Source organism: Sciurus vulgaris (genome assembly GCF_902686455.1).
Source record: "Sciurus vulgaris genome assembly, chromosome: 4".
Classification (NCBI taxonomy): Eukaryota; Metazoa; Chordata; class Mammalia; order Rodentia; family Sciuridae; genus Sciurus; species Sciurus vulgaris.
The window spans coordinates 41368032-41512210 of NC_136464.1; the positions used below are offsets into that span (position 1 = coordinate 41368032).

Here is a 144179-nt window from a genome sequence, read left to right on the forward strand (position 1 = left end):
CTCCAAGTAGAGCTGGGATTACTGTATGTCACTGTGCCAGCCTCTTCTAGTTCTTTCTAAAACATTTAATAAATTATTGTAAACTATAGTCCCCCTTCTGTGCTGTAGAACACCAGAATTTATTCCTACCTCACTGTATTTTGGTACCTGTTTTCCAGCCTCCCTCTATCCCCCAGCTCTTCCCCTTCCTAGCCTCTAGTGACCATTATTCCATTCCCTACTTCTTTGAAATCAACTTTTTTCCCCAGTACTAGGTGTTTTAACCTAGGGCCTCAGGCATGTTGGGCAAGCACAAGTATGCATGTTAGGCATACTACTGAACTACATCCCTCATCTTTTAAAAAAAAATTTTTTTTTGTAGTGCTGGGGATTTGAACCCAGGGCCTTGTGCTTATAAGGCAAGCACTCTACCAACTGAGCTATATCCCCAGCCCTATCTTTTTTAAATTTTATTTTGAGGCAGGGTCTCACTAAATTGCTATGGTTGGCTTAGAATTTGTGATCCTTTTGCCAGCCTCCCAAGTGGAGCTGGGATTACCATGTGCATCACCATGACCAGGATGGTGAATTAATTTTTTATATCTTCCTTCAACAAGTTTCTGTATCTGTGCTGCCAATACAAATATGATGCAAACCATAAATGTAGCTTAGACTTTTTTTGGTAGCCATATTAAAAACAGAAAAAGAAACAGGTGAGATTAATAACATTCTATTTAACTCAATATATCAAAATATTATCATTTCAACATTTAATCAGTGTAAAATCATCAGAAATCACTATATTCTTTTCTTAAAAAGAAAAGCCTTTGAAATCCAATATGTATTTTACATTTTCAGTGTATTTCAACTCGGACCAGTTATGTTTCAAGTGCTTAGTAGACATAGCTGTGGCTACCACCCTGGACTATGCAGTTGTGCTGGGTGCTAAGGATATAACAGGGATCAGAACCAACAAGATTTCTATCCTCACGTAGTTGACATTCTAATGTGGCAGAAAGATAATAAAGAAGTAAACAAATAATTCTGGAGAGTGTTTTAAGAAAATTGCCTGGCGTGGCGGTAATCCCACCTACTTGGGAGGTGGAGGCACTAGGATTGAAAGTTCAAGTCTACCCTGGGAAATTTAGTGAGATCCTGTCTCAGAATAAAAAATGAAAAGGTCTGGGAGTGTAGGCCAGTGGTAGATCTCTCCTGGGTTCAATCTCTAATACCACTAAAACAAAAAACCACTGTTGTATGACAGAAATTAGAGAGAGGCTTTAGATTGCCTGGGTAGTTAGGAAAGTCTTTTAAAGGTTGACTCTCCCAAAAGGAGGCATTAACCATGGGGAAATCATTGCTTGTATCAATTATCTATTGACACAATGCTGAATAATAAACCACTCCAAAATGCAGAGGCTGAACATAGTAACTAGTTATTATTGGCATGAGACTACAGGTCAGTGGGGCAGTTCTTTTGGTCTTAGGTGGGCTCACGCGTGTATCTTTGGTAGTGCCAGGTCAGGAAAGTGGCCTTGCAGCCATTTGTGGCTTGCTGGCTGTTGACTGATCTGGGATGACCTCAGCTCTTTTCCGAGTGGCTTCTCATCCTCCATCCGGCTAGTCCAGGCCTGTTCTTTTGGCAGAGGCAGGAATCCAAAAGACAGTGTGGAAGCATTCAAGGTTTCTTAAAGCTCAGGCTAACAACCACCTTCCTTCTGCCACTTTCTTTTGGCAAATGCAACTTACAAGGTCAGCCTATGTTCTGGGAAAAGCAGCAAAGTCATATCACATGGCTACAGAAAGGGGTGGAAATTCAGGCTTTTTTTGCAATTAGTCACTTATTTAAAAAATTTTTCAATTCTTCCAGGAAGTTACAACAATTCTATACCTGTATGGGCCCAATAAGAGTCTCAAAATACAAAAAATAAAACTAGAACTACAGGGAGGATTTGAAAATATTGCTCTTAAGGGGAAATTTCAATGTATTTTTTGCAATTATTGGTAGATCAAACACAAAAATTAATAAAGACACAGGAGTGGAACACAAGTTAAAGCTCAATTTAAAGCTAGTTTTCAGCCACATATATATGGCTGAAAACCATATATATTGTGTGCAAGGCACCATTCCAGATGTGTTGGGCTTATAATAGTAATTGAAAGACGACCATCCTGCCCTCATGGAGATTATACTATAGTGGAAGGAAACAGATAATAAACAACATAAGACAAACATGGTGACTATTATGGGGGAAAACAGCAGGGAAGGGAGATATGGAATGCTGAATGACAGGGTGAGGGTTTTAACTTAAATAGGATGGTCAGGGGAGATACTACTGAGAAATACTTGAGCAAAGAAGAGATGAGGGAGTGAGTCTTGTCTATATCTCAAGGACTAGTGGAAGAAACAGCAAGTACAAAGACCCTGAGGCAGGAGTTGGTTTGGAAAATTCTAGCAGTAGACAGAAGGTAGGCTTGGCAAAGTGGGAAGGAATGGGAGTACTCGGGCCAGATCATGCAAGGCCTTTTGGCTATGATAAGGATTTTGGGTTTTAGTCTTCGTGATGGGAGGCGCCTGGAGAATTCTGGATGGACTGGGTATCATACAACATTACGGGTGAGGACCCTGGGGAGAAGAGGTTTGTTTCCTGAGACAAAGGTCAGGAAATGAGATTTCTTAGAGGTTGCTGGATACCAGTCTTTGTCAGACAACATATATCAGACAATTTCTACTGCTTGCTTGTGTGTGTGTGTGTGTGTGTGTGTGTGTGTGCGCGCGCGCGCGCATGTGCATGCTCTCACTGTTTGTGAGTGGGGCCTTACACATGCTAGGCAAGTGTTCTACCACCAAGTTATATCCGTCCCAAGCTTTGTCTTTTTTTAACTACCTAGATAGCAGTTTATTCCCCAAGGGATGTTACCATCTCCAGAGAACATATTCCAATTATCTTGGAAAACAAGGTAATTGGGATTATGATAGTATTCATCTTCTCAATTCTCAGAATGAAAACCTAGCCACTGCAATAACAAAAGGTAATTCCAGAAAACATGTCCCCCCCACACAGAAAAAAAATTTAACAATTTATATACATGCCAGGTTATTCACAACTATAGTTTCAAGTCATGTTCCTTCAGAGATAAAAATCTTCATGAGAAAGGAAACAAATGGGTGCCTTTATTTAACAAACATGGGGTACCTACTATGTGCCATGCACTCTTTCAGGTACTAGGGATGCAGCAGAAAACAAACTACATAAAGATTTCCAACCTCATAGGGAAGACTAACAGGTAAGATAAACATGCAAAATATGTGATATGTTAGATGGGGAGATCTATGCTTTGGAAAAAAAAAATCAGGGACAGCAAGCATTTGGGAATGGAAGTACAGCCACAGTTTACAGTAGGCTGATTAGGACTCGGGGTGTAGCTCAGGGGTTGAACACTTGCCCAGCATGCATTAGGTCCTGGTTTGATTTCCAGCAGTGGGGTGGGTACGGGGGAAGGTTGGGTGAGACGTTTTTTAAAAGCCTTAAGTGAAAATCTAAAGGAAGCAAAGAATGAGAACAGTTTGGTATCTGAGGAGCCAGGTCCAGGCAGAGGGAGTAGGCAGTGCAAAGGCCCTAACAGGGGAATAGCAATGAGTTAGGTGTGGTAGAGGAAGAGAAAGGGGAGAGGCACTGCATCAGAGCAGTAAGGGCAGGGTCTTGTCCACATTTTGTAGGATTTTGTAACACAACCACTTTAGTGTACAAACGTACTATTTAAAATTTTATTCCACATCCTATGACAAGGAAAAATTGTTGCTAATAGAATAATTTTTAACTTCTAGTTCCCTGAAGTAGTGATATACTTTATGACATCTTTTCAGAAGAAGACTAAGGGTCTATTTAGTAACTCCAATTCTGATATTTCCTGTGCCTAGGCTAGAACAAAGGCACAGCAATGGCAGAGCAGATGTCGTCTATTAGTTTTCTCTGCAGGATTTCTTTTTTCATTTAAAGGAAAGTATAAGTCTGCTCAGGTGGACCTCCAGGTTGTGGGGGTTCTGTCCTCCCTGGGGGAACACACAGGAGAGTTATCTGCAGCGTCAAAGGGTACAAACTAGCTCAGATCCATGATTTGTTTCTAGCATAAATATGACATTTGGCGGGGGTTGGGGAGCCCAGACATCTGAGGGGAGGTGGAATATTAGCTGAGGGAACTAAGAAAACATGAAAAGCTGCTTGCCCATTTGCCCTTCACCCTGGGGTCCAGTTTCACTCATTCTGAGTGTAGCTCAAGGACCCGGTAAGGAAATGGGATGACTTCAGGGTGTCTACCTGCTTCTGGAACCAGGGAGGTAAAGGGTTAAGGTGGCAACAGAGCCTGTAGGTCAGGAGAATCTGAACTCTCTCCAAGACAAATCCTAGAGGGAGCAAGTTCTCTATTAGTCTGAAGTGTGGGGCACGAGAAGGTGGATAGCTCTAGCACAGCTCTGTTGAATATTCATATATCAAGCTTCCACAGACTAAATACACACACACAAAAACTTCCATTTTTCAAGTCCATATTCTTACTAGATTCAAGAATATTCACGAGTACTAACAGGTATCCAATATTTAAGTTGGATTCCCTCTTTAGTTGCAATACTTGAGCAAATACCAGCCTTTTCATTTCCTTATGTGTAAGTCAGAGGGAACTAGGTGGAACACAGAGTCCTTGAAGAGCCTAACCTCATACCTGATGTATAATCATACTTTTTTATTCTTGCTGTGCTGGAGATAGAACCCAGGACTTTGTGCAAGCTAGGCAAGTGCTGTACCACAGAACTAGTTCTCATATTAGGCTCTTAATGTTCTTGGTTTCCTTCTCTCATCCAAATAGAAAATATTAAATGGTCATCAAATGCTGTGGGTATACTTTAAATCAAATTTTAATGTGTGAACCAATCACCTGGGAGAATTAGGGTTCTGATTCCTGGAGTTGGGGTGGGGACAGGAATTGTCCCTTCTCAACAAGCTTCCAGGTTATGCCTAGTTGCTGACAGGAGTTCATTCTTTGAGTAGTAGGAATCTGACACAACTAAGTTCCATTACTTAACATAACCATCACACCAAAAGTTCTCAAAAGGGCTTCAAAGGGCTGGGGATTTGGGTCAGTGGCAGACCACTTGATTAGCATGTGTGAGGTCCTGGGTTCAATCCCTTGCACTACAAAAAAACCAAACAAACAAAAACCCCAAAAGGGATCCACAGACTTTCAACAATTAACCCTTCCACTTCAGCTTCATGCAGTCACCGAGCCTGCCAAGTGTCTAGCACTAGCAAGGCCAGGCCTAATGAATACATCCTCTAGTTGGTAAGATTCACAGCACCCTTCTACTCCAAGATCTTGCAATTCTGTCTCCACCTCTTTTGGCTTTTTGATCTTTCCTTTTGCCTCTGATGATAATTACCCTTTAATTAGCACCCACCACCAAGTCAGCAAAATAATTATAGTAATGCAGCCCACACCTCAGTCAGTGATCTTCAAAAGAAATGATAAAACAAGATCCTAAGCTGCTGATTTTTTAAAAAGACAAAAATGACCCAAATAAAACAGTCAGGTGGGTACCACCCACAGGTGGAGACACACACTTGTTAAAACTTCCCTTCACATGAGCTAAGGAAAGATTGTTTTATTTTGGAACAATTCAGAGAAAATATGGACATGGTATTAGGAAAACTGTAAATGTTAAAATATAATTTTGCATCCAGTCATGAAGAAGTAAAACAATTCAAGCACACTAAATACACACCTTAAATTCCTATTGTGAAGGGCTCAGAGTTTCTGATTTATTTATTTATTTTCTATGCCAGGGATCCAAACCAGGGACTTGCATATCAGGCAAGTATTCTACCACTGAGCTGTACCCCTAACCTGAACTAATTTTTTTTTTTTTTAAATTCAGAGTTTCCCATCTATATTGGAAGGCACTTGAAACTTCTGGGTGCATTCAAAACAATTTATTCATTTGTGGAGAGGGGGCAAGCTTTCACTGAAAGCAATCAGTAGTTTTCTAATTTCCCAGGTGGGTCTCCATTAACTGCCTACCAAAACATCAAGATTGTCAGGAGTTTGATGAATCATGCACCTCTCCTAGGGGGAAGTGTGGTACTCTTTAGAACGATTTCTCTCCGCTGAAGGCTAAAAACAAAAAACTTTTCAATTTTTTCAATTAGGTTATACGTTGACACGGAAAACAATTTATGTACAGCGAAAAATAAATACGTTCCATGATCCACCACCTTCCTTTTTCTCCAGAGGTAATCACTAGTTCATTTCTTTAAACTTTTTATTACGGAAAATTTCAGATACACACGTAGCGAGACTGGCATAACAATTGCATGTGTATGCATACCGCAGCGTCAACAATGAAAAACACCCCAACAGCTTTTTTATTCCTTCTCCCCCAGTTTTCATAGGTGCGTTCTAAAGTAAATCTCTTACCCTAGATTTCGTTTTATCTATCAATTCTTTTGTATATCTTTTTGAAAAAGCCATACTACCGTTATCACACCCAACAAGGTTAATGACAATTTTTTAACAACATCTAATATTCTGGGGGCCACTACTAATGGACGGGAGGAAGAAAGAGAGAGAGAACTCCAGAGCTGGGACTGGATGGGTTGCAGGGAGCGCAGGAAAGCGCCGGGCCAGAGTTGGCTCGCGAGCTGTCCGTGAGTGGCCCAGCGTCCGAAGCCTTCCGGCTCACGCCATCGTTACCTTCGCGGGGCTAGGTTCAGCCAGGCCTGGTCGAAGCAGCTCTGACTCGCAAGCTCCCCGCCTCCCGGGCGGCGGCCCCATCACGCCCGGCGCAGCTGCATTACCCACTGTCCCCAGACACCGTCGGGTCCCTGGAGGGGAAACGATTGACACAGCTGCCTGCACTGCGGCCCCGGCCCTCCCCCGCGACACCTGCATCTCCAGGCGGGGCCGGGAGCTGGAACTGACTTCCCAGCTAGGGCGGTTCAGGCCCGCAGCTACCGCTTTGCCCACCACCAGCTCCCGCGCGGGGATCTCAGCACCGCGTCCTCCCGAACCGGGACTACAACTCCCGTCGGGCTGTGCGGTCGAGCCAATGGCGGGCGGCGGAGCGTGCGGGGAGCGGCGCCTGCGCGGCGGTTTGAGTAAGCCGCCCCGCGATTGGCTGGGGTGTCGGGAGGCCGCGCGGGGCCTGTGGGAAGCGAAGTGACGGAGCGAGCGGCTGTTGGAGGAAGGAGGTGGGGGCCGGGAGCGCAAATGGCGTTGAGATGGTTCAGGGCCCTGTTCAAACTCCAGCGCTGACCATTCACCGGCGGAAGCGGCGGCGCAGGAGGCGGCGGCGGCCCAGCGGGGGCACGTAGCGGGCTCCGCACCGGCTCTAGCGGCAGCAGCCGGGGAGGCCTAGACCCAGGCGGCCGGCGGCGCTCGAGGCGGGGAGGGAAGTTGCGGGGCCGCCGCTCCTCCCCCCACTCTGCCGGGCTTCCTATTTACCGAAGCGGAGTCGCGGGTTGTGACGGTGGCGGAGCCCCTCACTTCTCCAGGCGCACCACCCGACCCTTTTTTTCCGCGCGGGGCTCCCGCGCCCGCCCGTGGGCCGTTGGGAGCGGGAGAGGCGGAGGCGGCCCGAGGCCAAAGCACCCGCCAGGCGCCGAGGGTAAGTGAGGTCTCGGGCGGCTGCTTAGGCCTGGAGCGAGCCGGGGAGGGTGGGGGAAGGCAAGGGTTTTGGAAGTCTCGCCGCCTTGCCCACCCGCCTCTGAGGAAGTTGGGCAGGGGACCAGCCTGAAGAACTCTTTTCCCCACCCTCTTTTATTTCCCTTCTGGATTCTTTTTCTGGTGGCTTCTGATTGACTTTTCTCCCCAAACCCGGTGTAGCGTATTGATTTCAGTCCCTGCTCATTCCCCGTCCTGTTCTCCGCCTCTGGACGCCACCAAGGCCTTGCACTACCCCGGGGATTCGGTAGCTGAGGCTTCCGGGGCCGCGGGAGCGACATCCCCCTTCCCGGGCGGTGGGGGTGGGGAGCAGAAAAGTTGCGTGACTGTCCAGCCGGAGGGGCCGCCTCTCCCACAGTCTCCTGGTGCACCCGCCGCCCCAGGTGAGGATATCTGCGTGGGTCTGTTTGCTCCTTCTACTTTCCTTCCTTCCTGGGAGCCCCTAAAGCCATTGGGGACCGGGAAGGTGCTAGATTAGAATGGGGGATAAGCGTGAGGACTTTTTTGTTTTTAAATCCCGGCACACTTTCCCTCAACATTCGACCTGGTTTTGGATTGAGGCAAAGGCCTGAAGATTGAAAACGCGTAGTCGTGAATCTTTGCTACTTAGTTAGGACAGCTTTGGGGGGTTTGAAGCCTGAGCGAGATAGCCGGTTTGTTTGAAATAACATCTTAAATATGATGTCAAACATGTCTGCGCACTTATTTTTTAATTTGTACGTGCTTTATGCCTAGGTAAAGCCCTCACGGTAGTCTCCTTTTTTAAAAAGGCATTTTATGATAGAAAATGATAAAGGCAATTAAAAGTAGGGAGTATTATATAATTAATTCCCATGTGCTCATATCGCTTGGAGCATTAAACTCATCCAAATTTGTCTACTCTACGCACACTTCCCATTTCTTTAATGTTGGAATATCACTTGTTATTTTTCTCAATATTTCAGTATGTATTTGTGAAAGACATGGACTCAAAAAAACAACTGCAGTTTTCGTATACTTAATTAACTTGTATCATATCTTTATCTGCAGACTTTAAACTTTCAACAGTGAGTGCTTTGTGTTTTAGGACCATTTTTACAATGAGTTTTTCTGATGTTGGTCTAAAGGTACTCAAGTCTGGATTTTTGGTTTGGCCTTTAGTCAGCATTTTTAGATGATTACCACATAAGTGTATCCAAAACATTCCAGCTTTGCTGGTGTTTATGTAAATGTAGGTCTGCAGATCACAGCTTTACATCCTTGAAGAATTGAAATGACTTTATTTTGTTGTCTTTGGTAGCTGCCCAATAGACTTAGTTTTTTTAAATAGACTATACTAAGAAAGTAAAACTTATTAGAGTTAAATTTACATTAGAGGGGAAAGTAGATTTCCCTTAGGAAAACGATTTTCTTTTAGCACAGATGCGTATAATGACTAAATTGTTATTTTGTCAAATTAGAATTGGCTTCTTACCAAGAATGGGGGGATCCTCTAAGGAATATATATTAAGCTAAGTTGTACAGTAATTGTCTTATAAGAATTTCAGTTAATAAAGGAAAAATACTAAAAGATCAAAGTATATTCAGAAGTATAGGTAAAATATAATATCCATTGTTTTAGGCTTCCAAATAATGAAGATTTTTCAAGCCCCTAAGCAGTTCACTTTTTTCCTAGTTAGCAGTTGGTATATTAATATTTAAACTGTAGACAGTGTTAAGAAATGGATGAGAATTGATTGTGCTTAAAAATAAGTCTGTAACTCATCTTTTAAAATGGTTTACTTTTTTAAGCATTTGGAAATTTTTTGAATTTTTTTGGTCATAGTGCCCTATTATTATGTAGGTAAATTAGGTGAATTTATCTGTCATTTATAAATAAGAGAAATTAAAGGTTGTATGTTGCTATTTCTGTAATAATTCATGGGGCAGTGTAATATGCTGGAGTTCTTCAGCTCCAAAAAATGTCACTTAGCAAATGAGCACAACACTGTAGGGACAAGGAAGATAGAATAAGGATGGTTTTTTGCTCTTAAGGGAAATGACCATTTAAGTAGTATCTTTTAAGTCACAGCCCAGATTGCTTTAGATCAAGAATCTGAATCTTCAAGGTTGGGTTCAAAGCTGGAGGTTGTAAATACAAGGGTAAATAGCCCATTTTTCTGATCTTTTTTCTCATATGATGAGTGCTGTGAAATTTCAAAGAACTAGATTTAGTCCTCTTACAACATTTGAGACACTGAAAAAAATTTAACATTTTGTGTTTAAGAATTTTATATTAGAGATAATAACCCTATTCATATAGTTTTTAAGGTAAAAATGAAGTTCTTGAGAACAGTTGTTGATTCACTTGGAACTTGAAAAAGTGTTTCACTGTAAGTTGGTTTCTATGGATGCTGTATTGTAAAGTTGGTTAGTCCTGGTGTTTTTTACGTTGTAAATCACATGAATACTCATTGTTTAAAAAAAAAAAAAAAAAAAAAAAAAGAACAAACTGCCATGAAGCATATATAAAAGTGAAAAGTGTGCTCTTTTTTCCCTTATTTAGTTAACCATTTTTAAAGAGTTGTGTGCTGAATGTTGGAAAATCATGCAGGAGAATTCATAGGTTCTTATTTTTCATATCCAGTGTTTGATACTTGTTGAATATTTAGTGATTATACATTTTCTTAATTTTTTTTTCCCACAGGAATATGAAACAGGTGTCAAAATGACGTCCAGATTTGGGAAAACTTACAGTAGGAAAGGAGGCAATGGCAGTTCAAAATTTGATGAAGTCTTTTCCAACAAACGGACCACCCTTAGCACAAAATGGGGAGAGACCACGTTTATGGCTAAATTAGGGCAGAAAAGACCCAATTTCAAACCAGATATCCAAGAAATTCCGAAGAAACCGAAAATAGAAGAAGAAAATACTGGAGATCCTTTTGGATTTGATAGTGATGATGAATCTCTACCAGTTTCTTCCAAGAATTTAGCCCAGGGTAAGGTTTCCTCTTACTCAGAATCTAGTGAAGCTGCTCAGCTGGAAGAAGTCACTTCAGTACTTGAAGCTAATAGCAAAATTAGTCATGTGGTGGGTGAAGACAGTGTTGTGTCTGATAAATGCTTACCTTTGGAGGATACTTTACTTGGGAAAGAAAAGAGCACAAACAGAAACCCAGAAGATGATGCAAGCAAAAGTAGCTGTGCTAAATTAATGACTTCTGGTAAGTTTTTATTTTCTTCAATGAAGAACCAAGAGAGCTTTTTGCAAGCCATTTATTTAAATGATTTGAATTGTAAAGTGTTGTGTATCACTTGGGTTTTCTTTCGTATTAAGATTAATGGGGGCTCAATAATTTTCTCAATGATTTAAGAACTTTAATCAGGTTGATATTTTACTTACACAACTTGAATGTATATATATTTATTTTACTTTTTATGATACTGGAAATTGATCCTGGAGCACTTTATCACTGAATTACTACCACAGCCCTTTTTACTTTTTATTTTGAGACAGCTTTTGCTAAGTTGCTGAGATCTTACTAAATTATTAAGACTGGCTTTGTGATCCTTCTCCCTCAGTCCTCTGATTAGCTGTGATTACAGGTGTGCACCACCGTGCCTAGCATATTAATATTTTTAGACTTATTATTCAGAGTATATTTTGTGAATAGTCTTTCATAAATCTCTAAACTCAGTTCCACTTCCAGTGGAAACATCTCTTTTGGTTGTGTTAGGATTACATAATAACTCATTTTTTTATTACAGAGGATTTGAATGATTAATGATAATGACAATGAGATGAGGATTAGTTAGGAATGTTAGACTTTTCCTCTAGGACCAGTTCTGAAAGGTTAACTCCTTAATCTTTGAGTAGAGACATTGAAGAATTGAACTTTATTGCAAATTGAGATTAGAGTCTGGGGCCAGTAGCAACTGTATTAATATATTTTAATTTACAAGATTGGTTGTATTTAAAAAATGTTAATATATACTTACAGCATATAATGTTGTCTCAGTGTATTTTGTCAGTTATATTCCTACTCATTTCTGTAAGGAATTTGGGGCTCAAAATATAAATGATAAAGGGTCAGTTAGCTGGAAGAAGAGCTAAGATTGAAGGTGGCAGGAGTAAGTTGGGGTGGAGGGAGAGTGTGAGCACCCATTTAGCAATAGAGTAAGAATAGTTAATGTAAACTGGGTGAGGTAGCACATGCCTGTAAGCCCAGCAACTCAGGAGGCTGAGGCAGGAGGATTGCAAGTTAAAAGCCATCCTCAGCAACTTAGACCCTAAGCAACTTAGCAAGACCCTGTCTCAAAATGAATAAAAAGGGCTGGGGCTGTGGCTCAGTGGTAAGTGCCTGGGTTCATTTCCTGGTACCCCCCCCCCCCAAAAAAAAAAAAAAAAAAAAAAAAGCCACTATAGTTGGAAATGGAACTTAGTTCTAGAACTTTTGGCAAAGTTTAGTGATAATGGAAGGTTATATGGATCTCATAATTTCAAAGGCTATAAAGACAAAACTTTCAAGTACTGAGTTCCTAAAAGGAATTTGTCCTTTGGAGGTCTAAGGTAAGGCCCATCAAACAGTATAATGGTGTGTGCCTTGCATAGTTTTAGTAAAAATGCTGATTATTTTTTCACTCATTTTCTCTCCATTAGATGAGAGAGGGTGAGTCAGCTTCATTCCCTCAATTCCCAGAATCCTAGGTTAATTCTGATTTGGCCATCCTTACTGCTTTGCCCACATTTCTCCTGTTAAGTTTAACGAAAGTTAAACTTGAGTTTTCATTATAAAACAGCATAAAAACAGTTTCTAGATCAGTTCCTAAAACTATAATTGTAGAACTTTTGAGCTAAATTTGTGTGTGTGTGTGTGTGTGTGTGTGAGAGAGAGAGAGACAGACAGACAGACAGAGACAGAGATTGATTGAGAGATTGAGATTAGGGATTGAACCCAGGGTTTCATACATGGTGGTGGTGGGGGAGATAGAGAGATAGAGATAGATATTGTTACTAGGAATTGAACCCAGGGTTTCATACATCATAGGCAAGTTCTATATCACTTACATACCCAGCCCTTTTTAAATTTTATTCTGAGACAGGGTTTTGCTAAGTTTCCCAGGCTGACCTCGAACTTGAGATGCTCCTGCTTCAGCTTCCCCAGTACCTGGGATTACATATGTGTACCACCAACATCTGGCTTAAAATGAATTTGTCTCCCCTTTTCTCATTTTATAGATGAGACTCAAAGTGAGTATCCAAGATTGGCTAGTGGCAGAATTGGAATGATATTTATTGCTTTTTTTTTTTTTAAACATGTTATTAAGCACCTACTGTTTGTCAAACCGGTGTACTGGGCTCTGAGAGTGCTATTCATTTTGAGTTATACAGTGTTCTTATTGCCATTTCTTGCTGTTGCCAGATAGTTAATCCACAGAGTGGGGCATGTAGGTTAGAGGAAGAAAGAGTGAAGTTGGGCAAATGGTGGAAGTGGTCATGGAAGGCTGAATATTGCTGTCTTTTGGATAATGGGGCACCATTGTTAGGCTGGGGCCCTGGTGGCAGAGGGTACTACTAATAAGAATGAATGTAAGAGAGGGGGGAACAAGAATTTGGCAGTTGAGTATTTCAATCAGCAATTGATTATGTGTCTTTGCTGAGAATGTCTTTATATTTGTCCAAACTGCTGTTGCTAGTTGGTTGGTGGGAACTGAAAGCAGTTTTCTATGAGATAATAGCTTCTCAGTCTATATAGCTAAATTGTAATTCTGATGCCAATACTGTGGACTGACCTTGAATCTAAACTTAAATATAATGGGTTTGTGAGGAGAAAATATATACTAAAATACAAATAAATAGATGTTTAAGAACATCTTTCTTCTTCACAAAGGCACCCTTATTGGAAAGGGAATAGTTGTAGCCCTATAAATATATATATATATATATATATATATTTTTTTTTTTTTTTTTTTTTCCCCTTTTCTTTCTCTTCTCCCTTCATTGTCCAGAGCGCCAACAACCCTGGTAGCCTCCTGTAGAAAAAGAAGCAAACTTTGATGGAGTACTTTTAATTTTCATAGTGGTCTCATCTTATCCCTAATATGTGCAAGTCATTTGTTCGTAGGAACTGCTTATAAGTTCATATATTTGTAAATTGGTTCTATAGTTTTGAGAATGCTGTTGTATTTTATATTTTTGGTGCTGAAAACCTTGGGTGCTTTTGTACTATATTATCCCCCTTTTCTTTACCTCCTTCCACCAAATTTTTACTTGGTCTAGATTCTAGATTTTGTCTGTCAGGTTGTCATTGCTTCTACTCTTGACTCAGAAAGTCTTGTGCTTTTAGTTAAGTTTAAGAGCCTGAACCTAAGTTTTTGATCGGGGGTCTATAAATCTCATGTGGTTGCTAACTTTTTTTTTTTTTAAATTGGGTGAGGACTGGGGATTGAGCTCTACTGTTGAGCTCAGTTTTGAAATTGAGCTTTTTAAAATTTTGAAACAGATTTTCTCTAAATAACTGAGGCTGACCTTGAGCTTGCACTCCTCCTGGAGTTCCTGGTATTATGTGTGTACATCCGCATGCCCATCATCCTAATCGTTTTTGAATTAGGCACCATTCTGAGAATGATAGTTTGAACACTTTCTTTAGATATTCAGATCGCAAATCTTAGCAGTCTTTTGCAGGTTTAGGCATTTTATTTAAGAACTTATTGGAAATTTTATCAACAACTTGTTCAAAGTACACAGGTTATGTTTCATAGTATCTGGAATGTTCCCACACCTTTTTTCTGTGTGTGTGTGTGTGTGTATGTTCCATAAAATTATATAACACCAATGAAAAGGGCTTGTTTAGTTTAGAATTATTTTTGTTTTTCCTCCTGTCATTGCATTTTCAAGTACATCTTTTTCTTTATAGGGGAATATGTGATTAATTTATTTATACTTTTAAAATTCTTTGTTCTAGTACTTTTGAAACTTGTAAATTTGAAGAGGAAACTTAGGAAAGGGTTGTCATAAAGCATAATAGTTGCCATTTTCCAAACAGGTGCTTCTTGGGTAAGGGACCCAGCACCAAGATTATAAACTATGTATGAGTATTCCAGAGAAGGGTCAAGTTGCTCAGATGTCCTAATCTTTTTAAAAACAGCAATAAGAAAACTTTTATTATAAAATGTTCAGGTACATGAAAATAAAATAATCTCATGTACTCAGTTATCTAACTCTAGCAGTTGTCAGGATAGGGCAAATCTTATTTAATCTGTAATGAACACCACTGTCCACCTTCTGTCTATCTATCTATCTATCCCTGATGATGATGACGACTCTCCCCGCCCCCCAACTCCAGGACCGGTAATTGAACCCAAGGCCTTGCTCAGGCTAGGTGAGCGCTCTACCACTGACCTACATCCTCAGCTTTCACTGAATTATTTTAAAGCAAACACTTCTGTATCTGATCTCTAATTTTAAAAGCAAAACATTCTGATTATAGTTGCTTTTGAAGCCAGTGAGTTGTTAGTCAGATGTACCACTTAAAACTGACTGTTAGAGGCAGGCTGGTGGTGCAAGCCTGTGGTCCAGGTGACTGGGTCTCCAGAATTGCAGCTTTGAGGTCAGCATCAGCAACTTAGTGAAACCGTATATCAAAAATAAAAACGCTGGGGATGTAGCTCAGTGGTAAAGTGCCTGTGGGTTCAGTCCCCAGAACTAATAAATAAATAAAAAAATTTTAAAAAATTACAAATAGTTGTTAACAGGAACTACAGTTAACTCTTCTAAGAGATCTGCAGGTATTTTTTAAAGTTTGGAATACAGAGCTGTGTATATTAGAGGTAAAAGAAGGCTTCCCTTCCCTTTTATGTGAGGCTACTTACATTTTCCATCTTTGTTAGTCTGAATCTAGAATAAAGTGTGCAGAGACTTATATTTCTGCCTGGCACACTTTCTTTGCCAGCCAGCTGGGATTCAGTCTACATATCCTGCCAAATACTGAGATAACTATGGCATAGGCTTTTAATTTGCATGACTGGTTTTGTAGCCAGTAATTTTTTTCCATTTGCTTAAAACTGTACTGAGTATTTGTGTTTGAGGAATAATATTGTCAGGAAATTATGCATTTTGATTTTTAGAACTGAAGGTGAGTTTTTAGAAAGGAACATGAATTGTTGTATTCCTAAAAGTTTAAAGTAGGACAGGAACTTGTGACCTGAGATGAGATTGTTGTCTACTCATTGGACAAAGTGTAGATGATTAATGAGAATTTTGAAAAAATATTACAACTATAGTTTGAGAAAGAGTAACTTGGCTATAGATATTAAATGTGTTTCTTGTACTGAATATATTTGAAGGCATACCTAAAATCAACTTCTTTTAAAAAAAGTAAGAAACGTATTATTTCTTCTGTTCCTACTTTGTACCACACCTTTTTTTTTTTTTGTCAGTTTATCCTTAATCACAACCAAGAGACAGTCTTTATTCCAATTATATAGAGGGTAATGCATAGTTTGAAGTTGGATAAGTTGAACTAAATGGAAGATCTGTGAAACATCTAAAGTGTTCTTTTCATACAGTGCTGCTGTATAAGAATGAACTTAATTTTGCTATAGGCAAAGCCATATATTTTTAAAAAGTCTATCACCATAAGGTCTCATTATTGAAAATTTTTTCCTCTTCCCCTTTTTGTAGTACCGTGTTGGAAGTCCAACCCAGGGCCTCACACATGGTGGGCAAGCACTCTTCCATTCATCCCCAACACTTTAAAAAATTTTTATTTTGAAACAGATTCTTGCTAAACTGCCCAGGCTGGCCTCAAACTTGGCAATCCTTCTGCCTTAACCTTTCTAGTAGCTGATAGTATAGGTATGCACTATGCACCTGACTGCAAAACATTTTTTTTTTTTTTTTTTGGTACTAGGGATTGAACCCAGGGGTGTTCTACCACTGAGTTACATTACCAGTCCTATTTATTTTTTATTTTGAGACAGATCTGCTGAGATGGATCTTAGATAAGAAGTCTTATGGATATGATAATTGTGAAATTTAATATATCAATGTTATTTGAAACTATTGGATTAGATGAGATCATTAGGGAAGAGTATAAGAGAAAAAAGTACTAGGACTGATAGTGAAGAATGTGCAGTACTTAATAGGGAAAAAGGAAGAAACTAGAAAAGGAGATTAAATAGCAGCCCTAGAGCTGTTGAAGGGAAATCTAGCAGCAGATATGTTATAGAAGTCAGCAGAATAGTATTTCATGAAAGGATCAACTGAATCCAATTGAATGGCTGCAAACTCAACTAAAATGAGGATTGCGAAATAGGCATTGGATTTACAGCTTGGTTGGAGTGGTCTGAGGAGTGAGAAAATGAGTGCAGCAAATGTATATAATTTGATAAAAGATTTTTGAAAGGAAGGGAAAAAATGCAGATTGAGGGATATAAGAGGTTGTTCCTAGAAGATTTGGATGCATGGGCTTTGAAGCATGGGAGCCAAAGCACAGGGAAGAAGGGTCTTGGGAGAAGGGATGCTCTATTTCCTGAACAGGAGGAAGAATGGTTAAAAAGGTAAGTATGGTTGGGGGATGGAAAATAAGATGATTTATGGTTGAAAGCTTTTTTGTTTTGTTTTTCATATAGAGAGGTTTTTCTGAAAGGGAGAAAGAAAGAAAAGCAGGTTAACTTGGGGCCTGAGGAAAACCGGAAGAGTATTCAGAAAGATGTTTCCTAAAGTAAGAGAATGAGAAAGTAGGATTTCTGAATATTATTGAGACTGTAGTTGAATCAGTAACACTAAAAACTCATGGTCATTAGTTTATCCATTCTGTGAATTTGTTCCCCACCACCCCGCCTTTTGCAGGGGGGCAGTACTAGGGCTTGAACCCAGGGGTGCTGTACTACATCCTCAGCCCCTTTAATTTTTTTATTTTGAGACAGGGTCTTGCTAAATTGCCCAGACTGGCCTTGAACGTGCAAGCTTCCTGCCTCAGCCTTCCAGGTCACTGGGATTATAGGTGTGCACCACCATGCCCAGCTTGGGTTACTGATATTAAGAAGATTAGACAACTAGTTAGGTGGCACAAGCCTCAAAAGAAGGGACTTTTGCTGGATGAGATGGGAGCATGCCTGTAATCCCAGCTATGGGTGAGACTGAGGCAAGAGGATTGCAAGTTCAACAAGGTATAAAAAAATGAAAAGACTTGGAGGTGTAGTTCAGCAGTAAAGCATCCTTGGGTTCAATCCCCAGTACCAAAAAAAGGAGGGCTTTTATAATGGGGTGAAGAAGTGGTATTCTATAAAGTGGCTCTTAGCGAGTCAGTATTCCAGTGACCTCAAACCTTACTTTGAGGTAGTAGAGAGGGCTGCAGGATAATAGGTACCTTAGTCATCAGCAGGGCAATGAAGTAGTAGAAAAGTGAACCTCAGGTGTATGTATGCTGGGGTATGCTGATCACTGAGCCCTAGGAACATGTGTGGGTGGGTGGTGGTGTTAGTGGGTTGGATTAGAGTAGGAAAGAAAGACACATTATACATATGTACAGGAGGAGGTAGGTGACAAACTATTTATAGTTTAGATCATGACCCAGAAAAACTCATTAAAGTTATGGTAGCTTTAGCACCAATTTTCCTGAAGCAGTAGTTACTAGCTTTCTTTGTTCACACATTAGTTACAACATTTAAAAAACTTTATCTCGCTAGGTATGGTGGTGCACGCCATAATCCCAGCTGTTGCAGAGGTTGAGGTGGAGGATCACAGTTTTGAGGCTAACATGGGCAATTTAGTGAGACCCTGTCTCAAAAAATCAAATGGGCTATGGATGTAGCTCTGTGGTAGGACACCTGGCTAGCAAGTGTGAGGCCCTGGGGTCAGTCCCCAGCATAGCCAAAACTAAATAAAGTCTGGAGATGTAACTCAGTGATAGAGCATTCCTGAATTCAATCTCTGATACCATCCAAAACAGACAAAAAAACCCCTCTTGCCCCTTCACTTTATGCTTTCTGCTCATAATTTTAATATTTGCATCTTTTGTCAGTCCAGGTCCTAACTGGAAACAGATGGCCTGCCCAAATTGGATAGTCTGAGGAGGGTTTATTTATAAAGGTGTTATTTACAAAGGTGTGGGAGGAATGTAGGGAAATCACAAGGAATGGGGCCCTCACCTTGATTCATCACAGTGATTCTATTATTAAGACCCCAAAGGACAAACAGTTACCTGAGCTATTCAGAGAAGACTACCTTAGGAGGAGCAGCAGTTTGTTGAGGGCCTGGAGAAATAAAATATGGGAACCTTTCCTTCTACTTTGGTCCTTTTGTGGCTCCTCATGACTAGAACCTAGTGGAAGCCTGAAATTAAATCATTATTTTTTTTGAAATGGGATACACTATTTATTGTCCAAGATGGCCTTAAACTCCTGAGCTCAAGAATCCTACCTTAGCCTCTCAGATATCTGGAACATGTTTGCCTTCTGGGGCAGAGACCAGAGTGGAGAATGAATCTGGAAGGACAAGTGGAAGATGCCGGATATATCTAAAGTTGTATGAAAATGTTTAGTTATGTAATCACTGTGCCACCACCAAGTTATAGAAAATTTCTGTCACCTTCAAAAGTTTCTTAGGGGTGGGAGATATAGCTTTGTAATAGAGCATTTGCCTAGCATTGTGATAGGTCCTGGTTTTGATCCCCAGCACTACAAATAACAATAATGACAATGATAATGTTGTGCTCCATATGGTTGGTTCTTCTCCAGCCACTGACATCTCCTGGTCTGTTTTCTGTCCCCGAAGCTGTGTCTTTGCCGAATGTTGTATTATGCTTGGGATCATATAGTATGTATGGCCTATCATACATACATACCATGTGTATGTATGAAAGTCTTGTCGTCTTTCATTTAGTAGAATGCTTTGAGAAATACATGTTGTATGTATTAGTTTATTCTTTTTTCTTGTTGAGTAGTATTTTCTTGTATGTACCACAGTATATTCAATAGTTAAGATGTTGAGGTGGTTTACAGTTTTTTTTTTGTTGTTGTTGTTTAAATATAAATTTATTTATTTTTTTATTGTAAACAAATGGGATACATGTTGTTTCTCTGTTTGTACATGGCGTAAAGGTATACCATTTGTGTGGTTTACAGTTTTTGACAGTTATTCATGAAGCTGCCATAAACATTCACATTTAGTTTTTGTGTCTTCATTTGTCATAGGCATATTCCTAGGTGGGCAATTGCTCATCCTGAAAATATTCCTCTTAAATTTAAATGCAAACAGTATAATTTTCTGCTTAAATATACATGTGTTTTCTTGTTTTAAAAAACATTTTTTTAGCTGTAGCTGAACACAATACCTTTGTTTTTATTTATTTTTTATTTTTATGTGGTGCTGAGGATTGAACCCAGTGCCTCACACACACTAGGTAAGTGCTTTACTACTGAGCTACAAACCCAGCCCATATACATGTACTTTCTTTGCTTTTGTGTGTGTGTGTGTGTGTGTGTGTGTGACTGAAGATTGACTCTGGGGCCTTGTACATGCCAGGCAGGTGCTCTACCACTGAGCTACAACCCAGTCCTAATTTCCTATAAATATTGGTACTTCAGAACTAATGTGCAATTTAGGTGTAGTAGTCCTCTCTTATCCTCAGGAGATAAATTCCAAGAGTCTCAGTGGATATCTAAAACTTTCCACCAAATCCAATGTTTTTTTCCTTTACATACATATCTAGGATAAAGTTTATCACGGTAAGAGAAACAATAATAAAGTAGAACACTTAAACTATAATATAGTTTGTAAATGTGGCCTTTTTTATAGTGCTGTGCTTAACATTCTTGTGATGGTGTGAGATGATACAGTGCATATGTGATAAGATGAATTGAGGCATTCTAAAGTAGGATTTGAATACAGGCACTGCTATATATATGCCCACACTTGATCTGATAACCAGGATTGTTAATCTGATAATGGGTTGGGTAGGGAGGGGAGTGAGATGGCAGAGTACATACATTGTAGATGTACTGAGTGAAGGGATGATTCATGTCCTGGCAGGATGGCATGGGATTTCGTCAGGATTTTCTTGAGTGGTGTGCAGTTTACAACTGAAAAATTTCTATTTCTGGAAATTTTCACTTAATATTCTTGGATCATGGGTGATTTTCTTTTTTTTTCTTTTATGAGTGTGTGTGTTGGTACTGGAAATTGAACCAAGGGCCTTGTGCATGCTGGTCATGTTCTCTATACTAAGCTACATCCCCAGCCCCAGTAGTTGCTTCTTTAAACTTTTAAAGTAAAACCATAAAACCACACAAAACCTGTTTAGTTTAATGGATAAGAGCATCACTTATAACCACCACCCAGTTAAGAAAAGAATTGAGTTGGCCATTCCAAAACTCATGTGTCCTTTTCCCCCTTCCTTACTTTCAGACTAACTGCTGTCTTGTCTTTCTATCATAATCACTTTTTTTATTTTAATTTTTTTGTTTGTTTTTTTTTAATTTTGAGAGAGGTTCTCCCTAAATTGCTTATGAAATTAGTTGCTGAGGCTGACTTGGAATTTGTTTCTCCTGCCTCAGTCTCCCAAGCTCTTGGGATTATAGGCATGTGCCACCATGCCCAGCTCATAAATTGCTCTTGTTTGCAAATGTCATAATTACTTGCTATTCACTTTCTTTAAAAACATACAAGAACAAGCCCATCTTTAATAGCCAGAAGATGTACAATGCTTCATGATTCATTCTTTTATTTTGGGAGGGCGGTTGCTGAGGATTGAACCCAGGGGTGCTCTACTAGTGAGCTATGTCCCCAACCTTTTTATTTATTTATTTATTTTGAGACAGGGTCTTGCTAAGTTTCCTCCCCTGGTCTTCAACTTGTGACCCTCCTGCCTCAGCCTCAAGTGGATGGGATTATAGTCATTCATCACCATGCTCAGCTCTACATTGAGTATCATGTCACATGTGTTACTGTAGTGGTAGGAGATGGTTGTAGAAGTGGCACTGAAAGGGCATATGTATTTAAATTTCAATTGATATTGCTAACTTTCCCATTAACAGTTTGATCTCCACATTCCCATCATACTCATACTATTAAACTTTGTGTCCCCCTGGGGGGAAAAAAAAATCTCTTATTTGGGTTCAAAATCATTTTCACTTCAGAATATGCACTATTTTTAACTTTATAAATTTTTATTTGTACTTAGTTCATGATGGTATTGGCTTAAAGCTTCCCATTCAGCCCTTTTCCCAGTCACCACTGTTCTTTTTGGAATGACCATTATTATTGGTTTTTGCCTTTTATTCTTCTTCCTATTCCCCCCCCCCCCCCCCCCCCCCCCACTGGCTATTGAACCCAGGGCCTTACGCATTGGCTAGGCAAACGCTCTACCATTGAACTATAACCCTGGTCTCCCATCCCCATTAAAATTTTTTTAGATTTTGAGACAGTATTGCCAAATTGCCCAGGCTAGCCTTGAACTTGCAATAATCCTGGCTTAGCTTCTTCAGTAACTGGATTATTGGGGTATGCCTCTCTGCCTAGCTTTGTTTTAGTGTTTCTGATATTTGCTGTGCACAAATATGATATTTTGAAATATTTGGTCCAATTTTCTGGCATGTAGCTCAAATTCTTGAAATCTTCAATGTAGTGTCTTCTTGTATATTAGTGAGCTCACTGATGGCTGAACCTTTAGGTCACCTGAAATACCAATTCCTGGGGAGGAGAGAGGGACTGAAGGTTAATTTGATAACCTGTGGCCTGATCAGTGATTTATCCATGCCTCTGTAATAAAGTCTCCATAAAAACTCACAAGGACAGGTTTTGAAGAGCTTTGGATAACTAATCACAAGGAGGTTCCTGGTGTCTCTCCTGGTGTTATCACTATCCTTTATAATATCTTTTATAATAAACCAGTGAATGTAAGTTTGCCCCTGAGTTCTGTGAGCTGCTCTAGCAAATAAGTTCAACCTAAGGAGGGGGGTGTGTGAAAACCTCAGTTTATAACCAGTTGGTCAAAAGCACCTGTAAACAATCTGGGGCTTATGATTGACATTTGAAGCAGGAGGGTATTTTTGAGGACTTAGCCCCTTAACCTGTGGGTGGTGTAAGAATTGAAATAAAGGACACCCAGCTGGTGTTCCTTGAAGAATTAATTGCTTGCTTGGTGTGAAGGGAAAATCCCACACACATTTGGTCATAGAAATTGTCTGTGTTGATTGTTGAGTGAGAAAAGAGAAAAAAAAATTTTTTTCTTTGTAGTCTCAGAACAAATAATAGAAGCAATCACATGTGTGCATATATGTATATATATTTAAATCTGCAAAACAACATGCATTTTTGTACCTTTTTTGTTTTTTTTTTTTTTAAACTACTGAGCTATATCCCCCAGTCCTTTTTTTTTTTTTTTTTTGGTAACAGGATCTTCTAAGTTTCCTAGGCTGGCCTCAAACTTGCAACCCTCCTGGCACAGCCTTCTTAGGATGTTACAAATGTACATCATGACACCCAGTTTGTGCCTTACTTTTCCACTTAATAAGTTTTAAAGAGTTAATTCCACATCAATATCCAAAGGTTTTCTTTTTGACCCTTGTACACTATCTTAAAAGAATAGCTCTGTATTGTGTCAATTTCTCTATGTACAATAAATTACTTCGTCAGTTCCTTGTTGAAGTCACACTTTTTGGGTTGCTTCCAGTACTTTTCTTTATAAAGTTCCTTTATTTTTTGGAGAATAAATACTACTGCTTTCAACCAGCAATATTATTCTCTGTGCTTCATCTGCAGAAGGAGATACAGGGTTGTATTTCCTTATTTGAAACTTTTGGGACCAAATGTGTTTTGGACTTTAGAATTGTTTTGGAATTTGGAAAGTTTAACACCCTTGTCAGGATTTAAGGTTGCACTTTAATCAGTCATTGTATTTTAAGAAAGAAAATATCATTCCTATGTAGGATAATACTATAAATAGCTCAGGTTAGATTAGGTTTCACTTCAAAATGTGTTTAGGTTTTAGAGTTTTAGGGATGTTGGGGAAATGTGGATAAAGCATTATGAACTTGTAATAGTACCTACCTCATATAGTTAGTATGAGATCAAATATGGAACTCCTGGAAAGTATGAAGGCTTACTAAATACAGTTCAACTTTGTTTGTTGTTGTTGTTCTCGTGGATTGGGGATTGAACCCAGGGATGCTTAACCATTGAGCCACATCTCCAACCCTTTTGTTATTTTTTTGAGACAGGGTCTCACCAAGTTCTTAGGGCCTCGCCAAATTGCCCAGGCTGGCTTTCAACTCATGATCCTTCTGCCGCAGTGTCCCAGACTGTTGGGATTACAGGTGTGTGCCACCATGTCTTCCTTCATCTTTTGTTTGTTTGTTTGTTTACTTTTCTGGCTACAAGTTTGTTCAAAACAAAATAATCTTGTCCAACTTTACTGAGGTGTCTGACCATGTCCATGACCAGATCTTCCTCTAAATAAGAATTCGGTTGCTGACCCAGCCCCAGCCTTGGCTTTCTTGACAGTACCAGGGGGCACAACACTATATCTGTAGGTGTCTCTGTCAGCTTCCCCTCTTGTGAACCTTGCAAGTCGCTCACCCTGCAGACCTTTGGGCTAAGGCCTGCCAGTTTCTTGTCCGCTACGGTGTAGAGTGGCAGGCACAATCTCAGGCCTCATGTGGAGATAATCGCAGAGATACTGGATGCCCTCGTTGGTAAGATACCAGTAGAAATGTCTCCAGGCAAACTGTTCCGTCACATATCCTCGAGACTTAAGAGACTGCATGACCTTCATGATGTGAAGGTTGGGTACATTCTTATCTGCCAGCTCTGGGTGCTTGGGCACGTGGACATCCTTCCTGGCTACTACTACTCCCTCTTTTTTTTTTTTTTTTTTTTTTTGGGTGCTGGGGATCGAACCCAGGGCCTTGTGCTTACAAGGCAAGCACTCTACTGACTGAGCTATCTCCCCAGTCCCCCACTACTCCCTCTTTAAAAAGGAGTTCATAAATGGCAGTCTGATTATTCTTGAGCATCAACATCACGGAGGCTTTAGGGTCCAAGGCTGAGGCTCTTTGTCTTTGTTTTACTAAGGTTTTTTATTTGTGAATGAAATTGAGTATCTTTTCATATATTATTATGTCATTTATAAGTTGCTTTTTTATGTTCCTGGATTTTTTTTTTCTAATGGACATTGGACTTATTGATGTATAAAGGAGTCTTACTGTATTAGTTTTTTACAATTCTTTAATGACTAATAATAAACTTTTCATGTGTTTACTTGATATAAGTTCTTTATTTGGTGATGTATGTTCAGGTTGTTCTCCCCCATACCTGGAATTGAACCCAGGTCCAGTTAGCCACTGAGCTACATTAGTTTTTGATACAGTGTCTTACTAACTTGCAAAGGCTGACTTGGAACTTGTGATCCTTCTGCCTCATCCTTCCAAGTCTGTGAGATTATTTTTGTTCATTTTTAATGAGTTATTTTCTTATCGAATTTAAAGTTTACTGTATGTACTTGATGGGAATCCTTTGTCAGTTACATTTGTTGCAGATATTTTCTCCAAGTTTGTGGCTTGTCTTTGCGTTTTCTTAACAAATCTTTGTCAGAGCCAACAAGTTAATAATTGCCTTATTTTATCAAATATTTGCCTCTTCCTAGGCATCCCATCCCCTTATTTGGCCAGATCTAATCTTTTTTTTTTTTTTTTGGTGCTGGGAATCGAACCCACGGCGTTGTTCTTACAAGGCAAGCACTTTACCGATTGAGCTATATCCCCAGCCCCTGATTCGTTATTTTTTAAAAATATTTTTATTAGTTGTTGATGGACCTTTATTTTACTTATTTATCTATTATATTGATAATTAAACCCAGTGCCTCACATGTTAGGCAAGTGCTCTACCACTGAGCCACAACCCCAACCTCTAATTGATTTTTAATGCTTTTGCTTATCAATCCTTATAGTTTTGAATTTCCTCACATTGTTTATTCTGTCTTGTGAACGCTACTCAGGTATTTAAAGTCAGTTTTCATGTAATGGCAGTGCCTACCCCCCTGTCTTTTTAAAATTTTTCGTTACCTCAGCTATATTTTATGGGTTATGGTCTCCAAAGCCACTTTGATTATCTATATAGACTTAGAAGTCAAAGGTTTTGCCAGCCTCAGTGGCGCATGCCTGAAATCCCAGCAACTTGGGTGACAGGCTGGAGCCTCAGCAATTTAGCAAGCCCTAATCAACTTAGTGAGACCCTGTCTCAAAATAAAATATAAAAAGGGACTGGGGATGTAGCTCAGTGATTAAGCACCCCTGGGTTCAATTCCCAGTACTGGGGGAAAAAAATAAAAAAGAAATCAAAGGCTTTAAATATAGTTCTTAACACTTCATATGCCATTTGACTGACTTTTGCATTTCATCTTGAATCTCTTATCCAAGCCTCTTCTATTAATGCGGGTTGAGATGGGTTTGTCATCTTTAGAATTTTCAGTTTTTAGTAGCTACCACTAGAGGTAGTGTAATATAACTATAGGTGACTTTTTATGAGATCTCTCTTGGCCATTGGTTTAATTGGCAACCTTTACAGTCATTAACCTCTCTTGTCTTCTTTTGTCTTCTTTTTCCTCATCCATGTAATGATGTTTTTGGTGAGAAGTAAAAGAAAATATCTTCACTTTCTTAAAAGAGTGAAGGGTGTGTGTGTGTGTGTGTGTGTGTGTGTGTGTGTATTTGCACAGACCAGTGTGGGTTTATGTAGATGTACATATATATCTCTAGCTTCCATGGCCAATCTTGTTTCATTTTCATATCCACCAGAAGCAAATTCCAGACATTGTATTTTATCCTTAAATATAATTCTTTAACAGGTCAAGGACTCTAAAAAAGGTAACTACTTACCATTTTTACACTTTCAAGTACTTAATGTATAACTTTGGCATCTTATATATTTTAGCTTTTTTGGGAGGGACAATACTGGAGATTGAACCCAGAGGTGCTTTACTTTGGAGCTAAGTCCCCAGCCCTTTTTATTTTTTATTTTGAGATAGCCTCCTGAGTTGCTGGGATTACAGGCATGCACCACTCTGCCCAGCTCTGTTTTAGCTTTTAAATAGACAACTTATATACAGTATAAAACACAAGACATATGAGAGTCCTTTCTTTCCTCTTATCTATGTCCTTCCCATGGCTAAGGGCATCAGTATCTCTATATAATACAGACTAGCCTTCTTTTTTAACAACTACTTTGTTTGCAGGTACATAGTGGCATGATAATTAGTTCTTTGTTAATTGGTATTTGTATTTATGAAAGAAAAAAGCTAGGAAACAGTATTATAATAACTTTTCTTGATACTTAGGTTATTTCATGGTCATAGAAAATTTACAAATAATGAAAATAAAACAGCTTCAAGGTTAAGTCCATTTCTTCAGTTTTTTTCTTCCCTTTTTTTTTTTTTTTTTTTGATGATACTAGGAACTGAATCCAGAGCCACTTGCTAAATTGCTGAGGCTGGCCCTGAATTTGATGTTTCTCTTGCCTTAGTTCACGAGTCATGGATTATAGGCATGTACCACCATGCCCAGCCTTATATCTTCTTATATTATGGAAATTGACCTTTTCTACCTCTGCAATTCGAGTTGCTATTATATTTTTTGTTTGTGTGTGGTGCTTGGGATTGAACCCAGGGCCTTGTGCATACCAGGCAGGGACTCTACCAACTGAGCTATATCGCCAGCCCCCATGCTATTATAATTTTTACCTTTTACTGTTTCTTTTGACTTTAGCATTTTTGGGATCATATTTAAATTTTATATTTTATGTAGATGAGTATGGATGTTGATTTTGTGTTTGAGACAGGACTTCCCCATTCTGGAGTAATGTAATTTTTAAAATTTCCCTTTGTTTTACGACATGTTTCTGTTAGTTTTCCATGTTTAAGTCTTTGGTTTCTCTGGAATATATTTTCACATTTAGAGGTACAGAACCAACTATTGTTTCACAGATATTCCAGTTTCCTTTGTTGAATAATCTATCTTCTCTGTAAAGATTTGAAATTCCTCAGTCAACACATGCTTATTTATTGTGTTTATTTTCTTCCTTCATATTTTAAACCAGTAAAAACATTTTTCTTAGTGTGTGAAAGCTTGCTAAAACTATGATACTCTTCCTAGAAATGTGTGCATTTTTCATAGTTTTATAAGAACCCATGAAACTCATTCATTGGTCCCATATCAAATCTTCCCACTTTTTAAATATGTCAAAGAATTGTCTTCATTTAAAATGACATCATCTATTTTTGCAGTCTATTCCTTTATTAAACTATTCTTAGATTATTTTAGGTACTGATATTACTTGTATTTTTATGGAATTATCTATTTCCTGACAAATTAAGAATCCCTCATGGAATGATGGACATTTAATCTTTTACTCAGGTTTGCTTGCTTTATTCTGGGTGTGTATGTATGCATGCTGGGTGTTGAACCTAGGGACTTTGTGCATGCTAAGTAAATGTACAGGCTCTACCACTCAACTACTCACCCAGACCTGCTTACCTTTTTTTTTTTTCTTTATATGTAAGCAAAATGAAAAATGAAGCTTAGAGAGTTATATGTTATATGACTTGCCAAATTTTTTTACATCTATTTACTTAGCTGTGGTTCATCCCTGTGCTTCTCAAACTCAAGGTTATAGTAATCTTCATTATACTAAGTTGTATCCCTTAAATATTACCCACTGTACCAAAGATTGAGTACCAATCCAGTGATGCTAAAAAACTAAAAAGACATTATGATTGTAGATAATGCCAGGTTCAGTCTCTCACTGAGAACTTTTTACACATCCAGTCTATTCTCTAGCTTGAGTAAGATCAGTAGGCCGTGGAATGTAGTTTTAAGCTCTTTACATGAAGCTGTGCTACATAGGATACAAAAGGAGGATCAACAACTTTATAGGTTAAGATTCTAATATGAAGAGTCTTTTAAAAAAAGAAGAGTTATTGCTTGGTGTGGTAGTACACAGCTGTAATCCAAGATTTGGGAGGCTGAAGCCAGAGGACCACAAGATAGAGGCCAGCCTTAGCCACTTAGCAGGACCCTGTCTCAGAAATAAAAAATAAAAAGGATTTGGGATGTAACTCTGGTAAAATGCCCTAGGTCAAAAACGTTTGTTTAGCAAACAACTAAATTCTTTATTGTGGCAGAGTTGTAGTAGCTATAATTTCCTTTTGGTACTTTATAATCTGCAAAATACCTTTAGTGCATTATCTTCTCATCTGTGCAGCATACCTCTGAGGCAGATTTTTTTATTTCAATTTTTTATAAGAGACTGTTCCAAACTTTTTGAGGTGACTTTCTGAATGTCATTATAGCCAGTAAGTGGCAGAGTTGAAACTTAATCTATTTAAACCCTTCTGTTACTTTTGCTAGAAATACATTTTTGTTATATAGGTGGCTTATTAAAAATAATACATGTTATTTTTATGTTAGCCTCTTTTTAAGAACTTGTCTTTAAAAGCAGAACATAGTGGCACATGTCTGTAATCCCAGCTCTTTGAGAGACTGAGGCAGATAGGCTAAGGAATGAGGATTGCAAATTGAGGGCCAGCTTTGTCATTTTACTGAGACCTGGCCTCAAAATAAATACACAAAATAAATAAATGGGGGTGGGGATGTAGCTTGATGGTTAAGTGCCTTTAGGTTCAGTTACCAGTTCTGGGAAAACAAAAACAAAACTCCCAACCCACCTCATCTTTATTTCCCTCTCTTTCCTTTTTTTGTTCACTTTATGTTCCTGATGTTTTAAGATGTTCAGTGAGTTTATCTGGTAGGAAAACACTCAGCTGCTAGCAATGACTGGGGATTACAGGTGTATGCCACTGTACCCAGCACTGGTATGCTTTTCACTTGTTATAAAAGCAATAGTGTCCCCAGCGCCGCAAAAATACATAAATAAATAAATAAAAGCAATAGTGTATTATTTCTTTGGATTTGGCTTTAGACTTGACTTTGCTTATAACTCTTCTAAGTTGTCAAATATCAGCTTTTCATTATTTTAGGATTGATTAGTGATTTGTGCTTTTCTTTTAGTGATTGGTGCATCTGACACTGAAGAAAGCTGTAATTCCTTGCCTTATAGTTGGGATATACCTAAGATAAAATAGCTAAACCATGTTTATGAATTAGATATAACTAAGTAAAAAATCTTAGCCAGTTAAATTATCTTTAAACCTATTGGGTAGCATTAAAAATTGTACAGCCACCGGGGCTGTGGCTCAGTGGTAGAGCACTTGCCTGGCATGTGTGAGGCACTGGGTTCCATCCCCAGCACCACATTTAAATAAAATAACAATAAAACATAAAAAAAATTTAAAAAATTGTACAGTGAACCTGTGTAAAGCATCCCTCTCATCTGTACTTGGTGGTTTGTTAATTGAGATTTGTATATGGCTTTTTAAAAATATAGGTGCCTTTTTTTGGTAGGTGACTTGTATTGTTTGGCATAGAGTAAACATTGACCAGTATTTTTCTACTAGTAAATGGTGAGGTAATTGATCATAATACCAATTTGAGTCATATTTTCATCTCATTTGGAAAGGTAAAAAACATTCTCTGATGATAAAAACTTAAGCAACAAAGAATTCTTCAAGTATAAAGTGAATAGGCAGGTTAAGATTTACTATTGGTTGGCATGCATAATAAATAGACATTGTTTGCTACTTAGGCATCAGGCCCCACATGGTGGCGTATGCCTATAGTCCTAGTAACTCATGAGGCTGAGGCTACAAGATTGCAAGTTCAAGACTAGTAATTTAGGGAAGTTGGCTATAACCTATTTCAAATTAAAAAATAAAAATGGGGTGGGGATGTAGCTTAGTGGTAAAGTGCCCCTGGGTTCAATCCCCAGTTACACCCCCACCCCACCAATTCCTTGTGGTTATGTGGCTTTTAGAAGATTAAAGAACAAGCATACTTTTTGGGCAGTTCTACACCCAGATAAATAAAAATATTACTGGGAGGGCTTTAATTAATTGTGTTAAACTGGCTTAGTTCTGCTAAGTAATTTTAAATTTAAGAATATTTACTTGAAAAGCCCATAATATGCCTGGAAGACATAGTTTTCAATTTCTTAACACTGATGAAATCTCTTGTGAGGAATTTAAGGTGACAATTTTAAGGGGCTTGAAAGCCTGGGGATAAGTCATTAGAAAATGTGAGAGCAGTATATACTAGTGGTAGGAGCAGAATGTCTGATGTGTAAACATTAACTTCACAATTTGAAATTATTGCAGTTATTTCAAGATTAATTGATGGCCCTATTAGACTTATGGTTTTATTCTTTGACTTTTCCCCCTTTTTAGATAAAGTGGAGAATTTTAGTGAAGAACATGAAAAAAATAGCCATCATTTTCACAAAAATGTTGAAGACAGTACTAAGAAACCCATCGCAGAAACCATGGTGGCTTCTGGATGCAAAGCTGATGAAATTAAGGAAACAAATGATACTTGGAACTCCCAGTTTGGAAAAGGGTCAGACTCTCCATCTGAAATATCTCCAGTCAAGGGATCTGTAAGAACTGGTTTGTATGAATGGGATAATGATTTTGAAGATATCAGATCAGAAGATTGCATTTTAAGTTTGGATAGTGATCCTCTTTTGGAGATGAAGGATGAGGATTTAAAAAATCGATTGGAAAATCTAAATGAAGCCATGGAGGAAGACATTGTGCAAAGTGTTCTTAGGCCAAGCAACTGTAGGACGTATTGTAGGGCCAATAAGGCTAAGTCATCACAAGGAGCATCAAATTTTGATAAGCTGATGGATGGCACCAGTCAGGCCTTAGCCAAAGCAAACAGTGAATCAAGTAAAGATGGCCTGAATCAGGCAAAGAAAGGTGGTGTAAGTTGTGGGACCAGTTTCAGAGGGACTGTTGGACGGACTAGAGATTACACTGTTTTACATCCATCTTGCTTGTCAGTTTGTAATGTTACCATACAGGACACTATGGAACGTAGCATGGATGAGTTTGCTGCATCCACTCCTGCAGATTTGGGAGAAGCTGGCCGTCTCAGAAAGAAGGCAGATATTGCAACTTCTAAGACCACTACTAGATTTCGACCTAGTAATACTAAATCCAAAAGGGATGTTAAACTTGAATTTTTTGGTTTTGAAGATCACGATGATACAGGAGGTGATGAAGGAGGTTCTGGAAGTTCTAATTACAAAATTAAATATTTTGGCTTTGATGATCTTAGTGAAAGTGAAGATGACGAAGATGATGACTGTCAAGTGGAAAGAAAGACCAGCAAAAAAAGAACTCAAACAGCTTCATCACCCTCCTTGCAACCTCCTCCAGAAAGCAATGATAATTCCCAGGACAGTCAGTCTAGTACTAATAATGCAGGTAAGAATTAAACATTATAATAATAAATGTGTTTTTCAGACTTAAATTAACAACTATTTAGTTTCTTTCCTGGATACTTAGTTTGTTATATTCAGTTTTAATAGAAGTTTAATTAGAAATTACCTTATCCAAAGGTACAGCATTTTAAACATTAATGATCAAGTCACAAATTGGAACCAGTTTGTAGATTGGTGAGTCTTTTCATGTTTATGTTTTAAGTAGATGATTGGCATTTGACAATTTTAAATGGTATCTGTGGAGCAGGAATACCAAACATCCTGGTATTTTAGCTTTGAAATCCCAAATGCATTGGAGACAAAAGGACAGGTTTTGGACATTTATAACTATACTGATAATAAATGGTAGCAATGAGGGAAATACTAGAAAAATAAAATTAAAAACCTTTTATAATTGGCTCAAAACTAATGAACATTTAAAACATTCTTAAATACTCAAGTTGGTTTAATAAATTCAAAAAGCACTAGGTAAGTATTTTTTCTCTCTTGATAGTGAAAATGTGTCTAAGATCATAGGTGCAGTGATGAGGTCTTGTAGTTCAGTCTCTATTGGGAGAGGAAAACAAAAGAAGCTGTGTAATAATTAAATCATTATTTGACAAAGGACTTTGGGAAGTGAATTGACAGTTGGGTAAGAAAAAGTATGTGAAAATTGGGATACATGGTTTCTTAATCAAATAGTTTTTCTGGATTTGTTTACTTGTTACACAAACCTTTTGTCATGTCAGGGTAGTAGAAGATATGTCCTTATGGTGAATCAGAAGTATAATAGTTTTCTTAAATATTGATTCTCTTGGAGAGTATATCATATTTGAGACTTCCTATACCATTTTGCCTGAAATAGTTTTGGTAGGTTAGGGGTGTGTGTGTGTGTGTGTGTGTGTGTGTGTGTGTGTGTGTGTGTGTGTGTGTGTGTGTGTGTGTGTGTGTGTGTGTGTGTGTGTGTGTGTGTGTGTGTGTGTGTGTGTGTGTGTGGTGTGTTGGAGATTGAATCCAGGGCCTTGCACATTCAAGGCACATGCTCCACCACTGAGTTACACCCCCAGCCTTAGATTAGATTCATTCTTAGCTTTAAAAATGGAATTTATTACCCTTATTCCCTGCTGCAAAAATCAAAAATACAGATATTGTCAAAATTTTTCCAATGTTCTCTTACATCCTGGAAAATTGAAATTTATGGCAGTATTATCAGACACTTGAGCTCAGGTAATGCTGTATAACAGCTGAGCTCTTAACCTGCTGTAGTTTACTTAACTCTTCTGCTAACCTGTCAGGTTTATTATATCAGCAATTGTAAATTTGTTGCTGAAATTTCCATCTTGTGGGTGTTAAAACTTTTAAGCTTTAAAATGTGAAGTTAGGGCTGGGGATATAAGTGGTAGAGCGTTTGCATAGCATGCATGAGGCCTAAGGATTGATTCCCAACACTCAAAAAGAAAAGAAAAGAAAAGAAAAAAAAAATGACATTCAATGGACTTTCAGAAACTTGAAGTTGTTACTGAATAACTTTTGAAAGTTAGAGACCATTTGGATAATACCCCAAGTTGGAATTTGAGTCTTTATATTATGTGTGAAAACAACATTTTAAAAAGTTGAGAAAGAGAAAAGTCATTTTTTGAGGGAGGGATAGGTTGGGGGGAACTTTTTGAAGTAATTAAATTTTTGGTAGTTCTGTGAAACCTTTGGTAATTCTCTGTGAAGACCTACAAATATCAAAATGCTTTGTGCTAGGTTACTTTATTTTGCCAAGGATAGCTTATTTATTTATTTATTTCCCTAATGGTGACCTTTGTAGATTCAGGTGGACTTTTGAAGGGCAACCTGATTCAGTGGAAGTTAAGTCTAGAAAAATGTTAAAGTAGATACTACTTGATGTTTTGTGCATGTGTGTGAACTGTACAGTGATACTGTTAATATCCATATATATCCATTAGTTAATTTGTCCAACTTTGAAGTTCAGAATTTATTTACAAGGGCTGGGGATGTAGCTCAGTGGTAGAGCACTTGCCCTGCATGGGCAGAGCCCTGGGTTCAACCCCCAGTACCAAAAAAAAAAAAAAAAAAACTTATGAAAATATTTGACTTTGCTACTGACACAAAGTAAAACTATACAGCAGCAAGCTTGGTAAAACTGGCGATAAGAATGGGAGTATTTTGTCAAACTGTGGTGCTTTTATTTTTTTATTTTTTCTTCCCACAGTATATCAGGAAAAATATAATTTCCTAGGTTGTCTGGTAGACAATTTGAAATATTAGAAAGCTAGCTAGTTTTGATTACCATTTCAGAAAACTTGGATTTTACAGAGGACTTGCCTGGTGTGCCTGAGAGTGTGAAGAAGCCTATAAATAAACAAGGAGATAAATCAAAGGAAAATACCAGAAAGATTTTTAGTGGCCCCAAACGGGTAAGTAAAAGTACTACCAGTGATTTTTATTACTCATTTATTATCAGAGTGCTCAACTCTTTTTTATTTGAATCTTACTAACAAGCATCATGGCAGTATCTTTCAAAGTATATATGTAAGTAATTTTTTTAAAACATTGTAACTTTAAAAAATGGGTAAACATAAACAATACTAGTATTTAACCATTCTTAGTTATATGTTAATGGTGTTAAATATTTTCAGTGTTATACAATCATTATCAGTACCCCAATTTTTTCATCTTCTCCAGCAAAAATTCTGTACCTATTCAATAATAATTACCCTTTCCCTGTCTTCCCATTCCAAGTAAACACTGTTCTACTTTCTAAGTACTGTATATTAATGGGATCATACATTTGCCTTTCTCTGTCTGCCTTATTTCACTAATCATGTTTCCAAGGTCCATCTGTATTATGTTATATTTCAAAATTTCATTCTACTTTTATGGCTGAATAATGTTCCATCCTGTGTGTAGGTACACACATTTATTTCCCACATTTTGTTTATTTATTGATCTGTTGATGAACACTTGGATTTTTTCGTATTTTAGCTATTGCGAATAATGCTAAGTTGATAAACTGTCAGATTCGGTGGTGTACACTTGTATTTTTGGCTACTCAAGAATATGAGGCAGGATGATTGCAATTTTGGGGCCCCTGTCTCAAAAGGTAGCTAGGTGCAGTGGTATATACCTGTAATCTAAGCTACTTGGGAGGCTGAGGCAGTAGGATTCCAAGTAAGTAAGTAAGTAAGGGGTGGTGATGGATATAGCGCAGTAGTAGAGCACTCCTGCATTCAATCCCCAAGATCATGGGAGTAGAAGAGGAAATAAGTTGATACTAATACAGATGCTCCTTAATTTACATTGTGGTTATATCCTGATAAACCCAGAAGTTGAAAATGCTTTTAATAACCCAGTCTGTTGAACATCATAGCTAACTGACATAGCACGCTATAGAATATTGGTTCTCATAATGGAGTGGCTGACTGGAAGCTGAGGCTTGTTGTGACTGCCCATCGTCACAAGAGAGTATTGTATCACATATAGCAGCCTGGAAAAAGATCAAAATTCAAAGTATGGTTTATCCTGAGTGCCTATTACTTTCATAGCATACTACAATTAAAAACTTCTAAGTTAGGGACTTTTTATCTGTTTGAGTCTTGTCTTTAATTCTTATGGATGTATACCCAGGAGTAGAATTGCTGGGTGATATGGTAGATCTACAGCTTTTTGAGTAACTGTCAAAGTGTTCTGCACAGTGGCTATATGATTTTACATTTCCCCCCACCCCACTCCAGTAGTGCCCTGAGGGATCCAGTGTCTCCATATCCTTTCCAACACTTTATTTGATAATAGCTACCCTAGTAGGCATGAGCTGGTATCTCATTATGTTGTTTTAAATATATTTTTATTAGTTGTTGATGAACCTTTATTTTATTTACTTATTTATATGTTGTACAGAGAATCTAACCCAGTGCCTAACACGTGCTAGGCATGTGCTTTACCATTGAGCCACAACCCCAGTCCCCTCATTATGGTTTGATTTGCATTTTCCTAATGATCAGAGATGTAGAGCATCTTTCCATAGGCCTACCAAACATTTATGTATCTTCTTTTGAGAAATGTCTAAGTCCTTTGCCCATTTTTGAATTGGGTTTTGTTGTTGTATTGGTAGGTTTCTTACAGATATATGATTTGCAGGTAAATTCTCCCATTTTCTAGGTGTCTCTCTTTACCTTTCTTTTTTTTACTGGTACTGGAAATTGAACCTGAGGTCCTTTACCATTGAGCTCTAACCCCAGCCCTTTTTATTTAGAGGCAGAGTCTCCCTGCATTGCTGTGAGGATCTTGTTGAATTGCTGTGGCCTCCTATGAACTTGAAAGCCTCACGGGACAGCCTCCCAAGTCACTGGGAGTACAGGCATTCACCATCTTACCCTATTCTTTTTACTTTTTTCATGTCCTTTGATGCAGAAATGTCTTTTTTTTTTTTTTTTTTAATATTTTTAGTTCAAGATGGACATCATTCCTTTATTTTTTTACTGATTTTTTTTCCCCCTAATGTTGTGCTGAGGATGGAACCCAGTGCCTTACACATGCTAGGCAAGCACTCTACCACTGAACTATAATCCCAGCCCCAGAGATGTTTTTAATTTTGTTGAAGTCCAGTTTTTTGTTTCTTTGTTTGTTTTTCTTTTGTATACTGTGCTTTTGGTGTCACACCCAAGAAATCACTTCCAAATCTGGTGTTAGGCAGTTTCATAGGTCTTATGTTTAGGTTTTTTAATACATTTTGAGCTACTTTTCCATATATGGTATAAGGATAGGGTCCAACTTCATTCTTACATGTTATGTAGGTCATTTAATATGGTCTATCACAGGTACTGGGAGTAATCCATTCTGCTTTCTTGGGTGTGAAAATAAAGGTACTTAGTAGCTTGTCAAATAGTTTTGTTATTGAAAGAGGTTGTCAACACTTTTATTCTTGTAGGTTGAATTGCTTTTAGGCAATTAGAGTGTGAATATGTCCATTTTTTTTATGACCTTATGTATTTTTTCCTTTTGCTTACATATAAATTACTTTTCCAAGTAATTATTCTATATATTTATACTTCTCAGTGCTTGGGTAAGGCTTTTAGTTTATATAAAGCTGTGTGTATCATGGGTTAATTTCTAGAGCAGCATTTATCATATTTGAGGGGGAGGGATCTCAGGATATTTCAGGGGGGTGGTAATGTAGATTCAACCTAGAGATGCCTTACCACTGAACTACATCTCCAGCCCTTTTTAATTTTTTGAGACAGGGTATTATTAAGTTGCCCAAACTGGCCTCAAACTTGGTGATCCTCCTGCTTCAGCCTCCCAAGTAGTTTGGGTTACAGACCCGTGCTACCATGCCTGGCTCTCAGGGTCATTTTACACTCTTAAAAAAAATTTACTGGGGACTCCACAGAAAGCTTTTAATCACATGAGTACCGCCAATATATAACAGGTTATAGATGGAAAACATTTCAAATATATTTATTCACCTAAAGTAAATTTGGTAATCTTAAGTTTTCTTGGTTTTGTTCCTCCCCTATCCCTCAAGGACTAGGTATTGACCCAGGGGTACTTAACCACTTAGCCACATCCCTAGCCTTTTTTAGTTTTTATTTTGAGACAATCTCCTTAGGTTGCTAAGGCTGGCCTTGGAGTTGACATCCTCCTACCTTTGTCTCCTGAGTCACTGGGATTACAGGTGTGTGCCACCATGCCTGGTTTACTGTAATTTTTATGAATAATAGTTTTCAAACCAAAAAATTAGGAAAGAATAGCATTTTTTTAACCTTTTTTCTTTTTCTTTTTTTCAAATCTCTTAAAAGACTGACTTTATAAAAAAATAGCTAGATTCTCATCTCCTGCATTTCTTCTTGTTGGAAATACATAAAGAATGTTCAACCTCATATAGATAAGTAGCAGTATTTTAGATAGCTTTTTCTGGATATTCTTTAATGCTAATGTTGGAACTTAGAATTTAAAACCATGCCAATGAACCTTTCATGCTAAAAGTGTTTTGCTATCTTATATTTTAAATGGGTCTTTTACCTATGCCTGGTTTGTAACATCAGATATTAATCATTTGGGAAATACTGGTTACACTTAATTATGTAAATCTTTCAAATGGTGACACATTTTATTATACAGTATCAAACATTTTCTGTTATCATTGCCAAACTCATCAGAAAAGTTTATACAAGCTATCACATTCACAGTGGTGGATACAAGTACTTGACAATTTTACTTTCTATTTGAAAGTTCAAATTTTTTCATTGGCACCAGATAATTCAAGGAAAACAGTTGACAGTGACAGTCCACTTTGTTTCTTTTTTAAGAAAACATCTGCATAGATACCCAGTCTTTCAAGTAAAGAATAAGGTTCCAGAAAAAAGTGACTAGTTCAGCACACAATTCAGAAAGTGGTCTGCTCTTTTCTTGATACAACCCCTATGTTGTGTGCAGCACAACTGTTTTATACATACTTGTTTTGTCACACAAAATGTTTAAGAGTCAAGATTTAATAAAATTAATAAAATTAGTTCTTGATGTATCTAGGGCTTTCAGTCAGAGTGCAGTTTTATTTTTTAGGTAAATAGTATATGGCAGTGAAGAGTGTGACTACTAGGACAGTTTAGAGGCCCTTGATTCATGCTAAGATAACAAGTTTCCACTGTGGCTTTAGCACCAGCCTTAGAAATGTCAACACTGTAAAAGAAGCAAATAATTTTAATCTTACTGTAATAGTAAAAATGGTTTTGACTTTGTAGATACCCTGAAAGAGTTTGTTCTTAGAGCTATATAGACTGTACTTTAAGAACTGCTGACTTACAGTATTCTCCTTTATTCTCTCTGCGTCAACTTTTTGTTATGAAAAAGTTCAAATATGTAGAAGTTGTGAAAGAACAGTGTAGTGAATACCCATATCTCTTTGCCTAGATGTTTTTCTGATTTACATTTTGTCATACTTGCACACACATTGACCCTTCCCTCTTTCCCACTTTCTATATAGCATATACTTACATATAAATACATATATATTGTCCTAGTTGAAAGTGTTATAAATGGCATACATTCGTTAAGAAAAAGAATCTCAGTTGGGCATGGTAGCATGTGCCTATAATCCCAGTGACTTGGGAGGCTGAGGCAGGAGGACCACAGGTTCATAAGCTAGCCTCAGCAACTTAGCAAGAACCTGCCTCAAAATAAAAAATTTAAAGGGCTGAGGAAGTGGTTTAGTAGCGAAACATCCCTGGGTTCAATCCATTGTACCTAAAACACAACAAAATGAAAAAGGAAAAGGAAAAAGAGTCTCATACCTAACTATGTTTATGTGGTTACAACCCTTAAGACAGCTAATAGTAACTTTAAAAATAATGTTATGCTAGCCTGTGTTCACTTTTCCTCAGCTATTTTCAGAATGTATTTTAGTGCATATCCCCCCCCTCAAACCATAGTCATTTAGTTGGTCTGGTGGATACTGCGGATTGAACCCAGGGGCACTATACCACTGAGCCAAATCCCCAGCACCCCCCTGCCTTTTAAAAAAATTATTTATTTATTTGTTTATTTTGAGACAGGGTCTTGCTAAGTTGCTGAGACTGGCCTTGAACTTGATGATCCTTTTGCTTCAGCCTTCCAAACTGAGGATTACAGGCATGCACCACTGGGCCCAGCTCACTGCTTATTTTTAAAAAATTCCTTTTGGCATCTATTTTTCTTTAAGATCCCAGATTATTTAATATCATTTAGAATGTTTCACATTTAGAATTTATCTGATTGTTTTTTCATATTGTCTGTTAACTTGTTAAATGGAGACTTTAATATATCTTAAGATATATTAAAGTATATTACTTTTTTAAATTTTTTATTTTTTTTTGCTATTAAAGATTGAACCCAGGGGCAATCAACCACTGAGCTACATCCCCATCCCTTTTTTGTATTTTATTTAGAGACAGTGTTTCACTGAGTTGCTTAGCTCCTTGATAAGTTGGTGAGGGTGGCTTTGAACTTGTAATCCTCCTTCCTCAGCCTCATGAGCAGCTGGGACTATAGGCATGTGCCACCATGCCCAGCTTGATATATTATACTTTAACATGTTAAAGTCGTAAGACACTCAAAGTTAAGTCTAGAAGCTTAATGAGAGTCAGGCTTAGTATTTTTGGAACATACACTTCAGTGGTGATAACTATGTTTACTTCAAAAGTTACATTAGCTACACAGTTCTTATGTGTGTGAGTGTGTGAGATACACACACACACACACACATACACACACGGAATTGAACCCAGGGTTGCTCTACTACTGATTACTTTTCCTGGTCCTTTTAAAAATTTTGAGACAGAAATTTTAAAAATTTCACTAAATTGCCTAGGCTGGCCTGGAACTTGTGATTCTTCTGTCTTAGCCTCTCACATATCTGGGATTACAGGTGTGTGCTGCCTGCCATCTTTTCTACTCTTAGTACTATTCAACCATCTAGTTAAGGTTGTGCTTGCCAGCTTTCTTCAAAATAAGGGCACATTTCTTTTTTTTTTTTTTTCCCCTAATTTAATTAGAAAGTAAGTTCCGGGGTGCTATTCTGAACAGTACAAATATTCTGTTTCCAATTATTGTCCTACTTTCATCATTTTAATATCCATAGTTGAGCTTTGCTATTATCACATCATGTCTTATTCTGAGAATTGCAGAATGGTGAATTTTCTAATTGTTATTTTTTCTATTTTTAGTAGCTGGAATTTGATAAAGATTCCCATGTTCTTCATCTTCTCTTCAACTCCCATCACCATAGATTCAATATTTCTTTTTTTTATTTGTTGTGTAGTAGTTTTACTTACTAAAATTGTGCTAAATGAAATAAACCAGGCTTAGAAAGAGCAGTACTGTTTAATCTCACATCTCAAATCTTTTTTAAAAAGTTGAATATATAAAAATAAATAAATACATTTTTTAAAAGTTGAATATATAGAAACAGAATAGTCATTACCAGGAATGGGGAGGTTGAAGAAATTAGGAAATATTATTGAAAGAGTGTATCTATATAGGATAAGTTTAAAGGTTTAATGTACAGTGAGAGAAATATAGTTAGTAATATTGTAATGCATGCTGAAAAGTTGCCAGTAGATTTTAGGTGCTCTTATTCAAAGAAGTTAACTATGGAAGGGAAGGATATATTAATTTGCTTTTCTGGTAGAAATCATTTCACTATGCATATGTACAAAACATCTTGCACTTCTTAATTATATGCACTAAAAGGTAAGTTTTACATATTAGATATAGTATAATAGATTTAGGCTTTATTTAACACTGAAATTTTAGTTTTGGACAGTGTGAACTGTTTCAAGTATCTTCTTGTATCCTTTTGATATAACTCTATCATCTTTGAGTACTTCTCTTTCTGTACAATAAGATGGCCTACACCAATTTTGTGCTTTATCTGTTTGAATCATGGAATCATTTATTCTTGTAGGACCCTTGGTTCTTTATGTGGAGATTAGTACTTAGAATCTAATAAGATCTCTGCATTTCTGTCTTATATTTCACTGAGGGTAACTAGTCATAGTAATGTGTTCAGAGGTTTCTTGAAATAGTTTTTGTCTGTTGATGTTAATTCACTGTTCAGTTGAGTTCATTTGTAGCTATTTGTAGTGAGGACTCTTTTCCCCCTTTGTTTTTGTTTTTTGCTGTGCTGGGGATATAATCTAGGGCCTAATGCATGCTAGGCAAGTGCTCTACCACTGGACTACATCTGTAGCCCCTTTTTAAAAATTTTTAACTTAATTTTAATATTGGAGAAAATTCTCTACTGTTATCATAGCTTAGAAGCAGCAATGTACATGTACTTGACCTGATTTTAAATGAGTCTGTCTGGCCTAAAGTAAATCAGGTCATGGCAACTGAGTCGGCAGTAGACCTATTTACTGTTGATGGATGCAGTGGGAGTGTTAAATTATCGCTAATTTTTAAAACTAAAAGAACAATGAAATTGAACTCATTTGAAATATGTGATATGGGTTCAGCCCCGTTTTAAGATAAGTTTCAACATTTTATTTCTTGAAGAGGCTTAAGTAAATGCCACAGATTTGTTTTATATATGAGAAATTAGGATTCACAGAAAGCTTCATTCTCCAAGGAATTTTTATGTAGATTATATTGTGCCTCAAATACCAGGGGCAGGAGGTAGGGGGAGGCTGGATAGGATAAGGAAAGTTCTCAGCAATTCTCTTACTCTACATTATAGTAGAAATATCCTCATGTAGTTGATAGACCAGTGTGAATATCTGGGTTTGGGCCTCTAATCTGATTAGATCAAAGACACGGATGACCCCATTTCCAAGTAGTCAAGAGGTAGTAGTTCATATCTTGTAGTGGCAAGAATTTTCCTCCCTTCCTATTAGGATTTCTCAGCCTGAAGCACTATTAACATATTATACTGAATAATTCTTGGTTGTGGAGGGTAATCCTGTATGTTGGAAGATACTCAGCAGGGTCCCTGACCTCTATCACTAAATGCCAGTAACAGTTTCTTATTCTGCTGTTGTTATATGCAAAGTTGTCTTCATACATTGCCAAATGTCCCCTGGGGAGGAAATGTGCACCCTTCCATTAGTGAGAGAGAGATGCTTTGGAGAATAAATTCAGACATGATGCATTTATTCATAAATAAATGCATTAGTATATACTTTGTAAAAATAAGAGCATTCTCCTACATAGTGACAGAATACCCATCAAAACGAGGAATTAACACCGATGTAATAATGTAGTCTATGGCTGGGGTTGTGGCTCAGTGGTAGAGCGCTTGCCTAGCATGTGTGGTGCCCTGGGTTTGATTCTCAGCACCACATACAGACAAATGGTCCATTGACAACTTAAAAAAATAATTAAAAAATAATATAGTCTAATCTGCAGATCTCATTCAAATTTTACCTGTTGTTCTGGAAATGCCTTTTATAGCAAAACAAACTGCATCTCCTAAGCAAAGCTCATGATTCCATCCAGAATCATGTATTGCATTTAGTTGTCACAAATCTCTACTCTCCTTCAGTCTGATGCTGTATCTTTGTTTTCTGTTTTTTGTGTGGTTTTGCCATCTTTGAGGCATCCATAGGCCAGTTATTTTGTAGACTGTTTTGCCGATGCTTCCTTATGATTAGCTTTAGGTGGCTTGTTTTGGTGGAAATGAGGAGATAGGTGTATTGTATTAATTTATATCATGATTAATGCTAATGGATCACTTAGGGTGTCCTCAGTTTTTCCTCATCAAACTTTTACCTACTATTTTTTTAAAATGTTTTTATTCATGCATTATACTTATATGTGATAATAGGGTTCATTTGGATATATTCATATATGCATGAAATGTAATTTGTTCCATTTTAATCCCCAGTACTTTTCTCTTCCCTTCCTCCATCCTGTTCCACTTCCTCTACTCTTCTGTTTTTTTTTTTTTTTAATTTTATTTTTTTAATGTATTATTTTTGTTGGGAGGGTGTAGGGTGCCATCCATGGCCAGCAAATAAAACCAGGCTTGGTCGAGCCATCAGACATGGAAATCTGGCTGTCAGGAACTGACAGTCATGAGAGGTTGTTCCATATTGACTGGAGTATGTGGTTTCTGTGCAGTGGCTCACTGTCAGAATTTGCTTGCCCTTTATGTGCCAAATGACCTGCTGAAGCAAAATGGCTTGCTTAACTCCACTCCATCCTGTTTCTCACAGAACAGCTCCTCCCCGTCCCCTTTTTATCTGTACCACTATAAATAAAGAAAAGGTGGGCTCCTTCATTTTGTTAGAGCCAGACCCGTTAGCATGGCTTAACCTGTAACCCCCTCCCCACCCCCCCCCATTTAAAAGAGAATTGTCTCTTGTGGTTTTTTTCTTTTACACAAATTTCTTAGCGATTACTTTATGGCCAACCCATCCCTCTGACAAGAAACTCTTTCGCTTCACCCAGTGGGATGTGCGGGTAGAGTGTGGGGTGTACTGGGGATTGAACTCAGGGATAGTTGACCACTGAGCCACATCCCCAACCCTATTTTGTATTTTTATTTAGAGACAGGGTCTCAATGAGTCCAGCTTATTAGCGCCTCGCTTTTGTTGAGGCTGGCTTTGAACTCAAACTCCTGCCACAACCTTCCGAGCCACTGGGATTACAGGCGTGCACTACTGTGCCCAGCATATTTTATTTATGTATTATTGGTACTCTATAGATATATATAAAATATCTCCAAATTCATATATGTACATAGAACAGTCAATTTCATTCCACAGTTCCTCTCCCCTCCCCCTCGGTTCTCATCCTCTATTTCTCTTCACTGATAGACTTTCTGTTTTCATTCACCTACTAGTTTTAGCATTGATTCTTAATTAGTTTTTACTTTGATGGTTTCCAGGTGTGGTTTTCTAATTGCATGTTTCCTTTTACAGTATTTTTTCCCCTTATGGATTTGGGAATTGAACCCAGGGCCTTGTGCATGCTGGGCAAGCTATACCATTGAGCTACATTCCAGCCCTGGCTACAGTTATTAGTAGTTGACCTTCTGTTGCAAGGTAGATCTTTTCTTCACCTCCATGTATGTAAATATTTATTCATACATATATTTCAGTGTGAACATGGATCTCTGCTTTATTCAGTGGTTTGTTGCTGTTGTTCATTTAAACAATGGTTCATTTTTATTTTGAAACTCAGATTTTTCTAGATTTAATCAGAAGGCATTCCTTCATGCTGGCTTTTGACATGTCCAATTATTTTGCATTTCCTTACTGGCACCCTAAAATATTTCAGCTTCATCCTGTACTTTCCCAGTTCTGAAATCAACCATTTCTCCCAGGATTCTTATTTCTATTTATAGTGGAGAATGGTATTTCTCATTAAAGATCTAGTTACTAGGTACCATTATTTCTTCTTCTAGATCCTTTTTGAGTATATACAAAGTTAGAAAACAGGTAAGCATATACTGTCTTTTTCACACACTCAGACAAATGTTTTAGATATTCTCTGTGTATTTAGAACCATGAGTTCACACTGATACTTCCAGTTCTGGTCCAACACTATGTTTTATTCTAGCTTTCTCACTTTTTGTATTTTACTTACCTTTGCCAGCAGGGAGACATCTGGTTCTCATTTTCCTCAACATGTTTACTTACTCGCTCAGTCCTCATGTAGGTATTCAATTTCTTGACCATATAGGTCATTTCACATTAGTGCCTTTGACAGTCTAATGAAGAGTGCACCTTTCCTTCTTCCCACCTCACCATGTTAGAAAGCATTAACTTAAGCATGCAGTCAGAATTTTCTCTAACATCTTACCCAGAATGTAGAGAAGGTTCATTGATAGAATTGAAAGCTAGTTGGGAGAATAGGTGTGGCAGAAAGAAGATGAGGGGGGCAAGGAAAACTGTTAAGAACATTGTTGAAATAATGATTTCAGAAATGTTGTAACTTGCTAGTAGGAAAATAGAGGCTGTGAGGAATTGGGTTGTGACATATCTGAATTCAGGTACCTGTGGTTTCTAATTAAGGTTTTAGTGATCATTCGTCAGTTTTTGCTTCTTCTGATTGCTGTCTTTCCCTACCATTATTTGCATCTGTCATATGGACTGATAATCTTAAAGATCATTTCTTCTGCCTGCTTTGCTTATGATTTTATTTCTACCTTTCCATTCAACTGCTGCCTTTGCTTGCCTCCTTCTAAGGCATTGTTTGTATAATCAGTTTGACCTTCATTGCTTGGAGGGTTATGTTTTACCTGGGATGTTGGCCATCTTGTTTTGCAGTTAAGACTACTGCTAGATCATTGAGGAAATATTAACATAAGGTCAACCTTAGTTTCAAGTCTCATGTATTACACTTACACTCCATCATTTCCCTGTTGTTTAATGCTGGACCCATCTGGTCCTATCTTTTGTCTGACTCTCGAAGGAACATTCTGAACTTGAATTTTTTCTTTCCATCTGTCATTCAATATGACACTGGATAGTAAGCTTCTGGGCAATGGAATTAAAATTTGTTTGTTGTATAAATCATGATTGCATATTCAGTTCTATTAGGACATTTAAAATTGCATAAAGCTGCAGTTTTAAATTTTAATATAGCTTTATAGTTCTATAAATTCATTTTTGTTTCATAAAGTGAATTTATATGGATTGTCAACTTAAAAACAATGTTACAACATGACTTAAAGGACAAATACCCCCACATCTTACCCAAGAACAAATGTTCTTTTTACAGTGTTAGCAGATAGAATTCACTGTCTGTGAAGCAGCTTATTTTTATTTCCAATTTCTCCACTTTTAGTTTTGCTCTGTGTTTGGAGGTTCAGCTAACATCTCAGAATCCAGTCATCAAGATAGTAGTGTGAAATCCACAATATTCCCAAGGACTAGAAACCTGAGACATTAATGAGTATGAAACTTGAATAAAAGACTGCATCACTGGTTTCGTGATGAGGGTTACTGGCCAGAGTATAAAGGTTAAAAGCCACTGCTGTCCATTAATAGCTTCTAGGTTGATGATGCAAAGACTGTTGAAGCTAAGTGGTTTCTGTCTGAGCCTGGGTATGGAAAAGAGTCCGTTTTAATTAGCTTTTGTCATTTTATACAATGTATTCTGCATTACTTTTCAGTGTGCTAGCTGATTGGGGACATACAAAAAGGAATAAGAAGAGTATCTTTATTTTCTCTATATGTTCTAATTCTTTTATTAAAAATTATATTAAATTTTATATTATTATATTAAATCAATGGGCCTTTATTTTTATTCTTTTATTCATGTGCTGAAAATCAAACCCAGTGTCCCACACATGATAGGAAAGCTTTCCATCACTGAGCCATAACCCCAACCCTAGATCTAATTCTTGTGTGTTTCTTTTATTTAATTTGAAAGGATTTTCAGTAAGGAATGAAAAGTGGTATTTATCTTTGAGTTTTCTTTAGGTACCCTTTAAGTTTGTAAGTTCAAAAAACTTCACTGTAAATTCTCAGAAAATGAGACTTGAAATGAAAACTGTAGTCATAGGTCAGTTAGGTCATACATTTGACAGAAAAGGTGGGGGAGATGTACACATACTCATGCATACTCCATGTGTTAGGGTGTTCATAGTTAGGAATTTCATTTATTTTTTCATCTTGTAATATATTTTATTTAGAGGTCATTTGGAATTCAGACATCTGAAAAACATTTTACTGAATTTGGTTCTTTTTAAAACTCTGACTTCATATATGTGACCATTCATTGGCAGTAGGAAATAATTGGAGTCTCTACTTCAAAATCTGAAGCTTCTTGTGTGCTGACATTCCACAAGTGGAAATTTTTACACTGTGAAACTTTTTTTTTTTTCCACGAAATTATTGTGTAAAATCACCTTCAAGTTATAAGATGTACATGAAATGTAAATGAATTTCATGTTTAGGTTTGAGTTTCATTCCCAAGATATTTCATTATTTATTAAGATGTTTAAAAATCGAAAATGGGACACACATTTGATCACAAGTGTTTTGGATAAAGGATACTCAACCTATATAATGATAATAGTAAATACTAAACATAATACTGGGAGTTTTTTGAGGATGGTGACCATAGATTTTTGCCATTAAATTCCCAATGTCTGCAACAGAAATATCTTTCACCAGAGAGTCTTTGTTTAGTATTAAATATTTGAATTTCTTAATATTTGAAAATTGGACACCTATTAAATTTGGAAAAATTTCAGCCATCATTTCTTCTGATATTTTTCTTATTTCTCTGATTCCCCTTTCGAGATTCTAGTTATAACTGTCCTGACTTGATTGTCTTAAAATCAGCAGGTAAAACCTATAATCTGACAGTCTGGTTTATTTTTTAATTTATTTTTATTTTTTGCGGTGCTGGGGATTGAACCCAGGGCATTGTGCTTGCAAGGCAAGCATTCTACCAACTGAGCTATATCCCCAGCCCAGTTTGGTTTATTAACTTATTGCAATAAAAGATCATACACAATGGAGGAACCAGGGGGCATCTTACTGAAGAAGTTTTTATAAGATTTTTAATGAACTTTGAGTTTAGGTGACATTTGAATTAACAATACTTAATAGATTCAGGAAAGCAGTACTGCATAAATTTGATGTTTACAGACATAAGGTCTGGGCTACAAACTGAACTGTGATTCCTATTATCTTGGAAACTATGAAGTTAATATAATTGTGGAATATTCTGTCAGGAAATCTCTTACTTGAAGCTCCAGGTCTGGGTGTTAAATCAAGGTTCTCTATCAAGTGACTTAAATCCTCCAGGTTAGTGTGGGGGTATTTTATTCTTACTGATATGATTTCAAATGGCAACATTTCTTTTATCTTTTTACAAAAATACAAATGTGTTTGTTTAATATATATCACAGAGAGACAGTTTAAAAAAACGGGAGAAAAAACAGCTCAAAATACAGCGCCCTGCATAGAAACCAAGGATAGAGTAGATCATCTAAGAAGAAAATAAAACGACAAAAGGAGAGGCTAGACTCACCAAGTCAGGGTTCTTGGCCAGAGATCTGCTTTGTAGATTTCATGCAGGTACTTAAAAGCTGTGAGGTGGTGTTTTTTTGTTTGTTTTAAGGTTGGCAGCATGTGTGAATACAAATTCAAAGAGCTGCCGATGCCAAATTCTCTTAAAAAGCTCTAGATGGAGAGCGAGATGGTTCTGATGTCATGCAGATGGAACACTTGTTATTTAGGATGTTCAGGCAGATGTTATCCTTAGGTGTCCACGCTGGGGTGGTAACAGGGTGTGAGAAATTTTACCATGGGTGCAGTGTAAGAATAACCACTGAGGAACACTAGAGAGAGCTTAATCTTTTGTCTTCATATACTCTGTTAGCTGTTCCATGATTGGTCCCTACCCACTTGAGAAAGTTCTCTGAATAGGGAAGGCAGATGTCCATTGTCACTGCATATCATGAGAGTTAATTAGCTCCTGTAGTTGCCCCTTGCTTATGGGGCCCTGGATGACATTCCCACTGGGGTGAGGTTTTTTTTTTTTTGTTTGTTTGGTACCAGGGATTGAATTCAGGGGCATTTAACCACTGAACCACATCCCCAACCCCTTTTTTGTATTTTATTTATAGAGACAGGGCCTCACTCAGTTGCTTAGTGCCTTGCTAAGTTGCTGAGGTTGACTTTGAACTTGCAATCCTCCTGCCTCAGCCTCCCAAGTCCCTGGGATTACAGGTGTGTGCCACTGTACCCTGCTGGGGTCAGCTCTTTCATGGGCAATGGCTAGATTATGGTTTTAGGATGCCATTTTATGGTCAGTGCTGGCAGGGAGACAGGATCTAGAGGAACATGATTGAAACTCCAGATTTTCTGATAGTCTGATTTTCGTGAACAAAGTTTCGTGTAAAAAAGCAGTCACTTAAAAGAAGGATGTCCTTATGACACTTTATCATTGTATCACATCCTTGGGAACATTATTTCCTGTTAACTTTACAGCTGAATTTTATCTGTCATTTTAACCAGATTTTTACAGTCGCAATGAATTTTTACTTACTCATACATAGATTTATTGAGCCAGATGAATGTCCCAATGCATTCTGATATTCTGCATCACTTTTTTTTCTCCTTTCAGTTTTTATTTTGGGTACTTTCTTTCATCTTTTTTCTTCCTTTCTCTTGACTTCCTCCCTCCCTTCCCCAGACACACTACCACCAAGCTACATTTCTACTGTGCCCTACGCTTTTGAAATCTTATTTTGAGAGAGGCTCTTGTTAAGTTTCCCAGGATGCCCTGGAACTTGAAATTCTCCTGCCTCAGCTTCCCCAGTACCTGGCATTACTACAAGTGCACCACCAGTTTGGGTAGTATCTATTGCTGCATTTTCTAGTTCTTTTGCATTGTTCAATATGCTAATCCATCCATTAGAGTTTTCATCTGTAAAGGTTTGATTTTGGTTGTGTTTTATGTTTTTCATGCCTGTTTATCAATGTTTTCTGTGTATACTTTCTTGAGTATGTGGAAATTTTTTTAAAATTTATTTTTATTTTAAAAAAACTGGATACATGTTGTTACTGTTTGTACATGGAGTAACAGCATACCATTTGCGTAATCATACATTTACATAGGGTAAAGATGTTTGATTCATTGTTATTTTTTCCTTCCCCCACCCCTCCCACCCCTCTTTTCCCTCTATATAGTCCCTCCTTCCTCCATTCTTGCCCCCCACCCATCCCCCATTATGTGTCATCATCCGATATCAATGAGATAATTTGTCTTTTGGATTTTTGAGATTGGCTTATCTCACGTAGCATAATATTCTCCAATTTCATCCATTTGCCTGCAAATGCCATAATTTTATTATTCTTTATAGCTGAGTAATATTCCATTGTATATATATACCACACTTTCTTTGTCCATTCATCAATTGAAGGACATCTGGGTTGGTTCCACAGTCTGGCTATTGTGAATTGAGCAGCTATGAATATTGATGTGGCTGTATCTCTGTAGTATTCTGATTTTAAGTCCTTTGGGTATAGGCCAAGGAGTGGGATAGCTGGGTCAAATGGTGGTTCCATTCCAAGTTTTCTAAGGAATCTCCACACTGCTTTCCAGAGTGGCTGCATGAGTGTACCTTTTTCCCCACATCCTCTCCAATACCTAATGTTGCTTGTATTCTTGGTAATCACCAGTCTCATTGGGGTGAGATGGAATCTTAGTGTAGTTTTGATTTGCATTTCTCTTATTACTAAAGATGGTGAACATTTTTTCATATGTTTGTTGATTGCTTGTAGATCTTCTTCTGTGAAGTGTGTTCATATCCGTAGCCCATTTGTTGATTGGGTTATTTGTATTCTTGGTGTAGAGTTTTTGAGTTCTTTATATATTCTGGAAATTAGTGCTCTATCTGAAGTATGAGTGGCAAAGATATTCTCCTTCTCTGTAGGCTCTCTCTTCACATTGCTGAGAGTTTCCTTTGCTGAGAGAAAGCTTTTTAGTTTGAATCTATCCCAGTTGTTGATTCTGCTTTTATTTCTTGTGCTATGGGAGTCCTGTTAAGGAAGTCTGATCCTAAGCCAACAAGTTGAAGGTTTGGACCTACTTTTTCTTCTTAAGATGCAGGGTCTCTGGTCTGATTTCAAGATCCTTGATCCATTGTGAGTTGATTTTTGTGCAGGGTGAGAGATATGGGTTTAGTTTCATTCTGTTCCATATGGATTTCCAATTTTCCCAGCACCATTTGTTGAAGAGGCTATCTTTTCTCCATTGCATATTTTTGGCACCTTTGTCTAGTATTAGAAAATTGTATTTATTTGGATTTGTGTCCATGTCCTCTGTTCTGTACCATTGATCTACCTGTCTATTTTGGTGCCAATACCATGCCATTTTTGTGACTATTGCTTTGTAGTATAGTTGAAGTTCTGGTATTGCAATACCCCCTGTTTCATTCTTCCTGCTAAGGATTGCTTTAGCTATTCTGGGTTTCTTATTCTTCCGGATGAATTTCACGATTGCTTGCTCTTTCTGTAAGGTGCGTCATTGAGATTTTAATGGGAATTGCATTGAATCTGTATAGCACTTTTGGTAGTATGGCCATTTTGACAATATTAACTCTGCCTATCCAAGAACATGGGAGATCTTTCCATCTTCTAAGGTTTTCCTTAATTTCTTTCTTCAATGTTTTGTAGTTTTCATTGTAGAGATCTTTTACCTCTTTGGTTAGATTGATTTCCAAGTATTTTTTTTTTTTTTTTTTTTTGAGGCTATTGCAAATGGGGTTGTTTTCCTCATTTCCCTTTCAGCTGTTTCGTCGCTTGCGTATAAAAATGCTTTAGATTTATGTGTGTTGATTTTATAGCCTGCTATTTTGCTGAATTCATTGATGAGGTCTAGAAGTTTTCTGGAGGAGTTTTTTCGATCCTCTAAATATAGAATCAAATCATGTCATCTGCAAATAGTGACAGCTTAAATTCCTCTTTTCCTATTCATATCCCTTTAATTTCTTTAGTCTGCCTAATTGCTCTGGCTAGAGTTTCAAGGACAATGTTGAATAGAAGTGGTGAAAGAGAACATCCCTGTCTTGTTCCCGTTTTTAAAGGGAATGGTTTCAGTTTTTCTCCATTAAGAATGATATTGGCCATGGGCTTAGCATAAATAGCCTTTACAATGTTCAGGTATGTTCCTACTATCCCTGTTTATTCTAGTGTTTTGAGCATGAAGGGGTGTTGTATTTTGTCGAACGCTTTTTCTGCGTCAATTGATATCACCATATGATTCTTATCCTTAAGTCTTTGACAGATGGATTACGTTTATTGATTTTTGGATGTTAAACCATCCTTGCATTCCAGGAATGAACCCCACTCATCGTGGTGCACCATTTTCTTAATTTATTTTTGCATACGATTTGCCAATATTTTGTTAAGGATCTTTGCATCTATATTCATCAAGGATATTGGTCTAAAATTTTCTTTCCTTGATGTGTCTTTTCCTGGTTTGGGTATGAGGGTGATATTAGCTTCATAGAATGAGTTCGGTAGGGTTCCCTCCTTTTCTATTTCCTGGAATACTTTGAGAAGTATTGGAATGAGTTCTTCTTTGAAGGTCTTGTAGGACTCGGCTGAGAATCCGTCTGGTCCTGGGCTTTTCTTGGATGGTAGATTTTTAATGGCTTCTTCTTTTCATTGCTTGATATTGCTCTGTTTAAATTGTGTATGTCCTGGTTCAGTTTGGGAGGAGCATATGTCTCTAGAAATTAGTCAGTGTCTTCGGTAGTTTCTATTTTGTTGGAATACAGATTTTCAAAATAGCTTCTCGTTATGTTCTGTATCTCACTGGTGTCTGTCGGTGATATTTCCTTTTTCATCACGAATTTTAGTAATTTGAGTCTTCTCTCTCCTCTTTGTTAGTGTGGCTAAGGGTTTATCTATTTTGTTTACTTTCTCAAAGAACCAACTATTTGTTTTGTCAATGTTTTGAATTGTTTCTTTTGTTTCAATTTCATTGATTTCAGCTCTGATTTTAATTATTTCCTGTCTTCTACTACTTTTGCTGTTATTCTGTTCTTCTTTTTCTAGGGTTTTGAGCTGTAATGTTAGGTCATTTAGTTGTTGACTTTTCATTCTTTTCTGGAATGCGCTCCATGCAATGAATTTTCCTCTTAGTACTGCTTTCACAGTGTCCCAGAGATTTTGATATGTTGTATCGTTGTTCTCATTGAACTGTAAGAATTTTTGTATCTCCTCCCTGATGTTTTTTGTTATCCATGTTTCCTTCAATAGCATATTATTTAGTCTCCAAGTGTTGGAGTAATTTCTGTTTTTTATTCTGTCATTGATTCCTACTCTCAGTCCATTATGATCTGATAGGCAGTATCTCTATTTTTTTGCATTTCCTAAGGGCTGCTTTCTGGCATAACACATGGTCTATTTTCGAGAAGGTTCCATGTGCTGCTGAGAAGAAAGTGTATCCGCTGGTTGATGGATGGAATATTCTATATAGGTCTATTAAGTCTATGTTATTGATTGTGTTATTGAGTTCTATGGTTTCTTTTATTTTGTTTGGAAGATCTATCTAGTGGTGACAGCGGTGCGTTAAAGTCGCCCAGAATTATTGTGTTGTGGTCTATGTGATTCTTGAAATTGAGAAGGATTTGTTTGATGTACAGGGATGCACCATTGTTTGGGGCATAAATATTTACTATTGTTATGTCTTCCTGATTTATGGTTCCTTTAAGCAGTATGAAATGTCCTTCTTTATCCTTCTGACTAACTTTGGCTTGAAGTCCACTTTATCTGATATAAGAATGGAAACCACTGCTTTTTTACTGAGTCCATGTGCGTGGTAGGTTTTTACCCATCCTTTCACCTTTAGTCTATGGATATCTTTTTCTATGAGATGAGTCTCTTGCACGCAGCATATTGTTGAGTCCCTTTTTTTAATCCATTCTGCCAGTCTATGTCTTTTGATTGAAGAGTTTAGGCCATTAACGTTCAGGGTTATTATTGAGATATGATTTGTATTCCCAGTCATTTGGCTCATTTTTGGTTTTTAAGTTGGCTTAGTTTCTCCTTTGAGTGGTTTTTCTCTAAGGTAGTTTTTCCCTTTGCTGACCTCCATTGTTGTTTTTCATTTCCTCCTCATGGAATATTTTGTTGAGAACATTCTGTAGCGCATGCTTTCTATTTGTAAATTCTTTTAACTTTTGTTCATCCTTCCATTTCATCTTCAAATCTGAAGGTTAGTTTTGCTAGGTATAGGATTCTTGGTTGGCAACCATGTACTTTCAGAGCTTGAAATATGTTGTCCCAGGCTCTTCTAGCTTTTAGAGTCTGGGTTGAGAAGTCGGCTGCTATCTGTATTGGTCTCGCCCTATATGTAATCTGATGCTTTTCTCTCGTGGCCTTCAAAATTCTATATTTATTTTGAATGTTAAGCATTTTCATTATAATGTGCCTTGGTGTGGATCTGTTGTGATTTTATGCATTTGGTGTTCTGTAAGCCTCTTGTATTTGATTTTCCATTTCATTCTTCATTGAATATTATTTCATTGAATAGGTTGTTCATTCCTTTTGGTTTGTATCTCTTTGCCTTCCTCAGTCCCAATAATTCTTAAATTTGGTCTTTTCATGATGTTCCATAGTTCTTGGAGATTCTGTTCATGATTTCTTACCATCTTCTGTGTTTGGGCAACTTTATTTTCAAGATTAAATATTTTGTGTTCATTGTCTGAGGTTCTGTCTTCCAAGTGTTCTAGTCTTTTGGTGATGCTTTCCATTGAGTTTTTTATTTGGTTTACTGTTTCCTTCATTTCAAGTATTTCCGTTTTTTTTTTTTTTTTTTTTTTTTTTTTTTTTTGAGAATCTCTATGTCTTTGTTGAAATGATCTTTTGCTTCCTGCAGTTGCTCTTTCAGCTTATTGGTATTATCATTCATTGCCTGCATTTGCTCTCTGATCTCATCCTTTGCTTCACAAATCATCTTAATCATGTATAATCTGAAGTCCTTTTCTGACATTTCTTCATTGGATTCTGTTAATATAGAATCTAAATTTGTTTGGATCATTTTCTTCCCTTGTTTTTTCATGTTGTTCATGTATCTTCCCCTCTAGCAGTGCAGATGTGGGGTATTGCAGATTTCCCCCTGTAGACTTATAGTGGCCCTATAGGTTTCCAAAACCCTTTCTTTAAGGGGAGATCAATATTAGCAGTGCCCAATTCAGACGCTGAGCAATCCTAGACCAAATAGCCCGTATGAGGACAATAACAAAATTGTCATAATAAACAGAACGAGTTCAAATATTATCTTCAGTAAAACAAACAAATTTGCAGTAAGGTCTGCAGTTTCAAATGGAGGACAAAGAGGATGCAGAGGGATGTAGAATGAATGTACAAAAGTTCTGGATAATAGAAAGGGTGAGAGTGTAATCAAAAGAAATTGGATGTTAGCATGGGAAAAAGGGAGAAAGAGACTCTGTGGGAATAGGTAAACAAAAGGAAAAGAGAGCAAGAAAAGTAAAGAAATTTTTTCAATAAAGAGAAAAAAAGAAAATCTACAGTATAACAGTCATATAGTAATAAAATCTCCCAGTGTTCAGTAGCCTGATGCATGAGAGGTACCTGACATCGCGCTTCAAGCCTCCAGCACGTGTCTCAGGATGGGTTTTGCCCCACCTAAAGATCAGAGCTCTGGCTTCCAGGATTATCCAAGATGGCCGCTCTGGCTTTGAAATGTGTTGGCAAAGGGGGAGCTGCAGCTCAGGGTGTGGCCATGGTCAGCAGGAGGTCCTGGAGGCGGGACGTGGTTGGTCAGGCAGGGGTCCTGGAGGTCCAGTGTGTTTGGTGTGGTCGTGGGATCCTGGAGGCCGGTTGCAATCAGTTGGTCTGGGGTCCCGGTGATAGGGCGCAGTCAGTTGGTCTGGGGGTCCTGGTGGCAGGGAGCAGTCAGTTGATGTGAGGGCCTCAGAGGCAGGGAGTGATCGGTTGGGCTGAGGGATCCTGGAGATGGGGCTCAGTCAGTCCGGCCAGGGGTCCTATGGGGCCTGGCTGTTATCGCAAAATGGCAGCAGCCACGTGTAATCAAACCTGCAGGCACTGGAACAGTGAACTTCCAGGCAACAGCAGGCAGCTGGTGCTCCGCTGACGGTTGGTGATCAGTTTGCTGACTGTTGTGGGAAGATCGGGAGGTGAACCTCGTGCATTGGGTGATGGATAGGAGTAAGGCAGGTGATGGACAGGCGAGAGGCAGGCAAATGGCGGATGATAGGCCACGTGGAAATTTTTAATGTCTTTATTTACTTATTCTGTCATCTGTGTGGTTTCTGGGTCCGCTTTTGTGGGTTGATTTTTCTCATTATTATTATGGGTTATATTTTCCTGTTATTTTACATGTTCGGTAACTTGATTGGATGCAAGCAGTTTAGAATTCTACTTTGTTGGGTGTTGTCTATTTTCCTGCGAGTTTTGGCTTATTCTGAGATGTAGTTAAGTGATCTTTTTTTTTTATTGTAAACAAATGAGATATATGTTGTTTCTAATATTTGATCTTCTTAAGTCTTTTAAATTTGATGTGGGAGAGCAGGCTTTAGTCCAGGGATAATTGTTCCCACACCCCTTTAGATAGTTTGCCTGATTCCCCTGAATTATGAGGTTTTTCTCCAACACTTGTGAGAACATGAACTTTTTCCATCCTGGAGGGTAAGGGTAAGCCACATTCTTTTCCTCCTTTTGGTTCAGAAGTCATTTCCCTGGCCTCTGGTAGTTCGCTCACACATTGGCACATCCATATTCAGTTACATGTTTGAAGCGATCCTATATGTGTATTGTGAAGATAATCACTATGTTCTATGCCCTTGTAGTCTAGAAAACAAAATTTCCCTGTGAGGACTTAAATTATCGTGATTGCATATAAAAACTAAAGAGCCTTTCTTCTTATAAGGTTTGTTCTCTTAAGCTTTACTTTTTACTTGACTTGATCTGAAGTTCCATAATCAAAATATTTATAATTGTTTATACTTATTTTTTAGGTATGACTTATGCTATCCTTTATAGAAATACTTGTGACAGGATGTGAAAATAAACTTGATAGAGTCAGGTTGAAAACAAATGAGGAAACTTTTTAAAAATAAAATGAGATGAAACTAAAATTAAAATCATTTGTTCTTGTTATGGCTCCTGGGCACCTACCACTAATATAACTTCCTGTCTTTTAGAAGCTAAGACAGAAAAGATTGTCCGTGGTCCCCTTGGCTTTTCAGGAACAATCATTAAATAAGAAAAACACTAACTTTGGGCCAAGTATTGGTTATGTTTTAATCTTTTTTAAAGTATCTCAACCCAAGGTATGTTTTATACTTTTGGTATTTTGCTAAATTTAAATTTTAAAAATATGTTTTTTAGATTTTTTTGTTGTTAAAGATGACGGGGGTCTCACTGTCTTGCTCAGCCTAGTCTTGAATTCCTGGGCTCAAGTGATTCTTTTCCTTAACTTCAATGTAGCTAGGACTACTGGAATATGTCAGTGCTTCCAGCTAAAAAGTTTTAAATTTGGAAACAATTTGATTTTTAAAAGATTTTTTTTTTTGGAAATAATTTCAAAGTTGTGGAAAATTTGCAAAATTAAACAGTGTTAAGCACAAACATCTTTTATTCTGTTTATCTTGTTGGCCTTTTGTTTTTACTTGGGTGAAGCCTAAGGATATATTTCATTGTTCCCACACTGCATGGACATACATACATGTTTTTTTCCTGAATATACAGGTAAGTTCTGTGTACTATAGTCCTTTAACCCTCAATGCAGTTTGTATTTCCTAATCAGTTACATATTCACATCACTGTTATCAATTTCAATAAATTTAACAGTATTATACATTGTTTACTTAATCTGTTTTCAGTTGACCCAGTAATGTCCTTTGTGCTAGCATTTTTACTTCTATTACAGGATCTAGTTAGGGTGAGATATTGCATTTCATGATTGTTTGTGATTAGACTCCTTTAATCTGGAACATTTCCACAGCCTTTTCTTTATTGTCAGTCCTCTCATCTCTTAGAAAAGAGCTCCTTTGGTTTTGATTTGGTTGGATAATTATCTTCCTTCTGTTTGATGATGATGACGGTGATGGTGATGTACCAGCAGTTGAACCCAGGGATGCTTAATCACTGAGCCACATCCCTGACCCTTTTTGGTTTTTATTTTGAGACAGGGTCTTGCTAAATTATTGAGGCTGGCCTTGAACTTGCAATCCTGCCTTAGCCTTCAGAGTCACTGGGTTACGGTGTATGCCACCACGCCCAGCCAGTCAAATATATTTTCATGATTAAATTCAGATTGTGTATTCCAGACTGTGGTATTGTGTAGGTAGGTGTCTGTCGCTGGCTCTTTGCGGTTCCAAAATCTGTGGATATTTGTCACCGCCTGCAGCAACAACTTGCACGGGTCTTATGGGTGGTGGAGTGGAAACTGAGGCACTTCTATCTTTCTCTTTAGTGCACTGCTTTCTTGCTTGTTTATTTATAGAAGATAGCGGAAATGAGGTTTACTTGCTTTGAGAGGAGAGAGAGAGAGACTTTGCTTATCAGAGATAGACTTTGCTTAAGAGAGACGTTGAGAGAAGGACAGGCCTTGCTTAGAGCTTAAAAGAAGACTTGCTACACCTTAAAGTCCTGCATCCTGTGAACTAAGGGTATGTCCACCCAAGGTGCCCTAGTGATGTGTCTCAGTTCTCCGTTCTGCGATCTGCCTTCCGCCGCCCCTACTCGCTGCTGCCTTGTGTGTCCTACTAGCTGCTGCTCTGTCTTCTCTTCTCTGGCTACTGCCGCGCCGCGCTGCGTGTATCCTGCTGCTTCTCTGCTAATGGCTGCTGTTCGTGTTTCTGTCTCACTCCGCCTACGCTTATATCACCTCCAGGAGGCGGAGAGCAGGGCCACGCCTGTTACGCAAAGATTAGGCTAGACGCTTTGAGCAGGCAATTAGTGCTCGAGAACACATGCGCATACATTGTGTGCGTGGAGAAAATCACCTGAGTGTGCTTATGTCAATTAACCTCCTTGCTGCCGATGTGATCAGGCGCCATCCCGGCGCCGCCAACATGGCACAGCCCCCAACAGGTGTCTTTTTCATGTTTCCTTTCAGGACACTACTCTCAGGGATGTTAGGTATTGTTCATCTCTCCACTGTGTAATCACTATTTTTTTTCTCCCTTGCAACTAATAAGCAGTCTGTATGAAGATACTTTTAAGACCACTGAAATGCCCTGTTCTTTATTAGAATGTGTACTTATTTGGTATGTGTACAGTTGTTGATCCTTTCCTGTTCCAGTGCTTTCTATATTGGTTGTAAAATGGTAATTGTCCAAATCACGTACTCCCTTCACATTCAGAAGTTCTTTGAAGTTCTTCTATAAGCTGTCTTTCTTCCTTTTATTAATACGGATGCATGAATCCCTGTCATTTTCCCCCCAGACTTGATAGAGACATAACTAGACAAAAATTACGTGTACCTGTATTTGTGTGTGTGTAGTATACAATGTGATGTTTTGATATACATCATCAGCATCAAGCTAATTAACACATCCATCACTTCACATAGTTGCCATTTTATGTGTACGTATGCCTGGTTAAGACATTTAAGATCTCTTAGCAAATTTCAAACATGTAGTGCACGCTTATTAACTGTAGTTATCATACTAAGAGTTAGACCTCTACAACTTGATCACCTGAAAGTTTCTACTCTTTGACCAAAGTCCCATTTCCTAGCCACTGGCAGCCACCTTTCTACTGTTTCTGTGAGTTTGACTTATTTAAGGAATCCCTGTTTTTCCCCCAATAGCTTATAATTCATATAGTAATTAATTTGGAGCTGAATTTGTCCCAGTTTGGCTGGGGGACCCTTTTTAAGCTATTTCGTCCCCAAGCCTGTCCCTATTTATTCCTTTATGGCATATCCATGTTTATCCTGTACCTGCTCAGCTCCTGAAATCAGGCCTATTCTCTGAGGCGTACTCATTCCTTCTAGTTGTGGATGAATGATATGGCATTGTGGATGAAGGTTATGGCAGTATGGCAGTAGGTGTGCTTGTTGTTTCTTGGCCTTTTTAGCAGACTGAGCTAAGGAACATGCATGCATATGCATATACATTTACATAAATATAAATACTACACACAGATGCATATAGTAGATTCATGCATATTTACATGTCTGTTCTAGAAGTGATGAGCTCACACAGATATCTACAATATTGCCCCATCCCCAAAGGATTCTTGCCTTCTATCTTCTTCATAGTGAGCAACAGGAGCACATTGAGTTTTCTTTCCTTGTATTCTTATTGATTTAATTTATTTTTGATAGAATGTATATGACATTAACAAGCTTCCAAAAGTCAAAACTATACAAAAAGCTGAATTTATTGAAGAGTATCTTCATCCAGGGTCTGTTCCAGCCTATTATTAACCCCTTAGAGGGAATGGACTTTGTTTTCCACTCTTCCCCTTTTTGTGTTTCTTTTTTATACTAATAGCCAGATGTCTCTTATTTCCCTTCCATATTACTAAAAACTGACATCTACATGTACTCTTCTGCACTTTGCCTTTTTTTTTTTTTTAATGCTAGACAGGCACTCTACCACTTAGCTACATCCCCAGCCCTTCTTCTTTTTTTGAGGTAGGTTCTTAATCACAAGGCTGACCTCAAGCTTATAGAGTTTTGCTTGAGCCTTTTAAGTAGGGGATTATAGGAATGGGCCACCATACCTGGCTCATTCTGCTTTTTGATTTAGTAACACTTCCTGGAAGGCACTCAACATTGGTTCATAGAGATCTCACACTCAGGTGATATTTATTTTTAATAATTTTAAGAACTTGATTTTAGGACTGGGGATATAGCTCAGTTGGTAGAGTGCCTGCCTTGCAAGCACAAGGCCCTGGGTTCAATCCCCAGCACTGCCAAAAAATAAAAATAAAAACTTGATTTTAGATTGCATTTAGTTCTGGCTTCTTCCATTCTCTTTTATGTTGATTGTTTATGTCCTTTAAATTATTTATTTTTAATGTTATATAGGCATAGTTTCCCCATATCTGTTGTTGGCAAAATCTGCGTATTCAGTTAAATCAAAGCCTAACAAGTCACTTTTGAACAATAGCCGATTGAAATTAAAACCAAATAATAATGACACGCTGAATACGCATAGGTATATCTTTCAGGATATGTGCATCTGCAGTTTTTTTTCTTCCTTCCTTTCCCCTTTCTCCCTCCCTCCCTCCCTCCCATTATTTGTTAGCAATTGAACCCAGGACCTGGCAGTGCTCTACCACTGAGTAATGCCCCCAGTCTCTCAATGATATTATTCATTGAAAGATAACTAAAATTAAGCAGTTATCTGATGATTGTCATTGCTTATTCTAATATCTTTTATAATTGTTGAATTATAGGCTTAAGTTATATCCTCCCAAAGTGCCAAGGCACTAAATTCTATGCTTTGTTACATGGACTTAAGTTTCCCAAATTATGCTATTTCCAGGTAACAATTCTGATGTAACCATGGCTACCAGTTCTACTTTTGAAAGTTATGCTCACCAACAATGAGCATAACAGTAATACATTGTTTTACATGTAGATGGAAGTTGAGAATTTTTTCATAAAATAGAAGCTGTCTCTTTAAAAGGTATTGCCGCCTGTAGAACTTCATTGGATCAAGTAAAGAAAAAAAGATTTTCCACTCCCTTTCTCCCCTTTAACTGTGAATTCTCCACACAGTCTTCTATATTACATATTACAGAGTTTAGTTAGTCATATAGACATGGTAGATTTTAGTTCAGGGATATTTGTAGGTTTCCCTTAAGTAATTTAATACTCTGAATATCTAATGTGTGGTTTTCCTCTTAGTTTAAGACAGTTTGAGATTATATGATTGTATTTAAAAAGAAGTTTTAAAGAGCTAAAAGATAATCTTTGTAAAACTTTCTTCATTATTCTGCTTTTGCCACCCATCTTGTATAAAAATACTTCAAATTTTCAAAAGGGGGAAAAAAACCTAGCTCCAGATTTTTTTTTTCTCTTTCCTTCCTCATTTTGAATTGGCACTAAACACCATATACACACACTGTTATGCATTGCAGCACTGTATAGAATTTAGTTGTATTTCATGCTGGTTGAATCACTAATGAGAATGTACTTCTGTTTTCATTAAATTTTTTGTGGATAGGCTGGATGAATTCTAATCAGATTACTATTTTTGTCCTCACTTAGTACACTTAGTCTTTAAAATTCATAAATAAATTTGGCCCTGTTTTTTAAAAAACAGCTAGCCAGATTTTTTTCCCCTTTAAGAGCCAGTTCAGCCAGTTCAGAATAGCATAATATTATCATTTCTCAGGTTTTCAAGAAGAAACTCCTCTTTTTTCTGGTTTACAGTTGTACTTCAACAAGCCAGTCTATTATCACTGTCTTGGTACTGTGATTGTAAGAACCAATTTTTATCCATTGTTTTCATAGAAACTAGATTTACTGTTGTGGATAAATATTCCATAGGGCTGTCATTGGCTCTTTTAATTTACTTTTTTAAAGCTGAATGGAGGAGTGCTGGGGAGATAGCTCATTTGGTAGAGTGCTTGAGGCCCTGGGTTCAATCCCCAGCACCACAAAAAAAAAAAAAAAAAAAAAAAAAAGAGGATTACATTTGAAATTCATCTTTTTTGTTCTGCCCCTGGACAAGTGAATAAGAAAAGATATAGGATACTTAAGATTGCTAGTACTTGAAATATGCTAAAATGATTTCAAATCTTTAGAATGTTAAGAGTATTCAAAAGAACTTTCTTTTTGTTTAAGTATTCTCATTAGATTACTGAGCAAAAAAGTCATAAATTTTTAACAAAAAGAAAGGTTAAGGAATCTGGATTATGCTATGTATCTGCTTTTTATTTTTTTATTTTTATTTTTATTTTTTTTGTATCTGCTTTTTAAACCAGAATAAAATAAACAAGATTAAAGACAAGCCTGGTGATGTATTAAGAAGGACCCAGTTAAATCTTAGATCTATCTTTCTTCCCTTCCCCTCCCCTCCCCTCCTCTCCCTTCCTTCCTTTCCTTCCAGTGGAACCCAAGGGATATGTAAGCACTGAGCCACATCCCCAACTCTCTTTTAATTTTTTTAAGAGAGGCTCTGCTAAGTTGCTGAGGTTGACTTTGAACTTGGGATCCTCCTGCTACAGTCCCCATAGCCTCTGGGACTATAGGAGTGTGCCACCTTAGCTAGATTTTTAAATAGTAGTCACCAGAAGTGGTCCAAGGAGGTCCTGGAGAATGGGACCTCGGGTTTTATTTCAAGGTCTTATGAAGTTTTAAGGCTATTTATGGGGGCTGGGAACTGCTGAAGATACATCTATCTAAAAAAGTAACATCTGGATATTATATCAACTGGAAATGAAATCAACTCAGGACAACAGTAAATAAAGAATTTCTAGATGTGTCAGATTAAGACACAAGTAGAGATTAATTTAGAAAAGCAAGAAGTACACAATCACAGGAGAAAGCAGACTGAGAGTGAGACATACCTTTTGGAGTCTTAAGGTTTCTTTTAAGGGAAACTTTGTGAGAGGGACATAGAAAGGTATGTGGGAATATATCAGTCTGGTGGTAGTGAGAGGACTCGTGGTGGTCTGGCTGTTCCAGGACCCTTAGGTTGATATTTTCTCCATTATTTGATCAATAGATGTTGTTGAGAAAGTGTCCTCTATTATAGGTTTTGCTCCATATATTTTAAAAATACATGTTATTGGTGGACTAATTAACAGTTCATAGGCCAATTCTCTTACATGGGTGAATTTCCAGTTACTTAAGATTGTGAGTAAAGATTTGTAGATTTCTGAGAAATTTGGGAATGACAGGCCTGGGAGAAACTAGCTTGGAGAGCGACAGGCCTGGGAGGCATACTGTCTTTGGGTGAAGGAACTTGGTACACAAGGTTTTCAGATTAAAGTTATAGTCTCCTTGTTCTTCTTATGTCTCCTCTATTTATCTTTTATTTCTTCTACTCAATATAGACGATTTTGATTTTCTATGAAAAGTTAATTACTTTGTGGTATTTCCACAGATTCTGTACAGAATGACTTCAAGTGAAAAATTATGTGATATCAGTGTTGTGGGGATTGAACACAGCAGCACTTTACCAATTAGTTATATCTCCAGACCTTTTTTTTTTTTCTCTCTATTTTGAGACAGTTTTTAAATTGCAAGGCTAGTTTCAAACTTTCCATCCTCCTGCCTCAGACTCACTGGGATTAAAGGTGTGTGCCACCATGCCCAGCTCTTGTATCATTTTAGAATCATGTAAAGAGCTCAGAGCAAGTCGTTGTGCCTTCTCTTTCTCCTTTCCTGTTTTAAACTCTTTTCCCCTGTGTGTGTGTGTGCACCTGCTCTCCATATCCAGGTGTTATTTAATTTTTAGATAGATTTTCAGCAGCTCTCCTCCCCCATAATAAGCCCTATAACTTTATAAGACTTTGAAGGAAAAGTTCTAAGTGAATCTACTTTCTTTAGATTACTCATTAACATTAAAATGGCAAAACGACACCAAAAACTTTAGTCTTTTCTTAGTCTGTTGTACAGAGTAAACAAAAAGTTCTTTTAATAAATATATATGATATTCAGGGTTTCTGCATGCTGTTATGTCTCAGGGGCTTTTGAGATGACTAGAACAGTGTGCCCCCAGTCTGCTGTTCTTTCTAATAACACATTTAACAGTGTTTTTATGTCAGTTATCCCATTTGTTGATCCCAATCCCTGTGAGGTGGGTAGACCACTTTTCATTTATGTGCCACACTGCATGGCACAGCATGACATAACAATTATCAGTGATATTTAATACTTAACATAGCACCTGTTGTTTAATGTATTCTTGATTTTTAGTTTAGAACCTTGAGCTGCCCTGTTTTTTCATTATATGTGGAACTAGACAACCCTTTTATTACTAAAAAAATTATTATCCAGAGTTAGTACTTTAAAAAAAAAAAAAAAAAAGAAAATGCTTTTTTGAGACACGTGTTCTTTTTTCTTTTTGTGGTTGTATGTGTGTGCTAGGGATAGAAGCCAGGGCTTTGCACATGCTAGGCAAGCATTCTGTCACTGAATTAGTCCCAGCCCATGATACCTATTCTTGCCAAGAGCCTGGACTCTGACTGGTCTTGGGGTACTAGAGTTCGCTAAAATGAAGGGTCTAATAACTAACGGGTATACAGATTATATTGGTGATGTTCAAGAGGAGTACAAAAAATACCTCAGTTTTAGAAATCTTTTGTCTATATCCAGGCATTTGTGCCTTGGGAAGCCTGATGAAGTCATTGTATGAGTGCATAAATTATTTAAACTATTAATGAATCATCAGTTTATGTAAATTTGGTATGTATGAATAATGAGAATGAATTTTTCATCAATCCTGAAGTAGGCTTTCCTATTTGTTCTCTTATTTTTGGTGTACAGTACTTAAAATATGAACGGAAAACATGTAATAGATCAGATTTATTTGAAATTTAAAGGAGATAATTTAATTTCACTTTTATAAAGGATAGAGAAGATGAGGTGTTACTTTTTGGTTCTTTTTAGTTATTCATGACAGTAGAATCCATTATTATATAATCATACAAGCATGTAATATATCTTATTCTAATTAGGATCCCATTCTTGTGAGTGTACATGATGATGGAGTTTGCTTAGGTATTTTCATATATATACATAGGAAAATTTGTTAGATTCATTCTTCTGTCTTTCCTGTTTCTATCCCTCTTCCCTTCATTCCCCTTTGTCTGATCTCCTGAACTTATCTCTTCCCTCAATCCAAATCCTCTACCATTGTGGTTTAGCTTCCACATATCAACAGAAACATTTGACCTTAGTTTTTTTGGATTGTCTTGTATCACTTAATATGATAGTCTTCAGATAGATCCATTTACTGGCAAATGCTGTAAAGTCATTCTTTATGGCTGAGTAATATTCCATTGTGTGTGTGTGTGGGGGGGGGTTGTATATCACAATTTCTTTATCCATGTATCTGTTGAAGGGCACCTAGGTTGACTCCATAGCTTAGCTGTTGTGAATTGTGCTGCTATAAACTTTGGTGTGGCTGCATCACTGTAGTATGCTGATTTTAAATCTTTTGGATATATGCTGAGAACTTTTTTATGTTGTCAGTCTTTGTTTAATCAGTGTTCTTTTGAAAGTGAGGGATTTTTCCCTTTTATGCAGATTGAATCCTATGGATTGATTTTTATAGGTTTAGTTATTAATTCTGAAATTCAGAGTATTATAACAAGTGTTTTTTTTTTTCCATAAACTTTAACAAATTGATTTGACAGCACAGTAACCTGAATTAATGCAAGGCAATTTATATCTTTATCTCACTTTAGTATGAACACTTAACCATTTTGCTGCAGAATTCATGAGTATTATTACATGATACCCCTCTAAATCCCCAGTTTCTTATAAGTTATATGTACCATATTTACCTTCATGACATTTGAAAATGTCAAATGATGTACACAGCTGGGCTCACTGTTTTCACATTGATGGGTATGAACCTGTATTGCCTGTAATAAGCTACCTGGTCCCTATTGAAAGATTGTGGAGCATGAATGTGTAGTGTGAGGAATAAAATTTACCAGAGAACATAATATGTGGATTACTAAGTTAATACAAGCATGGCAAGAGGTTCACTTTCAACTGCCATCTTTTGGTTATAGTTGCACAGAGCACCAACTGCCCAATTTTATGACCAATTACCACAGTGAGTATGTCTTACATACAAATGGGAACCTGATTAAAATAGCACTCAGCCTCCTCTGTCTGGGATATATTTTTATTCATTTAAATTGTTTATGATTTTTAATTTTAAAGATACAAAGATGGAAACAGATGACCTTTTTCTTATTTCTCTAGTCACCTACAAAAGCTGTATATAATGCTAGACATTGGAACCATCCGGATTCAGAAGAACTACCTGGGCCACCAGTAGTGAAACCTCAGAGTGTCACAGTAAGTGTTCCAAATTTTATTTTTTGTGTTCTTTAACCAGTTGTAAATAGTTATCTTAAGCAGTTACTATCTTAATTCATAATGTATAAATCTTTGACTTTTCTATTTAACAGTGTATTTTGGACTCCCTCACTGAAATTTAGTAGCTTCAGTTTAATTCATTGAGAAAAGTGAGGATTGTGGGTAGGAGAGCAAAACTTCTTATACCTTCTAGGTCATAAATGAAAGCCTTAAAAAATAAGGATCTTTTTATATGACCCACATTTTATATGATTTACAGGAATTAGTATTTAAGAACATATTTTCCTTACTTGAAATTTGTATTGACTACTAACAGCTGTTCTGTCAATTATATCCTATATAGATCTCAAAGTGGCTTTCACTTCTTAATTTACTTTTCAGAGGAAACCCTTTCTGTACTTGAAGTATTACTTTCCAATTCGAAAACTGAATTGAAGAAAAATTCTTAATGGATTGTTTTCTTTAGAAGGATTAGTAGTATCAGATTTTAAAACTACTAGGTTAACAAAGCCTTAGTCATCTAAAGCTATCTTAAAGGAATGACTTCTTTATAAACAACAAAATTCAGAATAAAGATATTTCTTTGGACTTTTTTGTTTGTTTTTAATTTTGTTTATTTTTTGGTGATGCTGGGGAATAAACTTAGGGCCTTGTGCATGCTAGGAAAGCACTCTATCACTGAGCCATATCCTCAGGTCTAGGAATAGAGATACTTCTAAAACACAGTGTACACTTTGCTTTTCTTAAATTGATAATATTAAAATTCCTATTAATAGTGTAAAGTCATCTTTATGTGTACTAGTGATTATCTGCCATATTGATGTATGCTATGTTGTTGTTATAGCTATTTATTTCTACTCCAAACTACTTCAGCTTCCTATGCTTCCAGGATTCTTTGGTCTGTTTTATTTTTTCTGTTCCATCCCTAGCTGCTTATCAATGCTATTCGTGCATGCAATTGTGGTTCTTAATACTTTTAATGGTCCTGGAGACAAATAACAAGTTATATTTAAAGGTTGAAAGATTTTAAAAGACCAGAAGCAATTCCTGAGTGGTTCTTTTATGTGTAAATCAAGTCTTACCTAGTAGTGCATGGAATTTAAAGTTACCTCTTAGGTCCTTTCAGAGGCCTCCCTTCCTTGCCTTTAAAAAAAAAAAAAAAAAAAAAAAAAAAAACTCTTTTTTTAAAACTAAATTTGCCAGATAGACAAGATGTAACTATTTAAAAATATATTTAATTAGAACAACTAATTGAATACAACTTTATTAATAGGTGAGGCTGTCTTCAAAGGAACCAAATCAAAAAGATGATGGAGTTTTTAAGGCTCCTGCACCACCACTCAAAGTGATAAAAACTGTGACAATACCTACTCAGCCCTACCAAGATATAGTTACTGCACTGAAATGCAGAAAAGAAGACAAAGAAGTAAGCAGCCATATACAGTTTTACTGCACGTGGATAGATTTTTGTATGTAACATTAAGCCTTTTAATGTCTTGAACAAATATCAACACCCTGATAGGGGCAGTTTTGAACCACAAAATTATCTTGTCCTACAAGATACAGTGTTTTAAGAAATACTTTTAATGCCATCTAACGAACTGATGTATATACTTTGATATGAAGTACAGTGAACCTATAGATGTAAGTATGCTAGTTCATAGTTACAAAAGAGGTGGACTTATTTTTTTCTTGGCAGTTATATACTGTTGTTCAGCACGTGAAGCACTTCAATGATGTGGTGGAATTTGGTGAAAATCAAGAATTCACTGATGACATTGAATATTTGTTAAGTGGCTTAAAGAGCACTCAGCCTCTAAACACACGTTGCCTTAGGTAAGATCTTATTTTTATATTTTATAACTATCTGCATGTTATATCTTACTAAATTTTTTTCACCTGCGTATTGTAAGAAGAAAACAGACATTTTTGTTTCATAGTGTATAGACTGCAGTGTATTAAAATGTGATCAGTTTCTTATAAAGAAGTTGATTATAATGTAGAGAAAACTGGGTGATCAGTCTTTTTAGCATGGTATAAGCTTCATTTTCTATATGCTTGAAAAAATAGTGTACTAAAGAATTTTTTTTCACCATTTCAAAATTTCAAGCATCAGGTGATGAATTAGGTGAAAATGTAAGCATGCTGTGAAATGGATCATCTTTTGCATACTACAATTGATTGAATATCATGATTTGGTTGAATTGTCTAGTCATTTGGGAGTATATCCAGCCAAGCGTAATTATTTATAGTTTTCATATATCAGAAGCCTTATGAAATGTAGGTAGGATCTTATGCTTTTTATGGTTGTAGTAATGAAAAGGAATAAAGACAGTCGTTTTTTAAAAAATATAGTATACCCAATCACATACTAAGTATCAGTGTTTTTTTTTTTTTTTTAATGTTGATAGACCTTTATTTTATTTATTTATATGTGGTGCTGAGAATCAAACCCAGTGCAAGTGCTGTACCACTGAGCTATAACCCCACCCCCAGCATGTTTTTTTTTTTTTTTTTTCCCGGTGCTGGGGATTGAACCCAGGGCCTTACACTTGTGAGGCAAGCACTCTACCAACTGAGCTATATCCCTAGCCCCCCAGCATGTTTTTAATAATTTGATTTTGCCAAATTATTGGTAATTGGGTTTTAGGTTTGTTTTGTTGGGTTCTTTTTTTGTTTGTTTTGGTTTTTTGTTTTTTTGGTGGTAGGCATTGAACCCAGGACCTCTAGCATGCTAGACCAACACTCCCACCACTGAGCTATACCCCCAACCTTGCTCATGATTTTTATATTAGGATCTATATAGGGAAAACTTTGACTCTTCTTCCTCCTTTGTTTTTGCTTGTTTTGGCATTATGCAAACAAAAAACTAATATATTTTCAATTTTCTGAACATTGTCTATTTTCTTCTAGTGTTATTAGCTTGGCTACTAAATGTGCCATGCCCAGTTTTCGAATGCACCTAAGAGCACATGGAATGGTCGCCATGGTCTTTAAAACTTTGGATGATTCCCAGCACCATCAGGTATTTTTAAGTTTCTGAGATTGGGAAGCATTATTGAGGAATTTTTGTCTATTAAGACTATTAAAAATACCCTCACTGAATATTCATATAAATATATCCTAGTTATAGATTAGGTTCATTTTATTTGCTGAATATGTAGAATTTAATGCTGTAACTTTTTGCTTAACAATTCACTTGATTATGTTCTCATGGCAGTATTTTTTTCCCTTAATTCACCAGTTTTGCTAAAATTTTATTTATAGTAGCTAACGTTCCATACTGGGTATTTAATTCTGTAAGCTTGATTTCCTCTATTAAGGAGTACTGTCAAAAATCTTTTTAACATTGTTTGATATTCATAGTATGAATAAAAAGGTTCTGAAATACAGCCATAATGTTTTTTTTTTTTGGGAGGGGTGTGGTTCCGGGGATTGAACTGAGGGGCACTCCACCACTGAACCACATCCCCAGCCCTATTTTGTATTTTATTTAGAGATGGTCTGACTGAGTTTCTTAGCACCTTGCCATTGCTGAGACTGGCTTTAAACTGTCTATCCTCCTGCCTCAGCCTCTTGAACGGCTTACAGGCATGCGCCACCTCACCCTGCAAGCCATAATTTTAAAACATTTTGTCCCTTGTTGAATTTGAAAGATAGTTGAATTGTTGATAGGATTAAATCCTTCACTTTATTGTCTTTGATGTTTTTTCATAATAATAAAATTCATTTTTAATATTGTTCAAAGTTGGAAAATAAAAATCTTCATTGGTCATCATCATCAATAGTGGTATTTTGAGATTACTTTATATTTTTATTCAAGGAAATTATGTTACCACTACAGAACGTGGGTGACACAATCTGAGTCTTCTGAGACCCAAAGTAATGTGCTTAACCCTGAGTAGACATAAATAACTTACCAGTTTGTAGCACAGAAAATAAGGGACAAGGGTGAAAACTGAGAAGGTTGCTTTATTGTGTGCTTAAGAGTAGACTGAAACTTTACTGTGTTTTGTCAGGATAAGTGGATTCCTCCTGGCCTTTATTTGGCATCCTAATTTTTGCAGATAGTTTGCTGTGTAAACATTTGGTCAGTTGTATGATTAAATGTCTTAAGTTTCCTACTTTTGGGGTTTCAGAGTTTAAATCTCTTTATTTTATTTTATTTTATTTAGCTTGGAATATTAACCAGTATAAAAATCTTAAATCTTCAGATAGTGAATTTTATTTCTGTACATTGAAATAATATATCAATTGTTGGAATATCTCAAGTGTAAGCCATTTTGTTTCATAGCCATCCCTTGGTATCTGTGGGAAATTGGTTCCAGGACCCACACAGTTACCAAAATCCTTGGGTCCCTTATATAAAATTGTGTGGTATTTGCATGTAACCTGTGCTCATCCTATTTTATGCTTTAAATTGTCTCTAGATTAGATTACGTGATACCAAGTAAATTCTATGTAAATAGTTCTATATTATTTAGGGAATAATAAGAAAAAAAAGGTTGTAGGTGTTAAATACACGTGTTTTTTTGTTTGTTTTTGCTGCTTATATTTTTGGCTCCATGATTGGTTGAATCTGTGGATATAAATACCAAATGCTGACTGTATTGTATTATACATTATTCTAAAATATGTCACCTTGAATATTTATAGATTATGGCACCTACTATAAAAGACTGCCGACTACTGGATTTGAGTGATTTTTGAGAGCATATTTTATTAGTGCTTTATAAAATAATTATCAAGGTCAGCCAGACTTTATTGGTTTATTTTAAGGCAATTACCAATATATGTTTATTCAACATTATAAGTTTGTATACATTGATGCAAACTGATCTGTGTTTATTTTGCAGGGAAAAGATATGCTGTTTTTGAAACAATTTATCAATTTTGAACTCAAATTTTGACTATCTTATTATCATAGAGAATTAAAAGGATATTGTAATAGGGTTTTATGATTATGTGTATGTGTCTAAAAAACTGTTCTGTGAACTTTTCATTTAGCAGAACATGACCAAAGAAACATGTAATTCAGCATACCTTCTTCTAGTTTGGGAACATTTACATAGGGAACATCCATAGAGATGAATATTTTAAGTAACAATGCTTTTAAAATTTATTTACTTTATTTAATGTTTCCCTAAAATGTTTAGGGATACCACTGAATCAAACATTTTCAAAGTTTCTAACACAATGAACAATGTTCATTTCAGGCTTACTAACTTTTTTTGGTGGTACTGGGAATTGAACCTAAGAGTACTCTACCACTGACCTTCATCCCCAGCCCTTTTTTATTTCTTGTTAAATTGAGACTCAAACTTGAAAGTTGTCCTGCCTCAGCCTCCCAAATAGTTGGCATTACAAGGCTATTGTAATGTACCAGGTGGCACCTGGTACATTTTAACTCTTAAATAAATGTCAGTAACAGTCTTATTTCCTGAGATTTTTGGTAATTGCTTTTTTGTTTTTGGTCTGTTGAAGAATCTATCCCTCTGTACAGCTGCCCTCATGTACATATTAAGTAGAGATCGTTTAAACATGGATCTTGATAGAGCAAGCCTGGATCTGATGATTCGACTTTTGGAACTGGAACAAGATGCTTCATCAGCTAAGCTACTGAATGAAAAAGACATGAACAAAATTAAGGAAAAAATTCGAAGACTCTGTGAAACTGTACACAACAAGCATCTTGATCTAGAAAATATAACGGTGAGTTTTTTCCTTCCTTCTATTATTAAGCAAAAATAACTTTATGACTTTGGACTAATCATTTACCACTCCTAGCTTTGGTTTACAGCTTTGCAAATTTTCCTAAGGTTTAGCTCCAGTCATAAATACCATTACCTTTCTGAAATTTCTAAACTAGCTCATCTGTGTGTAGGGTTTTTGTTTCTTTGCCAATAAATAGCTGTAAATTTCCTATTACATTTTGTCTATTCCTTTTGTTTTCCCTTCCTCTCTAATCCCTCCACCTACTTTTAGGCTATTACTAGTGTGAATTCTTATTCTCAGAATTGCAGGAATCAAAATTCAGAGGATTTGCAAGGGCCATTTTCAGTGAGGAGCATTTGTTTATTCCAGAGTATCTCAGAGTGTCTTACTAAATGCTTCAGGGAACCCTGTTCAGCCCTGAAGGCTCAAAAGGAAGATTCCTAGGCTCTTGCCTCTCCCCCGCGCCCCTCCTTTTTTTTTGGAGGCGGGGGTGATGTACTGGGAATTGAATCTAGGGATACTTGATTATGAGTGAGCTACATCTTCAGCCCTTTTTATTTTTTGTTTTGAAACAAGGTCTTACTAAGGTTGCTGAGACTGACCTTGAACTTGGAATACTCCCTGCCTCAGCCTCCTGAGTTTCTTGGATTGCAGGCATGCACTACTATGCGTGACTGGCACCTACCCTTATGCTCAGCATAACTCAGTTATGTTTGAAATGGCTGTGCTGCTTTTGTTTGATTCCACTCTTACTTTGTTGCTTTTTTTTTTTTTTTTCCTAGTAGAATCAATAGTATTCCCGTGATTACTAGCTAGTAAAAGATAATTGACCTGTGACTCTGAAAAAGTAATATTGTTCATTATATAACCTGGCTTTCAAATGTAAAACATTTTCACTCATTGCCTACTCAACTGAATACTGCATCATTTGACACAAATTTACAGACTGCTTTGTACTAATCAGATATGTATATTGCTCTGTTTAGTTAAAGCAGAATTGGTTATGGATTCTGGTAAAGGGGGGTGAGGTAGGAGGAGAGCAAGCTGACTTTTAATGGTAGTGTGCAAAACTGGCATACATTCAGTGTTTTTCAATTACTAGAATTAGAAAAATAGATCTTGTGCTCAGATGGCGCATCAGTGATCCTTCCACGTTATCACACTATCTATATACTACCTTTAATTTTTATTTACTCTTAACATTTTGATAACACTTAATTTTTGATGCTATCAGAGAGTAAATTTGTACCTGTAATTTTTAGTTGCTGTGTGATTGAATGTACCTTTATTTTGATCTTCTGTATCGTTCAACATTAAGGCTTATTTTAGGTATCTACTATTAACATGATGATAAACTTGTTCAATGAATATGCACCATCTTTCATTGAGTTTATTATGATGATAAATATGAATATAAAAAACTGTCCTACAGTGTGTTAATTACTTGTCTTTCATGGTTAAAACCAGAGCACCATGGCTACTTTTATCCCCCCAGTGTTAGCTTTTCCTTCATATTATGTTTGTCTTAAAATTGTATAGTAGATTTAGTAAGTGGTTTTGTTCAAAAACTATCCCTACACTTTAGTTTTGTTTGTTACATTAATTGCTTCACTTCTCCCTTGAAATATATCATTAATGCTAGGCATTGTGGCACACTCCTATAATCTCACTAACTTGGGAGTCTGAGGTAGGAGAATTGGAAGTTTCATACTAGTCTCAGCAGCTTAGTGAGGCCCTTAGCAACTTGGTGTGATCCTGTCTCAAAATAAAAATTAAAGGGCAGAGTTGGGGGCGGTTACTGGGGATCTAGCTCAGTGGTAAAGTGCCCCTGAGTTTAATTTCCAGAACAACAAAAAAGAACTATTGTTACTGCTGATGGACCACTGAAAGATAATTTAAAGTAGTAACCTAATGTTTTCAGATCAAACAGTCAAGAGCTATTTGTTTAGAGAAAATTTTGGTTAGCAATTTGGCTTTGTTTCATTTTTCAAATAAAATGCTTAAATAATAGACTATAAAGGCTAATTTATTGTTTACTAATTTAACTTTAAAATATGAGTCTCTTTTATACTAATAGAAACAAATGCTAAAGATCCTTTTAACATAAAAACTTAGGAAAGTTTTCATTAATATTGACTTCTTATATCCTTTCTTGCTAAAACAAAGAATGCCTTGTTGGGCTTTAGTTTCACTCCTTTGACTCATGAACTGATGCACTTGAACCAAATTAAATTTGGTCATTAAATTATTCTTTGAGAGTCTTAAAATGAGAATTGGGAACAGCTGAATCTGTTTTGTGGTATTGGATTCTAGTTCTGTGTTCATCACCTTGAACAACTTCATTTTTATAAAAACTAGAAAATAAAGCATTCTAGATCCCTCTTCTAATTTTGTAATACTAAGATTTTCTCTGCCAAGATCCTTTGTTTGTATTTGTAAATATCTAATGTATATTCAGTTCCAAATATAATTTAGGCCAGGTTGTAAATTTGCATCTTTTGAAGGGCAGAAGCTTGAAAGAAAACCAGGTCTTTTCAGTCTTTGCTAATTAAAGCATTTCTTCCATTATGCTAAAGTTCCTTTATTACATCAAGAACCAGATTGCTCTTTGTTGGGAAGTAACTGTGTGCTTTAAAAAGAAAAACAATAGTTAAAGTCAAATACAGAGAGAGAAGAAAACACTAACTAGGTTGTGTGTATATGACTCTTAGCTTTTATGCTCCCTCTACCTGTGGTCCTAAAGCATCTGTTATTTTTAGAGTATACCTTTATCATAGTGGGCACATGAAGCCCTGCAGTATAAAAATTAAGAACAGTCTGCAGCATTTAGGTGAACAAAGGGTTTGTTACCATTTTCTACCCTTAGATTATTTAAAGTATTCAACTGGCATTCCCATACTTTGCTTTGGAAAGTGTTATTTGTTATATCCTTTGTGGTAAATTAATATATTGATTTATGATTAAATATATATGTATATATACACATACATATACATATTTTGATTCAACAGTCTTACACTTGAACCTCTGTTCTATAGAAATAATAGTAGCAATATATATTACATTGCACTGACAAAAAATAAGCTACTTTTTGGCTTTTTTCCCCCCTATGAAAACAAGTATGTAGTTAAAACATATTTTTTCAGTGTAGACTATTCTAATAAAAGTTGGTCCAGTTTTACTTATAAAGAGTACTTAATTTACTTATAAAAGCACTTACTGTTCTATAGAAAAACAAGAAAACCCTATGCTGGTAGCATGCAGTGAATTTTTGTAAAGGAAAACAATTTCTAAGATAACTGCCTCAGAATTATTGTTGAAAGTCAGTATTCATTAATGGTGCTTCTGATTTTTAGACTGGGCACTTAGCTATGGAGACATTGCTGTCCCTTACTTCTAAACGAGCAGGAGACTGGTTTAAAGAAGAACTCCGGCTTTTGGGTGGTCTGGATCATATTGTAGATAAAGGTATGGATATGTTCATGCATAATGTTTTTATGTATTATTTAAAGTCTAAGGAAAATACTCAATTTATATGCTTCAGAATAATTTCTTCAGTTGTAAAAGGTCTGTTCTTTTAGTGCTGTCTTGAAAAATCTAACTTTTGAAGCAGAGACTAGCAATACTTTGATATTGGGGGGTCTGTGGAAATAATAAAAGTTATCATACATTTCAAAATCTCACATATCAAACCAAACATAGAATAATGTTCATAGAGGTTCCAGTATATTCATAGCATATAAACAAATAACTTTTAATGTTAGCTAAGGATAAGTATTGAGGTGATAAGAAATACTAACATGTCCATTTCTTTATACCTAGTAAAAGAATGTGTGGATCATTTAAGTAAAGATGAGGATGAAGAGAAACTTGTAGCCTCATTATGGGGAGCAGAAAGATGTTTACGAGTTTTAGAAAGTGTAAGTATGGACAACTATTTTTGGGAAAATTATTCACTACCTCCCCAACCCGGTCCCGCCTTACTATACTGGGGGTTAAATCCTGGACCTCACATATGGCAGGTGGTAGGTACTCTACCACTGAGCCACTGAGATATATCCCTAACCCTTTTTATTTTATTTTGAGATGGGCTTGCTAAATTCCCCAGGCTGGCCTTGAACTTGGAATCATCCTGCCTTAGCCTCCTGGGATTACAAGGGTGCATCACTGCTCTGGCTGTTAGTCAATCTTAATTGTGTTTGAATGCATGTGCACACGTGTGTGTTTGTGTATAACTGCCAAATATTTTATTTATCCCTAGAGTTTTACATGTTAATCCAAGTTAAAATTAGTGCATGCATTGAGCAACCAATTCTTAATGAACCATTTAAATGAGCAGTTTATTATTAAAAGAATACATTGCTCCAAATAAAGACTTGCATATAGGATATTTTTGTTTTTGTACTAGGTGTTGAATCCAGGGGTGCTTAACTACTGAGCCACATCCCCAGTTCTTTTTATATTTTATTTTGAGACAGGGTCTCACTAAGTTACTGAAGCTGGCTTGGAACTAGTGATCATCCTGCCTCAGCCTTCTAACCCACTGGCATTAAAGGCATATGCCATGACGCCCAGCCATGCAGAGTTTTTAAAAATATGTGCCAAAGTTTATTCTACACTTAGCATGGAATTTTACTTAAGTACATTAATTTGTTTGCAGGAAGCAGTAATTAAACACAGATAGTGTTTTCCTTTTTGGTTTTGAAGATTGAATTTATGGCCTTGTATATGCAAGTTTTTTGTTTCATTTTAATTGATAAGCAATTTCTTTAGCTTTTATTTTAGTCAGACTGTAGGCGCAACCTAATTATAGTTTTTGGTTTGGGAGAATGACAGTATTGACCTGCAGTAAGTATATTTTGTTCTTTGACTTTTGTGAATGACTAAACCTAATCCAGTGTAGATTAGAATTTTACTGCCAGTAAGTTTCAGGATTCATAAATTGTTGATAAGTTTGGATTAGCTAGGTATTTTTAAAAATTAGCTTGTGGCATAGAGGAAATTGAAATTGTTCTTTATCTTCTAGAGGGCTTCAGATACATTAGATATGCAGATGTTATTTCTTCATTAAAATCTATGCTAAATGAATCCACTTAGGAACTTTATAAAGTTTTAGTTGGTGGAAGATTTCTGATATTCAAAGTGCTTTGCATTTTATTACAGTAAATGTAAAGAATACATTAATTATGAATGAGCAGTTAATAAAGTGATGTCTAAATTTCATAATAAATTTTAGTTGCTCTGTTATTTTAAAAATAAAACCTATCAGTTGTAGAGTTACTTCCTTAGATGACAAGGACTTTTCTTCCTCATCTTTTATGGCACCATGTAGAACGGTAGTGTTTGCATAAATGAAAGATGGATTGCCACAATCATTTCATATTTTTCCCTTTTAGGTAACAGTGCACAATCCAGAAAATCAGAGCTACTTGATAGCATATAAAGATTCACAACTCATTATTTCATCTGCTAAGTAAGTTTTTCTAAATCTCATGTTATTTATTTAAAACACTTGGATTGACCATAAAGGAAATAAGGTCATATTACCTTCATAAAATTTTTGTTAACTTCTGTGAATCAGAATACATTATAGAGCAAAAGTTGAGACTACAGATTCTGGAGCCAAAATACCTGGGTATGGATTCCAGCTTCATAAAATTTGCTGTAAAATCTTAGGCAAGTTACTTAATTGGTGCAAGTTCTTTACAATGGGTGGGTAATAATTGTATCTATCCACCCAGGGTGGTTATTACAATAAAATGAGTTGATATATATGGTAATACATTTTATATACATATATATATTTACATATATATTTCAAATGTGTATACATAAATAAGTGTATAGATTTTAAATTAATTTAAACTTTTGTATTAAATTATGTATAATGTATACTAACATTGAATTAGTTAATCTTATAGACCCAGAACAGTTTTTATCATTTAGTAAATACTAAGTATTAGTCCTCAGGTTTTTGTTTTATTTTTGCTGTTGTTATATGTGGACACAATACCTTTATTTTATTTATTTTATGGGATGCTGAAGATTAACTCTAGTGCCTCACACATGCTAGGCAAGTGCTCTACCACTGAGCTACAAGCCCATCTAGTCCTTAGTTTGTTGTAAGCAGCCTTTCCTAGCTCTCTTTTTCTATTCTTCATTTATATCTTTTCCCCAAAATCTCTTATGTCGTTTTCCTCATTCCACACTCCCCCTTCATCACAATTAGGCTAATGCTCTCACCTCAGTGGATGTATGTCTTCAGTCCTGGTTCTCTTATTACAACAGCTTCTTCTTAATATCTCTGTCCTAGTTTTTTATTTCTCTGCCCTAGTTCTCTGGCCTTTAGCCTAGCCACCACAATACCACAGGGAGTTAACTTTCTCCAGGTCTCTGCTTTGAAAAAATGATCTTTAACTCCAAGTGTCTGTTATTCCTTATTGTTGTTGAATATGTGTCCAATTTCCAAATCAGAGGAAGGCATACTGCTGTCTGACTCCAATACATCTGTGTTTTAACCTCTTTTACTTTGGAGAATTTCAAACTTAAGTAGACAAAATAATGTGGTAAACTCTTGAACACATTACTTAGCTTGAGTAATTACCAGTTGTGTCCATCTGTACTTTTATTTTTTCCCTCCTATAATATTTTAAAGCAAATTCAAATGTCTAATTACCTCTATTTTCTTTTTTGTCTTATACATTTTATATGACATTTAGTACCCCTAGCACATAAACATTCCAGTTGTTACCATGTGTTATTCTCCCTTACCAAGGAGAATTCTTGTAAGTTAAATCAGTTTCTGATGGTTTTATTTTTTTTTAAATTATTATTATTATTTTTTAACTGACAAAAACTATACATGTTTTGATTTTAGAAGTGTGCGCGCTCCCCCCCCCCTCTCTCTCTCTCTCTCTCTCTCTCTCTCTCTCTCTCTCTCTCTCTCTGTCTCTCTCTCTCTCTCTCTCTCCCTCTCTCTCTCTCTCTCTCTCTCTCTCTCTCTCTCTCTCTCTCTCTCTCTCTCTCTCTGGTGCGGGGTGGTGGTATACTTCTTAAGCCTTCACAAGTTCCTTGGAAAGGTGGTATTTACTTTGATAGATTTCAGCTCTTTCATCGTGATTAGGAAATTTGGGTCAAATGTCTTAGAAGTGGCAGTAGAGGTCAGAATTGGGTGTTAGTGAAAAAGCATTCATGTGGTATTGTGAGCTTTTCAACAGAACCAGGAGAGATGCAGAGAGATCATAGAAAGGTTCAATAGTATGTACTCTCTCCCCTCCTTTCAAAACCACAATTTAGCTCAGTACTACTTGAGAACTGTTGAGTTACCAGAAACAACAGTATAATTCTGTCAACATCTGCAAACATCAGAACATATTGTTTGGGGTTAGACATCATGAGGAATACCTTGTTAATCAAAATATTATAAAATATTAGGAGTTTTATCAAATTTCCTCTGTGTTTCAAACAGCAACTAGGAATGAGTTAAATATGGTAGAATTTTCTCTAAAGGTTTTATATGGTATATAATACACAATGAATCACCTGAGAGTTTACTTGATTCTTCATTGGAGTTTTAAAAAATAATTACGGATTTAGTGATTTAAGTAAAACTTTCAGAAGTACTAGACTTATTTAAGGATTTTATTTCCTTGTTATTTTGGGTAGAAGCTTGAGAATCCTAGAGTATAGTTCATGTCTTTTTTATTACTGCCAGGAGATATGTCATTTAAATGACATCAAGTTTTAAAAAGTGATTTACTCTATGTATATCAAGTAATCAATACTTACTTTCACTAGATAAGTTTATTTTTTTAATTATTAATTTTTCTTTAATATAAAAGGAAATATGCTTAATGTGATATTAGACTTGGTTGATACATGACTGAATAGTTAAGACAACTTCCAGAATAGGAACGAAAAAGATAATCCGACAGTTTTAAGGCCCAAGTAGACAGAAATTTATTGTGTAACATTTTTTGCTATAATGGTATACATTTTATTTTCTCCTAAGAGCATTACAGCATTGCGAAGAACTGATTCAGCAATATAACCGTGCTGAAAACAGCATATGTGTAGCTGATAGTAAGCCTCTGCCTCACCAAAATGTAACTAACCATGTGGGCAAAGCAGTGGAGGACTGCATGAGGGCCATCATTGGGGTGTTGCTCAATTTAACTAATGATAATGGTAAGTAATAATTTCTCACTGAAAGATTGTATAGAAAAACAAGTTATTACCTTTTTTTTCTTTTCTTGATGTATCGAATTTTAAAATTTTCATAATGTAATTGACTTACTTCAGCAGGTGTAAACTACTTTTAGGAGTTGATACTTTTAGAATTAGCCTATTAGTTTTGCCTGGAAATATCAAAAGTGTATTTCAGTAAAGAAATAGCCATGCAATTCTAATATTCATTTTAATAAATGTAGTTCTTGGTGTCATCAGGAGGAATCAATAACACTTTTCCCTATTTCTGTTTCTTTATTCAGAATGGGGCAGCACAAAAACAGGAGAACAGGATGGCCTTATAGGCACAGCAATGAACTGTGTGCTTCAGGTTCCAAAGTACCTACCTCAGGAGCAGAGATTTGATATTCGAGTGCTGGTGAGTTGAAGTGATTCCTTCAGAAATGAGTATTTTGTCTAACTGATGATGAAAACTTCATCTTGGTTTGGGTTTAAGAATCATTTTTTTAATACATGGTGAATTGTTTTGATGAATTTCCAGTGAATGCACTTCTTATATTTTTCTTTTTTTTAATGAAAGACCCTAATAGTAAAAAAAAAAAAAAGTTTTAAAAGCTGAAAATGGTGATTAAAAGCTAAAGGAATCATTTTTTGAGAGGACTGGTATCTTACATGTTGTTTTTTGCCATTTTATAGATAGAAAACAGTGATTAGGTTTTTAATTGGAATTAAAGTATGTGGTATGTGTTTATGTTCTCACTGTGATAATACGTATTTTTAAATTTTTTTGTAGGGCTTGGGTCTACTGATTAATCTAGTGGAGTATAGTGCTCGGAATCGGCACTGTCTTGTCAATATGGAAACATCCTGTTCTTTCGATTCTTCCTTCTATAGTGGAGAAGGAGATGATAGTTTAAGGATAGCTGGACAAGTTCATGCTGTTCAGGCTTTAGTACAGGTAAGCAATGACTTAAACTGACACCTGCAGTTTTGTTTAATCTACCTGGTTCTTATCAATTAGAACTTTTTACCCCTTTTTGTTTTTCTGTCTTCCTTTTTTGTTTAGAACTCCTGAGGCATCGCTTTGCTATTGTGTATAGGGAATGTCTTTCAGAGCTGAAAAAATGCTTAAAGAGTCATAGTTTTATAGAATGAAACTTTATTTTAAACCAGAATTTTTAACCAGTTAAAATTCTGGTATGATTTCTCTATAGGTCATTAAGGGGTACACTTATTTAGAATGTACCCCCACTTCATTCTGCTGACATTTCTTAACTAAGTAATCACTCCTTAAGGATTGTTAGCAAAATGAAGCACTGTTAGCAGAAAACCAGAGACAAGGCACATTTGTTTTATAAATCACAAGTAGCACCAGAGACAAGGCACTTTTGTTTTATAAATCACAAGTAGCATATTGATATCACATTGAGAATCTATCCTTGACCATCCAGTTCAAATCCCCCAGCATTTACTTACTGATCCTGCCCATGCCTAGGACTCTGTTAGACTCTGCTGGACCATAGAAGAACTGGAAACTCTGAGCAGGTCTGGAAAGGGGCAAATGGCTAAGCATGGAAGATAATCAGATGAGATTGTTTCATTGAGTCATTTAAAGTCATTTTCTATTATCCTATCTTGTTCTCAATTATGTGTAATTGTGTGTTGACCACAGATAAAAGTCATCTGCATGCCTTTTTTTTTTTTTTAATTCATTTTTATTGTAAACAAATGGGATACATCTTGTTTCTCTCTACATGAAGTAGAGGCATACCATTTGTGTAATCATACATTTACCTAGGGTAATAGTTTTTGATTCATTCTGGTTTGTTTTGTTTTGTTTTTTTGGTCAGATGCAGAATACTCAGTCTTGAGGAGTCTTGAAATTTATCTTTTGTTATTTAGAACAAAAGTATATGAAACCTGTGAGAAATTATTGTGTTCTATACCAATAACTGTAATAGTAAACAGTAGTACTACTAATTTATTGTAGTAGGCTATTTTTTGGTCTTTCAGTATCATTTGAGGGATTTATTTAATGCTGAATTTTATGTTACAATATTTGGTATCTTAAGTTATCTTAAAATTTTTTATAGACCCTATGACACATTTATTTTTCTGCTAAAAGAAGCATTTCTTCCCTTTGTAATTTAAGGCCAGGGATATAGCAGTGTAGTTTGTTTTTGTTAGTTAAAACTTTATTTTTTTTTTTAATTTTTTTTTTCTTTCTCTTTTTGTGGTGCTGGGGATCAAACCCAGGGCTTTGTGCTTGCAAGGCAGTCACTCTACCGACTGAGCTATCTCCCCAGCCCAAAACTTTATATTTTGAAATCATTTTTGTCTCCTGGGAAATTACAAAAATAGTATGAAGAATCCTAGTATGTACTCTTTACTCAGCTTCCTCTAATGGTGACATCTCATATACCTATAGGACAATATCAAAACCAAGAAATTAATATTGGTACATTACTGATAACTAAGTCTTCGTGCGTTGGTGTCACCATTTTTAACCTGCACTCATTTGTGTGTGTAATATATATTTCTGTGCAATTTTATTCCATGTATAGATTTATAGTCTCACCATTACATTAAGGAACCACAGAATTCCCTTGTGCTGCCCACTACCCATCTTACCTACCCTTCCTGTCTTCTACTTAACTGTAACCTCTTCTCTAGCTTCAGGTTTTGCCTTTTTCAGTGTTACATGAATAGAATCCTTTTGAGATTGACTTTTTTCACTAAGCTTATGCTTTTGAGGTCTATCCATGTTGTTGCACAAAACAGTAGTTCATTCCTCTTTATTACTAAGTAGCATTCCCCTGTATGATCGTGATTGTACCACAATCTGTTTTCTGCCTTTTAAAATTTAACGTGGGTTCAAATGGAACCAAGAGTGAATAATGAATGTCCCCAGTGGTTGTTTTTCAAGAAATAGATGATATGTTTTACTTGCATAGGAGGAGTTAATTTTCAGAAGCCATCCCATATCCCAAGTTGTTTTAGAGATAGCTTCAAATTTTTCTTTGGTGTCTGGTTCATCTAGGAATATTTAGTACACCCAACTCAGTATTTCTCTTTTATTCTATGTATTGTAGACATGCCTTATCAGGATATCATTCTGTATCTTGTCTGGTTTTGTTTTGTCTTTTGTGGTTTATCATTTTTTTTAATTAGTCCACAAAGTTTTTGTTTTTGATTGTGGGAGAATGGTTAAGATGTGGTAGAAAAAAATCATGTTCATACTGGTACCTTTTATACTACCGCTGATCTTAATTCAGTTATTCTCAAGTTAGGTAATTCTAGTTACTAACATTAACTTTCTTTCTAGTTGCACTCAGCTACTTGAAAAAAATTGATTCATCAAGTAATTTTAAAAATTAAAAATTACATATTTGTATACATATTTTTTAAAATTCACATTCAAAAAGGTTAAAATGCATATATCCATTTCCTAAAAAGTTATCATTTATAATTTTTGTGTCTGGAGAAATTATATTTATTCACAAATGTGCAGTAATTTCTAAGTAAATATAATCTTCCTATACATAGTGATTAGTGTATACTACTTTTTTGCCTATACTTACTGTTCTTGAGTTTTTTTATGTCAACACAGATTTCACAAATTTTGTAATGAGTGCAGTACTATTCAGTAGTTCACCAATCCTCTACCAATACACTTTTCAAATGTTTTGTTGTTGGTTTTCTTTTGTTACAGAAATAAGTATACTGAATCTGGAGCCATATTTTCCCTAAGTGTGTGTAGTAATTTTCTGACTTAGAAATTGTTGTGGCAGAGTATGTACATTTAAAATTGATACTCAACCACTACCAACCATATGCTTCCTTTCACTTTGATTTATACTTCTCAAAACAGTTTAAGTCCTATTTCTTCATACTTTTACCAACATCGGACGTGACAATTTTAATAAAGTTTGCTAGTCCCAACAATTTCCTAGATACCTTATGCACATTACAGTAAATGACATTTTTCACATGGCCAGAAACAGTAGTGGACCATCCTTTTCATTTTTCTAAGACTTTGCTAACTGTTAACTAGCTACCCGTTTGGGACTTTTCAAAACCAGTAATGGTTCCTTATGTCTTCACAGAGTAATTTACAACTTCATTATTCCTTTTTCAAATTCTTTGATTGCAGGATTTTCCTCAGGATTTTATTCTCAAGTATTATATCCATCTGTATTTACCAAATTAGAAATTAAATCTGGGGGAAATTATATTAACCACTAGAGCAATGGTGTAATCATATGTCATATAGATTCTACAGAATTCCTTTGTATATGTAGAGAATGAAGGAAGTCTGCTGACCTCTTAATTTTGACTTTCCAGTCTTCCTGATAGGGTCTCAGAGACTGGCAGGGATTCTTGGACCAGTTTTGAGAATTGCTATTATTTTTCCAAGGGTATTGTCTTATGTGTGTTCTTTTGACGTTTATATCCTATTCTCTGAATACTCAGCAGCTGTTGGAGGCTTGCTTGACATTTGATTTTCAGGTAGTATCTCATTAGTAACTTGGACCATTTCCCAAATCATGTCAGCAGGTATATTGGATGCTTTCTGTGTGTTCAACACTGAAGCAGCATAGGGAAAATAAAGTAAGTGATGGCAAGGAATTTAGTGTTCCTTTTAGACTATAGGGAACACAGAGTACACAGGTTACTATAGTTTTCCCTGTGTACAAGGGCATGTTGTTTCTCCCCTGATATTATGTAGTTTTATTCAGGGTTCTTCCCCTTTTTTGAATTTTCAAATATTATCCAATTAGAAAAAATTATGGAGACCTTTATTCTTGCAAACAATACCTGCATCATTAATAGATTACATAAATGAATCCCAGCAGCAATTTGTTATTTTGACTTTCCATGTGTTGTAGAGGAAAATCCATTTAAGCTCACTCAAACCCTCTTCATATATATTTTTTTTCTTTTTTCTTTTTGTGTTTTGGTTGTGGTGCTGATGACTGAACCCAAGGCTGGGCATGCTAGGCAAACCCTCTACTAGTGAGCTATATCCCCAACCCAAACCGTCTTTTTTTGGGTAGGTGGGTACCAGGGGTTCAAATCAGGGGCACTCAACCACTGAACCACATACCTAGCCCTATTTGGTGTTTATTTAGAGACAGGGTCTTACTGAGTTGCTTAGTGCCTCACTTTTGGTGAGGCTGGCTTTGAACTCATGATCCTCCTGCTTCAACCTCCTGAACCACTGGGATTACAGGTGTGCACCACTGTGCCCAGCCAAACCCTCTTCTTCTTCTCCTTTTTAATTTCTTTTTAGATGTTGATACACCTTTTTTTTTTATTCATTTGTTTATATGTAGTACTGAGAATGGAACCCAGTGCCTCACACATGCTAGGCAAGTGCTCTACCACTTGAGTCACAACCCTAGCCTCCCCCCTTATTTAAGGCAAAATATTGGATATATAAATGTCAGTGATATCTTTTTAATGATTTTTAAAAATAATTTTATCAGCTTTTCCTTGAGCGAGAACGAGCAGCCCAGCTGGCAGAAAGTAAAACAGATGAGTTGATCAAAGATGCGCCTACCACTCAGCATGATAAGAGTGGAGAGTGGCAAGAAACAAGTGGAGAAATACAGTGGGTGTCAACTGAAAAGACTGATGGTACAGATGAGAAACATAAGAAGGAAGAGGATGATGAAGAACTTGACCTCAATAAAGGTATGTTTATTTTGAGTGGTATATTCAAACTGACAGTAATGGTTTGAGTTTGGTTTTTTCCCTTCAAAATATATTTTAATACATGTATTTTAATTTTAGATATTACTTTAGGGCCTCTCAGTTTCAATCCAAATAAACTTTGATAGTTCAGTGCTTGATAGTTCTCCCTAGCAGTGAGGAAGGTACAAGTCAGTGGCAGGCTGGCTAGTAATGGGAAGAGTATGGGTCCTTCCTTGGCCCTCTCTCTTTTATTCTTTGGTTAAAAAAAAAAAAGTAGTAGCTGAATATTATGGTTTTTCCAGTTTTTAACTTTTGAGATTCTTTTATCAGCTTCACTTTAAACTGAGATCTTTCTTGCAATCCTCCTCAGAGTGCCTCTGAGTTCAATCCCCAGCACCACAAAAAAGGGGAGGGAGGAGGGAAGTTAAACAAAACAAAACAAAAGAACCCACTTTCAAAAGAAAAATGGATAAACAAAATGTGGTACAACATTAAAAATAGAATATTTGACTATACAAATAAGAAATATGATATTAACATGATATATCATATATCTGATAAAGAAGCATATCACAAAAGGTCACATATTGTGATTCTTTTTAATGAAATGTGTGACACAGGAAAATCCAGAGAGACAAAGTAGATTAGAGGTTGTCAGTGGTTGGGGGAGAAATGGTGGTTGATGGCTGCCATTGGGCATGCTGTTTCTTTAGAGCTGATAAAAATGTTTTGGCATTAGGTAGCACTACAATTTTGTAAATATAATAAAAAATACAACGCTTATTTACTTTAAAAGGGCATATGTATTACATAATTTTTTTTTTAGTTGTAGGTGGTGCTGGGGATTGAACTCAGAGGCACTCCATCACTGGGCTACATCCCCGGTCATTTTTGGGTTTTTTGTTTTTTTTAACAGTGTTCTCAAACTTGTGATCCTCCTGCCTCATTCCCCATTCCTAGGTATGTGGTGGCGCACACCTGTGATCCCAGGCACACCTGTGATCTGGAGGCTTAGGCAGGAGGATTGCAAGTTTGAGACCAGCCTCAAGAACTTAGCAAGACCTGTCTCAAAAAATGAAAAGGACTCGGGATGTAGATCAGTAGTAAAGTGACCCTGGGTTCAGTCCTCAGTACCAAGACAAAAAAATGCTGCTGTGAACAGTTGTTGTAAAAATGTTTTCATTTCATTTGGATATATACATAAGAGTGGAATTTTTGGGTTATATGTTAACTCTATTTATAAACATTTTAATGAAATGCTAAAAACTGTTTCCCAGTGTAACCGTACCATTTTACGTTCCCATCAGCAATGTATGAGGGTTCCATTTTCTCTGCACCTTCAAAAATTGTCTTTAAAAATATTTTCAGTCATTTTAGTGGGAATACCTAGTAATACCTTGTTGAGGTTTCAGTTGCAGTTCCCTGGTATCTAATGATGTGGAACATCTTGTGTGTGTTGGCCTTTTGTCTGCTTCAGAAATGTCTGTTCAGGTCCTTTGGCCAGTTTTCAGTTGTGTTCTCTTTTTGTTACTGAGTCATAAGAATTCTTTATATATTCTAAACACTCAGCCCTTATCAGATACATGATTATATGCTCCCATCCTGTGAGTGTCTTTTCACTTTGTTAATAGTGTCTTTTGTTAAAAGTTGTAACTAGGAAAGTTATGGTTTTAATTTTTTTAAAAACATTTTTATTAGTTGTTGACGAACCTTTATTTATTTATTTGTATGCAGTGCTGAGACTTGAACTAGTGCCTTACACATGCTAGGCAAGTGCTGTACTACTGAGCCACAGTCTCAGCCCCAGTTTTAATTCTTATATTTGGGTCTTTATGCCATTTTGAGTTAATTTTTATTAATTTATAATATCATTCTAGCACCATTTGTTGATTTTTTTTTTTTTTTTAATAACAGAATGGTTGATTTACATGGTGTTATATTATTTGGTACAGTGTTATAACTCTTTTTAAATATTCTCAGCCCTTCAGCATGCTGGCAAACACATGGAGGATTGCATCGTGGCCTCCTACACTGCTCTACTTCTTGGGTGTCTCTGCCAGGAAAGTCCGGTAAGTAAATAGTTAAAAAGATTTTTATCTATCTTTATAAAGATTCCCGTATGACAACTTTGTACCATTGCCTAATTCAGTTATTTATTTCTTTAATTTTTTTTCCAGTTACATCTACTTTATTCCAGAAAGGCTTTTGGTTGATTATAGTATTGTTTAAACAATTGTATTTCTTCCTTATTGAAGGAAAAAAGCAAATTTCTTGGTTTTCTTTTTCTTGTACTCCTGACATCTTTATTTCTTTCCAAATAAAGTTTGGAGTGAAGTGTTGATCTTTATGGCTTTATTAGAATGCTGTGCCTGTCAGAATCAGGTTATGAGATTTAAAAAAAAAAAAAAAAAAATGGTGGTGGGGTGTTGATATAATGTGAATAACAAACTGGTCAGGGTGCTTTTAATCTTAAGAAAAAGGAAGCTTTACATGAATGAAATTAAATGAAAATTAAGATAGCATCTAATGTTAGAGACTTTTACATGTTTGCTGCAGTTTTCAAGGTACATTACAAAGTATATAAAATTATTTTAGTACCTCAACGAGGTTATTTGGGGATTCAGATTGTTTCTTTTACCTACTGTCCTTGGTATGTTGTTTTGTCCATTGCTGAAAGTGCTCCTTGTGGCCACAAGCTGACTATAGCTAGAGTCATCTAGTTTAATAGTATAGGATTCAGCAGTAGAGGTCCCTTCTTTTTAAGACATTTTTCTCCCCTTGGAAGGGCCTCTCTACCCATCGTTTACCAAGTAGACTTTCCCCAGCCTTGGCCAGCATTGGATCTTGCTTTGTCTGAAACAGTCTCTGGTAAAGCAAATGGGATTACTGTGAGTGATTTAGATCATCAGAATTTACCTATGAGAAATACATGTCTAGATACTTCTAAAACTACTTTTGAGCACAGAGTAGATGGTTATGGCTATTGGACAGTCTGCTGCCACAGGAAAAACAAAGATGTGGCATAAAAATAGTATATGAAGGAGATGTCAGAGTCATTGTGAGTGTCCTCAAACTGGGGCACAGGTGGGTATTTTTAAGTGAAAGGTAAATTGGCAAAGCCAGATTAAGGATTTTTCCCTAGGAACAAGGGCATTCAGGAGACAGAGTAGAGAGATCTGTAGTGAGAGTGTTAACTTAAGAAAAAAACAGGGGCCATCTGTATTTGAAATTTGTTTGAAAACAGAGGCCTTCTCTTTTTTAGAAAGAGGGTTAGAAGAAAGAATGTAAAGATAAATGATGGTTTTATTTAAGGAGACACGTATGCTGACTTTTGTGTGTGGGTCCATCTACCCACTCATATTTCTTCATTTTAACCTTTGAATTGCCTTTTTGCACTTTTTGTATATCCATTCGTCTAAAGTCCTATATCATTTTCTAATTAGTCTTGCTTGTTTATCTTTTCCATTATTTATATTGCTAGCAATCTAAAATGCACACCATCCAGCTCCATGTGGCCCCTCCAGGCACCCACTGCTTTCAAGTATCCCAACCGAAATTCTCATCATGGCTTTGAATACCTTGCAAGATCTTTATCCCCCTTTCCTCTTGGCTGTCTTTTTCCTTATTTTGAGTGACAAGATTTTAAAATAAAAGAGGAATATCAAATGAAGGGAAAGAGGAAGAAGCAGGTCTTAAATAAAAACAACCAACATAATATTTAAATCAGGAGGATGTAGCTTAGTGATAGAAAGCTTGCCTAGCTTGTATGAGGTCCTGGATTCTGTCTCTAGCACTGTGGGAGAGGTGAAGAGTTTTAGGTATTCTGTTTTGCACATACCCTGGATTCATTCATATTTGATCATGTTAATTAAGGGTACTTTAAATTGTGTTAGTACCATGTGATTTATCTTGGGTCATTTTTTCCCATATTAATTCATATTCTTGTTTGTAGCTCTCTTGTCTCTAAAGAAATGAAAAGGTTCTTAAGTCGTGGATAGTATTGTGAATTCATGGATCCCTACACATATATGTGTGTTGCCGTGGAGGATCATTAAGTTTAACCCCAAAATCTAGATGATAGTACAAAATGTAAAGGAAATTAGATTGCCCAATGTGGAAGTGGAAAAGGTAGAAAATACTGCCTGTAGTCAAGAACAGCATACGTATTAGGAAACTCAGAAGAATGCACACCTTTTCTGATGCCCATCCTAACTACCAGTTTATATCTGGTGTCAGTCTCCTTGCTGCCCTTCCAGCTCTCTTGCCTTTCTCCATTCCTGAAATTTAGACACTGCCACCAGAGCTATTTTCATGTGGAGTACTTGTTGATCTTATAGCCTCCTCTCTTTCAGTTCCCCTTAGGTTGCTGTCCTTAAGAGAATAATGGCTTTGTTTACTGCTAGCAGGCCCTAAACTTAAGACTATTTCACTACTCCCCAATTCAATACATCGTACTTTGGATACTTTTTAAATTTCCCAAATAGTATATGCTATATCATGCCTTTTGTTTTTGTGCCTGCCACCCTTTGTTTAAAACAAGTGCTGTAACTGTCTTTCCCATTGCCTCAGTCACTGTAAATGTTGCATTCTCTAGATTGTTGATAGAGGTTGATTAATTTGGATTAATGAGGGACTTTCATCCAAAACATAATAGCTAATAATTTATTCTGCATTGTAGAGGTGTCCTTTTCTACTAAACAGTCCTCCAGAGACACCAGTCACTACAGTGCCCACCACTGTCATGGCTTTTGGTGCAGAAGCTTAGTTTGAATGTGGATGATTGGTACTGCCTACATTAGCAATGTTTGAATTAGTTCTTTCTGAAACAGTATTCATCCTACTGTGTTGCTTTATAATTTCCTCAGTACCCTAGTGGAAAAATAGAAGAAAGTGAAGGAGGGGCTAGTGACAGATTTCCTTAGAATAAGATGTAGTCTCTCCTTCCTTGCCACCATCAACTAAAGTCAACTTAGAAGTATCCCTCCATCACCACCACCTTTATTTTGAATACTCAGACTTAGGAGGACATACTTTTGTGGCCTTTATTATAGTTGAGTCCTTTTTCAGAAAGCTTTTCCTTTTATTCTTTCTGAAGCTTTAAATTAAGCATTTCTAAATATAATAAAACAGTTTTAAAGCAAATCATGCAGTATTTTCCTTGTAAAAGTTTGTTTATATGTAACTTGGCTGCTGCTTATTAATAATGAAGAGGAACACCTTAATCTCTCCTGGCATTGACCCAGAATCTCTATGTCATAGATTATATTTTGGAAAGATCTAGTTAATTCCTATTCTGAATAATTCATTTATGCAGCATGAGAATTTTTCTTCGATCTTTTTTTATTTCATAAGCAACTCCGTGAGTGTATTCTGAAGTATAACACCCTCTCCCACCTCACACACACATACTTGGTACAGTTTATTATTCCAGGCCTTTCTCTGTGCATTTACAAAAGTCGATATGCACAGAAATGTTTCTTTGAAGCCTTTTTCAGCTTTGTCTTTTTCTCTTTCTTTCCTGGGGGTTGAGGGTGGGAATGGGGGGCAGGAATAGGAGATGGACAAACTCACCAGAGCAGAGTAAGTGAACATGTAAAGGGAAATAACCAAGGTGTTCCAAGCACTTTGTAGAAATTTGCAATAATATGTATGCTGTGACCATCAACACAGGATAAGGTGCAATTTCATTTTTTCTGCCAGTTGATTTTTTTTTTTTTTTTTTTAAATCTGTTTCCTCAGATCAATGTAACCACTGTGCGGGAATACCTGCCAGAAGGAGACTTCTCAATAATGACAGAGATGCTCAAAAAATTCCTGAGCTTCATGAATCTTACTGTAAGTGGTTTTATTTCAGTCTGTGGATTAAAAAAATATTAATACATTGACATAAAAACTAGTATGACCATAGCGATTGCAAGAAAAAGAGGATTCTTTCTTAAATTTAATAACTGTGTTTTATTTCTTCAAGATAACAATTTTTATGGCAAAATACTATTATAAAAGCCACAATTTGGGGGCTGGGCTCAGTGGCAGAACACTTGCCTAGCATGTGTGAGGTACTGAGTTCAATTCTTAGCATCACATAAAAAATCAAGGCATTCTGTCCATCAACAACTAAAAAAAAAAAAAAAAAAAAAAGAAAAGAAAAACAAAACAAAAAAAGAGCCACAGTGTAATCTCAGTGTACTTTGACTTGTAATGTTCAGGTTAGTAACTTCTTTAGAAATTAAACTTTGATTTAATACTTTTACAGTTGTGTTAAATATTAACCATTACCTCTTTCCCTTCCTTTCAGTGTGCTGTTGGAACAACAGGCCAGAAGTCTATCTCTAGAGTGATTGAATATTTGGAACATTGCTAGCTGCTTTACCTTTGCTTCAGGTGCTCGGTAATGCTGGAGCTATCCTTAGACAAAGAAAAGTCATGAAAGAAGTCCTTGAAGATATATCAAGAATATTCATCAGTATCATTCATGTTTGGATTTTTAAGACCATCTGATTTCTTCGTCATGCATTCTGCATTTGCTAAATGACAGTTACTACATCAATCTGCAACTATCAAAAATGAGGGAAAAGGTTCAGGCTGTTAACAATTCCATGCAGTATTTAAAAACACTTACTTGGCAGAGTTTATACCCTCCCCTTGTTTTCTTGCTCTATTCTGGGCAAGTTTTAAGGGGAAAATTTGTGCTGCTGTTAGTGCAACTGCTGTGTATGTTGAGCCACTGTTGTCATGCCAGCCAGGTGCAAAGGCAGCTTAGCTACTGAGGTATCGAATGTTCTGAGGACATTCTAGACAACAGCTTAGTTCCTTTTTCAGGCTCATTTGCTTTTGCTTTTTTGTTGAATGATTCCAATCGTAAATAAAGCTTTTAATAATTTTGTGAATTTTTTTGTTGTTGTTCCCTGAACTACTGTCTATATTTAAAATTAGATGGAATCCAAAGATACAAGGGATAATAGTATATTTTTTTATTCTTGATTAGGTTTGGGTGTTGGACTATTTTTCACTTTTGAGACCATACCATATTCAATATCATACCATAATGTGTCATAGCTATAGATGCAAGAAAACAACAGTTTGAGGGAATATTATATGATGTGCCCTGTTAAATGAATAAGCAAAGTAGACAAACCCAGGGTAGTTTACACTTTTAATGCTAGGGAGGCTCTTGAAACATCGTTTTGAGGGAAGCTTTCTAGATATATTTTCTAATATTCAGTACAGTAAATATAAGGAAGCTAAAACACCAATGTTGAATTCATGTTTCCAGATAACGTGTATATTCTTTCTATAGAGTGACAGGATCAATTGCATAAGCGCAAAGCCTTAAAATTGCTGGTTTAGAGAAGACCCTTTTTCCATCCAGATTCTTTATTCATAGAACAGTTGTCATTTGGAAAACAGCATTGCGGATTTTTCATGTATTGTTCAAATCACTGGTTATACCATTTTTTTTTTTTTTTTAAATTGGGCCTGAAAACAGGCTTTTCATAGATCTATTTCATTAATACTTTTAATTACCTTTCAGGTACTGGTAGTTAAATCATGTTTCTTCATTGGATTTGTAAAACTTGAAGCCATAAAAATATTGGTTTGGTGTGTATTGGGGAAAATAACTAAAAGTCTAACTTTTACCCATTTAGACTTTGTTATTTCCTTGTATAAAGTGACAAACCGGGGCTCTTGTATCAGTGCCAGCTGTAATGTTTTTTAATGCAGTGGCTGCCTTCTATTGTCTTCCTATTTTTGATAATGCAGATTGTTGGGAAATCTATAAGGAAGTAACTCATTCCAGGCAAATTTTCTTCCTTCTACCCCAAACCCCTTACCTATCACCTTTTAAGAACACAGTATGCCAGTGTAACATGGGAAAGATTGAGATTGTATTTGCCATGAGTATAAAAACTAGCTTAGCAAACTGTTTAAAAACATTGGTAAATTATATCCATAAATTAATTAGTTATAGATATATTTTGTTTAATTATTTTTAAATAAATTGATATTTATTAATCATTGGATTTAAATAAAAACAGATTTTTGGTAAAAATGACTTGTGGCAGATGGTAAGGGATATAAAAAATTTGGGTGAGATCAATCAGGGTGAAATACATTTTTCTGTTACACTGGTAATCATTTGAGAATTGATTTACCTCAGTGTTTAACAGGTTTTTGTTTTTTGTTTTTTAAATAATAACTAATTGTCAAGCACTGATAGAGATGCAGATTTTGGTTGGGGGTAGGGGTGAGGGAAGATACCACCTCACCAGCTGCAGTGCATTTGTGTGTTTTTAACCCTCAGAGAACTCTGCATTTTAGGGTACTTGAGGCTGACTTGCAAATTAACTAAAGTTTTAAAGTAACCTTTTTTTCCATTGTAAATATTTCTGTAAATACTACCAATTGGAAATTAGAACAGTAGAGTACTTTTCTGAATCCAATCCTATTTTTATTTTATACAGTATTTCTCAGCTGTGATCTTTGGAGCAAAAGCCAACGGCAGGAAAAAATAGTTTGTACCAGTTTCATGAAGTATGTCTTTGGGTTTTTGTAAATAATTTTAACTCAAATAAAATTGCTACTTTCAATACATATGTTGTCTTTAACATAAGTCTGTTGGCCTATTTTGGAGAAAGAAGTCTCAAACTTGATATGGCCAGCTTTAATGGCCAACACAGTGTTTCTTGAGTGAATTTCCACTTTAAATGTACACATAAACAGTTTAACCCATTTTTGTTAAATATTTTATTATGTACTTGTAAATATTCATCTGAATAGAATGTAAACTTCTAACAACCTAGTCTACTTAGGGATGGTGGTTTTCTGGTTGTCTTGTTAGGTAGGCCCTTAGCATACTTATATTGCTTTAAATCTTGCAGTTTGCTTTTGAGGTTTTATAGCTGCTGCTTAGTTTTTTCCGTTTTCTTAGTTGTCAGCCGCAGCCCTCCTGCATTTACAGGTAGATTCCTTGACACCTCTTACTAGTTTAAACCACAAAAGTAGATTGAAGGATCTTTCCTGGGAGTTCCCATCTACTTCTCCCTACTTACTTACAAACACAGCATGTAAGAGGGGTTTAATTATACAGGCAGTGAATACAGAAGGACCTAAATCACACACAAATTTTGAATCCTAGCCCTGATATTGTTACTGTTTTTGAGCAAATTTTTGGAACTCTTGCCCCATTTACTCAATGGAGAAATGGGCACAGTACATGCCTCCTGGCTGTAAAAATTAAAGAAGTGCATGAGAAGAATTAGCACAGTGTTCTAAATTTAGTGAGGTCTTAATAAATGGTAGCTTTTACCATGTTACTGTTTTGTTATTTCCATTCTTGGGAAGTTAAAATGTTGTCAGCAATGGAGTAGAATACTGGGACTGGAAGGGTACCTGCAATGATGACCTCATATCATTGAGGTTAGTGGGTTTTGATTATGTTAGCACCAAATCTCCAAAATTGCTGTTTCCAAAATTGGTCTTGTCAGTATCTTCATGATGACTAACAAAGCCAGGAGGAAATCAAGCATATTTCAGTGATTATTAAAATGTTTCATTCATAGCCTTTAAGTTTTTCTTATATTAGAGGAACATATCAAAAGAGGTTTGCATGACTGTTAATGGCCCCTGTATTGGATATTTAGATGAGTAACTTCACATAGATATCTCTGAACAAAGAAGTCAGTAAATAACTACAATTGTTTGGTCAGACCTCTATTTTCCTATCTAATGTGTGTGTGTAGTTTTGACATTCAAAATGCCATGTACTGGCTTGAGCAAAAATAGGAAATCATATTTGTATACTTACTACTTAGTTTTTAGTTCATGAACCTGTCTATTCAGAATTGTATTACAGACTGTGTAGACAAATGGAACTATTCTGTTTAAGGATTCATTGATTTTATTGTATTATACTAAGGAGGTTGTGATAACAGATAGATGCCATAATCCCTAGAGCAACCAGTAAGAAGTAAAGCAGAGATAAGCTAGAACTGCCAGAGGAATAAATGGAACACTGAAAAGTATATGACTAACCAAAGGTGGGCAAAGGAGTAACCAAAAAAAAAAAAAAAAAAAAAAATCAAAAGTAGGAAGCAAATAGCAAAACAAGCAAAAGATGCTTTCCCTCAATAAAGAAATCAAAGATGTCCACTAAATAGAATTTTACCAATAATCATATTAAAGACAGAGATTGTTAAACTGAATAACCAAGATGACACAATAAGTTAAAATATAAATACCACATAAGTAAAAGGGAAAGGCAAACCATGCAAAAAACTAATCATGCCAAAATTGGGGGTGTTTAGTAAGCAGACAAAGTAGACATTAAGACAAGAGAGTGTTACCAGGTCTAAAAGAGTATATCATCACGACGGGAGTAGGTATCAGGAAGAAATGACATCTATACATCTAATTCCTAACTAGAATTTTTGTAATACTGTGAGAATCTAGGAAAAATTAAGAGGACAAATAGTCACAATCATAGTTTGATATTTTAATGTCACCTCAGGTTTTAGGATATGATTTTATTAGTACATTTTAGTATACAGAATAGTGGGTTTCTTTTTGGTACATTTGTAAATAATGCTTTGATCATATCCACCCCCTGTTACTCTTCCACACCCCCTTCCTCTTCTCCAGTAGTCTCCCTACTACTTTCATGTTGTGTTTTGTTTGTTTGTTTTTTTTCTTTTTTCTGCTCCCTAGACCACACATAAGGGGAAATGTGATACCTGTTTTTCTGAGTCTGGTTTATTTCTTCTAACATAATCTTCAGTTCCATTCATTTTCCTGCAAATGAGATGATTTGGTTCTTTAAGGCTGAATAATATTCCATTGTGGATATCACATTTTCTTTATCCATTCATACATTGACAGGTACCTTGGCCAATTCCATAACTTGGCTATTGGGAATTGTGCCTTGATAAACACGGGTATGCAAGTATATCTATAATATGTTGACTTAATGGGTATATTTTTATTATTTTTTGTTTATTTTTACAGTGCTGGGTATTAAATCCAGGGACACTTTACCACTGGGCTACATTTCCAGCCTTGTTATTTTTTATTTTGAGACAGGGTCCTTATCCTCCCAAGTCTCTGAGACTACAGGCATATGCTACATTGTCAACTACCTTTTTGAGACAGGGTCTCACTAAATTGCCCACACTGGACCCAAATTTGGAATCTTCCTGTCTCATATTCCCAAGTCTCTGGGATGAAGGTGTATATTATTCCCAGTTTATTGGGATATATTTTTTAAGAGTAAAGATCTGAATGACAGTATTAACTACCTTAATCTGATATTTATTAGAACATAACACTGAACATGTCTTTTGAATGTACATGAAATTTTCACAAGATAGACCATCAGAGACTCAAAAACATGTTTCAGATTGTTGAAATTATACAGGATATACCTGTAAATCATAATAACAATAGAACAGAAAGCAGCTTTCAAATATTAATACACTTAAAAGTAACGTATGGCTGAATAAGAAAATGGGGTTTAGAAAAAAGTATTCTTTATCTGAATGATAATAAAAATAAAACAACACCCTTTGATACCAAAACCAGACAAAGATATATCAAGGAAAGAAAACTTCAGACAAATATCCCTGATGAACATAGTTGCAAAAATTCTTAAAATTCTGGCAAATTACAAAAACATTAAGAAGATAGTGCACCACTATCAAGTGGGTTTCATTCCCAGGGATGCAAGTTTGGTTCAACATTTGTAAATCAATACAAATTGATTTCACCACATATAATGTAATTCACCACATCAACAGACTTAAGAATCATGGAATTATTTCAATAGATGCAGAAAAAAAATTTGATAAAATATAGGACCCCTTCATGCTCAAAATTCTAGAAAAAATAGGGAAAGTAGGAACATTGGCCTCAACATTGTAAAGGCCATCTATGCTACGCCCATGGCCAGCATCATTCTAAGTGGAGAACAACTGAAAGCATTCCCCCTAAAAACTGGAAAGAAGGCAGGGATGCCCTCTTTCCACACTTCTATTCAACATCATCCTTGAAACTAGCCAGAGCAATTGGACCAAAGAAATTAAAGGGATACGAATAGGAAAAGAAGAACTCAAACTATCACTATTTGCCAACGACATTCTCCATTTATTGGATCCAAAAAATGCCATCAGAAAACTTGTAGAACTAAGAAATGAATTCAGCAAAGTAGCAGGATATAAAATCAACACTCATAAATCTAATGCATTTCTATTCATAAATAATGAGTTCTCTGAAAGAGAAATTGGGAAAATAACCCCATTCACAATGATTTAAAAAAAAAAAAAAAAAAAAACCTGGGAATCTAACAAAAGAGGTGAAAGACCTTTACAATGAAAACTACAGAACACTAAAGAAAGAAATTAAAGAAAACAGTAGAAGATAGAAAGATCTCCCATGTTCTTGGATAGGCAGAATTAATATTGTCAAAATGGCCATACTACCAAAAGTGCAATACAGATTCAATGCAATTCTTATTAAAATCTCAATGATTTACCTCATAGAAATAGAGCAAGCAATCATAAAATCCATTTGGAAGAAAAAGAGACCCAGAATAGCCAAAGCAATCGTTAGCAGGAAGAGTGGAGCAGGAAGTATCACAATACCAGAACTTCAACTATATACTACAGAGCAACAGTAACAAAAACAACATGGTATTGGCACCAAAATAGGTAGACCAGTGGTACAGAATAGAAGACACAGAGACAAATTCACATAAATAGTTATACTAGATAAAGTTGCCAAAAACAATGGAGAAAAGATAGACTCTTCAACAAATGGTGCTGGGAAAACTGGAAATTCATATGCAGTAAGATGAAACTAAACCCCTATCTCTCACCCTGTACAAAACTCAACTCAAAATGGACCAAAGACCAAGGAATTAGACCAGAGACCCTGCACCAAATAGAAGAAAAAGCAGGCCCAAATCTTCATCATGTCAGCTTAGGACCAAGAGTTCCTTAACAATACTCCCAAAGCACAAGGAATAAAATGAAGAATCAACAAATAGGATGGACTTTAAAAACTTTTTCTCGGCAATGGAAGCAATCAACAATGTGAAGAGAGAGCCTACAGAGTGGGAGAAAATCTTTACCATGCTCACTTCAAATAGAGCACTAATCTCCAGAATTTATAAATTACTTAAAAAAGTTTACACCAAGAATACAAATAATTCAATCATAAATGGGCTAGGAACTGAGCAGACACTTCACAGAAGATGTACAATCAATGAACAGATATGTGAAAAAATGTTCAACATCTCTAGGAATAAGAGAAATGCAAATTGAAACTACCCTAAGATTTCATCTCACCCCAATTAGAATGGCTATTATCAAGAATACAAGCAACAATAGGTGTTGGCAAGGATGTGGGGGAAAAGGTACACTCATACATTGCTGGTGAGATTGCAAATTGGTGCAGCCACTCTGGAAAGCAGTGTGGAGATTCCTTAGAAAATTTGGAATGGAACCATCATTTGACCCAGCTATCCCACTCCTTGGCTATACCCAAAGAACTTAAAATCAGCACACTACAGTACACAACCACTCAATGTCTATAGCAATAGCTAGATTGTGGAACCAACCTAGATGCTCTTCAATAGAAGAATGGAAAAAGAAATTGTGGTATATATGCACAATGGAATACTACTATTCAGTCATAAAGAAGAATAAAATTGTGGCATTTGCAGGTAAATGAATGGAGTTGAAGAATATCATGCTAAGTGAAATAAACCAATCCCAAAAAACCAAAGGCCAAATGTTTTCTCTGATAAGTGGATGATGATACATAATGGAAAGAGGACTAAGGGAAGAATGGGGGAAGGATGGAAATGAGGGGTTGGGAGGGGTGGAGAAAAGAAAAGATAATGGAATGAGACAAACATCATTACACTATGTACATGTATGATTACACAAACATTGTGACTTTATTTCGTGTACAACCAGAGAAATGAAAAGTTGTGCCCCATTTGTGTATAATGAATCAAAAATAAAAATAAACCATCAAAGTTTGTAGAATGCATCTAAGGCAGTGCTTAGAATTAAGAAGGCTTAACATCAATTTTTCTCAATTTGTACCTGAAGAAGCTAGAAAGAATGATTAAATCAAAATAAGGGGAAAAAATAAAAGCAGAAAGTAAATAAAACACAAAAGAAATTTTACCAAACCCAGAAGCTGGTTCTTCAAAAAGTCAATAAAGTTGATAAATCCTTAGTAAGACTAATCAAGAAAAAAAAAATAGCCATAGCAGGAATGAAAAATGAAATAAACTACAGATATTACATTGAAAAGATAATATAAAAAATTTAAGTCAATCCATTTTATAATTTAACAAATTCCTTGAAAGACAAAACTTAAAACTGATAAATAGAAACCCTGATTAGTCCAATATCTATAAAAATTGAATTTAACAGGGAGTGGTGGTGGCACATACCTATGAATCCCAGCAGCTTGGGAGGCTGAAACAGGAGAATTGCAAGTTCAAAGCCAGCCTCAGCAATTTAGCAAGGCCCTGTCTCAAAATAAAATATTAGGGGCTGGGAATATAGCTCAGTTGGTAGAGTGCTTGCCTCGAAAGCACAAGGTCCTGGGTTCAATCCCCAGCACTGCAATAAATAAATAAATTTAAAAAATAAAATAAGATAAAATACAATATTAGGAAAAACCCTGTCTCAGTGGTTAAAGCGCCCCTGGATTCAATCCCTGGTTCCCCCCTACCAAAAAAAAAAAAAGAAAAAACAAAAATTAATTGAATGTATGCTTAAATAGCTTTCTACAAATAAAAGTCCTGACCTAGGAGACTTTACTGGTTCATTACATAAAACATTTAAGGAAGACTATCAATCCTACAGAGATTTACCAAAGGAGAAGGTAGTACTTTTTAGTCAACATTGATGCTTACTTAGAGATCTCTAATACAAAAGGCAAACAAAGATATCACAAGGGGGAAAAAACCTACAGATCAACATTTTAGGTAGATGCAAATAACTTTAATCAAAAAGGAACATATACAAGAAGCATATATTCATGGTGAGTCATGAATTAACTCCTAAGATTAAGACCAGGCAGGGAGGTGTACATGCCTGTAATCCCAGTGACTTGGGAGGCTGAGGCAGGAAGATTGAGAGTTCAAATCCAGCCTCAGCAATTTAGCGAGGCCCCAAGAAACCCTGTCTCTAATAAAACATAAAAAAGGGCTGGGGATGTGGCTCTGTGGTTAAGAGCCCCTGGGTTCAATCCCTGGTACAAAAAAAAAAAAAAAAAAAAAAGTCAGGGATGTCCAATATCAGTATTTTTATGGTTTGTTTTATATTAAAATTGAAGATCTGATTCTAAAATTCACAAGGCAATGAAAAGGACATAATTTAGTCAAAATAATCCTGAAGGATTAACAGCTGGAGGACAGCTATTGAACTTTAAGGCTTCACTATAAAACCACAGTAACCAACACCATATGATATTGGCATAAGACCAAAACAAGGAACACAGCCTAGAAATAGGCCTGTATCTTTGGCAACTGATTTTTGGCAGACACCAAAGCAGTTCAATGCAGAAATGAGAGTATTTAAGCAAATAGTTCTGAAACAAATGAATATCCATGTTAAAAAATATGTATAGATCACTATCTCATGCCAAACACAAAAATTAATCCAGATAGATAATTCTGTCTAAATTCAAAAGATAAAACTATAAAGCATTTAGAAGAAAAAATGAGATCATATCTTCATGAATTGGAAAGATGTATTAGATAGGATACAAAAATTAATAACCATTAAAGAAAAACAAGATTTATTAGGCTTTACCAAAAACTTGTTTTTTTTAGTAGAGAAGTTATATTTTATTTATTTTTTATTTTTTAAGGAAGGCAAACAATCAGCAAAAGTTTATTGACAATTGACTACAAACTAATGATCACCCCTGATTTTGTGGGTGTATGAGAGCATCATTGGCACCAAACCTGCATTTGGACTTAGTACATCATATCAATAGAAGGCTCAAAAAACTTATTTTTAACTAATATTATTTAAAGTATCCAAAGAGTAGGATAGTTTTATTTATATTTATATTTTTATTTTTTATATATTTTTTTAAATTAAAAATCATAAATTTACATAGGGCAATGTTTGATTCATTCTGTTATTTTTTTCCCTTCCCCCCACCCCTCCTACCCCTCCTACCCTTCTTTTCCCTCTATACAGTCCTTCCTTCCTCCATTCTTACCACCCTCCTTATCCCTAACCCTAAACCTAACCCTAACCCTAACGCTAACCCCTCCTACCACCCATTATATGTCTTAATCCGCTTATCAGTGAGATCATTCGTCCTTTAGTTTTTTGAGATTGGCTTATCTCACTTAGCATGATATCCTCCAATTTCATCCATTCGCCAGCAAATGCCATAATTTTATCATTCTTCATGGCGGAGTAATATTCCATTGTATATATATGCCACAGTTTCTTTATCCATTCATCAAATGAAGGGCATCTAGGTTGGTTCCACAATCTGGTTATGGTGAATTGAGCAGCTATGAACATTGATGTGGCTGTATCTCTGTAGTATGCTGATTTTAAGTCCTTTGGGTATAGGCCAAGGAGTAGGATAGCTGGGTCCAATAGTGGTTCCATTTCAAGCTTTCTGAGGAATCTCCATACTGCTTTCCAGAGTGGCTGCACTAATTTGCAGCCCCACCAGCAATGTATGAGTGTACCTTTTTCCCCACATCCTTGCCAACACCTATTGTTGCCTGTGTTCTTGATAATCGCCATTCTAATTGGGGTGAGATGAAATCTTAGGGTAGTTTTGATTTGCATTTCTCTTATTACTAGAGATGTTGAACATTTTTTCATATATCTGTTGATTGCTTGTACATCTTCTTCTGTGAAGTGTCTGTTCATTTCCTTAGCCCATTTGTTGATTGGATTATTTGTATTCTTGATGTAGAGTTTTTTGAGTTCTTTATAGATTCTAGAAATTAGCACTCTATCTGAAGTATGACTGGCAAAGATATTCTCCTACTCTGTAGGCTCTCTCTTCACATTACTGATAGTTTCCTTTGCTGAGAGAAAGCTTTTTAGTTTGAATCTATCCCAGTTGTTGATTCTTGCTTTTATTTCTTGGGCTATGGGAGTCCTGTTAAGGAAGTCTGATCCTAAGCCAACAAGTTGAAGGTTTGGACCTACTTTTTCTTCTATAAGATGAAGGGTCTCGGGTCTGATTCCGAGGTCCTTGATCCATTTTGAGTTGAGTTTTGTGCAGGGTGAGAGACAGGGGTTTAATTTCATTCTGTTGCATATGGTTTTCCAATTCTCCCAGCACCATTTGTGGAAGAGGCTATCTTTTCTCCCCTGCATATTTTTGGCCCCTTTGTCTAGTATGAGAAAATGGTATTTATTTGGGTTTGTGTCCGTGTCCTCTATTCTGTACCATTGATCTACCTGTCTATTTTGGTACCAATACCATGCCGTTTTTGTTACTATTGCTTTGTAATAGAGTTGAAGATCTGGTATTGCAATACCCGCTGCTTTGCTCTTTCTACTGAGGATTGCTTTAGCTATTCTGGGTTTTTTATTCTTCCAGATGAATTTCATAATTGCTTGCTCTATTTCTGTAAGGTACATCATTGGGATTTTAATTGGAATTGCATTGAATTTGTATAGCACTTTTGGTAGTATGGCCATTTTAACAATATTAGTTCTGCCTATCCAAGAACATGGGAGATCTTTCCATCTTCTAAGGTTTTCTTTAATTTCTTTCTTTAGTGTTCTGTAGTTCTCATTGTAGAGGTCTTTCACCTCTTTAGTGAGATTGACTCCCAAGTATTTTATTTTCTTCGAGGCTATTGTGAATGGGGTAGTTTTCCTAATTTCTCTTTCTGAAGATTCATCACTTATGTATAAAAATGCATTGGATTTATGAGCATTGATCTTGTAACCTGCTACTTTACTGAATTCACTAATGAGTTCTAAGACTTTTCTGGTGGAATTTCCAGGTTCCTCTAAATATATAATCATGTCATCAGCGAACAGGGATAGTTTGAGTTCTTCTTTTCCAATTCGTATCCCTTTAATTTCTTTGGTTTGTCTAATTGCTCTGGCTAGAGTCTCAAGAACGATGTTGAATAGAAGTGGTAAAAGAGGGCATCCCTGCCTTGTTCCAGTTTTTAGGGGGAATGCTTTCAGTTTTTCACCATTTAGAATGATATTGGCCATGGGCTTAGCATAGATGGCCTTTATAATGTTAAGGAATGTTCACACTACCCCAATTTTTTCTAGTGTTTTGAGCATGAAGGGATACTGTATTTTATCAAATGCTTTTTCTGCATCTATTGAAATAATCATGTAATTCTTAACTTTTAGTCTGTTGATATGGTGAATGACATTTATTGATTTCCAGATGTTGAACCAACCTCGCATCCCTGGGATAAAACCCACTTGATCGTGGTGCACTATCTTTTTAATATATTTTATATGCGATTTGCTAAAATTTTGTTGAGAATTTTTGCGTCAATGTTCATTAAGGATATCGGTCTGAAATTTTTTTTCCTCGATGTGTCTCTGTCTGGTTTAGGTATCAGGGAAATATTGGCTTCATAGAATGAGTTTGGGAGGGTTCCCTCCTCTTCTATTTTATGGAATACTTTGAGAAGTATTGGAATGAGCTCTTCTTTAAAGGTTTTGTAGAACTCGGCTGAGAACCCATCTGGTCCCGGACTTTTCTGTGTTGGTAGGCTTTTGATGACCTCTTCTATTTCATTGCTTGAAATTGATTTATTTAAGTTGTGTATGTCCTCCTCATTCAGTTTAGGTAATTCATATGTCTCTAGAAACTTGTTGATGTCTTTGAGGTTTTCTGTTTTGTTGGAGTATAGATTTTCAAAATAGCATCTAATTATGTTTTATATTTCACTCGTGTCTGTTGTGATATTTCCTTGTTCATTCGTATTTTAGTAATTTGAGTTTTCTCCCTCTTTCTCTTTGTTAGTGTGGCTAAGGGTTTATCAATTTTGTTTATTTTTTCAAAGAACCAACTATTTATTTTGTTAATTTTTCCGATTGTTTCTTTTGTTTCAATTTCGTTGATTTCGGCTCTGATTTTAACTATTTCCTGTCTTCTACTACTTTTGGTGTTGGTCTGCTCTTCTTTTTCTAGGGCTTTGAGCTGTAGTGTTAAGTCGTTTATCTGTTGATTTCTACTTCTTTTGTTGAATGTGCCCCATGAAATAAATCTTCCTCTAAGTACTGCTTTCATAGTGTCCCAGAGATTTTGATATGATGTGTCTTTATTCTTGTTTACTTCTAAGAATTTTTTTATTTCCCTCCTGATGTCTTCTGTTATCCATTCATCATATAATAGTGTATTATTTAATCTCCAGGTATTGGAGAAGTTTCTGTTTTTTATTCTGTCATTTATTTCTAATTTCAATCCATTATGATCTGATAGAGTACAAGGTAGTATCTCTATCTTCTTGTATTTGCTAACATTAGCTTTGTGGCATAAAACATGGTCTATTTTAGAGAAGGATCCATGTGCTGCTGAGAAGAAAGTGTATTCGTTCTTTGTTGGATGGTATATTCTATATAAGTCGGTTAAGTCTAAATTGTTGAATGTGTTATTGAGATCTATGGTTTCTTTATTCAATTTTCGTTTGGATGATCTATCCAGCAGTGAGAGAGGTGTGTTAAAATCGCCTAGTATTATTGTGTTGTGGTCTATTTGATTTCTGGAATTGAGAAGGATTTGTTTGACGTACATGGATGAGCCAATGTTCGGGGCATAGATATTTATGATTGTTATGTCTTGCTGATTTATGCTTCCCTTAAGCAGTATGTAATGTCCTTCTTTATCCCTTCTGACTGGTTTTGGCTTAAAGTCCACATTATCTGAAATGAGGATGGATACTCCAGCTTTTTTGCTGTGTCCGTGTGCATGGTATGTTTTTTCCCATCCTTTCACCTTTAGTCTATGGGTATCTCTTTCTATGAGATGAGTCTCTTGCAGGCAGCATATTGTTGGGTTCTTCTTTTTAATCCAATCTGCCAGTCTATGTCTTCTGATTGATGAGTTCAGGCCATTAACATTCAGGGTTATTATTGTGATATGATTTGTGTTCCCAGTCTTTTGACTCATTTTTGTTTTTTGACAGGATTTGGTTTCTCCTTTATTTGGCTATTCCTTTATTTGTCTAGTTCCTCCCATTGCTGATTTGCATCATTGTTTTTCATCTCTTCCTCATGGAATATTTTGCTGAGAATGTTCCGTAATGCCAGCTTTCTTTTTGTAAATTCCTTTAGCTTTTGTTTATCATGGAAGGATCTTATTTCATCATCAAATCTGAAAGTAAGTTTTGCTGGGTATAAGATTCTTGGTTGGCATCCGTTTTCTTTCAGGGCTTGGTAAATGTTGTTCCAGGCCCTTCTAGCTTTTAGGGTCTGGATTGAAAAATCTGCTGATATTCTTATTGGTTTCCCCCTGAATGTAATTTGAATCTTTTCTCTCGTGGCCTTTAAAATTCTGTCTTTATTTGTATGTTAGGTATTTTCATAATAATGTGTCTTGGTGTGGGTCTGTTGTAATTTTGTATATTTGGAGTCCTATAAGCCTCTTGTACTTGGTTTTCCATTTCATTCTTTAGATTTGGGAAGTTTTCTGATAGTATTTCATTGAATAGATTGTTCATTCCTTTAGTTTGTTTCTCTAAGCCTTCCTCAATCCCAATAATTCTTAAATTTGGCCTTTTGATGATATCCCATAATTCTTGTAGATTCTGTCATGATTTCTTACCATCTTTTCTGTTTTGTCAACTTCATTTTCAAGATTAAATATTTTGTCTTCAGTATCTGAGGTTCTGTCTTCCAGGTGTTCTATCCTATTGGTTATGCTTTCTATGGAGTTTTTAACTTGGTTTATTGTTTCCTTCATTTCAAGGATTTCTGTTTGTTTGGTTTTTTTTTCAGTATCTCTAACTCTTTATTGAAATGATCTCTTGCTTCCCGTATTTGCTCTTTTAACTGTTGATTGGTGCGATCATTTAATGCCTGCATTTGCTCTTTCATCTCCTCATTTGCTTCCCTGATTGTTTTAATTATGTACATTCTGAACTCCCTTTCTGACATTTCTTCTGCTGTGCTGTCATTGGGTTTTATTGATATAGTATCTAGGTTTGTTTGGGACATTTTCTTCCCTTGTTTTCTCATATTGGTCAGATGTCAGTGGGACTCTGTGATATTGCAGATTTCCTCTATTGGCTTATAGTGTCCCTGTAGATTTCCAGTGTATCACCTCCCAGCCTTCAGTAGCCTGAAGTCTTGGAGTAACTTGATAATGCTGTGCTTCTGACGAAAACTGCCCCTAGCCCGCTACTGGTTCCAGGGCTTGGAGCTGGCTCTGTGTGGAAAGGCTGTCACTGGGGGGCCTGCTCCAAGAAGCTGGAGAATCTGGCCCTGTGGGAGGAGCCTACTGCCGGAGTGCTCAGGGCTGCCTGGGGGAGACTTTAGCTGCCCTGCCCTACTGTAATAAGCCGCCCGAATCCATTTATAGGAGCTGAGGTGTAGCTCAGTGATGGTTAGCCTTAGGTACTTATATTTGAAAAAAACGAAGAATGAAAAAATGAGTACAAACTCTCCACTTTAAAGACAGAATAAGAGCAATGGAATAAACTTTTACTGTGTAGAAAGAAGGTAATAAAAATTTTAAAACTTGGCCAAAATTGACTCTTTTAAAAGAGTCAACTTTCTAACTTTGAGGATGCTAACCAAAAAGAAAGAAAAGGTACAAATTACAAAATGAAGTATAAATAAAAATACACTGAGATTAAAAAGATATTAAATAAATACTCTGAATAAATATATGCTAATGAATTTGATAACTTAAAGGAAGTGAACAAATTCATAGAAAAATATCCTGAGTTTGATCCCCAGGAAAGAAGGAGAAGGAGAGGGTGGTACATGCCTATAATCGCAGTGACTCAGAAGACTGAGGCAGGAAGATTGCAAGTTCAAGGCAGCCATGGAATTTAGGGAGATCCTGTCTCAGAAAAAGGGCTGGAGATGTAACTCAGTGTTAAAATGCCACTCGGTTCAATCCAAGTACTGGGGGGAAAAAAGTAGGAGAAGAAAAACTTTGACATGAGTGTTCATAGCAGCTTAGTTACCATTACTGCTTTAATTGCCTCAAACTAGAAGCAAGTCAAGCTTGTTTTTGAGTTGAATTTGGATATTCATCAACAGGCGAATGGGTAAAGTATGTTTAAGCAGTACACTTAACAATCATACAACTTAAATGTGTGCAGTGTATTGTGTGTCAATTTTACATCCATGAATCTATTAAAAGTAGTAAACCTTCCTCTAAAGAAAACACTTGGACCATTTACTTTTACTGCTATTGTTTCCCAGATGTTTAAGAAAGAAATAAGAGTCTTATACAAACTCTTTTTAAGGAAACAACAAAAGAAAAACACTTCCTAACCATTATAAGACACCAGTTTTCCCTGATACCAAAACCTGACAAGGTCATTATTATAAAAAAAGATAATAATCCAGGTTTATCAAGGTTTAGTCATGAAGTGGTAAATATAGCATTAGTCAGTCAATTCCAGCAATATATTAAAGTGTGCACACCTCACAAGTTGCATTTCTATTGGGACAACCACTCAGGCTGTGTGTGTACAGAAGGTTCTTGAATGCCTCAAGTCTCAGATTGTGGCCCCTTCCTTTTCCTCCCTCACTTCGTGGTGGTGTTATCCAGACTGAACTTGGAAGATGATGTTTTTGTTTGTATTTTTTTTAGTTGTAGATGGACACAACACCTTTATTTATTTATTTATTTATTTGTATGTGGTGCTGGGGATTGAACCCAGTGCTTCACACATGCTAGGCAAGTGCTCTACCACTGGGCCACAATCCTAGCCCAGACTATCTGTTTTGATGACTCCCACACTGGTACCTTTGACCCTAATATTTCATTAATTATATACATCTAGGGGCTTAGCCACCCTTCTCCTTGGATGTCTAATGGGTATCTCATCCCTCATATGCCTAAACTGAACTCTTTTTTTTTTTTTTTTTTTTGATACCAGAGATTGAACTCGGGGGCACTTTAACATTGAGCCACATCCTCAGCTCTGTTTATTTATTTCTTTTTCAACTTTTGAGACAGGGTCTCACTAAGTTGTACAGGCTGGCTTCAACCTTGTGATCCTCCTGCCCAGGCCTCCCCAATTTCTGTAATTACAGGAATGTACCACAGTTCCTGGCCAGATACATATTTTTATTATGTTCACCATCTTCCCTCCACTAGCGTGTGAGCTTCACTAAGACAGGCTCTTTGTCTCTTTCATTAGTGATAAATTCCAGTGCCCAGAACAGTATTTGACACATAGTAGACACCCAATCACTACCAATATAGTATTTTTTTTACACATCCCCATCTTAAAAGACAGATATTATACAAGGATGTTGGGCCAAGGGTACACACTTACACACTATGTGTGTGTTTAGATTTTTATAGTCTTTAAAAAATAAGCTTTATTCTTTGCAGCAGTTTTAGTTTTACGACAAAATTGAGTGGAAAGTACAGAGATTTCTCATAAACCCCTTGTTACCACTGCCGTCACATTGGTGACCTCCCTCCTTATCAACAGTCCCTATCAGAGTTGTACATTTGTTACAATTCACGAACCTGCAATTGAGACAGTCAGGGATATCCCTGCCCCATGAACAACAGGACCTCTTAAGATTAAGGGAGTGCTAGGGTTGTGGCTCAGTGGTAGAGCCTAGAAAGTGGAGGCACTGGGTTTGATCCCCAGAGTCACATAAGAAAAACTAAATAAATAAAATAAAGGTATTGTGTCCATCTACAACTAAAAATATTTTTTAAAAAGATTAAGGGAATAAAATCAGAAAGGATCGAGACAAGAAAACTAGCTCTCAGTCTTATAGGGTTAACAGATATACTGGAAATTTAGAAGTGAAATAAAGTGAAGCAGTCTTCAAGGCTATGGAATTGAGATAAAGCACCTGGAGATGGGAGTTTGAGAAATTAGCCAGCCTTCTGAGATTTGGTGGTCAACAGGAATACCAGAAAAAAAAAAAAAAAAAAAAAAAGCCAGAGACAGACAGAACAAAGTCACTAAGTCAGACCCACTGAGGGGCTATTAGGGTCAGACCCACTGAGGGGCTATTAGGGACTCTCTCAGATGATAAGGAACAGAAGGTGGGGAATAGGCAAATGCATGCATAGAATAGTCACTAAAGTGATCCAGTTACCTTACCTTATTAGCATACTAACCCCCACCCATGGGGACTTAAGATGGTTATGAGACCGAGGTGCATGAAAAAGCAAGATGAGGAAGAGCACGGGTGTAGTTAAAACCCCACCCCTGGCCAGGCACCATGATGCACACCTGTAATCCCAGGGTCTCGGGAGGCCAAGACAGGAGGATTGTGAGTTCAAAGTCATCCTTGGCAACTTAGCAAGGCCCTAAGAAACTCAGTGAGAACTGTCTCTCTCTCTATATTTTTTTTACCTTTCATTTCCCTTTTTTATTTTATTTATTTATTTTTTAAATTTATTTTTATTGTAAACAAATGGGATACATCTTGTTTCTCTGTTTGTACATGGAGTAAAGGCATACCATTTGTGTATTCATACATTTACCTAGGGTAATAATTTTTGATTCATTCTGTTATGTTTTTTCTTCCCCCCACACCTCCCACCCCTCTTTTCCCTCTATACAGTCACTCCTTCCTCCATTCTTGTCCCCCTCCCACTTCCATTATGTGTCATCATCTACTTATCAGCGAGATCATTCTTCCTTTGTTTTTGTTTTTTTTTTTTTTGAGATTGGCTTATCTCACTTAGCATGATATCTTCCAATTTCATCCATTCGCCAGCAAAAATGCCATAATTTTATCATTCTTCATGGTGGAGTAATATTCCATTGTGTATATATATATATATGCCACAGTTTCTTTATCCATTCATCAAATGAAGGGCATTTAGGTTGGTTCCACAATCTGGCTATGGTGAATTGAGCAGCTATGAACATTGATGTGGCTGTATCTCTGTAGTATGCTGATTTTAAGTCCTTTGGGTATAGGCCAAGGAGTGGGATAGCTGGGTCAAATGGTGGTTCCATTCCAAGCTTTCTGAGGAATCTCCATACTGCTTTCCAGAGTGGCTGCACTAATTTGCAGCCCCAACAGCAATGTATGAGTGTACCTTTTTCCCCACATCCTCGCCAACACCTATTGTTGCTTGTGTTCTTGATAATCGCCATTCTAATTGGGGTGAGATGAAATCTTAGGGTAGTTTTGATTTGCATTTCTCTTATTACTAGAGATGTTGAACATTTTTCATATATCTGTTGATTGCTTGTAGATCTTCTTCTGTGAAGTCTGTTCATTTCCTTAGCCCATTTGTTGATTGGATTATTTGTATTCTTGGTGTAGAGTTTTTTGAGTTCCTTATAGATTCTGGAGATTAGTGCTCTATCTGAAGTATGAGTGTCAAAGATTTTCTCCCACTCTGTAGGCTCTCTCTTCACATTGCTGATAGTTTTCTTTGCTGAGAGAAAGCTTTTTAGTTTGAATCTATCCCAGTTATTGATTCTTGCTTTTATTTCTTGTGCTATGGGAGTCCTGTTAAGGAAGTCTATGGCCATACTACCAAAAGTGCTATACAGATTCAATGCAATTCCAATTAAAATCCCAATGACGTATCTTACAGAAATAAAGCAAGCAATCATGAAATTCATCTGGAAGAATAAGAAACCCAGAATAGCTAAAGCAATCCTTAGCAGAAAGAGTGAAGCAGGGGGTATCACAATACCAGATCTTCAACTCTACTACAAAGCAATAGTAACAAAAACGGCATGGTGTTGGTACCAAAATAGACAGGTAGATCAGTGGTACAGAATAGAGGACAAGGACACAAACCCAAATAAATACAATTTCCTCATACTAGACAAAGGGTCCAAAAATATGCAATGGAGAAAAGATAGCCTCTTCCACAAATGGTGCTGGGAAACCTGGAAATCCATATGCAGCAGAATGAAACTAAACCGCTCTCTCTTACCCTGCACAAAACTCAACTCAAAATGGATCAAGGACCTCAGAATCAGACCAGAGACCCTTCATCTTTTAGAAGAAAATGTAGGTTCAAATCTTCAACATTCGGCCCAGGATCAGATTTCCCTTTTTTATTAATGAGAAGGTTCTGTGGTTTCAAGTTTCTATGGGACACCATTCTTCAATAAGAATGGTGGCAATAAGTTAACCCATGTAGAATTTGGTATGGAAACATCAGATACTTAAGGACCAGAGTCAAAGATTTATGTGTGCAAATGATGTTATGTAAGGTTACTATGTTTGCATGTTTTAAATTCTTGAAGAGTGAAACTCTCCAAGTTTTTCTAATTTGATGTAGGTTTCTGATTTCTCAAGCCCAATTTCTGACTGCGAGCAAAACGATGATGAATTGAGTATTTATTCTAAAATTTCATCTCTTCCTCAACTTCTAAAACTCTCCAATTCTCCATTGAGATCCATCTGTGTTTATGATTTCTGAGACAAACACCTGTAGGTGACTGGACTTCATCAGATGACTTCCCAGAAGATTGGGAACATCTTCTCAACATCTGATCCCATTTTTAGGTATTTGTGATCAATATCTCTGGAATGGCGGGATCCACAGCCGAAGAGGCTGCAGTGCCAGCCTCCGACTCCATGTCTGGGTTGAACAGAGCCTGGCCCTGCTCTGCGCCACTGCCCCTGCTCAGCGCCGCCATCTTATAACTGAGAGCTGCCGAGTGACCACCACTGGGCCTCTAAATATTTTTAAAAAGGGCTGGGGATGTGGCTCAGTGGTTAAGCACCCCTGGGTTCAATCCCTGATACAAAAAACAAGCAAATCAACAAAAAACACCTCTACATGAGATGACAGGAGGAGACTGGGTCCCTGTCAACCCTGAAGGTGCCACAAAAGTTGTGCACATTTGTCCTTTGAGCAGCCTGACCTCCCTCTTGTCAGTGCCGTATCCCTTCAGCTGAAGCCCCAATTAAAACCTTGCCTGTGTGCTTGACTCTTTGTCCTGATTTCATTTCTATTGTCACTGGTTCAGAAGTTTCCTGCCTCTGGTATCACCTGGACACACCATTATCACTGAGTTTACAATTGGAATCACTCTTGATGTTGGACATTCTCTCTTGCATAGTGACAAATGCCTAATGACATGTACTCCATTATATCATCAGAGAATTATTTTTGTTGCTATTAAAATCCTCTGTTTTCTCCCTATTCCTCCCTCTCTCACCGTTCCAGTCTTTTTAGAGGTCAATTTCACAGTGTCTATTGAGATTTTGAAGGATGTACATGTTCTGACCCAGAAATCTTATTTCCAGCAATCCACTGGAGAAAACACTTGCATCATACACAGAGACCAATGTGAATGCGTTCTTTGCAACATTGTAATGTTAAATTAAAGCTATCTGAAGGTCTGTAAAGGAGGATATTGCCCTGAATGAAGTGTGGTCCTTCCCTACATGGAATATCATGCAGCAGTGTTGTGCTGACAAGGAAAGAGAAAATCATATTATATACGAGAAAGTCATACACACACACATACACACACATACACACACACACACGTTATGGTTTGGATATGAGGTGTTCTCCCAAAATTCCTATTAACACAGGCATATTCAGAGGTAAAAAGACTACATTATGAGAGTTGTACCTAGTCAGTCCATTGTAGTCTGAATGGACTAAGTGGGTGATAACTGTAGGCAGGTGGGGCATGGCTGGAGGAGGTGAGTCACTGGGGCTGTACCCTGGAGGCTGGGTCTTCCCTGCAGCTCCTTCCCTCTCCCTCTACTTCCTTGTTGCCATGAGGGGAGCAGTTCCCTCCATCATGCCCTTCCCCCATGATGTTCTGCCTGGCCTTGGTCACAGTCAGCTGTCTATGGAGTGAGACCTCTGGTACTGAGCCAAAATAAACTTTTCCTCCTCTAAGTAGTTTCTGTTTTTGTTTTTTTTTAATTGAGTGTTTTTAGCTGAGTGTTTTGGTTACAGCACACAAAAGCTGACTAAAGTGGTGCTTGTGAGAATAATTCTAGAAGGTCATCACCTAGATGAGGGGAAGTGTCCAATCAAATTTTATTTATTCTGTATTTGTTAGCCACCAGGCAGTACTTTCAAGGACAATCGCTAAGCTTACTGACAAATAGCTGCAGCCCTTTCAAGTGGCCCTTAAGCTTGCCTCTAAAGTTGCTTTTATCTCAGGGCTCCAGAGAAACTTACAGGGCTACCTACCAGTGGGATCTGCAGATACACTTGGAGAGTCATCCTGTCTTTTCCTTCCAAGTGACCTAGAAGTGAACTTTGCTTATTATAATATCAAGTTCTCTGTACAGGGATCTTTCCATTTTCCATCTTTGAACATGTCATGTGTGAAGAGGCATGACAAGGAACTGAACAAGCTCAAGAATGTGATGTCAACCCTGTCCTGCATGGATACGTGTGACTGTCTCCAATAAAAGTCCTTTGCTCTGTTGGCTTGGGGAGACGCTGCTTTGGGAATGATCTCCAGTGCTTTCCTTACTTGCTGGAACAAACCTCTCTTCTCTGGTTGTTCATATCAGCATTGCACTAACCAAGGGGTGAACCCACTGTGTTCAGTTACAAATTTATTTGAATTTCTTTTAAACGAGAATATATGTATTTATTATATGCATGAGAAATAAATTTTAAAAGGGGCTGGGGACATAGCTCAGTGGTAGAATTCGTGCTTAGCAGGCATGAGGCCCTGGTTTCCATCCCAGCACAAGAAATTAAAAATTTAGAAAAATAATTTTTAAAAAATAGAGAATTAAAGAAACACACCAAAAATTGGTACTACAACACTGCTGCTTAGAAGCTGTCTGCAGAGGATGTTGAATATATATATATATATATATATATATATATATATATATATATATTAGTTGTAGGTGGAGACAATACCTTTATTTTTATGTGGTGCTGAGAAAAAAACCCAGGGCCTCACTTGTGTTGGGTGAGAACTTCACCACTAATCCACAACCCCAGGCCTGAGGATGTTGAATATTGAGTCATGCCTAATTGATAATCTGGGTACATTTGAAAGCATCCTCCCAAACCACACTTAGTTTAGTTAAAATAGTCCTAATAGTGGAAACCCAACCATTGTGGGAGCGGATTATTATTTTTTTATTGCCAGAAAGCAGGCGATGCATATAATTACCATGTGATCAGCAAGCAAGAGTTCCTGAGGGGTTAATAAGTAATATATATTTCAACAAGCATCAAATGGATAGATTAATGTTGAAATGATCCCACTTCTTCAGAATGTGAGCAGACTTAGGAATGATCTTTTGACTGAATGTCTTGAATCTCTCAAACAATACTAGAAAAGAGTAATTCTATTGAAAATGGCTGATTTCCAAATGTCTGTTTAAGGTATTCCAAGTGTTTAAAAACATCAAGAGTAGTCATGTAATTAACTGTGTGCAAGGATATCGTGAGTGCCTGGTCTCTCACTGCTGGTCCACAAGCAAGTCTTTGGGAGCAGCAGGTCTGAGCAGGCAAGTCCATGCTCTGCTGGGGAGTCCAGCCCAAGAGGGTGCCAGAGGAAACTTGCACTTTAAAAACTGTCCCTAAAAAAAAATAAAAATAAAAAATAACAGAATGAATCAAAAACGATTACTCTAGATAAATGTAAAAACAAACAAACAAACAAAAAACAAAAAACTGTCCCTTGCTGACTGTGGTGGCATACATGCCTGTAATTCCAGCAACTCAGGAGGCTAAGGTAGAAGAATTGCAAGTTTGAGGCCAGCCTCGGATATTTAATGAAAGTGTCCTAACATAAAAATTTAAAAGGGGTAAAGCACCCCTGGGTTTAATCCCCAGTATCACCAAACAATCCAAGCAACAACTGTCGCATTTATGTGTGTATATCTATAAAGCACTAAGTAAACACACACACACACACACACACACACACACACACAAATAAATAGAAAGAAAACCAATAGAATAGAGGAAAGGGAACAGAGATTGGGAGAAGAGGGCAAGGAGAAGGTCTGGGGATTGAATGAGAATAAATTATATTCCATGTTCGTATAACTATGTCAAAATGAAGCCCAGTATTATGTATAACTATAATGCACTAATAAAAACAAACAAACAAAAACCCATCTCTTTAAGGCTAGGTGTAGCTTAGAAGGCCAGCATGTGCTTAGCATTAGGAGATCCTGGGTTCCATCTAGTATTGTTTGAGAGATTCAAGACATTCAGTCAACAGATCATTCCTAGCACCAAAAAACTGCATTTAAAAAAATTTTTTTAGTTGTAGGTGGACACAATACCTTTATTTTATTTTATTTTTAATGTGGTGCTGAGGATCCAACCCAGTGCCTCAAACATGCTAGACAAGTGCTCCACCCCTAAGCTATAACCCCAACCCAAAACTGTCCTTTTGACTTTCGAGTAATACTAACCAATGATTTATAATTTGTACTTCTCCTAGAATATGCAATATCAAAATTTTTATCAGGAAGAATTTTCTTACCACTACAAGGAATTTCTGACATGTGAAACTTGAGAGTCCAGCTCTGAAATGGACGTGGACTGAAATGAAGTTACTATCTTCCAGTAAAATGGAACTTTTCCCTCTCCTGGTCACAACACTGTGAAGTGCTAAAAAAAAAAAAAATATTATGGTGATTTGGGGGGAGAATGATTGCAATATAGAATTAAAATTGGCACAGATCCTGAGGTGTGTAACTCCGATTTTGTGAAGAGTTGTCTCCCCACCTGCTTCAACTCAACTGTTTAAGAGACAGGGAAGGAGCATTTCAAGGGTCTGCTGCGTGCCAGGCGCCTTTACGGCTCTCTCTTCTGATATAATCTCTAGAACATCCGGGAGATGTCTGTGTTTCACAGAAAAATAAACCCAGGCTCTATGAAGGTAGGTTAATTACCTGAGTTTGTTGGCGGCTAGGCAGGAACTCAGAGAATTACAAGCACCTGTGGCTGCAGGGGGCAAAAACTGCTGCCTCTTTAAATGAAGTTGTTTCAGATAAGACCTCCAGGGACCCACTAGGAACCAGTTTAAACCAACCAAACCCTCCTAGCCCCTCTTCTAGATGACCTAGAGTAAACTTTGCTCATTATAATCTCATTAGTTTACTAAATTCTCCACCCTGAAGGTGTTCCTGCTCACCACCATTGGACCTGTGATGTATGAAAAAGCATGACTTCAAACTGAGCATGCTCAGGGATGTGTGTCTACGTGTGACAAGACTTTCCAATAGGACTATGAAAGGTAATCCCAATAAAATCTCCTTGCTTTGGAGATAGACAGGAGCCCCCTTTAAGACTAAGAAGGTAAAAACTTAGTGGGGAATGGGACAGTCAGCTTCCCCCCTCCAAAAGCCAAATGCACTCTGGAGACCTTAACATGTGACTTGTTAGCTATTAGGAGCATGATATGTGCCTTTCCCTACCTAATTGATCACTCACTCATTCTCAGGCTTATTAGCCTTCAGAAACCAGGTGCATCATTAAAACCTGGACACCCTGGTCAAGACTCTCCAGGAACAAACAACAGAAAGGAAAAAACTGTTGAGGCGTCACTGAAACAGCAGATTCCCAGGACCCTGAACTTGTTGCTCATGTGATGTGTGTTTTCTTCCACCCCCCCCACCTATGTGTTCTCTTGACAGCTACAGCAACTCATCCTTATCACAGAGCAAAGATGTTTATGTGGGAAGAGGCATCAGATGAGAGATGGAACTGACAACTCCTCCCTCCAGTTTGAAGTGCTCACTCAGGAAAAGAAAAGCACCTTTAAAAGTGCACCTCAAGCCAATTAATAGTCCTAAATGGCAGCCCACCCCTACCACTCTTTTTATTATTATTATTATTTAGTTGTAGGTGGACACAATACCTTTATTTTTATGTGGTGCTGAGCATCGAACCCAGGGCCTCATGCAAGCTAGAGCTAGTGCATTACCCCTGAGCCACAACCCCACCCCAACCACCACTTTTAAACATGAGGAATATTAGTTCTCTTCTTTTTCGGGGGATGGGGGGGAGGTAATCTTTCTTTTTTTTTGGTACTGGGGATTGAACTCAGGGGCACTCAACCACTGAGCCACATCCCCAGCCCTATTTTGTATTTTATTTAGAGACAGGGTCTCAATGAGTTGTTTAGCACCTTGCTAAGTTGCTGAGGCTGACTTTGAACTCTCAATCCTCCTGCCTCATCATCAGGATTACAGTCATCAGTACCTGACTTGTGTGGGGCTGGTCATCTTGACTCTCTCTTTGGCAGTGCTGTCTCCCTTCTGCTGGAGCAAGAAATCTCAACCAAGAGTCTTGTTCCTACTCAAGATTCTTCTGATTCTTCTGATGGAGAATACAAGAACCCACTAAGTTGACCAGTAATACTTTCTTTGTTTTGGGACACAATGATCTGGAAATTATCCCCAGTGCTCCCCTTACCTGATCCAAGTGTAACAAACTTACGTCTGTCTCCTAGATGCACTTCTGAGCTTTGCATTCACCAAGGCGTGCACCCATTGCTTTGGTTTACAGTGACAGAGGATCTGAACCCTGATACCCAAGGAGGGGAGTCCTACCACCCCATGCCATCCCCCCCATGCACGGTGTGCTTTCTTACATCCCTGCTTCTTAAAGGGTCCCTGTGTCTTTCTGTCCCATGGATGGCCCCATCCAGAGTTTGTTGAGGGCAGGAAGCTCGTTTTATTCAAGATCAAATACTCAGCATCCTAATGACACTATCTTAAAATAACTTTTTATTTTTATTCCAAACAATTACTAAAATAAATTCTGATTCCTCACAGCAAGGAAAAAACTGTTTAAAGCTCCAAGGAGGCAGTAATTAGAAGCAGGAGGACTTCGGGAGGGACATAGTGAAGCTGAGAAATTAATGACAGGAGACCTCGTGGGTGTGAGCGTTAGAGAAGCAGTTTATGTGTTGTTTGGTACTTGGTGGTGAATTAGATAAATATTTAGAAAACCAAGCAAATTATTAGTTAACAAAGTTATTAGTTAACAAAGTCATACCAGAAAATAAATATGACTCCTGTGGGGTAATATTTACGCAGTTAAAATAGTGAATATTGAATATTGACCTTACCAAAGCTTGTGTAAAAGCTGTACTAGGGAGCAAATATGTGGATGGCATGGGAGAGGAAAAATCTAGTCTTCTAGGGTTGACAGTCAATGGAAAATCATGAAGTTTCAGAATAAACATTGTTTAGAAATATAGAACTAACTGGCAGAAGAAATAGCTAGAAGTAGATGCTTCTGGGGACCTTTATTTTTCATTGTAAAATTTTTTAAAAATATTTTTAGTTGTAGATGGGCATGATATCTTTATTTTATTTATTTATTTTTATGTGGTGCTGAGGATCCAACCCAGTGCCTCCCACATGATAGGCAAACACTCCACCACTGAGCCACAACCCCAGCCCTCATTGTAAAATTTTTGACTTCTTAAGGTATGTATACAGATTGCTTTGACAGAGATTAAACTGAAGTTTACAACTTCAGTAGAATGATTGGCAGCTGGGACTGGCTTCAGGGTAAAAACCACATCCTGTGTTGAACCGTCAGACCTTGGAACAGTTTCTGAAGTACTTAAGCGTGAATTCTTGCATGATTGGCCATGTGATGCGTCAAGTAATTTTTGGTGACTAAACTGAAATAAAAAATAAACTTGCAGGATTACAGTATTGTAGTTGTTAGTATCATAGTAACATAGCATACCATAGAAAATAAAGCAATATAAACCAAATATTACTGAATCATAGATCATTTCTCCAGCCTTTTTTTTAATGTTGAAGTCATCCAAGGTGAAAATTTAAGTATGGTTTTCATAAAAATAGCTCGCCTGTACTAAAAATTCACTACGTATACGCCAGACCCTGTTGAAACCACATCCTGCCTTTAACCTTTGGATCACTGAACGGTTTCTGAAATAGTGAGCATGAATTACTGTACAATCTACCATGTTGGGACAGAAATAGTTGGAGAAATATTAAATACAACATTTATTTTTAGGGTTTTAGGAGTGACGTAGTGAAATTATGTAAAAGAGAAATTAAAATGGAGTAAAGTAAACCATATTACTTGAGCACCTTCTATTGTTCTAAACACTATCTGCTCTTGTCTTTCTGTCCTAGGACGACATTTTGAGGGATTGTTTAATATTAATTTCTAACATTTCCTGAGCACCTAGAATGAGCCTGGTACAGCTTTAAATTTTTGGAGACTCCAGAAGAGTTTCTGTTGGGGGCTCCAGGTCTCTATGCTTGAAGAGTTCATAAACTGTGAACAAATTAACCTTTACCATAATTTTCAAAGCAGTATGAAGTTGAAGCAAAAACAAACAGAGGCTTGCTTCAGGCCTTGCCTGAAAGTTAGAGTGGTTTATGATAAAGCACACAGATTTCTCGTGCATATCAAATTAATATAACAGCATTTTAATAAAATCTTTGGCACCTTATAAAACGACTTGACAGTAATGTAACATACCTGGAGCCACAGGTGTGTACATCCTTGTGGGAGGAAAATGAACAATCCCTTTACAAGGACAGTGCCAGGGGCAGCAGCCCATAAAGGACGGTCTACAGGACTATGCCACTCCAGTTGTCCCAGTGGATGCCAATGTCTATTCTGTTGAACAGCTTCTACTGGCACACACCACGCTAGGGGCTTCACATGCACTGTGTCACTGACTCTCATAGCAACTCTGTGAAGGAGGCTCTGTCCCTTTTTTACGGCTATGGAAACTGAGGCCTAGAGAAATCAAGTATCACCGCTAACAGAGAAGGGCTAAATCAGGGCTACCCCTGCCCAAGTCTCCAAGTCGGGACCCTAACAGTGATGCTCCCTTTGCCTGTGAGCTGACAGCTCTGAGGCACACAGAATTTCCTGTCTGAGCACTGTGGGTGTTTCCCAAGATAATCTGCCAGGTCAGAAACTGAGGTAGGTTAGCTGTTACAGCCTTTGATATGTATTTCTGTTTTGCTCCACTTGTATTTGTGCAGAAGCTGTGGAACTGTGATGATGTATCCTGAATGGAGAGTCCAGGAAGAAGGAGGTGTTGACAGAAGGGACCGATTTATTTATGTAGCCTGGAGTTTATTCAAGATAAAGTTTCCCTTCCTTCCCTCCCTTTTAGGGCTAGGGATTGAACCCAGGAACTCTGGAATACTAGGCATGAGTTCTACCACTGAGACACACCCCCAGTCTATGTGTCTTCCCTTCCTCGATCCTACTTCCTTCCCTCCCTGTGCGTTCTTTCCCACCCCCTCTTTCTGTCCACATCCCCAGTCCTTTTTATTTTTTGCTAAGTTGCTTCCAGCCTCACTAAGTTGCTGAAGTTGACCTTGAACTTGAGATCCTCATGCCTCAGTCTCCTGAGTCACTGGGAATCTCTTTTCTTTCTTTCTTTTCTTTTTAATATTTTAATATATATTTTTAGTTGTTGATGGGCCTTTATTTTATTCATTTATTTATTTATATGCGGTGCTGAGAATTGAACCCAGTGCCTCACACATGCTAGGCAAGCACTCTACGACTGAGCCACAACCGCAGCCCTCTCTTTTCTTTCTTAACAGAGAGAAAATATACTACTTTTAGAACAGCAGTAGTCTCCTAATCATAGACTGGACAATATTGCTGAACATTTCTTTAAGTATGGATTCTTAGAAACAGGACCCCTGATGTTTGTGAAAAGCCTAACTATTCTGGTTTGCATTTGTTTATGTTTCTGGTAGGAATTGTGGCAGCCATTATCTGAAAGTTTTATAAGAGGTCAGTGGAAAAGGAGAGGTTGTGATAAAGACATCTTGATGAGTTGGTATTTTTAAATGAGGACTGAGGCTGGGGCTGTAGCTCAGTGGTAGAACTCATGCTTCATATGCCCAAGGCTCTGGGTTCAATTCCCACCACCAAAAAACAAAACGAAGCACCCCACCCCCAGAAGTCTGAGTCATCATTCCCTTTTCTTCTGAGAACTGAGGTGTGGTTTAATAGATGACATCCATCACAGGGCCCACACAGAGAGGGAGGCCTGTTGGAACTGCCCGTCCTACCGTGTGAGGTGCCAACCCAGCTGACACCATGTGAGTCCACTGAGCCCTGCCCAGATCTTAACCCACAGAATTATGAAAGATCAAAGAACTGTTGTTCCGAGTCACCAAGTTTTGGTTTACTTACCAGGAGCAGTCCAAGCTGGAAAGATTCATAGGCTCATAGGCCATGGTTGAACTCAAGAATGCTAAACTCATGAAACAGAAGAGGGACCTTCTGGTCAGATTCATTGTTGTACACCTGTAATCCCAGTGACATAGGAGCCTGAGGCAGGAGGATCAAAAGTTTGAAGCTAGCCTGGGCAAATTAGCGTGACCCTGTCTCAACAATAAAAAGAGCTGGAAGTGTAGCCCAGTGGTTGACTGTCCTGAGTCCGATCCCCAGTACAACCAAAAAGAAGAAGAAGAAGAAGAAGAAGAAGAAGCCCAGAGAGGAGAGGGTGAGAGGCAGGTGCAGAAGGAAACCAAGTCAATATGAAGGGAAAGACGGAGCTAGTTCTGTGACTGAGGGATCAGTAAGATAAACTGGTCTTTAGAGAAGAAATTTGCATGACATCTGCATGGGTGCAAAAAAGTATTTGTCGAAGAAACAAATGAATTCATGAGACAGTTGGCTTTCCTGTTCTACTTGTCTCCATTTCATGGGCAAAATACATTCCTCTCCACCATGGCAGCTGTTTTCTTGTTTATCTTGTGAGCCACGTTGTGCTTCTAATAATAGTTCTTTGCTGTGTTTGTTCACTGTGATTGAAGTGGTTTCCTCTGGGGAAAATGTCAAGGATTATAGAATTCTTAAATAGGGCATACTGGGAGGGGAACACTTATTGAAAGAGAGTCTTAGGGATGTTTATTTATTTTTGTGGTGCTGGGGATTGAACCCAGGGCCTCACACATTCTAGGTAAGTATTCTAACACTTGAGCTACATCCCCAGTTCTAGAGGATTTTAAAGAAACACATAACCTATAGATAGAATACAAAACCTCGATTATACTACTCAATAAAAATTTTCATCTGTAGCTGGGCACAGTGCCACCACCTGTAATCCCAGTAGCTCAGGAGGCTAAGGCAAAAGGATCACAAGTTCAAAGCCAGTCCCAGTAATTTAGCGAGACCCTAAGCAACTTAGTGAGACCCTGTCTCAAAATAAAATATAAAAAGGGGCTGGGGATGTTAATAGTTGAGGCTTCTGGATTCAATCCCTGGTATAAAAAAAATTCATATGTATGTACAGTATAACCACCATTTAGATCAAATTCTGGAATGTTTCCATCATTCCTGAAGGTTCCCTCCTGCTCTTTCCCAGATGAGACAACCACTCCACTGACTTCTATTATTATAGATTTATTAACATGTTCTTGAATGTTATATACATGCAGCATGTATGCATCTGACCTTGTCATAACCTTATGTCACAACATAATTTGGGAGTCATCCATGTTGTTGGGTGTATCCATAATTTGTTCTTTTTAATTGAATGACTCTATCATAATTTATTTACCTTGTTGGTGAATATTTGTTTCCAGTTTGGGGCTGTTATGAATAAAACTGTCATGGACATTTTTGTGCATGTAATTTATGAACATATGCACACATTTCACTTGGGCAAATATCTAGAAGTGAAATTATTGGATCATAGGTTGGACATGTATTTAATGGATATTGTCTGACAGTTGGTAAACCAATATACTCTCCCTCTGGCAATTAATGATTTCCAGATGCTGCATAGCATTGTCAACACTTAATATTGTCACTCTTACATATTTTATCCATCCTATCTGGTACATAGTGTATCTCACTGTGGTTTCAATGTACATTTCCCCCTTGAATGATGAGGTTCAACACTTTTTCATGGGCTTATTGGCCATTTGGATTTCCTCTTTTCAAGATGCCTGTTGAAGTTATTTGCCCATTTTCTAATTTAATTGTATTTTCATTGATATATAGGTGTTTTATTTTTGTACTGGGCATTGAATCCAGGGGCACTTTACTATTGAGCAATATCCCTGGGTCTTTTAATTTTTTTTCATTTTTAATTTTGAGACAGGGTCTCATTAAGCTGCTGAGGTTGTCCTTGCACTTGTGATCCTCATGCCTAAGCCTCTTGAGTTGCTGGGATTACAGGCACGTGCCACCATGCCTGGCTTATAGGTGTTCTTTATATGTTCTAGATATGAACTTTTGTCATATATATTGAGCACATATACTCTCCCTGTCTCTGGATTGCTTATTAATGATGTCTTTTGCTTAAATAAATGATTTTAGTGAACCAGGACTTATCTTAAACATGTGTATATATATATATATGTAAAGTTATAATGATAATATAAAGAATGGTGGAGATCTAAAAGGTGATCCCTGCTTTGGAGTAGCAGGCCCCTCCTTAAGTCAACACCTACTTCCCTCCCTATTTCCTCAGAGGTAACTTTTACCTTACATTTTGTGTTTATCATTCTTATGCTTTTAAAGGTACTATTAGTTAACATGAATATAACTCCTCAATGGTTTGAATGTGCTCCTCCAAATTTATGCAAAAGTTAATCCACAATACAACAATGTTGAAAGCATGGACTTAAGAGGAAGTGTGTTTAGTTCACGAGGATTCCGCCTTCATGAATGGATTGGTGCTATAAAAAGGGCTTACAGGAGTAGGTTCCCCTTTCCCACCTTCTGTAATTCCAGATCAGAGTTCATACTCCCCAGAGGAGGCAGCAACAATGCACCATCTTGGAACCAGAGCCCAAACCTGCTGTTTCCTCCATCTTTCCTTAGAAGGACCTGTGCACCCCTTCCAGGAGTTCCCCTCCAAGACAAATACCTTTTCTATTTCCTTCAGGTTCCCTACTGGATAGCTGTATATCTATATTCATTCAGTTTTACAAACTATGTAAGATGTATTCCCTCCTTTTTTGTAAAAATAAAAAACACAGCGAAAGACTCCCACTGATAATGGCCTTCCTCAAATATGGCACCCCTCTAGCAGATAACTTCATAATCATTGGGGTGTCTTTTGGCTTAAGACCACAGAAATGAAGTTTTGCTACATTTTTAAACTATAAATTGTATCATGTTTTATGTATTGTTGACTTCCACCATCTGATTTGTTACCCTGCAATATTTTTTTCCTCGAAAAATCAGTTTCAGTAGGAAGATATGATCACACCGCCCAACACTCACAGTGTAGAAACGGATTAACAGTTAAAAGTCCACTTTCCCTCATTTGACAGAGGATGTCTCCAAATGAGACAGTCTCCCTATCCCTTAATTTAGGTTCTCTGGACACTTGTAGACGTCTGAAATAAGTAGAAGTGCCATATTCTCACGTCTTCTCCACCGTTTGGAAGCCCTCAGAGAGAAAGGACCTGGTCTGTCCCAGCACCCCTTCGCCACCAGCATTTTGTAAACTGCGCCCAACGTCTTGTCGCGGCGGGTCTGCGAGTCTGCACTGGGAGCACACTGGATGGCAGACACAGGGAACCAGCAGCTGGAGTCCTGGGAGTGGAGGAGTATCTTTTGAGAAAGATGACAAAAGAAGTTGAGAACAGAAGTCCAAAGGGAAAGAAGGAAGGAAAAGATCCCGCGTCGGAGGCCGTCGGGTGTTGGGTGGAGAGAGCCCCTGCGCGGAGTCAGACTGCAGGCATTCTAGGGCACACTAGGCTTTTCGCTCCCTCGGGGCCTCCCGGATACTGTGACCTCTTACGAGGCCCGTCAAGCCGGGCTAACCCGCCCTTCTGCCCCAAGAACACCTCGAACATGGCTGGGAGCAGGGGGGAGGGAGTTTGACTTCAGTGCACTCTACGTCCAGCTCCTGTCCCTGGACGAGACGGGGGAAACCGCATCGCGGCCCTCAGCCCGCGCGGGCAATTGCCTGGACTGAGCGAGCGCCCTTTCCCAGCCGCAGACTCGGATCTGGGGAAGGCACGCCGCCCACCTGCTGTCTGGAGAGGAGGTTGGTGGGCGTTAGGGGTACGGCCTTGGGCGTGTCCTTTTTTGCCCTCTCCTGACGTCTTGCCAGCATCCTGGGGCCGGTAGCGCGGGGCCACGGTTGTCGGGTGTCACCTGCTTGGGTAAGTAGGTGGGCGGAGTGACGCATCCAGGCGCAGGAGCAGCTCCTCCTGCGCCTTCTGCCCGGAGTTTCCGGATGCAAAGGCCGGCGCCGCCTCCGGAGACGCACGCACTTCGACGCCCTCGCTTAGCCGGCAGCCTTGTTCTCCCAGTCCGCCAAGTAGGTGGGCAGAGACTAGCCGCCTCTGGCACTTACTGTGATCCCCTAGGGAAGCCCACCAGCCCTAGTCCCGCTCTCCTGCATCCCTGCGCCACCAGCCTCACCCGCCTGGTCGTGATGCAGGGGAGGCGGTGGGGGCACTGGGGCGCCCTGACCTCGATCCTCCCGGAACCGGCAGGCGGGCGTTCAGCTGCCAGAGGCTCGGCGCTCCCTCGAAGCTTGGGTAGTGCAGGTGTGAAGGAAGCAGGGGAGGGGTGGAGGCGAAGCCCATCCAAACCCAGCGCGGCCAGCTCTGGAGCCCAGAGCCAGATTGGGAGCCCGCCGGAGCGGGACGCAGGTTAGGCCGCGAAGGTTTTCCAGAGGTGACTGTGAGCTGAGGCCGTATAAAGTCGGAGTGGACCCGACTCCCGCGGGCGCTGGGCCACGCGTCCACCCGCAAGCGGCTTGCTGCTCCTATGAGATGCCGGCTGCCTGCGGGACTCGGCTGACGGGCGCCTCAGTCTCCCCGCGCCTTGCTGCCTGCGCGATCCAGAGCCGCGTCAACCCCCCCGGGGCCCGGATCTCGCGCTTGGCTTCCCTCCGACAGTTGTGTCGCCCTGGCTTCGCCGAGTTCTGACCCGCGCAGGTCTGCAGGCCAAGCCCAGGGTCAACATTCATCTCCAGCCTGTGCCCACTGCGCAGGTGTTCAAAGTGCCCGGGGTTGCCCTCTCCCGTCACTGGGTGGGATGTGCCCTCTCCTCTTTTTCTTTCCCTGTAGGACGCGAGGGCGAGTCCTCTGGGTGTCTGTGGCACCAGGTCTGGAAATTGTCTTCCTCTCCTTGGTCCTAGTGTGACTGCAGCGTCCCCTATTTTGCGTCTCCTGCACGGTAGCACAGGACACTTTCTCAAAAGCAGCTGTACCCACCTGGCCCACTTCGCCTCTGATGCTGTTTGCCTCAGGCTTCAGTTAGGCTTCAGAGTTTGATTTAAATCTCTAACATAGAGAAAACGACACAAATGTAAAGCTTTCTGAATTATAACATAAATGCCCACATAACCATCACCCAGGCTAAGAAATAGTACTTTCCCAGACACCCTATACTACCCGTCTGCATCCCATTTCAGTCTCCACTGTTCCCTCCTCCCAAAAGTACTCATGTCATCTCTTTTGCAATAATTATTTCCTTAGGTTCTTTATAGTTTTTATCACCCAAGTGTGCCTCTCTAGGCATTAAAGATTAGTCTTGCTTATTTTGTTGACGACTTATAAATCTCTTTTAATTCATAGGTTCCTTTTCTCTTTTTTCTTATAATGCATCCATGGAAGAAGTTGAGCCATTTCCCTATAAAGATTTTCAAGTCTGTATTTCTCTGATTGCATTTTCATGGTGCAGTACAAAACGCCCCTCTGTTCTCTGTATTTCCTGCAAATTGACAACTGGATCTGGAGGTTCCATCAGACTTCAGGTTCAAGGTTTTCAGTGAGACTCTAGGTTGTGGGGTTCTCTTTTATAAGGAAATAATGTAATGCAAAGTTCTATTTTTTTGAGATTGTGTTAGTGAGCTTTACTGTGACAAATACCTGAGATAATTTTTTTTTTTCTTGGTGTGGTGCTGGGGATTGAACCCAGGGCCTTGTGCATGAGAGGCAGGCATTCTACCAACTGAGTTATATCCCCAGTCCAAGATAATCAACTTTAAAAAAAGGAAAGATTAATTTTGGCTCGTGGTTTCAGTCCACTAGCAGTTAGTTGGCCTCAGTGTTTTTGGGTCTGTGGCTAGGCAGTATATGATGGTAGGAATACATATTAGAGGAAACTACTTACCTCTGCTGTCAGGAAGCAAAAAGAGAGAGGAAGGGGTAGGGTTTCAATATTCCTTTCAAGGGCACACCCCCAGTGACCTAACTTCCTTGCATTTGATTTCACTTCTTAAAGTGAAGACATCACCTTCCAATAGTGCCACACACAGCCTGTTGAGCAAGCCTTCAACACATGGGCCTTTGAGAGTCATTTAATTAAACCACAGCAGAGATGATGGTCAATACTTACATTCACTGATTCATTGGGGATGGAAATGGTGATGTTCTAATTACACCACTTCTTTTATATTTATCAAATGGTTAAATTTTGTAGAGACACTTCTCATCTACTATGTGGTCACTCCATGGAACAGTTCAGAGAGGAAAGGCAGGATAAATGCTTGTTTCTTTGCATTTATTTATCCATTTTCAAGATAATGAAATGCTACCCTGTTATCTTTCAAAGTTGATGAGCTAACCGGGTGCAGTGGTTGCATGCTGTAATCCCAGTGGCTGGGGAGGCTGAGGCCCAAGGATTGATTCCAAGTTCAAAGACAGGCAAGTTCAAAGACAGCCTGAGCAACTTAGCGAGGCCCTAAGTAACTCAGTGAGACACTGTCCCTAAATAAAATACAAAAATGGGCTAGGGATGTGGCTCAGTGGTTAAGTGTCCCTGGGTTCAAATCTCTGTACCAAAAAAAAAAAAAAAAAAAAAAAAAAAAAAAAAAAAAAAAAGAGGTTGATGCACTAAACAACAAGGACTTAAACATTAGTTATTTTCATTATTGATGCTCCAACTCTCCCATCTTTGTCCAATTGAAGCCTCTTCAGGATAACTCTTGTGTCCTTTTGACGTGACCCCAGTTGTCTTTGAGTGCTGCCTTGCTACCTGGTATGAAAACATTTTTCAAGTTCATCTTGTATATTTACTGCTCCACACTAGGATCAACTAATTTGGTTGGTCCCTGGTGGATTGTACCCATAGCAGAAGGTGGACTAGGAAGCTTTATTGAATGAGGAAGAAAATCCTTCTTTGAGGGAAAATAAATTCCAAGCCTATGAGTCTAGAAGATTTAGGATAAGAATTTGTTTTCTTTTTCTTTCTTTCTTTTCTTTTCTTTCTTTTTTTAGTTGTAGGTGAACACAGTACCTTTATTTAATTTTTATGTGGTGCTGAGCACGGGCCTCATCTGTGCTAGACAAGCATTGTACCACTGAGCCACAACCCTAGACCCAGGTATTTGTTTTCTAAAACATCCAATAGCTTCATACATATAAGTTTTGTCAAGTCTGATGTTGGTTCTGTAGCACCTCACAGAAGCTAACATAAAACCACTGCGGAGCTCCATGCCATCACCCAGGTGTATTAGAGTTCCCAGAGAATGCCCCATGGAAGAGAAGCTGGCAGGCTTGCACAGAGCGCTGGAGGTCTTCCAGGCTTGCAAAGGAATAAGATCACCTTTTCCTCCCCTCCTCAAAATTTCCTAAGACCAACTAGGAACAAGAAACAGAAATGTGGACTGTGTCTTCAATTAGATTAGGCATCAGCTAACACTCTGAACTACAAAAGTGAATGGGAAGACTGGGAAAGGAGGCGAGGATTCAATTAGAAAGAGAAAGTGGAGACAAACTTGCAAGAACTACAGAGCTGGCAGAGCAAACAGCGTCAATGCCAAGGGCACACTCTTCAGTATAAAATCAAAATCTCTTGCAAAAGTAGGAATAAAGACTCCAGACTGTGGATAAGAGCTTCCCTGGAGCTAGTGTAGTTCCAAAAAGGAGAGGAGTTGAAGTCCATAAAGAAGTACACAGAAAGATGCCATATTTACAGGGAGTAATCCTGCTGTATGGAGAAAAAAGAAGAAAGGGGGAGGTAAAGACTAAAATAATTCATAGACAAAACTCTGGGTCTTAAAGTTATTTTGCCAGCTTGGAACATGGTCTTAATCCCTTCCCTACACAGGGTCCTGCAAAAAAAAAAAAAAACTGGCTCAACAAATATAATCCCTCCCAAAAGAAAATTGTAGATCAATTGCCCTATCCAAATGACACAAACATTCTAAATAAAATGCTAGGGGACATTTTAGCCACTGAGGGTACAGCAATAAAAAAAAAAAAAAACCCTTAACAGTTCTTAATTATGTCATGGTAATAACTTTTATGGAGAAAAATAAAACAGAGGAAGGGTAGTAGAGAGTGGAGCCATTTTATTTTAATTAAGGCAATAATTGAAGTCTTTGTGCCAGGGGGCAAATGAAGGAAATGATATTGCAGAAGTATTTGGTCATGATCATCTCTATAGGGCCTGAAAATGCATTTAAGAAAATTCAATATACCTTTCTGATTAAACACAAAGATAACATTACAAAATGGGAATCAATAGAAATTTCTTCCTTCCTTCCTTTCTTCTTGCTTTCTTTTTAAGAGATGGAGTTTCTATGTTCCCCAGAATGGCTCTGAACTCCTGGGCCCAGCCTCCCAAATAAAAAGAAATTTCGTTAGCAAAAAACAAACAAACAAATAAATCCAAACTAACAAGTTTCCATATAACCAAAATTTACCTTGAAGTAATTTATATGAAAAAAGGACAGCAGATAAACGGGAGGATTGAAATCTAAGAATTTAAGAAAATGGAATAATCCAATGACACTATAATGTATATTTCTCTTAATTGACTCAAGACCAAGGAGATTGCAATGAAACCATTCAATAATAAGATAAAGAAAAGAAAGAGAAAAACTAGAAAAAGGAAATTAGGTAAAAAGAACTGGAACAGAAAAAACATGCCATTTAGAAAGAACTCCACTTGAATGGTTAAATAGCAGATTAACTATATTTGAAGAAAGAATTTGTGAAATAGGATGTGGCAGAGAGATCACATAACAGAAAACAAGAAAGGGAATAAATACAATAAGAAATGTAGGTAGAAAAAGAGAGTCTAATATGCATCAGAAAGTTAGAATGAAAAATTGGAAGGAATAGTGAAGAGGTGATCTTTTTTTCACCCCTTCTGGAACTGGGAGTTGAATCCAGGGCTTCATGCATGCTAGACAGACTAAGCTACCTCCCCAGCTCTGTGAAGAGGCAATCTTTAAAGATTTTTAGACTTATTGGAAGACATGCATCTCCAGATTCAGGTCTCAAGCAGAAAAAATAAACTCAAACTTTGACTGTCTTAGTCTGTTCATGTTACTATAATACCTGATGCTGAGTAATATATGAAGAAAGAGAGACATGTAACTTACAGTTCTGGAGGTTCAAGAGCATGGTGCTGGATTCTGCTTGGCTTTGGTGAGGGCTCAAGGCTGATGGCATCACAATGGGGTAGCATGTGAGGGAGAGGTAACAGGAAGCAAGAGGGAGAGCTGAAACCGGGGAAATTGCTTTGTGACAACCCATTCTCTCCAGAGAACTAACTCACTCCTTGAGACCAGCATTAATCTCTTCCAAGGGCAGGGAACTAGGCCCTGCCTCTTAAAGGTTCCACCACCTCACCACCACACTGGGGCTCAAACTTCAATCACATGAACTTTGTGGGGAACACACACAAATCCTATCCAAACCACAAGACTGACATATGGTAATAAAGTTTTAGAATCTGAAAGACAAATGAAAACTTAAATCACAATAGGGGAGGAAGGACAGACTATACAAAAGAACAATGAGATCAAACAAAAGACTAGAGCAACAAAGAAAGGGAGAAAACCAGGAACAGTATCTTCAGAGTGTCAAGGGCTAAGCACAGAAATGGTTTACATTTGGTTTAGTCTAGTTCGTGATTTGGGAGTAAGGACAGAACAAGAGCGTTTTCAGGTAAGAAATGACTGCAAGAGTTTGTCACTGACAGATTCTCCCTAAGAAGTAATAAAAAATGACAATGACTAATTTAGGAGGCATAAAAATGAAGTGGAATTAAAAATGCTGGACAAAGGAACAGGTAAAGTGAGTAATGGCTAACAGAAGTTAAAGCTTTATCAAGCTTTTGTATGGTGTGGGAGGAAGAAATACTGATTAACTTTAGGTTCTGCTAAGCATATTAAAAATGTAAGGATAATTGGTAGAAAACAAATATAATACATAACCCATCTGAAATACAAAGATTCATCATGTACTAATCAACAAAGTGTCAACAAATCCCAAGTAACTGAAATCACAAACATTATATAACTGCTAATAAAAGACAAAAATAAAAAGCAGTGAAAATTCCCATCCACTGGGAAATTAAAAACATATTTCTAAATAATATGGGGGTCAAACAGGAAATCTTAATGGATATTAAAAAGCAGTTAATATTAGCTGGGTACAGCAGTGCACTCCTGTAATCCCAGATACTCGTGAGGCAGGAGGATCACAAATTTAAAGCCAGCCTCAGCAATTTAGTGAGGCTGTAAGCAACTTAGTGAGATCCTGTCTCAAAATAAAAAAGGGCTGGTGATGTGGCTCAGTGGTAAAGTGTCCCTGGGTTCATTCCCCCTTACCAAGAAAAGAAAAGAAAAGAAAACAAAGGAAAAGAAAAGAAAAGAAAAGAAAAGAAAAGAAAACATTTAAAAAACCCTACAAAGGAAAACCTATAGCATGCAGATAATGTGGTGACTTCAGGGAAAATTTCTTATAGATTAAAGATTAATTTCCAGGAAGAAAGAAAACTATAACATATTTAATAATAAAATATAGGAAACTGCATTATGATACCGGAGGTGGGGAAGAACAAGATGTAAAAACAAAACTGGTAAAAGAAGGATAAAAAGTTTTTGTATTTGATTTAAAATTTTAAAAAAGCAATGACTGGCAAGACACAGGTAGGAGAAGTTATTTCTAATGTATATAATTGATCATTAGTATACAGATTTATAACGAAATCAATAAAAAGATAAACAACTCCATTAAAAATGTGTGAAGGACAAGAGAAAGCAATTTGCAAATGAGAGAACAGGACTGACCATGAAGAATCTCAAACTCATGATGATGAGGAAATGCTCATTTAAAAAAATGAGGTATTTACTTTTATACACCCATAAGATTTGCAAGATTCAAAAGGTCTGATAGTACACCAAACACGCAGACTGGTGGAAACAGGAAATCGTATACTCTGCTGGTACCAGCCCACTATGTGGGAAGCAATTTGGTAATCCTACTTAGACCTTTGCATACCCTGTGATGAAGACATTTGTAAGTGTACACTCTAGAGAAGCCCTTTCCTGGAGTCATAAGGGTACAGGTACTGAGATCTTCAGTGTGTTGCTGTTGATCATTCTAGAAAAGTGGGAACCACACAACTCTGCCTGAGGCAGATGGGTGAGTGAACTGTGAAATTGCTGTACGATCAAACACTCTAAAACAAAGCCAGGGAGTAACAACTCCATCTGCCAAGGTATCTAAATATCAAAAACAGAATGCAAGAAAAAGCAAGTTGCAACATGATAGGCACTGTATGGTAACAATTTATGTAAAGCAAAAAGCACTGGGAAACATAATAAATCAAAGTGTAGGAACATCAATTAGACCTTCAGGCAGACTGCACATCAACAGCAGGGTAGCAGGAGGCAGGGAAGGGGGAAGGGCAGGGTCTGTCTTCAGCTGTCTAATGACTTATGTTGGTTTCATAAAGAGCTCCGCAGCATAAGGATGTCCTGGTTTATTTCGGCACAATGGGAAATGGTGTTTCTTACATTTTGGCTTCTCTGCATGTTTAATAGTTTTGTAATTAAAATACATTAACTACTTGTATCTTTTTTCCTCCTCTAAGTATTCGAAGAGCTGAAAAAGAAATAAGGAGATAACCATATCTTTTTGCAGTTCAATGTTATTTAAAGTTTCATCCCTATTTGGAAATCTATCCTACCAGCGCTGGGGAAAGCCTCAGAGGTGACGCTGAGAGCCCCCAGCTCTTGCCCAGCAGGTGTTCTGCGCGCTCCTCTTCTTCTTGTCTATCGTGGTGACATGGTGACGCCCTCCCTACCCTGGCTACAGTACCCCCCTAGGGGGGCCTTCCCTTTGCTTCCCCCTTGCACATCCTTGTCACATCCAAAGCAGTGATGTAAATGCATGTGCATTGTCATCATGCATCCTGTTGTCAGCCTGCAATAACAAAAAGTGCTTTTAAAAGAAAAGCTGGCACCCCCAGAGTCCCCACACCAACAGCACACATTCCTGGCCCTGCATCCTTGTTCTTCAATGGAGCTGTGTTCACTGAGCATGTATCCCTTGCACACTTTCCTGCAGCTTCAGTCCACTTAGGCAGGGTGACTATGGGTCTCTACTTGGAGGCAGACAGGGATCAGATCTCTCTTCTCATTTCATTTGACTCAAATTCTTTTTTGGGGGGCGGTGGGTACTCAGGATTGAACTCAGGGGCACTCAACCACTGAGCCACATCCCCAACCCTATTCTGTATTTTTTTTTTTTTAAGAGGGTCTCACTGGATTGCTTAGCACCTCGCTCTTGTTGAGACTGACTTTGAACTCGAGATCTTCCTGCCTCAGCCTCCTGAGCAGCTGGGATTACACACATGTGCCACCGCTCACCACTGACTCTAAAATTCTTGTTGCTTTTATCGGTTCTGCTTAATGGACTCTCTGGGACACTCAAATATTATTTTTAAGCCTCATATACTCATTCGTTTTGTTCATCTGTCCATTCCTACCCAAACTGTGCCAAATAAGACCCGGGTTCCAGGCTGACATCTGCCGTGATTCAGTAGGAAGATTTCAGAGGGCTCTATCTAGGTGTGCTTAGGTTATGGAGGACAGAAGCTCTTCTGGGAGTGCTTGGAAGATTTCCAGGAGGAGGAGGTGCCTGACTGGGACAGGTAGGGACAGGCATTGGGAGAGCTGGCCAGGTATGAAAGGGAGGTGGGCTCCCGTGCCTGAATTGTCTCCGGGTGAGGCTTCATCGTGAGTAGGCTTCCCTTCTGGTCCCTCAGCCAGTCTCCCCTTGCTCCACCTTCACTGTCCCTTTCCAGGGCACCCTCAGGGGCTCTGCGTCCTTAACTCCCTCTGTCCCATTGTTTTCTGAGCATCTCACCCCACTGCCTTCATAGACTGTCTCCGAGGCTAGCCTGAGCTCAGCCCTCTTGGCAGCCTTCCAGACGTGCGGCTAGTTTTCTCTCGCCCCCGCCAACGACCTGTACTGCCTTGGAGCTTGTGTCGTTCTGGAGCATTTCTTTCCTCCAGACGTTCCCTTTTTTAAACCCCTGGAACTGACCATCTCCACTCTGGTCTCAGGAGGACGTGAGGCCCCCTCATCTTCCTGCTGTGCGGCACCCCCTCTTCTCTGCTCACTCTCCCTTGTGCCCCACTTGACTTAGGCCACCTTCGCATTCTCAGGGACCTGTCCCCTGCCCTCGCCTTTTCTCCTCCCTTTCTCTGGTAGGCTTCCCCTAACTTCCCAGCGCTTCCAGGAGGCCCCATGTGATGGGCTGACAGATCTGGCTCCATGAGAATGGTATAGGCCAGACTGTAAGGGAAATGACTAAACAGACTCCATTTTGCTCTGAGACTCCATGTTATGTAGGAAATAAGTTTCTCCCACGGAACACCCCACCTCTGTGCCCATCATCGGTTACTTAGTGTGACATGTTTAATAATATACAATGGCAACTCCTATGTAGTAACCAATGTACCATGTGAACAGTGATTGTGTGGATGTTAGCAACCATTCTTTAGTTTGTACCTAGGTAAGGGTCAGTTTGACCCACTTCCCCCTCTGTTGATGATCTCATGATGTTAGTTTGTAATTTTGAATCACAGCAACACACACTTATGATTGATGTGATTTTTGGTATAAAAACCCCTACAACCCTGTGGTCGGGGCTGTTCTCCCAATAGCCATTTTTTGGGGCATTGTGTGAGACAGTCAGCTGGCCAGCTTAATAAAGACTCTCAAATTTGGACTTCTCAGTGGTGACCGGTCTGTTCTTAAGTTGCACCCCATAACACCCCACTCCCCCAAATAAAACGAGCCAAGCACCCCTCGACTCCGCAACCCCCTTCAGCTACTGTCGCCTCTCTTCCTCGGTTTACACCTGCAAGCTCCTAAGAGGATTTGTTTGCACACGTCACTCTCTTGGTCCGGTCTCACTCGGTGCCTCTACAATGTGGGTTTGGCGATTTACTCCACCTAGTGTCGGGTCTGCGAAAGTTACCCGGGACTCCAGCGGTCCCGAGAAATCCCCGCACCCCGCCGGTTCCCTGATCTGCGAGACGGTATCTCCTGCTGATCTGCTCCTCGGTTGGTTCCTGCTTCAGCGCTGCTTGGCCTCGGTCTCCGCTCCCACTCTTCTCCCCACCGCCCGGTTTTGCCCTTCCTTCTTTGCCGGAGCTCCCTAGCACCATACTGGAATCACCAGGGAAGCTCTGTAAAATGTTGATGGCCAGGCCCTCGAGTCCCCTCTCCCGGCCCCAGGGGAGTGGAAGGGCCACTGATATTTTGTCCACCCTTCAGGTGATTTTAGTGCATCAGGTACCAGCTTCTGGCCCCCAGGAGAATACCAAGTTCCCCTGCCAGTCTGTCCGCTCTGCTGAGCCCCAGCTGCCAGTGTAATAGCTCCACCTGGCGTGAGAAGAGAAAAAAAATGTAACTTAAAAATTCAACAGGTTTAATAAAGTATCTGTGGTTGCAGTCGGAGCTGGCCCAAGGGACCCGCAGCTCCCACAGGCTTGTGGTTCTTCCTAATCAATAATATATCCTTTTTAATGTGGTAAGTGCCTCACCACAATCATATGGCATAGGCATTTTATTCCCATTTTACAGATGAGGAAACTGAGGCACAGAAATTTCTCCATGACCACGAAGCAGGAGGTGGCGTTGGGATCACAAACTCAAGCAGGTCTGGCTGGATGATGGAGACTCAGGGGACAGCAAGGGGGCAGGGTTGGTTTCTCTGGGTGAGTACATGGTGGTCCAGGGATAGTTAGGCATCACTAGATACACTTGACATTCTCATTTGCTGAGGTCTTTATATTCCTGTCCTTAAATATCTCTCCCCAGGACAGAGGCTGGCTGGAACATTTGTCCAGGCCCAGCCCCGGCATATACAGTCCAACTTCACCAGGTACCTAGCATTTTCATTTATAAAAATTTGAGACAGGGTCTTGCTAAGCTGCCGAAGTTCTCCTAAAGTTGCTGGGACTGGCCTCACCCAGAATTTATGATTCTCCTGCCTCAGCCTGGGATTACAAGATCTGAATTTCACTGGAATCCTGGTAATGAGTTTCTCCCAGTGACTTGAGTATGAAATGGGATCAGGTTGTATGTAATCGCCCATATTTCTAAGGTTTAATGACCTCAAGTCATCTTCAGGAACTATCCTCTCCCCTCTCCCGCAGTGGCAGCTCCTCTCTCCCAATGGCAAATCAGGACCAGGGAGTCTGTTGTTCCCACTCCCACGTGCAGTGAACCTATCCCCGCCCTAGCGAGACTAAATATATATTAGAAATAAATATATAAAACATATAAAATATATACATCTATCTATATCTATGTATATCTATATCTATCTATCTATCTATCTATCTATCTATCTATCTATCTATCTATCTATCTTTTTTTTTTTTTTTGTACCAGGGGTTGAACCCAGGGACACTCGATTACTGAGCCACATTCCCAGCCCTATTTTGTATTTTATTTAGAGAGAGGGTCTCACCGAGTTGCTTAGCGCCTCGTTTTTGCTGAGGCTGGCTTTGAACTCCTGCCCCAACCTTCCGAGCCGCTGGAATTACAGGTGTGTGCCACCCCGCCAGGCTCAAAAGAAGAAAAAGAAAAGAGAAAAACAAACAAACAAACAAACATATATATATATATAGTCTCCTCTCCTCCCTAATCCAGGGCACCTCCGCGCAGTTCCTGATTTTTGCTCTTTTTGCTTGCATTTCTCACCCGATTCCATCTAAGAAGCAGATGTTTAAAAGACAAATATTCTGTGGTCTGCTGACAAACAAAGATCTCAGTGGCACTTTGGAGGAAAGCCCACGTCCTCAGCCAGGCGCAAGCACCAACTCTTCCCCGCAGTCCTCCGAGTCGTGTCCCTCCAAGTGCAGTCAGTCAACCTGACCTTCCAAAGAATCGCATCCCCACCCACCGCCCCGCTACGCTCCAGCCTTCAAAGGCTCCAGGACGGAACATCCCTTCGCTCTTTGCTTGGATAATGACTCATCCTTCAGTTTTTAGCTGATATGTCTGAGGTCCTTCCGACCTGGACCTGCAGGTCCTCCTGGACTCCGCGGTCCCAGGTGGCTGCCGCAGTCGGTCCTTTTCTCGTGGCCCCAGAGGCATTCAGTCCAGGTAGGGAACTAGCCCGGGGATGAAGCACCCAAGCTCAGCGCGCCCCCAGCACTCAGGTGCACGCAGTGGGCTCTGTCTCCCCCTGGCGGTAGCAGTTCTGTCCCTCTCGCCCCTCCAGCAGGCCTAGCGAGGCGTGGCGCAGTCTCTCCAGCCCGCTCCTCGCCCTGCGCTTGCCGCCACACCCTTGGCATTGCTCGAGAAATCAGAGAATCCCAACGGCCACAACCTGGAGAAAGCAAGCCGGCCACTGGGTGCAGGGCTACCCACACGTGCCTCGCCAGCCTCAGCCCCACCCCTTTCGGTTTCCTGGCGGTAACCAGATGGGATCTCTGGTCAGAGACACCCGGGTGCATATCTCACCTCCTCCGCTTTACTGTGACTTTTATTTCTTTTATCAACTTTAACTCCCCCTACATGCAAAGCATTATTCCATGTACTGGGCATTGGGTGGGGTGGGGGAAGCGCAGAATATTAGATAGACAGTTAGAAGGAAACAACGCAGGGAAGTGGGATAGAGAGGGGTTGTAAGTAATTTGAGGTTGAGTGCTCTGGGAAGGTTTCCCTGAGATGGGCCTGTGAATAAAAACGAGAAGCCGGGGGCGTTGATGAGCGCCTGAAAATCCCAGCTACTCGGGAGGCAGAGGCAGGAAGATCGCAAGTTCGAGGCCAACCTCAGAAATTTAGCAGGTCCTGTCTCAAAAAATAAAAAGGGCTGGGGAGGTAGCTCAATGCCAGAGTACCCCTGAGTTCAACTTCCAGAGCCATAATAAATACATTTTTTTTAAAAAAAACGTGAAAAAATGCAGGTGTCTGGGTGAGCCTTCCGGGGAGTGGAAAAGGCATGTGCAAAGTTGTCCAGGGGTACAAATTAACAGACGAGGGAGCTGGAGGCAGAAGAGGGAGGAGGTTGGGGTGGGTGAGGCCAGAGTAGAAAACTTTTGAAGACGTGGGCTTTTTCTCTGCTTGAGGTGGGAAGCTGGAGATTCTCAGAAGAGGAGCTACAGGATGTGACACACCTTGTGTTTCACTGGTTGTCATTGTTGAGAAGAGACTGCAAGGGACAAGGTGGAACTGGAAGATCAGCTAGGGACTATGGCAAGGAGGGAGAGGGAGGAGAGACCGCGTTGGTGGTGGAGGGGTGAGATGGAGCTGGATTCCTGGTCTGTGTAATAGCTACAGGGAACAGAATTTGCTGTTGGATTGGAGGTGGGGTTTGAGGGACAGGATATCTCCAGGGTTTTTGACCTAAGTCCCTTGGATGGCTTAGGCTGCAGGAGAAGCAGGTTTGGGGTGGGGAGAGGTGCAGCTCCCTTTTGGACCCGCGGGGTTACAGGTGAGTATTCCACCTCCAAGTGGGAATGATGGTTAGAGGCTGATTGCATAAACAAGGAATTCAAGGAAGGCAAAACTGGAATTCAAGATTGGAGGGTCATGAAGAATATATTTGTGTGTGTGTGTGTGTGTGTGTGTGTGTGTGTGTGTGTGCCCGTGCGCGCAAGGGATTGAATTCATAGGCACTTGGCCACTGAGCCACATACCCAGACCTATTTTGTATTTAGAGACAGGGTCTCACTGACTTGCTTAGCGCCTCATTTTTGCTGAGGCTGGCTTTGAAGAATGTATCTTAAAGTGCGGGACCTCAAGCAAATCCTCCAGAGAGTGTCTGAGAAAGGGTGTGTGCCTGTCGAAGAGGCTGGAAGAGCCGAGGGCCAAGGCTGGGAGAGGGGGAGGCGCACCCTAAAGTCAAGCCAAGAGGAAAAAGAATGGTCAGCGGCACCAAATGCAGCTAGAAAGACAAGAGGAAGATTGAAAGGTTTTAGCAAATTGGAGGGTTTTAGTGACTGACGGAACACGTTGGGTGAATGGTGGGGGTTAAGCTTGACTGGTGTGGGATCAAGAAGGAATGGGAAGCCAGGCGCCATGATGCTCCCCTGTAATAATCCCAGAGACTTGCGAGGCTGAGGCAGGAGAATTGGAAATTTAAAGCCCGAGTCAGCAATTTAGTGAGGCCCTAAGCAACTTAGTGAGAGCTTGTTTCAAAATTTAAAAAATAAACAAATCAAAAGGGAATCCCTGGTGTGGGGGGGAGAGAATATGAATATGAAGGGAGGGATTCCAGATCCAGCAGAGAGATGAACTTGCTAATCCTGGAGAACTGATGGAACTAGGTCTTGGGTGGAGGAGAGCTTGATTTTCTGGGAGCATGTGCGGTTACCCCTGCAGCAGGAGAGAGGTGGCAGATCACATGCACACAGATGCAGCCAGGAGCCAGTTTTTTTTTTTTTTTTTTTTCCTCTTAAACTTGTGAACTGTAAAATATTTACCAAAAAGTGCATAAATACCACATATGCATATTTGGTATATATACTAATATACCATTTTATGAATGAATAAAGTAGGTAACTATATAACCTGTCACCTCAGTTAAAAAAAAAAAAAAAGAAAAAGGACATTGTTAACATCCCCCAATCTTCTCAGTGATCCTTTCCAATTCAATCCTTTCTTTCTTCTTTAGATGGAACCCACTGGCTTCACTGATAATATTTTTAAAAAAATAGTTTTACCATCCAAATGGATTTCTAAACTTTTGGCTATTATTTAACTTCGTTTGAATGGACACCTACTGCATAGAATTTTTTGCTTTGCTTTATATTGTTTTTTGTCTTCTTTTGTTCGGCACTGTGTTTGTGAACATCATTCATGCTTTCCGTAGTTTTAGCACATCCTTTTCATGGCTGCATAGTGTTCCATTGCAAGAACAAATCACAAATTGGGATTGATGGAAAATGACTTTCTCACAGCATGGTGGTTTTATAGCAACTGGTTTCCCAAGAGCAAACCTCACAGGAAATCTAAGTAAAAGTTGTAGGGCTTCTGCTGATCTGTTCTTGATTGTCCCAGATGTGTTCTTGTGATCAAGCAAGTCACTAGGACAACCCTGGTCCAAGGGAAAGGGAATTAGTTTCCATCTTTCAATGAGAGGAGTGCAAATAATTTTTTGGTCATCTTTTGTCTTCTACAGTTCTGTAGCTTTTTGTATTGATTTGTGGGAGTTCTTTATACTCTATTAGTCTATAGTCAGCTACGTATTTTGGAAATATTCCATCGTGGGTTTGATCTTACCCTCTTCATGTCTTTTTCCCTTTAGTGGTTAATGCTTTTTGAATCTTGTTTAAGAAGATTTCCTCTCCATTAAGGTCATGGAAATATACTCTTGAAAACTTCCTAACTTTCTAATCTTCTAAGGCTTTCTAACTTTGTCTTTTCTATTTAGGTCTTTAATCCACCTGGAATTTAGTGTGTGGTGTGAAGTAGGGATCCAATTTGATTTTTTCCCCATATGGATATCTAAGTGCCATTTGTTAAGAAGAATGTAATTTCCCCTCTGCTCTGCAGTGCCATTTCTTATGGATGATAAATGTCTGTGTCCTTTCTGGGCACTCCATTCTATTTCATTGTATTTTTCCAGCATTGTGTCAATACTACCCTGTCTGAATTTCTTTTGCATTATATCGATCGTTCTTTATATCGATAAGTCTTTGTATATTGTTCTTCCCTTAATGTCTTAGCTATCTTGGTCCTTTATGCTTCTATACATTTCTTTTCTTTTTTTTCAGTGTTGGGGATTGAACCCAGGGGTACTCTATACTGAGTTACATCCCCAACCCTTTTTATTTTATTTTGAGTGAAAGTCTCAGGAAGTTGCTGAGATTGGGCTTGAACTTGCAATCCTCCTGCCTTGAGTAGCTGGGATTACAGACCTGTGCCACCACATCCAGCTCTCTACGAGTTTTCGAACCACTTGACAAACTGCACGAAAATGTATGTTGAGATTTTGATTGTGATTGACATCTATACCATATTTACTCTTCCCATATTTATTCATAGTCTTTCTCTCTATCTACCTAGGTATTCTTTAATACTTCTCAGCCAAATTTTATAGTTTTCTCCATACAGATTTATCTTCCATGTATTTTTATATTTTTTGATGCTACCATAAATACTATCTCTTTTCTTCCTTCAACCTATTACAATATGGAAATATCATGGACTGATTAATGTTAAACCAACTTTCTTTACTAGAATAAATAAAATTTGGTCACAATGAATTGCATATTATACTATATATATATATCTTTATATTTTATTTATATTTGTTTTACTTGTTGGCAAATGTCTAGTTCAGAATTTTTGCACTTACTTCCCCCAAGGTGATTGGCTAGAAATTTTCATTTATTTAATGTCTCTGTCAAGTTTCAGTATTAAGGTTATACTGGCTTCACACACAGGTTGGGCTATGTCTTCCTTTTTCTAGTCTCTTGAAGTTTTGTGTAATTATTTCTTACTTCAGTGTTAGGTGGAATTCACCAATGAAGCCATCTGGGTCTGGAGGATTTACATTTCTTTAGTAATTACAAGTTTCCAGATTTTCAATTTCTTCTAGTATGTTTTGATAAATTATATTTTGGAAAGAAATTTATTTAATTTTTAAATTTAATTTCATCTGAACTCTCATGTATATATTCATGTTTTCTCATTAGTTATAATGTCTGTAGGATCCTTATTAAAACTTCTGTTTTTCTTGGTTATTTTTGTTCTGTCTCTCTTTCTCTCTTTTTCTCTCCCTCTCTCTCCCATTTTGACCAGTATAGCTACAGACTTTCAACTTTGTTAGTCATTTCAAAGAAATAACTTTTGACTTTTTGTTATAATCCTTCTATTGTATGTATTATAAGTTTATTTTATATTTATATTATTAAATATAATATAATATATATGATGTAATAGATATTATATTGTATATAATATAATTAAATAAATATATAATATAATTAAATATATTCTAATACATATATTTTATTATATGCATTAGAAGCCATATTTATCATATATAATATATTTATTATATTTTATTCATAGGTATTATACATTTATTTCATATTTTATTAATTTATACATGCTATTTTCTTTAGTCTAGTTTATGGTGTTTTCCCCCCCTAATATCTGAAATGAACAGTTTCTCATTAATTTTCTGCCTTCTTTTCCTTCAGAACTACAAGGGTGGTGGTCTCAGAGCAGCTGAACTACTTAGAGGGAAGCACAAGTTTTGATATGTAATATGAAATTTT

General features: G+C 37.7%; 1 protein-coding gene and 1 pseudogene across 5 annotated transcripts; one reads left to right on the forward strand and one right to left on the reverse strand.

Moving 5' to 3' along the window:
* The first annotated feature begins 7169 nt into the window (after positions 1-7169).
* Positions 7170-95191, forward strand: WAPL (WAPL cohesin release factor). Of its 4 annotated transcripts, none has more exons than XM_079138190.1 (19): positions 7171-7636; positions 10358-10877; positions 30990-32033; positions 34337-34455; positions 66884-66979; positions 68274-68426; positions 68700-68836; positions 69914-70025; positions 72485-72712; positions 76072-76183; positions 76538-76635; positions 78112-78188; positions 80727-80902; positions 81205-81320; positions 81696-81860; positions 86392-86599; positions 88580-88668; positions 92339-92434; positions 92895-95191. In XM_079138190.1, exons 2-19 carry the CDS (start codon positions 10379-10381, stop codon positions 92958-92960), a joined length of 3591 nt encoding a protein of 1196 aa, XP_078994316.1. In that variant the 5' UTR covers positions 7171-7636; positions 10358-10378; the 3' UTR covers positions 92961-95191. The 4 variants fall into 4 exon arrangements, with proteins under 4 accessions (XP_078994319.1, XP_078994316.1, XP_078994318.1 ...); XM_079138192.1 differs by having other exon boundaries at positions 34355-34455; XM_079138191.1 differs by lacking the exon at positions 7171-7636 and adding an exon at positions 7679-8075.
* LOC306660136 (small ribosomal subunit protein eS10-like) lies at positions 21982-25353 on the reverse strand (annotated as a pseudogene). Its single transcript has 2 exons — positions 24625-25353; positions 21982-24512 (listed from the first exon to the last, which is right to left on the reverse strand). The product of its transcript is annotated as a small ribosomal subunit protein eS10-like (transcript).
* Positions 95192-144179: the final 48988 nt, after the last annotated feature.

Bases quoted from the DNA above. Each gene is read 5' to 3' on its own strand.
- WAPL (XM_079138190.1), top strand. From the start codon at position 10,379: ATGACGTCCAGATTTGGGAAAACTTACAGTAGGAAAGGAGGCAATGGC. The intron at 66,980-68,273 runs GTAAGTGTTCCA...CTTTATTAATAG, and splicing joins TGAAACCTCAGAGTGTCACA to GTGAGGCTGTCTTCAAAGGA. The intron at 72,713-76,071 runs GTGAGTTTTTTC...TCTGATTTTTAG, and splicing joins TTGATCTAGAAAATATAACG to ACTGGGCACTTAGCTATGGA.